This window comes from Sceloporus undulatus, chromosome 7 (assembly GCF_019175285.1).
Source record: "Sceloporus undulatus isolate JIND9_A2432 ecotype Alabama chromosome 7, SceUnd_v1.1, whole genome shotgun sequence".
Lineage (NCBI taxonomy): Eukaryota > Metazoa > Chordata > Lepidosauria > Squamata > Phrynosomatidae > Sceloporus > Sceloporus undulatus.
Genome location: NC_056528.1, coordinates 19838451 through 19964784, shown reverse-complemented (window position 1 = coordinate 19964784; position 126334 = coordinate 19838451). Strand labels below are relative to the sequence as shown.

The window sequence follows — 126334 nt, the reverse complement described above, 5'->3', positions numbered from 1 at the left end:
GATGATGATGATGATGATGATGATGATGATGATGATGATGATGATGATGATAATTTATATCCTGCCTCTCTGTGCAACACAACTGAGATGATGATGAGAGACAGTGTAGTGTAGTAGGTTGAGTGTTGGACTATGACACTGGAGACCATGGTTCGAATATCCATACAGTCATAGAAACACCTAGAGTCATCATGGACAAGTCACCTTCTCTTAGCCTCAAATACAAACCCAAAAAATCTTGCCAAGCAACCCTATGATAGGCTCGCCTTAGAGTTGGCATAAGTCATATATGACCTGAAGGTACACAACTACAACAATGGGTAGTTGGGCTGTAGCTAAAGACAGAGGGTCCATACAGACAGGCCAAAATAAGGCTACTTTGGGTCACTTTGGAGGTATGCTGTTTAAATTCTGCATGTGTCTGAAGAGACCAGAAGCCACACTAAAGCCATGCTCCAGTCCTTAGGATTAGAACGCAGCTTTGGCGCAGCTTCTGGCCTCTTAAGATGCATGTGTCATTTAACAGCATACCTCCAAAGTGACCTGAAACAGGTTTATTTTGGCCTGTCTGTATGGGCCCTTGTATAACAAAGTAACCTGTCTCGATTCCACTCCAATCCATCCAGAGTGAGCACCTTTTTGGCATAACGCAAGAAGTCACCTTTTCTCTTCCATCTTCCATTTACCAATTCTGCAGAGGACAGTGAAAAAGCCTCATTTCCTGGAGAAGATGGAACAGATAGCTGCGATGGTTTGCGTTCATTTTTTAAAAACTGCCAAAAAAGAAAGAAAAAAAGCTCTCACATTACCTCTCTCCGGCAAAGAAGAGATCGCAGAGTCAAGCTAATGAAAGTTCTCGTTATGAAGCCACCGCTCTGCCATTAATTAAAAACCCACTGCGCAAAAAGGACCGGTTGGCACCAAGGCTTTCTCTCCCCATAGTTGCACCAAGCTGCAATGGCAGATCCATTATGCTTCCCTTGAAAGCCCTGTCAACTTTTTTTCCCCCAAGGAAGAATGAAAATGTAAATAATGTTAAAATGATGCAATGTCTTTGCACAGCAAGGGAGGAGGAAAAAAAAGGTCACCCTCCCTGGATCTCATTTATCCTCATCGCCGATTTAAAGAGCTTCTTTCCTATTAGCGGTTCTGTGAAATTAATGTTCATCCAAATGTTACTAAAGTAATGCGAACAATTACGGACTGGAAGGGATTGATTGTTTACATGCGCACAGGATTGAGATCTTTACAATGAGGGGCATATATTATTACAAATCTTCTCTTATCCCCCCATTGCCCCAGGCTTTTGATGGATGGTATATCAAAAATTGCTGATGTGGTTTAATTTAAAAGAAGACAAAGAGGCTGAACCAAGAATGCGAGGAGGGTTTGATGGAGTATGCAGACTCCCAGGCAAAACTTTGAGAGTGGAAGGTTTAGCCCGGGAATAATAATAATAATAATAATAATAATAGAAGGTTTCGCTTAGGTGTTGAGAAAGAGGAGAATTTTTGAAGTCAACAAAGCAGCAGAAATCTGACCATATTTTGTTACCTAGTCAATATGTTTTCTTTTAATGGCTGAGATTCTTCAACATTGTGTGTGTTTCACAGCTTTATGGATTCAGAGCTACATTGCTTCGAAACCCTGTTAGTGAGTTGAAAGGGTGTCCATCCAAGCATGAGTAAGAGTGTTCCAATGCACATCGATTGTGCACCAGGGAGCACCAGGAACTTCTAAGGTGCATCAGGTACTTCTGATAAACATTGGATGTTTGTGATGTGCATCAGGCACTTCTGATGTGCGTTGGGCATTTCTTATGCTCTTTGGGCACTTCTGGTGAGCATCCGGAACTTCTGGTGTGCATTGGGCCCTCCTGTTATGCTCCAGCACTTTCAACTGATGTCTGCATATTCACCAATGCCCATTCCACATTTGGACTGTTGTGTTTCAGTCACTCCACTAGCTACTGGTACACAACGAATGCCAATAATTGGTAACACCAGAACAAGCCTTGGGTGAATACGGACATGGCAAAACTATTCAATTCTATTTTCTCATACACAAAGATGCGAGTCCCATGCAGAATTCCAGCCAATGTTTGCATTGAGCTTGATGTGTTCAAAAAATTAAAGAAGACTCTTCTGCTCTTCATTCATATATCCAATTCTAGCCTTGCCATTTGTTCAGTGTTGGCCAGTGGCCTTTGTGCTGTTGGATGTGGAATCTGCTTCATATTTTAGAACAGATATCAAAGAACCATCCAAGGGACTGAACCCTATTTCCAAAATATGTTCAGCACCGTGGATAACATCACAATGTTATCAATGGATCTTCTTATTCCAGGCTTTTAAAAAAGAGACCATATTCCCCAGCTTGCACAAATATGCAGGCTTTCTTTCTCCCGCACACACACAAGCGCACACTCCTCTCCCCCATTCCAATCCCCAATGCAATTCTCATGCGGTGATTTTTCATGGCCTCCAACGACAATCTTCCATCAGGAACAACAGAAGCGATTCCCAAATTAATTTAGATTGCATGTCGGCTTGCTAGGCCAGCTGGATAGAGCAGGCGGATTCTTATCTAGGAGCAGTTTGAACATCCCAAGGGGACACTTAGCAGTTTATAAATCTGTCAGGACCTTAAAGCGGATGACTATGGGCTTTCACTGTGAAGTGCTTTCTAGGTGGCAACGCCACACACAGCCTTGGAGCGGAGATACAAATCACCAGGTTTTTTAAAAATTGCCCGTATTCAAAGGGTTTTGCATTGCAGTTTTATATAGCAGCAACAAGGCAGAGGGAGGAAAATGTGATGGTCTTATTTTAAATCGAGCATTCCAGCAATATGAAACCTGTTTGCTTGTTTCCATACAGTGTTGAGATCCTATATCACAATCTACATTTTGTAACTTTGCAATTCCATAACTATACTGCCGACGTGCAATGACAGCCTGTTAGTAAATGGTGAAAATGTGCAGGGAAGAGGGCTCCAGTGTGCATCAGACACTTCTGATGTCTATTAGGCACATCTCCCGCTCCACACTTCATAGGCTGCACCCAGGTGTGTATCAGGAAGTGCTCCAATGCACAACAGTGCCCTGGCCATGGTGCATCGGTCACCCCAACAGTGTGCAATGGATGCTCATACCTAAACATTAGGAAGAACTTCCTGACAGTAAGAGCTGTTGGACAATGGAAGAGTCTACCTCAGAGAGTGGTAGAGTCTCCCTTGGAGATTTTTAAACAGAGGCTGGATGGCCATCTGTTGGGGTGCTTTGATAGTGTGTTCCTGCATGGCAGGGGTTTGGACTGGATGGCCCTTGAAGTCTCTTCCACCTCTTCCACCTGATTCTATGACCCCTTGCACATGGCAAGGTGCTTTGCTCAAGGGTCAGCCAGAGGGCTCCTGTCCCTTTCCAGGTTCCCTCGCCTGCCTGCTGTGTCACTTGCCTCCATCCAACAAGTCGCCATCCAACCAGTCTGCCAGGAGAAGGAGGGCAGACAAATAGGGGCATCCCCAGTGATCTATCCCAGGAACCCCCCTGGGCTCTTCCCTGGGCATCCTGCCGCTTCATTAGGCAGCAAATTGTTCCATTAATGCTAACCAGCTCTGTGGAGATGTAACTGTCAAGGGTGATTTACTCCCTCCCAGCTGATGGGGAGACATTTACAAGCTTCGCCTGGAGGCCTGCAGGCGAGGCAGAACCAGGGGCAGGTGGTCCTGCTTGTATTCATGTATGTACTGCTTTATGTCGGTGGCAAGTGGGCGGGTGGCCTTTTTAAAAATTATTTATTCCTCCCCTTGGAGATCAGGGGACTTGAGTCCACTTCAATAAGCATCCAGTCAAATCAGCCACCATAAACCATCAGCACTTAAATGTGGCTAAATATTTATACACACACACACATGTACACACAAACACACAGCATGGCATAGTGCTTTGAGTGTTAGACTATAACACTGGAGACCAGGGTTCGATTTCTGGCTTGGCCATGAAGCCCATTGGGTGATCTTGGGCAACCTACATCCTCTCAGCCTCAGGGGAAGACAGTGGCAAACCTCCTCTGGACAAACCTTGCCAAGAAAACCCTGCAATAGGGTCGCTGTAAATCAGAGGTGACTTGAAGGCACATGACAACAACAATATATATATTAAAATACCTTTTACCATTCCATCAACTTGATTCTATATTCCTATAATAACAATAATAAAAGACCAAGATCAAGGAAACAGAAGCCAAAAGCAAATGGAGGGGAAGAACCAGTTCACCTCTGGGGTTTCCTAATCTATGCAAAGAACCCATTGACCACACAACTAGTTCCCACAATGGGTTGGCAACCGCACTGCAATGAAGATGGACCTGACATAATGGAGCAAACATGGCTACAAGCTGCACCACACCATTATCTTTTTCCTGTTCTGCTGCACATACATGTGCATCAATGCACCAGGAGACAATCACCTCTCTTGCTACACCAAGCCACCAGCCCATTGGACACCATGCACAACTGTCTGCTCAACTGCATGATGGATTGACTGCCCATATGGCACATCAGTGTGCCCAGAAAGACACTGGCACCACACAATCATGGAAAGGCCTCCGTACATATCCGCTACCCTCCATGGCCCTCTGTTGTACTGGCCAGTTTGTTAATGTTTGTATTAAATTCATATTTTTGGCTGGTGATCTGATATGTTTGTCATTTTACTTTACAGGGTGTGCAATGGAGCGATGATGCCGATGACCACTTGTGTGTTTCTGCAATTGATCTGTGGGTGGGCAACAACAAAAAAATTACAGCCAGCAACGGAGGCAATGGCTGCCTGTTGTTTTGCATTGGATAAAAATGTCCAACCACTTCTGTAGGGAAACATACACATGCATAAAGCCACCAATGGGATTCCAGCCCTTACTTTACCCATGTTTGAAGAATTTAGAGATATACCTGTGTTGGTGTGGAATATGAGTATACAAAGGGATCTGGGATTTTGTGGCACCTTTGAGACTACCTGTGATGGGCCTGAGGAAGTAGACCAAGTCTATGAAATCTTATGCTAGAACATTTTTTCACACACATGCACCTGAGGAAGTAGACCAAGTCTGTGATGCTAGAACGTCTTTTGCACAGATGCCCCTGAAGGAATTAGACCAAGTCTGTGAAATCTTATGCTACAGCTTCTTTCACACATAAGTCTACAAAATCTTATATTACAACTTCATTTGCACAGATTCAAGATCTGAGCAAGTAGACCAAGTCTATGAAATTTGATGCTGCAACTTATTCCGCAGTTAGTCCCAAAGTTGCTACAAGATCCCTTCATTTACCCATGTTGGTTATATATGAATTTGTTGTCTCGGTTTTGCATTTGAATGTTGTTTTTCTTGTTACTGCATTTCTCCTGTTCATTTCCCTGCTCTTGCAAAGAGACATGGAGACCCGGAGGTCATTTAAAGGTCCGCATGTAAGGTGCACCCCGCCACACACATACACACCCAAAATGGACAAAGACTGGGAGCTACTTCCCACCCTGTTTCCCAATACACTGTTTACAACAAGTCAGGTTGTCAGGTTTCCACCTGCCTAGAAACAGCAAGAGGGGTGATCCTCCTGGATTAGTGGCCTTTTTTGGACACATCAGTCTCCATTTGGCCTCTCTTGTTTTCTCCTCCTGTTCACCTGTCTCAAGTTACCCGGCTGTGCCTTGCCAACGGTGGGTCAGACAGGCCCAGCTCTTTCAGACAGAATAAAAAGCTTACCAGACTGAGAAGGTGCACTGAAGAAACCAACCAGTAAAACCATCACAAAGAAGCTGAGGCACCAGTTCAGAGTGAGGTCCAGATGCACTGGAAGTTTATGTGTACATACATATATATATATATTAAAGGAAAAGAAAAGGTACTTTATACAAACATGGGAGTTCCTTCTACAGATCAGCTAGGGCCCATTCACACTACAGAATGAAAGCACTATGTTTCCCTGGCACTGCCATGATTGCATCCAATGGATTCCTGGGAGTTGCAGTTTAGAGGGGAGTATTTAGAATTCTCAGCCATAGTGCGTTGTTAGTGTTGTTAATATTGTTGCTGTGTCCTTTCAAGTCATTTCTGATTTTGGGTGACCCTAAGGTGATCCAATCATAGGGCTTTCTGGGGCTGAGAGAGTGTGACTCTCCCATGGTCACTCCATGGTATAGGATTGTGGGTATCCATGACTGAGTGGAGAATCGAATCCTGGTCTCCAGAGCTGTAGCCCAACTCTCAAACTGCTATACCACACTCAAGAAAAAGTCACTTGAATTAAGTTGAAATGTTTAAACCTTCAGGTTCCACTGAGATATGAACTCAGGTCACTAGATTCAGAGTCAAAGTCTTAACCATTACATCAAACTGCAGACCTCTGGGTCTCATAGGATGGAACCATAACAGCTAAAATGGAATAACAGTGCTATAATTGTATAGTGTGAATGGACCCCGGTAGAGCCGTCAAAACTGGGTTCCAATTTAGAGTTTGGGAAAGTTACTTTGGGGGTAGATTTTCAGGGAGTTTTGCCTCTCCCCAAAAGTAACTTCCCTGAACTCTGATCTGTTTTGCAAATGCCTCTTGAATTTCTTCATTTCAGCCAGGTGGCATCTACCATGTTGTTGCGCAAGGTGTGATGGAGCTGGGTAATTCTAAACCCTGGACTTAATGTTCACATGGAGAGGGTTATTATATGGCCTTGCATGTTACTTCAGCCGTGAAGGATGGGGCTAACATTGCTCTTCTCTCCAGCCTGACTTATTGCTCTTCCATGAATTACATGTGTGTGTCGTGTGTGTGTGTGTGTCAAGTTGCCTATTAACTTAGAGCGACCCCATACATTTTGGTGGGTTTTATTACAGAAGGAACATTCAGAGGTGGTTTTGCCGATTTCTTCCTCTGAAAAAGAGCCGACAGCACCTGCTGTTTGTTGGCAGTCTCCCATCCAAGTACTAACCAAAGCTGACTCTGCTTAGCTTCCATGATCACACAGGATCTGGTGCCTTGAAGGTATTTAAGCACATTTTAATTGATGTGTTAAAATAATCAAGAACAGATTTCCAACCCTGATAAACTGAGGTTGCATCTACACTATAGAATTCATTACCTTAGGATCACCATATGCTGGAAGTGACTTGAAGGCACACAACAACAATATGTATGTGTAGAGTATATGTATTTGTATATGTGTGTGTATGTATGTGTATATGCATGTGTATATGCAGGATCCGGGTGGTGTTGTGGTTTGAACATTGGACTACAACCCTGGAGACCAGGGTTCAAATCCCCCTTCAGCCATACTCTTGCCAATTCCATGATGCACATCTGCACAATTCACTGACAGGATTTCCTTGCACATCTGCAATATAGCTATGGATTCTTGACATTATGGAGCATACTGTGATGCAGGATCTCAGCCAAGATTTATTGGTAGTAACTCAAAATGTCCTGACTCAGCAGCTAGCCAGTCCATAGGGTCATAAAGCTGTCTTTCCAGAGCTTCCAGCCCAGCATTTAGAATCAAACCAGCCCAGTCAACAGAGGAATGGAGGCATCAAATCCAAAGGTGTATTGGTAGTAAGGTCAGTCCATGAAGAAGGGTTCAAAGAACTTGGAATCACCCAAGCTGAGAATTAAGAGCAAAGCTGTTTGCAACATCCAGAAAGATCGGTTGTCAGTAACCACCTTCCATAGTTCAAGCTGGTATATTTATGTTCCAATAAACTCCCACAGCTCTTGCCCGATTGCAAGGCAATGTTTAAAATAAATACTATTGGAAGATTTCGGCATTCTCTTTCCCATTCCCTCTTTCCTACTTAGAGCAAGTGGGAATTTCAGATAGCTAGAGGTTCCTGCATGTAAAATCCTGCTGCCTTTCTTCATTTAAACCCCTCATTCAGGAGGAGGAGAAGGAGGTGGAGGCACTTCTTATGTACTTTGGGCATGTCTGATGCTCACTGGGTTCTTCTGATATACATTGGGCACTCTTGTTGTGCTCCAGCACTTCTTAGCTGGTGTCTGGATGGGTATTGGGGAGTGTCCCTATGCATATTGGTGCCTTTGTGCATTGGGCCATGGCACATAATATTTATTTATTTATTTATTTATTTATTTATTTATACCCCGCTCTTCAGCCAAGGCTATCAAAGCATATCATAGCTCACTCCACCCCTTTGCAATAGAGGTCCATAGGTAGTAATGTCACAGAAGCCCTGAGGGGAACGCAAACATTGTTAAATTACAGTACTCTATTTCCTGCACACATAAGTCAATTTCTGAAAACCTAAATCCCATACTGAATTCCAGCCGTTATTTCCAGCACAGAAAATGCTGCTTTCTATGCAAATCAACCATGTGCCAATTTTGCACAGAGCAAGTCGCCAACGCCTGAATTTCTGTGCAGGAAGCAGCCTTTTCTGCACAGAAAATAATACTTCTGCTGTGGATGGGTTTTTTTAATGCTGTTTCCTGCACAGAATATGCTCCAGTTAGGGACTGATCCTGCGCAAAATTGGCAGTGGCAGATTTGTACAGAAAACCGCCTTTTCTGCTCCAGAAACAGCTTTTTCTGTGCAGAAAATAACCTGCAAAGAAATTATCATTTTCTGCTTGGAAAATACTGCTTACCGCACTGGAATATTGGTTTCCGTGCAGAAAATTGTGTTATAAGTCTCACGTTGCAAAGATTACTTGTCAGTGTTTCTTGACATACTGTACAAAAACATGTTTTTGTCCCTTTCCCCCCAAATATCCCCACACTAGACATAAACATCATCCCTGTGAGCATCATGACCAAATGTTAACAGCTGTCTAATGCCATTAAAAGTTTTAGTTTCTGTTAAACAGCCTCTGTTCGATAGTTCCTCTTTAAATTGGCTGCTTAAGGCTGGGAGCAGAGCTATGTCTAGGAATATATTGGGGGAGTAAACTTTCCTTTAGCAGCTTGATAATAAATGGCTCATATCTATTAGGATGAGAGGTGGGGTCATGCCTAGGCCTAGTTCGGTTTCCTTCATTTGCTTCTGCCTTATATATAGCCCCAGGGATCCATCTACCAATTGCTTCACTTGGGGAAGAGTATGTGTGCACCCATCCCAGGAAATCTGCTTTCCAACATTTGGTATATTTGGAATGACAGTCTGGTGAGGGTAGGATTTACTTAGGGGTCTGATTCTACCACTTTCTGCAATGCTAAACCCCATCCGTCTAAGGACTGTGATGCTTCCTCAGCTGTAGACCACCTACTGCTTGGTATTATGCCACTTTCCCAGACCCTTGGTCTAGTATATGACACAGACAAAAAGGGTGGCAGAGCTAGCTCTCAAGACCCAGGGGCAAAACAGAGGGGTCTGTACATGCAGAAGATAAATGGGGGGTACCTCCAGCAGCCCCAAGGCACATCAATGATGGCGAACCTTTTCAGAGCCGAGTGCCCCAACTAAAAGTTTTTCCGACACCAAATGTTACCCGGTGCCAGGGGTAAAGGACTTCTGCTCTCCAAAAGTGGGACTTCCACACTCTGGGGGCAGGACTTCCAAGATGGGACTTCTCCTCCTGAGACTTTCCCAGCCTCCAGCTGTCTCTGGAAAGGTAGCTGGGGACTGGGAAAGGTCTGGGAGGAGGAGGAACCTTCCCTCCACTGGGTGCCGGGCCAAATGGCATCACGTGCCATCTCTGGCACGTGTGCCATATGTTCGCCATCACTGAACTATATCATACCTATCACAAGTGAACACAGACAAGAAAGGGAGGGTTTGTGTCACTCACAGTGTATTTATAGGGCAATCCAAGTTTCCTAAGACATTGGAGCACTCTTGTCGGTTCCCTGACTTGCACCTTCACAAGGCACTCACAGAGTTTTATTGCATCTCTGACATGTAAGTAAGGATTTGTATAGACTGTGATGTAGAATTTCGACCCATATTATCTCCTGCACATAAAATGCTGTCCTCTGTGCACATCAACCATATATGAATGTTGCATCAAATATATCCCAGATTGCGACTAGGCATCAACAAACATTGTTTCCAAAGACCTTCTTGCTCAACTTACTTGCTGCTTCTTTCAAGAGGAATACTACTGAAGAAATATATTGCTAGCCTGGTGGCAGCATCTATGTTCACAAGAGACTCAACTCTTTTGCTGACAAATTTATTGAAAGTCTTAATGGTATTTGATTAAAGAGAGAAAGAGACAGAGAGAGAGAGATACCAGACATAACACATAACCTACAGTTAATATTCAGTTTTACAGGTTATGAGATATATATAGTTTTTCCTTTCTTCAAATCTGTTTTCGTGGCGGTTGGTTGTGAACAGTCTGATGATGCATAGAACAGGATGAGCATGGCTATTTAGAAAACGCATTGGTCAAGTGGCATACAAGTCAGGTGGGACTTCAAAGAGACCTGATCAAAGAGTCGGGCAAAGTGTCTACATACAAGGAAGTATTTGGCAACCAAGAAGCAAAATGGTGCGACCTTAAGAAACGTTTACTATAGTGTTGTGACCAAATAGATTTTTCTCCAACTGTGTCCCTGTGAGTCTCCCCCACAATATCTAGTGTAATGGATGGATAGGTACAAAATACCCCATCATCCACAGCAGCAAATAAATAAATATAGAGCGGACAGATCTCATCTGATGACAACCCTCATCCTTCCCAGAGCTCATAACTGTTATTTTGAGCTAGAATTCCTAGCATTTTGGAAATTGTATCCCCCTCAAAGTAATGTTTAACAGCTCAACCGTCAATTTCTCACTTAAAAGTTCAACCCATCAGTTAAGAATATTTTGCTAGCTCAAAAGAGACCCTCATCCACAGGGCAGCAGCTTTTCATTGAATCGTGGAATATGGGATTTTCCATCTTTCAATGTCTTTTGTAGTACAAATACATATCAAAAGGGCCAGTGCCAGTGAAGGGGGACCCAACATGGCTTTGCATGTGCTAACCCTCTCTACCCCATCCACCAAATGCTTGCATTTCTTTTATTTGCATATCTTGGTCCTGGGGGAAACTCTTCCAAAAGAATAGGCCGACACTGTGAAAGTTACATGGTATATTTTGGTCCCTACAACACCAAGAGGATGGGGAATGGGTTATGTAGCAAGCACTGGGGAATGGTTGTTTCGTTACAGGAGGCCATAGATGACCAACTGGTAACTAGAAGTAGATATGCTTGCAGTAGTGACTTGGCAAGCTATATTAAAATGCAGTTGCTTAGGGTTCCCATTCTGTTCAGATTCTGATCTGTGAAGGTGAGAGACAGAAATGCATTGCTTTCTTCAAATAAAGTTGGGTCCTTGATTCACCAATATGGCCTACCAATCTTTCCTGGCATGGTTAGAAGAAGTAACTCCACTTCACCAGCTTAGAAGAAGTACAGGGTGTGTGTATGTTTCGCCATAGATGTCTAGTGTGGATTTAACACATGGACCACTCCTAGAAGGAAATCAGTGCAGCTGGTACCTCTCCGCAAAGTTGGAGGAGTAGCCCTGTTTTCCTTTCACCCCCCTTCAATCGGAGACAAAAACTCACAGTCTTAATCAGCTAGAATTACTTTAAGCAGATGCCCATCTCTAGATATATGGTGCCTGCGAGTGTATCTACACTGTAGAAACGATGCAGTTTGACACCATTTTAAATGCTGTAGCTCCATCCCAGGGAATCCTGGGATTTGTATTTTTGCAAGGTCTTTAGCCTTCTCTGCCAAAAGCATGCTGGTGCTTCTCAAAACTAGAAATCCCAGGATTCGGAAGGATGGAGCCATGGCAGTAAAAATGGTGTTATTATTTCTACCATGGTATGTGTACCCAAAGTTGCAAGAAGATGTAAGAAGCATGAGGGAGCATCTCCATTCATCCACCACACTGTCAATCCCTATGGGGAGGCCCATACAGCCCTCCCACTCATCTGCCACCATGCCACAGTTGTTGTTGTTGTTGTTTTAATAAATGAGGTTGTATAGAAATGAGCTTCCACTTCCAGATACTTTGAGGTGGCAGAAGGGAAATAAAGTAAAGGAAGTAAAGGAAGAAAAATAAACCCATTCCCACATCAGGAAAATCACCTCTTGAACCAACCTTAAATGTACCTTTCTTCTCGTCTGACAATGGATGATCGTCTTGAACCCTATATATATATATATATATATATATATATATATATATATATATAATCTTGATAAGTTGGGACACAGTGGCTGGTCCTGGAGTGGATGTAAAATTGTGTGGACAACAGATTGAAACCCTCAAAATAACCCCTCACCCACCCGCCCCATACACACATACACACCATCAAACCTGGAAAACACAAGTCTATTCGGTGTTCAACAACTCTGTGGGACAAAGATGCAAAAAAATGGGGTGTCCGTCAAGTTGAAAAGATCTCGTTTTTGTTTTGTTCGTTGTTTTCATTAACCTGTTCTTTATGCTGTTCCTTGGGTTTGAGGGAGAGGGAATTTGTGTGTTGCTTTGGGTCAGTTGTCTTTGCTGGCGAATCTCCCACTTTCCTCCGATCCCCTTGTTGTTCCTCTGCCTTTTATTACCCGAGGCTGAATGATCACCCTTCAATGAACTCTTCAGTCCTGTATCAAAATTGAGTGCAGTCAACATCATTGCCTTTCCATGAGCTCTTGAGTCCTGTATCAAACTGGTTCAGGTCAACTTCATCGCCCACCTATGAGATCTTCAGTCCTGTATCAAAACTGGGCATGATCCACTTCGTCTAGCCAAGAGGCAGGGCTGGCAGGGAAGTCTGGGTAGCCTCCGCTGCTTCCTGTAGAAAGATCTGAACTGGGTCCGTTCCCACCTAGCAGCCTCATTGGCTGAGGCATGGTCTGTCCACCTTGGGCTACAATGCCCAAGCCGCTGTCTGGGTAGACCAAGCTGGACATTAAAGGCTGGTGACCGGGCAAAGCTTGCAAAGATGCTGGTGACTGGGGCATCCCATAAGGGCTGTTGGATCGGAGGTCGTGGTATTGATCCTGACTCGGAATGCCACTGTGTTCCAATGAGAAGCTGCCGTTGGTCCCGGCTTGCCTCCCCAAAGCAGGGGAGTTTTCGCCAAGGTTGCTGTAAATGCCGTTGGAGTGACTTATCTCTGATATTGATGGTTCATCTGAAAGAGGGAAAGTAAACAGTTTTGTTAAGAAACGTGGCCATGCTGTATCATGACATACCATAAATCTTTTGTCTCTCTCTCTGTCTGTGTGTGTTGTGTGCCTTCAAATTGTCTCCAACTTATGTTGATCCTAAGGGTTTTCTTGGCAAGATTTGTTCAGAGGACGTTTGCCATTGCCATCACCTGAGGCTGAGAGCGTGTGACTTGCCCATGGTCACTTAATGGGTTTCATGGGGATCAAGTGGGGAATCAAACCCTGGTCTCCAGAGTCGCAATCCGACACTCAAACCACAACGTCATGCTGGCTCCTTTACTGAGGTCCTAATCTACAATGGCTTTGAATATGCCTCTTTCCCACTGTGTAGCTATAATGCCTACCCTAAAGGTTTGACCAGGTGTAAGGATCAGTCCTGATACCTCTCTTTTTAAGCTGGACTCATGTTGTTTCATCCCAGCTAGAGTACAGCCAGGGGATCATTTTTTCAACAGTAAATCAGTGCGTAGGTAAATCTAATTTACCCAGTGGTTCAACTCTACTTGGGCCCACCATGGCATTACCTTTTTGTGGTGATGGGATAACATGTGTCAGTGAGGCCAAAAGCTATGCTGACAGTAGCAGTGCTGCCGGATGGATCTCTTACATCAGATGGCATTTTGCTGAGAAGCCAGACTAGATGCTGGGAATGCTCTAATTGGAGATCCTGCATTGAACAGGGGTTAGACACAGTGGTCCACGAGGCCCATTGCAACTCTGTGATTCTATGACTTGGTTCCCAAGTTTGCAAAACCTGAAGTAGGCTGTTGAAAACATTAATCTCTCATTCATAGGGCCACCATAACTGTAAGTCAACAACAGCAACCTCTATGTGGGAGTAACAGTAGGATTTCGGCCTTTATGCGAATAACAATGAGATTGCCTGATCCCATTGCTAGCAGAATTACTAGCTAGCTTTCATGGCTGAACTGGTCTTACACACAACCTGGGTTTCCTTTTGTACCTGTGAAAGAAACCTCAGCGTCACTGTCTGGGCCTTCTTCTTGGATGCTGTCCTTGTCCGATTTGGAGTTCCCTCTCGATCGCTTCATGTTTCTAAAATACTGTCCCCATCTTTGTCTTCCAGCATCTTTCTTGAGCCGTTTTTCTTTGGCCCTTCTGTTCTGGAACCAAACCTGGGAAGAGACACCTTAACAATGCATTTCAGTCTGAAAGGGTTAACAGTACAGAGAAATAGCAAAATACATTAACTGAGGCTAGAGTTCCAAGTTTATTTATCCCACTGAAAGTCTGTGAGACTATTACAAAAAGTGGGTGTGAACCTCTTAGTTTCCCATCATCAGGATGAAAGCATCTGTCTGCTTTTAGGTCAACTGTCTTGGACATCATCTTTAAAATTGTGGGTATAATGTGAATAATATGGGACATGGTTCGGAACAAACCTACATTAAGATATGATGACAGCCTACTTCATCTGATTCCACTCTGAGCCTAATGCCCAGCACTTGTTGCATTTATGATTCATGTTCAGCGAATGGTGTGCAACTTACAGGGGTTGATCTTCAACCCTGTGGGACACTTCTCATGACCCAATCACAATTTAAACCTCTCCTAGTTCTCCATCCATCAGCCAAGATTACGGTATGCATCATGAGAAATACATCTATCATGTCTTCATGCTACATCTCCTGATAGTAACCCCCCATGCTCCCAAACACACCTTGGCTTTGTCTTTACTTAGGAGAATACTCTGGAGTGCCCCCAGAATATTCTAGCCCCAAATTCCCCCCTTACCTGCTCTCTTTTGGTACAGGTTTTTGGCTCTCATAGACAATTGCTTTCCCAAGCGGTCCCCCTTTGCCCCAGGGTGCCATTGCTGAGGCCAGAATCTGGTGCCAAACCATGTTTTTGATGGCAGATGTCTCATTTTGACTAAATTTGTACCTGCAGCAGTGGTGCCAAGTGGCTCATAGTGACCGCAAGTAAAGACAGACATCATTGTCGCTGCGGAAAAAGCCAAAAACCAATAGTAAAAGGTAAATTATTTACATGCAGGTTATGGGGGGGGAATCCCAAATCTGGTGCTTTGTATCATGAAGACAGTCCACTCTCAATTCAGAGGTTTGGCCCTGCATTGTGCAAACAGGATGCACTAAGTCCAGGAGGGATTCAAGGTAATTGGTCCATGGAGACACCGAGTAGAGTTGCGCTGCCTTCATGCTCTTCTCATGGGCTTCCTATAACCTTGCATACCAGCATGTGGGAACCCAACCACTGTGCTTTCTCGCTATGACTCCATCGCTCACCTGAACCACTCTCATATCCAGGCCTGTCTCTGAAGACAGCTGCTCTCGTACGTGGCGAGCTGGTTTGGGGGAGTTGTTGTAAGCGTTCTTCAAAGTTTCCAGTTGTTTGGCTGTGATTGTCGTCCGGGGCCTCTTTGCCGTGGACTCGGCCTCTGCAAAAATTCCCAAGAGACAAGGTATAAATGTCCAGAGGCTCAAAGGCTATAGTTGAGGAATCCAGACCCTCTTAACCCACCCCAGCTAAATGCATTTTGAACCCATGCAATAAACAATGAAAAATTAGGAGCACAGAATGCATTTTACATTGCTCCATTCTAGTATTTGGTACCACTTTAGCAATCATGCCCCCATTGTATGGAATGCTGGGATTTGTAGTTTGGTGAGGGAATTAAAATTATCTGCTAGAGAACTCGTGTCCACTTCTTTGGACTACAGTTCCCAAGGAACCTCGATTTAATCCTTTGGTTTGATATAAGCAGGATCACTTCCCTGTCCTTATCATTAACCTGTCCGTGGCAGCGATAGCGCAAAAGGCTTTCAAATCGTAGTACCAGTCCCACCATTAACTTGTAACCTGAATTCACTGACTCACTGCTTTGGATGTCCTCAGCTTTGGGTGCATGATAGTTTCACAAACATAAATGAGAAAAGGTAAAATCTTCGGATTCGCAATACAAGGATATGTCAGAGAGCCAATACTGTGCTTCTGATCTTGGCCACCTTGGTCAAAAGATGTAACTAGTCCATTGATTCCAAATCCATCAGCGTTAATGGGAGAGAAGGCATTGATTCGAAAGCAATGCTTTCAGTGGCTTTTAATGATTGGATTACATCATATATTTTTCTTAGTTCCCATTACCATTTTTATTGCTTTTATTCAGTTTAACTACTGATAACCGTTTTGCATTGCTTTTATTCTGTGCCAAGTTAATTTCAAGTTAAACTTAAAAAATCAATTCATGATGTTTGGACCTTTTTTCCTCCTTTTTATGCCTTATGTGACAAAAAGAAAAGTTCGCATATTTTATCACCAAAGTACATTCAGAAATGAAACACATTCAGATTACAGCAATGGTGGTAATGTCTTTGGTATAAAGACCGAATAGGATTTTAAAACATAAAATGAGCCCATTTTATAGGCTTGGTGGTAAGAAACTAAAAATAAAACACAAGTCTTAAATTAAGCAGACGATTGTATTTCAGAATAAAATGGTGCCTAAATCCAGTTATTAGACCCAACTAGACTAGATTCTTGAATAACTGGAGCCTGTGCAACTGTTGATTTATGAAATTACCGTTGATTTTATGGGTCTAATCTACTTGGAATTAATAGCTGAATTTATGTCCATATGAAGAATTACCCTGGAAATGCCACAACTATTCTCACTCAACTCCCTGACAGGCCTCATTCCCACTTACAAATAAATCGCTTTGCAATCTGAATCGATTTATCGGTTCGGCAGCGGAGCGTGGTTCACACCACATTTGCCCCGATCGCATTTTCTTGCTGCAAAATAAAATAACCCACTTGTGGTTCACATTGATGAATGGATCAATTCAAAATGGACCCGCTCCAGCCGATTGAAGGGCAAATTTAAATCGATTCCGATCCGCATCTGGTTCACACTTGTGCGGAATTGATTTATCCAAAAAGACATGGAAAAAATCATTGTCAAAAAGATGTGGGTTAAATGAGTCTGGCATGTGGGCTCCCTCTCTGAATCGCTTCAGCAATTTAGTTCAAGTGCGAACCATGGTCATTTAAATCGGTTCGATTTGTGATCCAGTTTAAAAGGTAGTGGGAATGAGGCCGAAATATCTCACCAAACTAAAAACCCCAGAATTCTGCTTTGTTAAGAGTCAGTGTGTCGTAGTGGTTTGACTGTCGGACTATGACTCTGGACACCAGGGTTTGATGCCTAGCACCTCCATAAAGCCCACTGGGTGACCTTTGGCAAGTCACACTCTCTCAGCCTCAAGGGAAGGCAATTGCAAACCTTCTCTGAACCAGTCGTGCCAAGAAAAGACCTTTAGGGTTGTCATAAATCAGAAACGGCTCGGAGGCACACAACAACAGTAGGAGAGACATACAGACAGATAGACCAACTTATTCTATGATATAAATAGGAAGGAGGGAGAAATAGAGAGGGAGAGAGTTAGATTTAATATGAGAGAGAGTTAGATTGCAAAGCACATGGATCCAGATGACTTATATAGCAATGTCTCAGACCTGGGCACACTAAGGAATGTCACTGCTCAACTAACTATTTGCAACATATATTATTTCTCCCCTTGCTACCTATGGCCCATGGCTCCAGCCCATTTGCAACCCTACCTCTCTGCTTGGCCGTCTCATAGTCAGCTTTGCAGACCAGCCGGCTGTCTTCCATGAGGTAGAATTCATCCCCGGTGGCCAGCTGTCGCTTGCACACAATGCAGGAGAAGCAGTGGAGATGGTAGACAAAGTCTTGCGCTCTTCGCACCACTTGGGTTGGAGGAATACCTTGCTGGCAAGCGGCGCATTTGGTCCCGAACCTCCTGTTTTGGAAAGGCAGGAAAGAAGGCAAGCAAAGAGACAGTCTATGAAATGGAGGGCGACCTGGGCTGCAAGTCTGTTTAATTCAGGAACGCAGTACTTTTTAAAGGAACAATTATTATTGAAACTAGTGGGCACAACATCTGAACAGGATTTTGATATTCAGTTTTCGGATTTAGTCCTGCATTGGTGTAGTGCTGCACATTCATGCCAAAACAAAAAGGAAAATGTGTTTAAACCAAAAATGTGGAGGGGTGTATGTGCTGTAATTATATATATATATATATATATATATATATATATATCACAGGGTTTTCTCCCAACCCTGCCTCCAAATTGAGGGCATTTCCACCATGTTTAGAGCCCTACCAGATTAACGTCGCCATACTGTGAATTGTGAATTGCTTTAGCTTCCCAAATAAAGTTATTCTGCTTTCACAGTGCGGCTTCAATTTCTAAACTAAGGTCAGGCAGTACATGACCAATACTCACTTAAAGAAGTCCTCCTTGCAGTAGACGCTCTCCCCACGGCTGAAGCATTTCTCGGCCAACTGGACCTGGCAATCGTGGCATTTCAGGCACTTGCTGTGCCAATGGCGGTCCAACACTTTTAGGATGAAGCGATCCACGATGTGTTGGTTGCAACCTGCACAGAGTGGGATTTCTGGTGGGGAAGAGAGAGAAAAAGCAGATTAAATACTTCATTGCTACTCCATAGGCTTCACAGTCCCTCTTGAAACCCCTGCGGTACTCCATTTTACTCAAAGGACGGCAGATTCTCCATCTTTGGAGGCATTTAAGCAGAGGTAGGATGGACATCTTTTAAAAGTGCTGTGGCTGTGTATTCCTCCATGTGGGATTCTGTGCTAAGGTGCCCCAGATTTTCCAGATTCTTAGCAACCCTGGGGCTTATCTATTAAATGTGACACCAAGACTATCTGCAGCAAATTTGGATTAAGCAGCCACATTCCGCCTTTCAGAGGTTGCACTGATGTAAAATTTCAAGCTTCCCTGAATTATTTTTGGCCACACAACAGCAGTCGCTCCACATTATTCATTTACTTTAACTTGTCAGTCAAGGATGCGCGCATATGTATTTCCGCTTTTGTTGTCACACTCCCATGCAGATGAGTGCAGGTAAGATATATCAAGCAAGCAGATGCACTTATACGCTTATATGCTTATATATCTCACAAAACTACATATCCCAGCATTCTAAAGCATTGAGCAATGGTCATTAAAGTGGTGCCAAACTGCATTGATTATGCAGTGCAGATGCAGCCCTAGGAATGGATGCTACCACCCTGCATTTAACCAAAGTGTTTAAGTGTGAACATACGTATGAGAAAGACAGCTGCAGAATTTTGGCCAATGTGCCTTCTTATCTTTTAGCAGGGCTTTTGGAAAGTGACATTTTGGGGACACAATTCCAAAACCACCCAGTCAGCAATGCAAACCCCATATCACTATAAAATGAGGTCTCCTCACCCACATATAGGAGGTGTCCCCTGGCCAGTACATACCTAGGTGGTAGTATACTATTCCCTCAGCATAGTATAAATCTATGTATGCAAAGATGCATCATCAATATGCATCAATAAGCAACTCCCTTGCAGAATGGTAACATTGCACAATACATGTCAGCACAATAAAGCCAGCACCACAAAGCCTGGAGGCCATTGAATAATGCTCAAGTGCAACACACAGTGTGAAATGGCCAGTGCACCACTGCAATGTGCAATGTTGCTGTATGCTCAACTCCACTTCCACTACTGTCAGCAGAATACATCCGTTGCACTGGAGGGAACAATGGGCCCTGCATGCATGATGTGACTGTTGCCTGGCACATGTTTATCTCACTACTAAGCTGCCAGCCTTTCTTCAGCTACAGCAAACTAGTCCAAAATATATACATAAGAACATAAAGAGTGAAAAGAACAAGACTAGCAAAGACATACAAGTACAGTGGGCCCTTGGTATCCACTGGGGTTTGGTTCCAGGGCCCACCGTTGTTATCAAAATTATTAATGGATGCTTAAGTCTCATTAGATACAATGGCATAGTAAAATGGTGCCATCTCTTGTTCCCAGGACCCAGGTTCAGACTGTGACACAGTGAAGCAGAAGGGCAAGGTGTGATGCCTAGTCCCTGGGACCCAGATTCAAACTGTGACACAGGCAGAGAATCAGAAGGCTAGGAGGACAGGAGGACATGTCATTGACACTCCCCTGCAGCCACAGCACACAGACATAGCAGCTGAGCATAGCTGAGAAAGGGAAGGTCTGCAATGCTCAGAGTGTTTAACCAGGGAACGCTCATTAATCAGACAACAGATTCGAGAGGCTGCCAGACTATAAATAGTCCATTGGAAGGTCATTGCTGACAACCAACCATTCTGGAGGAAGCAACACTTTTGGTTGGCCTGATAAAAGCATCATTGTTTGGATGTTACTGGATTTACAAATCCTAGGATACCTTAGGATGCAGCTGGGGCAACTGTAACAGTATCCAGCTAATATATCTGTACAATGCAAATGCACTTTATCTCTAACCGTAGACTTCATGGGCTTAAAGTTTGGACTTTTCTGTTCTAGGCTCATTCTTTACACTCTTTTAAACCACCTTGGCTGAAGAAGGTTTCTGGAGAACTCAGAAGCTTATGCATTTTAATGGTATTTCCATTGGTCCTAATAAAGGTGTTACCCAAATGTGGACTTAAGTTACTTTGTTTGCTTGTTTTCTCATGGACCTATGTTCTTGATGGTAGTCGGAGTCATAGGAAACGCATCGTCTAAATGGGATTTAAATAAATGTAGACTTTTTACAACTATTAAAATCATCTCAGAAACAAATGATCAACAAAATCAATACTAATCATCACCATCATTATATCATATTCTAATAATAATAATAATAATAATAATAATAATAATAATAATAATACTGTAATTTTATACTGTTTTAGTCCAATGTGATTCTTCAGTTTTGTAAATGGGATCTTCTTTTATTGGTCTATGACCATAAATAAAAATAATCTGTCCTAATAATAATAATAATAAGAATAAGAATAATAAGAATAATAATAAATTACTTCATTACAGTACTGTACATTTATATTTTTTTAATCCAATGTGATTCTTAATTTTTGTAAATGGGATCTTCTTTTATTGGTCTTTCAACATAAATTAAAATATCCTATCCTAATAATAATAATAATAATAATAATAATAATAAATTATGTTATTGTACTGTCATTTTATACTGTTTTAATCTAATGTGATTCTTAAATTTGTAAATGGGATCTTCTTTTATTGGTCTATGACTGTAAATAAAAATACCCAATCCTAACAACAACAACAACAACAACAACAACAATTGTCTCCTTTTGCTGTCAGGCAAAAACTTTTCTTTGCAAGCAGGCTTTTAATATGCAATTGCAGCCAAAGAGGTTCCTTATTGGGGTCTTTTTTATATTTTTCAACTATTTTATATTTTTAACTTCTTCTAGTAATGCGAAGTTTCAAATTCTTTTTATAAAGCAGTGCTTTGTTGTTGTTGTTGTTGTTGCTGTTGTTATTCGAAGGGTAGTGTTGCGTAGTGGTTTGAGGGTTGGTCTACGATCCTGCAGAGTCCCTGGAGAGGGAAGGAGGGAAAGTAGGAGAGAAGAGGAGAAGAGGAAGGAAGAAGGGAGGGAAGGGAAGGAAGGAAGGAAGGAGGAGGAGGAGAGAAGAGAAGAGAAGAGGACAGAAGGAAGGAAAGGAAGGAAGGAAAGAGGAGGAGGAGAGAAGAGAAGGAAGGAAAGAAAGAAGAAGAAGGGGAGAGGAAGACAGAAGAGAAGGGAGGGAGGGAGGGAGGGAGGGAGGGAGGGAGGGAGGGAGGGAGGGAAACGATGGAGAAAAGGAAGAGGGATGGATGAAAGGACGAGGAGGGAATGACGGAGGAGGAGGGAAGGATTCTTCTATTCCTCCCTTTCTCTTTTTCCTTCTTTCTTCTTTCCAGGAAGTTTTTTTTAAAAAAAGCATCTTCCCCTCTGCCTTCTCTCTCTCTCTCTCTCTCTCTCTCTCTCTCTCTCTTATCTCCATCCCTTGGCTGCCTTCCTCCCTCGGAAGCCTTATTGATGCCGGAGCTCTTCGGGAGACCAATGCCGGATTCCGGGCGTTCTTTCGGCCAACCATTCCCCCGAAGAGGAGGCTCTTCTTGGCCCCTCTTTCCTCCATCGTCCCACAACCCTCACATATGGGAGGCATTCCCTCCTTTCCTTCCAGAAAGGCCTTCTTCTTTCTTTCTTCTTTCTTTTTCTTTCTCCTCTCTACTCCCCCTCCTTCTCTCCCAGATTATTATTATTATTATCATCATTATCATTATTATAATTCTGCAGATCATGGATGTTCAATTGCAATGTTCTTCTCATATTTTGGAGTAGTTCTGGGAAAAGAGCAGGTTACAAATAATAGTAATAGTAATAATAATAATAATAATTCAAAACTTGGGGTAGGGTGGGCTGGATCGGATCAGGGTTCCAGTCTACTTCCTCGGATGCATATTATTATTATTATTATTATTATTATTATTATTATTATTATTATTCGTTTGTTTATAAAGCACTGCAAATTTTACACAGCGCTGTACCTAGAAAACGACTAATAAGGAATAAAATCCTGCATTTTAACAGCGAACAGTGATAAAAATATTAATGCATCGAATGCATCCTGAGGAAGTTGACTTTAGTCTAGGAAAGCTCATGCTTCCTATTTCTCTCTTTCTGTTTAGTCTCAAAGGGGCTCCAAGATCTCTCTACATACTTCTGCATTTAATTTAATTTAGGGATCTAGAGACCCAAGGCAATATGCATCGGAGGAAGTAGACTTCGGTCTAGGAAAGCTCAGGCGGCCAATTTCTTCCTTTCAGTTTAGTCTTAAAGATCTCTCTACGTACCGAAAATGAATATACATATGGAAAAAATAATTCCACACAATGAGAACATAGAACCGAGGCCATAAAATACAGTAAGTATATAAAATACATAAAATTAAAATAAGAATAAGAATAAAAGAGAGAGATGGAGATGGATGGATGGAAATTTGGATGGATAGATAGGTAGGTAGGTAGGTAGGTAGGTAGATAGATAGATAGATACAGACGGACATATAGATAGGTGGGTAGGTAGGTAGGTAGATGATAGATAGATAGATAGATAGATAGATAGATAGATAGATAGATAGATAGACAGACAGACAGACAGAGACGGACAGATAGATAGAGATAGAGAGATATATAGACGGACAGACAGACAGACAGAGAAATAAATAAAGAGAGAGAGAGAGATGGAGGGATCGAGAGAGAGAGAGATAAAGGATGGATGGATGGATGGATGGATGGATAAATAGATGATGATGATGACGATGATAATGATGATAAGCCAACTAGTGAACCCACATGGATGGAGCTCCTGAACCCACATCTATCCATCTTTCCTCACACACACACACACACACACACACACACACACACACACAAAGACACACCTGGCTTCTCCATTTCCAGGCATCTCCAGATCTCTCCAAGGGATCTCCAGATCTCCAAGGATCTGCTCCCTCCCCCCCACCCACCCACAAAGCCTCCTCCTCTTTACCTCTCCGGGCCTCCTGGTGCCTTGCCAGCAGTGCAAACAGGGTCTGAGTGCAAGCGGGGGGCTCTTGGCCTCGCCTCGCTTCCTTCCTTGCATCCATCTTTGGCGTCGCTTCGCGCTCCCTCCAAACTCTGCAAGGCAGGCATTCATTTAAGGGAGGGGAGGGAAAGGCTCTGCGGAAACCTCCCCTTTAAGGGGCCAGACCCAGAGACCGAAGAGCCAGGAGAGCAAGACTCCTGATGGAAGGCAAGGAGCAAAGGCCGCCCTTTGCTTCCTCCAATTCTAGGCTGCATCAATAGAAGTCTAGTGTCCAGATCAAGGGAAGTCATAGGACCACTCTATTCTGCTTTGGTCAAGGCTCACTTAGAATACTGTGTCCAGTTCTGGGCACTGGAGTGTGTTCAGAGACTAAGACCTGGAGCGATGGATTCAAGCCAAAGGAAAAGAGATGCAGCCTCAACATCAGCAAGAACTCCTTGATGATAAGAGCTGTTGGGCAGCAGAAGAAGTGTGTTGGAGTCTCCTTCTTTGGGGTTTTTTAAAACAGAGGCTGGATAGCCATCTGTCAGGGGTGCTTGGGTTGTGAGTTCCTGCATGGTAGAGCGGGGTTGGACTGGATGGCCCTTGGGAGTCTCTTCCAGCTCTAGGATGCTTACTTGCTAATTAGCTTACTTGCTGTTCACCGCTATGATCTTTGGAATAGCGGTATATAAATAAAACAAATTATTATTATTATTATTATTATTATTATTATTATTATTATTATTATATCTGCTGACTGCCGACAGCAGCCATGGATGAGAATTAGCACCACGGACAGGGCCATGAATATCAGCCTGTCTGTCTTTCTGTCTTTCTATCTATGTATCCCTCTATCTATCTATCTATCTATCTATCTATCTATCTATCACCTATCCATCTTTCTATCTCTCTGACAGTCTGTCTGTCTGTCTGTCTGTCTATCCCTCCATGTATCTCTATCTATCTATCTATCTATCTATCTATCTATCTATCTATCTATCTATCTATCCATCCCTCAATCTCTCCGTCTGTCTGTCTATCCCCCCTCTCTCTCCATCCATCCCTCCATCTCTCTCTCCATCCATTCATCTCCACCACCACCACTCCCCAGTATATTGCCTCTACAATGCCAAGCCTTCCCTGTTTCAGCACCAGGGACAGCTCCCATAAGAACAGCCATCGCCCTGGCGTTCAGCACCGCGGACAGCTCCCCCTCTTTGCCTGTTCGGCGCTAAGGCTGGCCGAGGGCCAGGAGAGTCCTCCCCTGTCGCTGTGTGACTTCAAGTCCTTTCCGACTCATGGCCACCTTAATGCGAAGCTATCATGGGGGTTTCTTGGCAAGGTGTGTTCAGAGGAGGTTTGCCATGGCCTTCCCCTGAGGCTGAGAGAGTGTGGCTTGCCTCAGTGAGTTTCATGGCCGAGCTGGGAACTGAACCCTGCTCTCCAGAGTCCTAGTCCAACACTCAAACCATTATGTCCAGGCTGGTTTCTCCCTCGCAGGAAGGAAAAGGGGGGTCGGAAAAGGGAGTGAATGGGGGCTCTAGGGGCATTCATTGGGAGGTTGAGTAAAAGGAAGAAGGATCACCCCTCTGGCTCTAGTATGGGGGGAGGAGGTTTCACTCCATATACATTTAGTTGGTTTAATTATTGGGTTTATATCCTATTGTTCTCTCAAAATGGGATTCACGGAACAAATAAATATTAGAAGAAGGATAAAGAGATGGAGGAGGAAGAGGAGGAGAAATAAAGGGAAAAGGAGAAGGAGAATGGACAGAGAAGTCCCGCTTGATGGCTAGGAGTAGCTGAGCCAAGTTTCCCCGGAGGCAATTTTTCCTTCTTTGGTTGGTTGGTTTTGCTGGAGTTATTAGCATATTCCAGCAAGAAATCTCCTGCCCTCAGCCCACTCCATCCAAGAGGGTTAGAGAAACGTGTAAGTTGGGTAGAAAGAAAAGAGGAAGAGGAAGTAGGGAGGAAACTGAAAGGAAAGGAAAGAAGGGAAAGAAAAGGAAGGAGAAAAATGTAAGGAAAAGAGGAAGAAAGAAACGATGAAGGAAGCAAGCAAGCAAGCAAAAAAGAAGGGAAGAGGGAGGAGAGAAAAAGGAAAGAAGGGAGGGAGGGAAATAGAAGGAAAGGGAAAAGATAGAACGAACGAAAGAAAGAAAGAAAGAAAGAAAAGAGGGAGGGAAAGGTTGAAGGGAGGAACCAAAAAAGGAGGGGAGGGAAGGGAAGAGGAAAAAGGGAAAAAGGGAGGAAGGGAAATAGAAGGAAAGGGGAAAGTAGGGAAGAGAAAGAAAGAAAAGAGGGAAGAAAGAAGGGATTAGAACAAAGGAAAGAAGGGAGGGAAACAGAATGATGAGGAAAACGTAGGAAAGAAGGAAAGAAAAAAAGATGGAACAAAGGGGAAAGAAGGACAGAAAAAAGAAGGGAAGAAAAATATTTCATTTCATTTGTATGCCGCCTTTCTTCTACAGTGGAACCCAAGAAAAAATAAAAGGAAAGAAAAGAGGAAAGAAAAACATTTCGTTTGTATGCCGCCTTTCTTCCAAAGTGGGACCGAAGGAAAGAAAAAAACGAAAGAAAAAGGAAGGAAGGAAAGAAGGAAGGAAGGAAGGAAGGGGAAAGAAATGAATGAACCCATGAGCGAAGGAGAGGCGCACACACATCCACCTCAAAACGGTTTAGGCCCAATATTGTTTTAAATAAAGGATTGTAATCGTTTTTTTTTTAAATTGATGGTGCAATTTTATTTTTTTTAGATGTTTTCCTCTTGTAAGCCGCCTTGGGTCTCTTTCTGGGAGAAAGGCGGCATAAACAAATCAATAAAATCAATAAATCAATAGTCTCTTCCCTAACTCCTCCTCAATAACAAGAACTAAAATCGTGTTCCTAAGGGGTTGATGGTGTTGGGTTTAAAGTCATATAAAACAGTGGAGAAAGCACCTCAAGGGCTCTTCAATCGCCTCTTCTCCCCACATTTATTCCCCAGGAATGAGAAAAAGGGAAGAGAACCGTTTTGCACGTCTGAAGGGAAGACACGTGTAACCCAAAGCCAGGGAGAGAGAGCCGACAGCATCCAGTCCTTTCCAATAAAAGAAGGATGGAGGGTATTTCCAAGTCAATGGAAAGGTCTCTCCATCCAGAATCAATAAAATTGGGTGAGACTACGAAGAAATGAAATGTGAAGAAATGAAATCAAAGGCTGTTCCGATCGCCTCTTTCCCTTCGGGCTTTTCCTTCCAAAATGGCTTTTAATTCCGCTGTTTGGATACAATCGCTTTTTAAAAATCCCGTTTTAAGTTGATAGGGACCAGATTGTTGTGAGCCGCCTCGGAGGGGCCCTTTTCTTGGGGGGAAAGGCGGAGTACTGAAAAAATAAACATCGTTACTGTTTCAATCAAGTAAATGTTGGGAGATTATACACACACACAAGACACCCACACCCATTTACTTGATTGAAATTATAATATATATATATAGAGATAGATAAGAGATATAGAATATATATATATAAGAATATACATTTAAAAATCGTTACCATTTCAATCATGTAAATGTGGGGATATATATATAATATATATATATCCCAACATTACGTGTTGAAACGGTAACGGTTTATATATATATAGTATATATATCCCAACATTTACATGATTGAAATGGTAACGATTTTTAAATGTAATCTTTATATATATATATTCTTATATATCTAGATCTATCTATCATATATATATATATATTTATAATCAACAGTAAATGGTGTGTGGGTGTGTGGATATATATATATATATTTCCCAACATTACTTGATTGAAACGGTAACGGTTTATATATATATATATATTGAAATCATATTTATATTTTAAATATTTTATATCAATGCACCTTTTTGTATGCTTTTCATTGTCTTGTTGTTGTTGTCGATTTAATATTGTAAGCCGCCCTGAGTCCCAGTTTTGGGGAAAGGGCGGGATATAAATCAATATAATAATAGCAATGTAATATTTTATTATTATTATTATAATTATTATTATAAATAGAAGAGAAGCAGCAGCAACTATGAGTAATAATAATAATAATTTTATTATTATAAACATAGAAGAGAAAAAAAACAAATATGTAAATAATAATAAATAATAATAAATAATTCTATATTATTAAAAAGAGAAGAGGAAGAGGAGGAAGAAGAAGATGAAGAAGAAGAGAAGAAGAAACAGCTATGACTCAGGGTTCGAATCTCAGCTCGGCCGTTTTATTTTGTTTAATTAAATGATTTAACATTAAAAAAATCTACAAAGTTGTTTTTTTTAAATAGTTTTTATTCTTTTTGTGATCCGCCTTGGGCTCCTTTTTTGGGGCGAGGGGAAAGGCGGCACGGGGTAAAAAATGAAATAAATAAATTGAGGGTCGGCATCAGTCAAAAAGGGCTTGAAAACCCCAACTACAACAACAACAACAACAACAACAACAACAAAAGGTACTATACATATTTAACGGAGTAAAAACCTTTGTGGCTCAAGAGGGGTAAATACTCCAAACGTAGCTTTGGCGAAGAACTGAAGTTTAGGTTCCTAGAAAGGAAAGGTCCTTTCCGCCGACTACAACTCCCATCATCCCCAAGAAAGGAGCCTCAAACAGGGACACTACTCTCCAGAATTTATCCCCAAATCCATCCTTCTGCGGATTTTTCAAAGAAGAGATCCATCTTTTATCTGCTTTTAACTTTCGTTATTATTTTAAAATCGCTTTTATTTATGTATGGGAACAGGTATGAGTTTGTACAGGTCTTTCTGTTTAGAAACATTTGCGCATTAAATCACTAAATCATTTTAAAAATCACGTTCGTGGTGCTTTCATTTGGTGTGTTTTGTTTAAAACGGGTTTCCACCTCTTTTTTTGGCAAACCGTTTTAAATGCGTGATGGAGCCGCCTTGGAAGAAAGGCGGCATGTAAATAAAGTAAACCAATAAATGAAAGGAACGGTGTAAGGTTCAGCCAAGCAAGTCTAACGGAGAGGCAGTTAGGAGAGAGGAACGTCGTTACTCTCTCCGTTATTCTGGCCTCTTCTGGACCCTTCCCGCCTTGGGACGGCTGGGCAAAATGTTATTTTGCTTTATTTTCATTTCTGTGCCACCTTTCGCCCAGAAAGGGACCCAAGGCGGCTCACAAATCAATTGAAAGATCAATCAATCAATCAATATCTCCAGTTCGTTAAATTAAAAATGCTGAGGGCATTTGAGGGTCTGCTGTCTTAATACGGAGAATGAAAAAAGATCGGACTTTCTTCATTGCAAGGAGCTCAGATTTCCAGAAGAAAAAAGAAAGAAGGAACGAAGGGGAAAAAAGAAAAAGAAGAAAGAGAGGGGAGGAAAGGGAAAAGAAAGGAAGAAAGAAAGGGAAGGGAAGAGAAGGAGGAAGGGGGACCAAAGAAAGACAGAAGGAAGGCAAAAGAAGGAAGGAAGGAAATAAGAGAAGGAAAGGAGGAAGGGAGGAAGGAGAAGGAGAACCAAAGAAACAGAAGGAAGGGAGAAGGGAGGAAGGATGAAGGGAAGGGAAGGGAGGAAGAGAGAACAAAGAAAGACAAAGGAGGAAGGAAGGAAGGAAGGAAGGAAGGAAGGAGGAGAGGGAAGGGGGGAAGGAAGGAAGAAGGAAGGAAGGAAGGAAGGAAGGAAGGAATGAAGGGAGGGAGGAAGGAAAGGAATCGAGGAGGAGAGAAGGGAAGGGAAGGGAGGAAGGAGAACCAGACAAGGAGAAGGAAGGAAGGAAGGAAGGAAGGAAGGAATCCCAACTAAAGAAGGTCCATTCAGTGAATGGGTTTAGCTCTTTTTTGACTCACCATTCAACAATGAGCAATGAGACTTCTCGAGTTGGGCCTAAACCAATAGAATCAGATATTGTTGTGATATTAAAATGACGGTGATTATTACCATTCCAACAACTTAACAATTTCATAGTAACAAGGGTAGAATCAAGAACATGGAAGAGACCATAAAGGCATCCATGTTGTTTGTTGCTGCTGCTGCTGCTGATAACAATGACTCTTTGCATCATATCATTGTCAAACTGTGAAACGTGTTTTGGACCATCACAAGAGTTAGTAGTTGTGATGATGAGGATGGCGACGAAACACATTAAACATCTTTCTGCACCGTAGGTACTCTGCTCCGCTAAGTGGCGCATTAATCTCCAAGAAGGCGACTATAGCTTGGCGATATGCGATGTATCAATGTAATTACAATGCGTAGGGAGGAAAGTGATTAACGGAAATGCCATGGATAGGTTGGCAGCCTCTTGTGAATTATATTCACCTTACACACACACACAATACACACACAAACACCCAAAGGTCAATTTTGGGGTTCGCCCTCAGCAAAGTCCCGTGGGTTCCTATTCAGGGAATAGTGGCCAGTCCCTAGCCACGGATGGCTAGCACCAATAACTCATGTATAAGCTAGAAACATTGGTCAAAAACATGGGTTGACTTATCCAGGGGTCAATGTAAATCCTATACTTAACTCATAGTTTGACCCAAGATGTTTTATATGTCTCTCTAGGCATTTTCCAAGGACCTCCCACAGTTCTGATGGTACACTCCAGCGGAAGTTGACCAGAGAAGCACCTAGAGGGCCTTGAAATGCCAGAAAGCTGTTCTCCTCTAGGATCTCTCAGTCTTCCAGTGAGACTCTATGGTAACATTTGCTGGAAGCCGTTCGTTTCAATAAGATCCGCTATTCTTTGTGGTTTCGCGTTGCTGCAAATTGGGAAAGTCCTCCCGTACACAGAAGTTGGAAGTGCGATGGTACAAATAGTTGGTTTGTTGTTGTTGACTTTGGCAACCCATGGCGAAGTTATCACAGGTTCCTTGGCAAGATGGGCTTGAGGAGTTGCCATTGCCTTCCCTTGAAGCCCGAGAGAGTGTGACTTGGGTATTCGATGCTCTATCGAACCAGGTCTATACTGTACCACTTCCCCCTCTTCGCGGTGTCACATTTAATTTCCCATGCCCACCTTCCTGTGCCGTGTTCCCAACCCTTTGCTTTACTTGCCTTGGCTGTCTTTTATCGATATTAAAAATAAGGAGTTATTGAGAGAGTCCTCTTTTCTTTTCGATGCTCTCTCCCTCCAAGTTTAGTCCGATTGCCTTGTATCCCTGTTCATAAAACGTTACAACAACCGCTTCGAAGCGAAATGAATTGCGGCCGATCAGGTTTCTTGCCAACCAGGGTCTATCTACAACCTGTTGGGTCACCTGCAAGTTGAAAGGTCAGGAAAACTCCGGCCAGAGTGATACAGACACAGAGGCTTCGAAAAGAACTCATTCCAAACCTATTGCTATTTTTTGTTCTCCTTTCTCTGCAAAAATGGTACAAAAGGCTCCCAATTGTACATTTGTTTATTCTCTTGGATAAAATGGTTAATTCATCCATTTCCCCCGCTAGTTCTCAATATCAATCCGCTAAAATGAGATTCCCATATTCGTCCATCTCGGGCATAGAACGCTTTGCTGCTGCAATCCTAGACGGCAGTATCTTCTATTGCTGTTCCTTTCCTTGGAACTGCTTTACTTACTGCGCCATGGGGAATTTACTGTTTACTTTAACGGTTACTTTACTCTTTACTTTACTCCATCAGAAAACTACTTTCATTGGAAGAATATTCTGAATCATACAATGAATGGTTTCCATTATTGCTGGTTGTTATGGTTTTTCTATAAGTCCATCACACATGAAAGAAAGTCCTTGCCTTGAGTCTTATTCGTCCAACCTCATTTTTAAATCTCTTTAGATATCCTTTCTAGTCTCAAAGCGCCATCTAAACTCCATTCATAAGGTTTTCCTTTCCGATCATAACATAGGCGTCAGTCCCTTCTGCCACGTTTTCCCTCTTCGCCAATTCAATATGGACCTGAAATCTGGGCCCATTTTGACCATGAACTCTTTAACCTTCTCCATCTTCCGTCTCTCTTCTTAAGAGAATTTAGACATTTATAGGGGAGACAGCATGGCGGAGTGGTTTGAGCCTCGGACTATGGCGCGGGGGACCAGGGTTCGAATCCAGTAACCTAATGAGTGACGTTGGGCAAGTCACACTCTCTCAGCCCCTCAGAAGATGGCAAGGGCAAACCCATCCGGAGATACTGCCAGAAAAACCCCATGATGTGTTGCCATAAGTCAGAAACAACTTGAAGGCCACACAACACACCACACCACACACCACCACACACTGTGTGTGTGTGTGTGTGTGTGGTGTGTGTGTGTGTGTGTTGTGTGTGTAGGTTGTGTAACATCATGAGTGATGAAGAAGCCCATGGAGCTTTGAAAGCTTGCAACAAATTACTGTGCATTTCGGTTGGCCAATAAAGGTATCATTTAGAGGTTTGGTGTTCAGATAAATAGATAGCGTGTAGCAGTAAGTGAGTAGTAGTAGGTAAGTCAGTTGTTGTAGTCTTTTCTGAGATTATGTGCCATTTGTCAGATGTTTTTTGATAGTGCCTGTGCATCGTTGGACACATGTACATTTACTTTTGTTGGATACAGTACAAGTATATAAATATAACAGATACAGATCATAGGTAAGATTCTTACCGATGGGATAAATAAATATAATGAGAGAGATTTTAGACAGAGAACAGAATACAGAAGATTATTCCTGATGGACGGATAAATATATATATAGAGAGAGAGAGTGGCAAACAGAGAAATACAGATATATATATAGATATAGGTACAAAAGAAAGTTTCTTCCTGACCATATAGAGAGAGATACAGATATAGATATAGCAGGGCATGGGTGAAAGGAATGAAAAAAGATGAAATAAACATCATGTTCTCTCCTCTCCTCCTCTCTCTATCTATCTATCTATCTTATATATATATATATACCATACGTGATATACACCATACACCACACAACCACACACAAATATGTATACATATGCACTCACACACTATATGCATTGAAATATTTGATAATAAATATAGAACCAACATCTATAGCTAGATACAGAGCTACCTCTCAATCTGTGCCGATATATTACATTACAATTATTTGTATATTGATCTGCAACTATCCGCCTTTAAACTCTGCTGCCTTCTATCTAGTCTTTGGTCATAACCTTTCAACTAGATGTGCATTTGCTTTGTTTTAAAGTGCTTGGCATTGTTTTAAAACTGGAATTCATTCGTTCAAATTGCAATTTGTTTTAATGTTGTAATATAGAGGAACCTATTGAATCAGTGGGATCTATGGAAGGTTGGCTTTAGCAAGTCCATACTGAGTCAGTGAAACTACTAACCCGGGATGAAGAATTTATTCCCTTGATTATCTATATGTATATAAACGCACACATATATGTATAACATGAGCACTACACTAGATACAATACATATACATACATACATATAGACCACATATATATGCACACACACACACACATACAAACACACATAGACACACTATATGTATATAAACCACACACACACACACACACATATTTGGGTGGTCTCAGTCGGCAAAAAACTAGCCTCACTTGCTTTTGTGTCCAACTCGTCTTTCAATAAAGGTAGGCCACACATCCCACCCCTTTTCCCTTCTCCTTCCTTCTCCTGCTCCTTCGTTGTTCTTTCTTTTGTATTATGTCAATGTTCTTCTTCTTTTTTATTTCCTCCCCCCCCCTCCTCCTCCTTTTTCTGGTGGTGCCTTCCAGGCGTTTCCGAACTTATGGAGACCCTGAAGGATCAGGGCCAGATTTGTTCAGAGGAGGTTTGCCATTGCCAGCCTCTGAGGCGAGAGAGTTGTGACTTGCCCAATGTCCACCTACTGGGTTTCCATGGCCAAGCGGGGATTCGAACCCTGGTTTCCAGAGTCAAAGTCCAAACATTTTCCTTACTCCTCCTCCCCTCCTCCTCCCCTCCCCTCCTCCTCCTCCTCCTCATCAGCATCATCATCATCATCACCATCTTTTTATTTTTCTTCTTCTTCGCAGCATCATCTTTTTATTTTCATCATCAGCATCATCATCATCACATCACATCTTGTTATTTCCCCTCCTCCTTCTTTATTCTCTTTTTATTTCCTTCCCTTCTCCTTCTCCTTTATCTTTTTATTTCCATCATCATCACCTTTTTGTTTCCTTCTCCTCCCCTTCTTCTCATTATCTATTATCTCCTCCTCCTCCTCCTTCTTCTTCTTCTCCTTCTCGTGCCTTTTTATTTCTTCCTTCTTCTCTTTTGGGGGGGGAAGAGAAACGGAATCCCACATTGGTTTTGGTTTTAAGAAGGGACCAGAGCTAGGCCACCATAGAGGGAGGCATCTGGGTTTTGTACTACAGCTCCCAGCATCCCAAAGAGATCCCCAAATGATCCCTCTCCAGAACTCGATGATGATGATGATGATGAGGAGATGGATGAATGATGATTGATGATGATGATGATGATGATGATGAGATGAGGATGATGATGATGATAGTTTGCCTCTCCTGGCAGAATCGACCATTACAAGGATCCACAAACTTTTGTTGTTGCTCTTCCCAAGTCCCAGCATTTCAGACTCATGGAGACCCTAAATCATGGGGTTTTATTGCAGATTGGTTCAAAGGGGGTTTGCCATGGCTTCCTCGGAGGCTGAGAGGTGTGACTTCTTGAACAAAAGTCAATAGATTTAAAAACAACAACATTCCTTGGATCACAGGGTCCTAGTCCAACACCCAAATGACTAGATCCACATACTCTCCCACAACACACCACACACACACACACAAACACCAGATCAAAAAAGGATTTTAATCTTTCACAAAGTGCTTTTAAAAAATGTACCATTCAAAAATATAAATTTAATGCATGAAAAACAAGGGAGAGCGCTGAGAGAAAAAGCTGCCTCCTCTCCTTCTTCCAAAAGGTTTTTGTCAATATCATCATGCACTAATAATAATAATATAATAATATCCTGCCTTCCTCCAGGTATAGGGCCTGAAAGCAGCTAATCATTATTATCACTAATAATAATATTAATATTAATAATAATATCTGCCTTCCTCCAGGTACAGGAACTTAAGGTCATCATCATCATCATCATCATCACTAATAAATAATAATATAATAATAATAAATAAATAATAATACCATGCCTTCCCCCAGTATAGGGGCTCAGGCGGCTAAACATCATCATCATCATCATCACAATAATAATATAATAATAATAATAAATAATATCCTGCCTTCCTCCAGGTATAGGAACTTAAGGTGGCTAATCATCATCATCATCACTATTATTATATTATTATTATTATTATTATTATTATTATATCCCACCTTCCTGCCAGTATACGGGATCAAGGCAGCTAAACACATCATCACATAATCAAATAATAATATAACAACAACAATATCCTGCTTTCCAGCCAGTATAGGAACTTAAGGTGGCTAATCATCATCATCATCATCATCATCAATAATAATAATAATAATAATAATAATATCATCCACCTCCTTCTGGTATTGGGGGTTCAAGGCTAATCATCATCATCATCACAACAACACACAACAACAACAATAATAATATCCTGCCTTCCCCCAGGTATAATGGACTTAAGGCGGCTAAGCCATCATCACCACCATCATCATCTCAATATATAATATAATAATATAATATAAATCCTGCCTTCTCCAGATATGGGGGCTCAAGGTGGCTATTAACATCATCATCATAATCATAATCATCACTAATAATAATAATATAATAATATAAATAATACCTGCCTTTTCCAGATGTGGGGCTCAGGTGGCATATCAACCATCATAATCATCATAATCACTAATAAAATAATAATAATAATATAATAAATATCCTGCCTTCCTCCCATATAGGGCTCAAGGCAACTAAACATCATCATCATCATAAGAATAAGATACGAATAATATCCTGTCTTCCTCCCGTATGGGACCAAGGCGGCTAAACATCATCATCATCATCATCATCATCATCATAATATAATAATATCCTGCCTCCCCCGGTATAGGGACTTAAGGCGGCTAGCAGCCATCAGTCAATTATTTGGGAAGAATGGTTCGCAACTTTAGGGCAAACATTTGGGAACTTGCCAAGCGATTGAAGGCGTTTGCTTCAAGTCCACGGGGCCCGAGGACTGTGTGGCTCTCCCCACTAGGCTTCCCTACCCCTGCTGGGTTCACAGCGGAAACCCTCCTTTCTGACCCTGGGACCTGTTCGTGGCTTTAAGGTCTCACAACCACTGGTTCTCCTTTGGCTGTTCTGCTTTTGCTGTGGCTTTTTGGGTGCAAAGGACTAAGGCAACAGAGGGACGTTACCTTCCCTGGACTTGGAAATGATGCTTCTTTTCATGCTGGCTAAAAGGACATTGGCCCTTTTTGCTGCACCATCACACTCCTGGCTCAGAGGCGCACAACCTGGACATTTGGCCAAGATTAACCCTCAATGATTTTCTCCCCAACTACTACTAACTACTACTACAACACACAGACCTTTTCTCTACAACCGTAATATTACCCAAGGAATATTTCCTCCCCACAATGGAAAAATTTAAGACTTTTGCCCAAGGATTTTGCTCTCGGGCTAAGTCCCTCCCTAAGGAAAAAATTGCCCAGGAGTTTTGGTTTTAAAGCTTGATTTTGATTTTATTTGGGTGGTTGTAGGCCGAAGGTGGCTCACATCATCATCACACTCATCATCATCATCATGGCAATTTACCAACTAAAGGAATAATAATAAATAAAAATATGCATTAATAATTGCAAACAAATAATCATGCAATTTATGCTTTGCAAAAAAAATAAGATTTAAAAATGGCAATTTATTGTTTGCAAGAAGATATTGCCAATTTCTTGTTTCCAAAAACGGTTGTGATTTATTGTTTCACCCCCCCAAAAAAATTGCGATAATAATAATATTGTTTGACCCCCCCCAAAAAATTGGCAGTTTATTGTTTGCAAGAAGATTTGCAGTTTCACAAAAAAAAATATTTTTTCACCCCCAAAACTGATGTTCTGCTAGCCAAATAATAATAATAATAATAATAATAATAATAAAATGGTACTTCATTTTGTTTGCCGAAACGAAAAATAAAAATGGCCATTGATTTTGCTTTTTAAAATAAAAATAAAAATGGCAATTTAATTGTTTTGCAAAAAACCAAACCCAAAGCATATTTTTGCAAAAGCATCTACAAATTTATTTATTTATCCCCCCCCCCAAAAAAAAGAATTGCAATTTCTTGTTTACAAAAAAAAAGAGGTTGCAATATATAGATATAGAATATTTGGGAGCAAAACTAGGGCAACCCACATGGTTGCAAAATCATAGGAATAATAGTGATCATGATGATGGTGAGGATGATGATGGTGGATGCAGTTTGCAAGAAGCCAAGGGATGCTCCCCAAATAGCCTCCCCTGTCCTCCTCTCTTTCCTCCCATTGGACTGTTCCTCTCCCCAGACACAAATACACAACTACACAACACACACAACACACAACACACACAGGCCCCCGAATGGCAGCAGATGGCCATGGCTACAGCGTCTCAGCCCAACGGACAAGCTCGCGACCTGGAGTCCGGCTGAAGGCGCAGGCTTCGGGGGCTCCTCCTTTCTCCCCCGGGATCTCTCCAGAAGCATCCTGGGGGCTCCGATGGGGCCCTGGAAGACGGACCCCCCTCTGCCCCCGATCCGATTCCCAGTCCCCCCCAAGTCCCTGGGCCAGAGACTCCTCCTGCTCTGGCCAAGGCTGGAGGCCAAATGCCAGCAGCAGGCTGCCTCGTCCTCCTTCCTCCTCTTCTTCCTCCCGAAGGAGGGATCTCGCTTGGGAGGGTTTGCAAAAGAACTGCAAAAGGCAGCCCGGACGAGAGGAGGGAGGGCCCTCGCGTCCAACTCCCCAGCATCACTTGAGACTCTTGCCGCTTCCTCCTCCCTCCTCCCCTCCTCCTCCTCCTCGCCTCTTCCTTTCTTCCACTCCTTCTTCTCCACCTGGTCAACTTCTCGCCTCTCACCTTCCATCCTCGTCATCTGCCATCTCCTCTCCCTCTCCCTACTCCGCCTTCCTTACTCTGTCCTATTTCCTCTTCCTCATACGCTCCTCTCCCTCCTCCTCCTCTCATTTCTCCGTTCTCGTTCTTTCCTGCCTTCTCCTTCCTCTCTCTTTCCACTCATCCTTTTTCCTCCTCCTTCCTTCCTTCTTCTTCTTCATATTCTTCCACACTTCCCTTCCTCTTTCTCCTTTTCCACCTTCTCCTTTTCCTAATTTCTTTCTTTCTTTCTTCTTCCTTCCTTCCTTCCTTCCTCCTCCTCTTTTCTTTTCTTCTCTCCCTCCATCCTCTCTTTCATTCCTTCTTTCTTCCTTCCTTCCTTCCTTTCCCCTTCTTCACTTCCATCCTTCCTTCTTCCTTTCTCCCTCCTCCTCCTCTCCTCTCCTTCCCTTGCTTCCTTCCTCCTTTGTTTCCCATCCCCTGCTTTCCCCTTGACACAACAAAAGCGGACACACAGAGAGAATTTCCAAACGCTGTCTTGGTGCTGAAGGGATGCTATGACCGGGAGCCAAGGGAAAGCAATCCCGCTCTGCAGGCAGAAATAATGCGGCTTGACACCGCTTAAATCCTGGGACTGCAGTTGTTGTGACACCACGACCTTTCTCTTCCCTTAAACTCCAAAGGCCGTTCTCCCAGGTGCCATAGCATGGGGACAGGGGCAGAACTTGAGTGCATGATGTCTCCAGTGCAGATGCAACTTTCCTTGCAAGGAGGACTCCTGGGATTTGCAGTTTGTTGTGGCCCCAGAGAAAGTGAAATAGCTCACCAGTTGTAAAACCCAAGGGTTGAATTGCATGGGGCCTGGCAGTGCAAGCAGTGTTTTCAGTGTGTGTGTGTGTGTGTGTGTGTGTTGTGTGTGGAATGTGTGTTGTGCATTTGTGTGTGGCCTGCCTTGGGTTGGCACGATCTCAGCCAAGCAGATGAAAGGCCTAATAATCATCAGGTGGCGTTGCTGGAAGGCATTTGCGTTCATCCGTTGGAGTGTGCTTTTGTTTGGGGCAACGCTCACAATCTGCTGCTTTGCATTGCATTAGCCTCTGACCTCCCTGATTACTTTGCTCACACCACTTTGTGTGTCAGTGTGTGGTGTGTGTGTGTGTGGTGTGTGTGTGTTGTACAAGGGATAACAACAACACGACATGCTGCAACTGATGGGACTCAGCCTAAAGAATAGCTTTGCTAGCTTCAAGGGGTTGCATCAATATAAGATGAGATGATGATGATGAGTGATGATGATGGATGATGATGATGAGGGTATTAAAGTTTGTTGTTGTATAGTTTGCCAAGATGGGGTGGTGACTGACAATGACTTTTATTTTAAAAGGGCATTATAAAGAAACATCATCATCATCATCATCATCATCATCATCATCATCATCATCATCATCAATATGTTATATTAAATGATCTTAGTAGAATGTATGTAATAATAATAATAATGGCTACCTATCTTAGCAGCCATTATTACTATTACTGTTATTACTGTTGTTATTATTGAACTTTATTTATAGATGGCCTGGGATTTGTAGTTCCTGCGAGGCACCAGTCCTCTTGGAGCAGAGGAGGTTAAAGACTTCGTGAGACTACAAATCCCAGGAGTCCACACTCAAACTCTGGATGTGGAGGTGAAGATATATTTTTTCAAACTGAAAGAGGGGACTTGAAATTGACTTTAAAGGGATAAAAGAAGGAGAAAGAAAGAGGGAAAAGAAGGGAAAGGGAAAAGAAAAAATATGGAAGAAGGAAAGAAGAAAGGGAAGAAGAAAGGGAAAGAAGAAAGAAGAGAAAGAGGGAGAAGAAAGAGGATAAAAGAAGAAAGGATTTGAATCAAAATGATTTTGAATTGAATTGGAAAGTTTGACACACACACACACACACACGCGCGCGCATGTGTGTGTGTGTGTGTGTATGAGAGAGAGAGATTTTAGCTGCATCCACAGTGCAGAAATAATCTTGGTTGACACCGCTTTAACTGCCATGGTCCATGCTATGGAATCCTGGGATTTGTAGTTTGTTGGGGCACCGGAGCTCTCTGAGAGTGAAGGCTAAATATCTCACCAAACTATAAATCTCAGGATTCCAAAGCACAGAGCCAGGGCAGTTAAAGCGGTTTCAAACCTGATTATTTCTGCAGTGTGGATGCCAGCCTTGCTTTCTCCAAAGCAGCTCCAAAATGAGCCGCAAGAGAAGCAAGAATCTCCTCTGAATTTTCTCCAACTTCTTTTACAACGACTTCTCCTTCTTATTAACTTTTATATGATATTCTTATCATTATATTATATTTTTATATTATATGTTTAAATTATATTATATTATATTAATTATTTTATTTTATTATATATCATATTCTTATGAACCTTTTAAATTTATATTTCACTTTCTTCAGAGTGGGTTTGCCTTTGCCATCCTCTGAGGCTGAGAGAGTGTGACTTACCTAAGGTCAGTGAGTTTCCATGGCTGAGCATGGATTTGAACCCTGGACTCGAGGCTCAAAACATTACACCAAGCTGCTTCTACTAATACGAATACTACTAATTTTATTTCCTATCCAAAAACCTTCCTTGAAGCAAAGATGGGCAGCTTCCTAAAGTCTGTCGGTCTCCTCAAGACTTGAAGACTATAGACTCCTCACTCAATTATATAATTATAAATTATATCAATTATATAAATTCAATTGAACTGTATCCCTTGCGCCCTCTAGAGGAGGTGTGGGGCAATGTCCTCCTCTTCTGCCATCACTATCATCCATCCATCCATCCATTCATCCATTTTGGTTGTTTTAGCTCCAGGAAAGGCCTTTTTTTCCAAACCAAAACTTGATCTGTAACTTTGTGAGGGTGCATCTACACTACAAAAATAATACAGTTTGATATCACTTTATAACTGCCATGACTCCATCCAAAAGGATTTGTAGTTTTGTGAGCAACCCACACTCTTTGGCAGAGAAGCTTAAAGGTCTTGGATGTATCCACATTGCAGAACCAAAGTAGTTCGATATACCTTTAAATTCCATGACTCCATCCTACAGTGTCCTGGGATTTCTAGTTTTGCGAAGCACCCACACTCTTTGGCAGAGAAGCTTAAAGACCTTGGATGTATCCACATTGCAGAATCAAAGTAGTTCAATACACCTTTAAATTCCATGACTCCATCCTACAGTTTCCTGGGATTTCTAGTTTTGCGAAGCACCCACACTCTTTGGCAGAGGTGGTTAAAAACCTCGGATGTATCCACACTGAAGAACTGAAGCAGCTTGACCCCATTTCAGCTGCCCCATCCTACAGGATCCTTTGATTTGTAGTTTGGTGGGGCAGCAGCACTCTTTGGCGGAAGAGGTTAAATACCTTGGATGGATCCACATTGCAGAGTTAAAGCAGTTTGACACTGCTTCAACTGCCATGGCTCCATCATACAGAATCCCAGGATTTGTAGTTTTGTCAGGCACCCAGCACACTTTGGCAGGGAAGACCAAAGACCCTGTGGAAGTACAAATCCCAGTATTCCATAGGATGGAGCGACAGCCCTTAAAATGGTGTCAATCTGCACTATTTCTGCAGTGTAGATGGCCTTCAGTTTGTATTGAGAGACTTGAAGATAAGCCTACTGAGGTTTTCTAGGCAAGGTTCATGCTTCAGATGCGCTTGCCCTTGCCTTCCTCTGAGGCTGAGAGAGTTTGACTTGCCCAAGGTGACCCAGGTTTCCATGGATCAGCAGGGATTCGAACCCTGATCTTCCAAAGTCCAACATTCAAAACCATTAAATGATGCTGCCTTTTTAGGATTTATTCCAAAGAAGTTCAAAGGAGGGTTTTGTTTCTTTAAGTGACTTTTCTGAGAGCTGCCTTAGGTCCCACTCTGTATATAAATAGATAAAGGCAGTATATAAATGCAATAAATAAATAATGGCCTTCCTCCGAGGTTGGGAGCATGTGAGAGGCCTGGTGCCACAGCAAACTACAAATCCCAGAATTTCATAGCATGGAAGTATCGTAGTTAAAGCAGTATCAGGCTGCATTACTTAAGCAGTGCAGATGCAGCCATATGCAAAGGCGAAGCATACTGGACAAAGCAACTCTTCTTTAAAAAGCACCAGATGGCACCAGAGAGCAAAGAACCAAGAAATTTGGGTGCAGGGAGGGGGAGATGTTGGCAGAAAGGACCATTTGGGAATACCTAGTGCTATGGTCCCTTAGTATCTGCTAGGGTTTGGTTCCAGGGGCCTCCATAGATACCAAAATCCATGGATGCTCAAGTCCCATTACATAAAAGTGCATAGTAAAATGGTGCTCCTTATATAAAATGGCAAAGTCAAGGTTTGCATTTGGAATTTAAAGTATACCTATTGTGAATATTTTCAAGCCGTGGAAAAAGAATCCATGGATATGGAGGGCTGACTGCAGCTGGTAAGAGCAAACGTAATTCACCAGATTCCTAACCAGAGCACAAAAAGTGTTGGGTGCAAGGGGTCCAGGGATGTATCCACACCGCAGAACTAAAGCACCACTTTAACTGCGATGCCTCCACTCTACTCTCTCTTCCATCCAGCTTTTAGGATGGGCAGTTATGCCTGCCAGAATTTTCTCAATTCTTTGGCATCATTTTCCTTTGCATCATCCTTTGTTATATGCCCCTAAGTTTTACCCTCGACTTATCCATGGGTCATATCAAAATCCCTAATTTTGGCCCCAAAACCTGCCCTCAACTTATACATGAGGTCAACTTATAGTTGAGTATATATGGTATGTGAAATATAGTGCTGGGGAAGAGTTCTACGGATGCCATGGGCTGTCCAAAAGACAAATAAATTGGTCCGATAATGAATCAAGCCTTGTCTCAAAGCTCCTGATCCTGTCCATTTTACTTAATTTCAAATTCTGAATGGGAAGAAAAATCACTTAGGAATTGCCCAGACCACCAAAACACATACAGTGGTATTTTATAGATGTCAAACATCAAGAAAATGTGTTTTGGGAAATATGATCAATTTATATCAATGTATATATGTCTTTTCCTTATTCATTTATTGGTAAGTGCATCTTTCTTTTCTTTGCTCTTCTTTAGTGTGAAGCAGGTACCTATCCCTATTTCTTTCCATGTGATTTCTGCCTTGGGTACCAGCTTTTATGACAAACATGTAATGCTGAGGAACATGTTTACTTTGTTCATTGAGTTCACCTATATTTCATTTCCCCCAAGGTCTTGCTTAAATGAGTCCATAAAGTTCATCCCCTTACAGATCCAAGCATCGCAGGACAAGATAACCAGAAACGTTTTAATGTTTCTCAACTAAATGTGGGTGTGCATGCATGTGCTTACACACTCACGCTCACACACAGAGACACACATGTGTGTTTTGGCTGTTAGGCACATGTCCTCAACTCGAGACGTTCAGCAATGGCAAAGGAGAACATCAGTACATGAACCAATGAGACAAAGAAAAGGAGGTTTGGGGGGATCAGCACCTTTCCAAAACAAGGAACACTGTCTCGTAAAAAAATCCCTGATCATAAATATTAAAACTGCCTCTGAGCACAATCAATCCATTTACAGACAGAAACTTGGCTTCACATTCTATACATAGGGGCGGTTATATCTCACTTTCCAGCGTTTCGACCTCATTCGGAAAAAAAAGTACATGATCATGAGAAAGAGGGACGAGGCTATGTAAAGGACGATGCAGAGGCTCATGTCGATGCTAGAGAAGCCAATCCCCAAGAAGAACACAGCTTGCTCAATTCCCTTTTTCCCCGTGTCTTTGACTGGGCCATCCTTGGCTATCCTTCTGTCCAAGACTTTAGGCTGTGAATCTAACACCTTCTCTGGATGGGGGATTCCGTCCTTATTCCTTTGACTCTCCTTCTTGCTTGCTTGGTCTTTGTTTCCATCTTTGTCTTCGTGGGATTCTTTTGCATCCAGATCAGCTTGGTTCTCTATGTACGTGTACAACATGTTGTTGCTCCCGTAGTGCCGCTTCAAGAACTGTAACACTTGGGCCTTGTTCCAGGTGGGCAGACCTTTTGTTTCTTCATGGCAGGTGGGACAAATGTCTGCAGTCGGCCACTGGACTTTTGGGGCTTTTGGATCTTCACTCAAATCCCCTGTTAGGAGAGAGAAGGATAAATGGGAATCCTCACAGAATAACAGAGTTGGAAAAGACTACAAGGGCCAAACAGTCCAAAGCCATTCTGCCATGTAGGAATGCACAAAAGCACTCCTGACAGATGACCATCCAGCCTCTGTTTAAAAACATCCAAAGAAGAAGAACTCTACCACCCTCCAAGGCAGCATCTTCCACTGTTGAACAGCTCTTAGCATCAGGTTCTTGCTAATGTCTAGGTGGAATCTCATTCCCTGTAGTTTGAATCCATTGCTCCATGTCCTAGTCTCTGGAGCAGCAAACAAGCTTGGTGCATCCTCAATATGACATCCCTTCAAACATTTAAATATGACTGCCATATCCCCCCTTAACCTCTTCACCAGACAGAGTATAAATATATAAAAAATAAAATAAATCTGGAAAATGAATTCTACTTTCCTAATACAGGCAGATAAATCCATACAATTCAAACCATGGAACTGGTAGGAAGCATTTTGGCAAGGCAGCTTAAAAGTGACCCAAAGCGCTTCTCTTCTCCTTCACTTTTATATGTTGGCCGGTCACATTTGCGACTCCTGAAAATGACACGCACCACTGCTTGCTTAGCAGGGGGAGCATTTCAATTTTCTGCATACATCCTGTGGCTATAACCCTTATTAAGGAAATAAGAAGAAAGCGGTCACATCCTTAAATCGCCACAAATGCCACCTATATACTCCCCACTCAAACCAATTTCCTTTAGTGCTTCGGCCATATGATCTCTTGGATGACAAGATGGATTAAATGCAACCTAGCAGTCATGGATAGAGAAATGAAACTAACCATCTTAGAAGAGGATTTAATGAAAGCGATTACTTCACTTAGCCATTGGCTTGAGCCACCTGAGAGCGGACTCCCTCCTCAGTATCAGGGCTCAGTGACCGTTTTTGTTGTTGCAATTGCAACCTTTCCCTGAAGTCAGGCAGCTACAAATACAGCTGTTTATTCCACTTATTATTTATAATAAACAATTGTTTATTCCACTTATTATTTTTAAAAACACTACAATCAAATATTTAGACGATTCCAAGTTCTAATCCGTTTTTTGTCAATGCTCCCCAGACTTCTTTGCCAAACCTTAAAGTACGTATTTTCCTTTGTTTTAAATTTAGTCACATGTGATCTTAGACAATCTCTGAGTACTTCAGAGCTTTTGCAATCGTAGAGATTCCACTTAAATATCAAGAAGAACTTCCTGACTGTAAGAGTCTCCAAATCATAGGGAGACCTAATATTTTACCTGAATTGTACCAAACCAAGCTTCTAAGTCAGTATGAGGTAAAATCTAGCCCTGGGGTTGCATACAGCCTCTAAAGCGTTTTTGTGACACAAGGATGAACAGCCTCTCCCAGAAGTCCCAGATTTGCAGAAGTACCAAATCTGGCTCTTGAGTCAGAGAAGGTCCATGATGCAACATTTAGTTGCACAGAATGTTAAGTAAAACCTTTGGCTCCAAGACAAGATCAATCCTGTTAGTATTTGTCTATACCTGCCAGCCTGGCATTCACCACGTTGTGCTTCTCCCACAGCCACAGTACAGCCTCATCCAACGTCTTCACCGAGTCCAGAGACTCTCTGGCCATCTCTTCAAAGTGCTGTGCGCAGGCCCTGCATCCAAAAAAATCCCGGACGTATTTCTGCATGATCTCCAGGACTGCGCGAGGGTTGTCTTCAAAACCTGATGAGAGGGAGCAAGCAACGTTAACACCAACACCAAAAAAGAAAAAAGAAAACAAAACCAACAACACATAGACTTTTACCCCAAGGGAAGAGGTAACAGGGCAACTAAATGGCAGGGCAAACAATTCACATGGAGAACATTCCAGATTGAATCCCTGGCCACACCATTTAAAACAAAGTAGGTCTCAAAATAAAGAATCACAAACCCTCCAGTTTGTATTTAAAGATATAGCCTGTAAGTCTGTAGAATCAGTATGCAGAGAGATCTTGTAGCACCTTTGAGACTAACTGGAAAAAAGAAGTTGGCAGCATGAGTGTTTGCAGACTTATGTCTGAGGAAGTAGACTTAAATCTGTGAAAGCTCATGCTGCTAATGTCCTTAGAGGTCACCTGCCATAAATATGAAAGATGGTTAAATGTGGTTAGAGATATTATGAACTCTGGGAGTGTAATGGGGAATACATGTATGAAGAAGGATGGCTGTTGGGGTTATGTCTTTCATGAATGCTCATATGTTAAACTGCTGTTATATTTGTTGTGATGTTTGCCCGTTAGAATGCCTAATGTATAATTCAGTTGATATGTAATATGCTTGAGGAATTAACTGTTTTGAAGATGCTGTTTGTTCTGATGGATTAATTGGCTTTGGCTTTTAAATGCTGGATGCATGACAGATGACTAGATGTATGACAGAGATATATATAATGATAATGGTTATAAATGGATCAATGTTACAATATGTTTGACTAAGAGAATGATCTGTGTTAAGTTAATATGTTAGTTAACCGGGGGGTGGCTGAAGCCCTGGGAAACTGGAAATATTTGTGAGACATGGAGGCTATCGCCATGAGAAGAGGGAACTGTTTATGGTTCTAGACATTTGGAGTCTAGTCTTTCTTGAAGAGGTGAGAATAGGGAAAGCAGCCTATTTGAAAGAATGCAATGTTTGGGATTTATAGTATAAACAAAGTGTTTATGAAACTGTGATGAGAAAGTTGGTTGCGTGGGAAATTCCTGGAGTGAATTAACCGATGGTTGTGGTGATGTGGATGTGGGATGGAAACCCTCAAACAACTGCATAAAAATGTATGTCACTCAATGTGCGTCAGAGCTGACAGTATTATAATGTAATTTAGTTGCCTGTTATTCTATGGCTTCTTTTCTTCAATACATCGTTCTGAGAAAAACTCCAGGGTTTGGTTATTGTTGAGAGAAGATCTTATTTAAAATGCCTTCTTTCTTTCACTTAGTCTCAAAGGTCCTCCAGATTGTGTGCATGCATGCAATTCCCCAACAATTAAGAGCTCAGAACTGTAAAGCATTCACTTGAACTGAGGCAGCACAGTTTACCTTATGGGTAGGAATCACATGCAGCCCCCAGCTTCCCATCTGAAACAAGGGGAAAATATTACACCACCAGAAACCTCTGGAGGCATGATCCTCCTCCAAAACTAAATGTACCTCTCAACTCCACCTGCACCAGGCTGTTGGGCTATGTCTCTCTGCGCACCTATGCCATACATCAAACCACTCATAGTACATCCTCCAACCTGCAAACTTGTGAGAAAAAACTGCAGCAAATGCTACATTTTCACTTCAAAAAATAACAAAGCTCCTTCACAATAATCTAAACCTACTTCAACACACACACATGCTTTCATCAGTTTAAACCAATGCAGAATAATGAAGTGTTTGCCTGCAATTGCTGAAACCCAAATTCAAATCCTTGCTCAGTCATGTTTAACCGGTGAAGTCTACGGCATGACGCTACTTAAGCTTATTAAGCAATTAAACAACCCAGGAAGGTAGGTCCAGTATCATTCATACATTTAAGGATGGGAGACTAAGGCAAAGGAGTTTGCCTAACATCACCTAGTAAATGTGTGGCCGAGAAGAGATTTGTGCCAATGACTTCACAGCTCACATTGTTAGCCTGTAATCCTCCTATGCACTCTGAGAGCACCATGCTAAGCACTAAGGCATATCTAAGTCCATTTATTCCAATGGGTTTAGTGTTAGGCTAACTTTAAAGAGGATCAAGCTGTTACTTGGAGGTAAAACCGAATGAACCTGAAAGGACTTACTTCTGAGAAGACATACAGAAGCCTGTGCTCTTAAATCACTACACATGCTCTGTGTGATCTCTCAACATGTGCAGTGAGTGAAAGAAAAAATCTTCCCTGTACATTATGGGAAGGTGGTGGTGAGCACACCTTGCCCACATGAGTGCAGTCCTTCACAAGCTATTTGACTCCGGCAGAAGTGGGCAAGGTGTGCTCACCACCACCTTCCATGGGAAGACAAAATCACCAGGGCCAAAGAAATCAATATCTGAGATCAAGTGGAGAGCCTCCGCACAAAAGACGGCTCTTCTTTTTAGGAAGTCACTTTCCACATGAGGTGGAGGCAAAGCTAGCATGTCTCCTCCCCATTTGCTGCTTTACCCAGCTCTGAAACAATTGAAGAGAGCTAATGTCTTGAAGAGATCTGTCCGGTCTGAATGTACCTTTCATTGGCTGGCACACTTTTGCAAACCCTTGGTGATACCAAGGGCTGCCTATTCTGACAGTTGATATGTGCTTATAAAAAGTACATTGGGAAACAATCCAGATTTTAACTCCCTTTCACAGATACAAAATACTAGTGGCAATGAAAGAACCTTTGGAATCCAGTGCATATCATTAATTCACAGATGTAGGGCCATTTCACACTGCACTATCCTTCTGGGTTGAAACTGGTTTAATTGCCATGGCAGTGTCCTGACTGGCTGGAAGGCACCAGATCCTATCTGATCTTGGAAGCTAAACAGGGTCAGCCCTGGTTAGTACTTGGACAGGAGGCTGCCAACAGATGGTGTTTCAGAGGAAGCAAGTGGTAAAACCACCTCAGAATGTTCCTTGCCTAAGAAAACCCTGAAATTAATAGAGTTGCCATAAGCTGACATGATTTGAAGGCACAAGCACACACACACCCTGGCAGAGAATCCTAAATATCGCATGAAACTACAAATCTCAGGATCCTATTGGAAAGAGCCATGGCAGTTAAGGTGGTGTCAAAGGGCTATAAGTGGATAATGTGAAAGAGACCCTAGGTAGCTTTGAAAACAAGTGTTTAATCTTTATCAGTGTAATGACTACATGCCAAGATTATAAAAGCACATAGGGTAAGAGAGACCAAGGCTTTCTGCAAGGTCTTCTTGGCAGCCCAACCTCGTGACATGAACACAGTTGGCATTCGCTGCATAACGCACCTGGATGGGTTGCTATGGAAAATGTAACAAAAAACCCCACCTGCAGAAGCTGGGCTCTCTTCCCTATTAAATATGTCTGTGCATATGTTTCTGTATAATATACACGCAGCTCTGCAAATCTACACTTAACACCGACTTCTCAGCGTAAAATTGCTTTATTCAAAATTGCACCATGGGGCTGGCTAAAAACAACCATCATCTTTAACTCCCCAAAATATTCTTCAACCTCTCTTACAGAAACATCAAACATACAAACAGCACTTTCCTGATGGCGAAAAGTGAGAAAACTTTAACACCCATCAGGTCCATTTGGAAGTGTATACATGTTTGTATTGGTATGCCCTCAGGTTATTTCTGACTTATGGTTACCCTAAGGCAAACCTATCACAGAGTTTTCTTGGCATCATTTGTATGGAAGCCTAAATACCCTGAAGCCACAAGATCCCATCTGATCTTAGAAGCTAGGCTATGTTCTAAATGAATAAAAACAAAACCTCTATAAAATAGGCAATTTTTGAAACGGCTTTGAGGTCTGTTGGCTTGTTAACTTAAATTGTTTTTTTTTAAACAGTGGATGAAAGGCTGCAGTCTTGTCTGAAAGCCTTGCTTTATCTGTGTGAACTAAACTCTACTGGTGAGAGAAGCATAATCCAAAACACATCTATGTTGGAACCTGCCCAGTCAATAGGAATATTATCAGTGGCTACAGAATAGCAAGTGAGTCTAAATACCCTAAAGGTACTGGATCTGCCTGATCTTGGTAGCTGTGAAGGGTCTACCCTGGTTAATACTTGGATGGGAGACAGCCAAAGAATACCAGGTGTTATAGGCTATATTATAAAAAAAACTGGCATAAACACCTGTGAGAATTCCTTGCCTAAGAAAACCCTATGAAATTCACAGGATCGCCACAAGTCAACAGGTGACTTGAAAACATGTACACAAATACTTGCTCCTGATTTAGGAAGAAACAAACCACTTCTGTTAAACTCCCCAAATCACTGGGGTAAAAAAAAACATTCCCATAGCTCTTTAAAAAAGAGAGAAGGAAGGAAGGAAGGAAGGAAGGAAGGAAGGAAGGAAGGAAGGAAACCACCCAAACATAAGTTGTTTTTCTTTTATTAGTCCAGGCTGCATCTTCCATAAACAGCTGCCACTTCTCTTGATGTAATCCTCTCCTTTCTCTTTCCTCTCAAAACTGCTGCAATTCAGGGTAACCCTAATCTTTAAAGTGGGGAAGAACCATAAAACCCCACCTGTGGCTGGAAGGATTAGGGGGCTTTTTAGTAGATGGGATTTAAAACAAGCAATAAGGAGAGGAAAACCTCCCAAGACATAATCCATCAGCCTCGGGCTGGCTGACCCAATTCTTTTGCCCTAAGAAATGATCCATCAAAAATATGGCCTCGTTCAAATGGATAACAAAGTGTGAGGAAGACACACATGTATGTGCACACACGACACGCTGATGAAGCAGAATTTAAACTTTCAACCTTGTTTTAAAATAGAACTGATAGCAATCAGTAGGAACTGACAAGCAGGGGATTCAAACTGCGGGGGCTTTGTGGTGCAGCTCAGCCGCACATCATTTTTGCAGTAAGCAAAGTCCTGGAAAACTACAGCAGCAAAAAGTGAATTTCGGAGTCATCCAGGTCTCATTATCAGGAGGGGAGGAGGAAAAGCAAAAATATCCCCCTGCCTGGTTGTTGAAGCCACAGAATTGATAGTTAAAATTAAAATCCCAAAAATGGTATTGGAAGAATTTGGAAAAATCAGCTTGAACTATGTTAGCATCAGAGAGGAGGAGGCAGGCCTGTTGTATGCTGACCTGGAGGGTAGGACAACACAAAAAGATACTTCCTTAATGGAACCTTTGCTTGATGAAGAATCCACTGGAGCTTCAAAACTTGCAACATGTATTTTGTGCATTTTGGCTCACCCAATAAAGTTATCAATGTTTTGCAACAGCAAATAATTTATCTTTCCAACTCTCTACCAAAGGAAAGGAACAAACTCCTTTTAGAAACTAACTCCAAGTTCTGGTCTGAACACTGACCCAGATGTTTGTTCAATGGATGACAGGACAGCTGGGCTACTATCAGAAGTCTCCTATCCTTGAAATGTCAGGCTCCTACCTGTGCTGAGTAAGGCCTTTGGCCGTAGTGCCGCTTCAACTGTCAGCACATGGAACAGCTTCCAGAAAGAGCATGTGTATCCTCTCAGCTCAGGCCTGCTGCCCTGACAACCAACCCACTGGATGCGACTGGTGAGAAATAGTCCAGAGATCTAAAAAATGCAAAATGACCCATGAAACTTCACACTGAAAATACAATTGTGAAATGACCAGTTACGCTAAAACCAAATGCCAATTAAATGTGTTTCTTGCAGGGGGGGGGTATATGAACTTCAGTGTATGTGATATCACTTTGTTAAGTTTCTCCCTCTAGTCACAGAAACACTTTTAAATATTATTTTTAATACATAAAAACAAACAAATCAGGAAATGAAAATGTCGGCAATGACAAAAACGACATTCAGTCAGAATAGTTCTACACTGTTTATCAATTCTTAAAAAATAGAATCAATAATCATTACTATGTGCACAATATGGTACAAGTAAAACGTTTTAGAGTTTGTACATACTTATTTCTTCCTTATGTGTTTTTGAGTGTAAGATCAACTAAAATACCCTTCTAGAATTTTAGATGATGGTTTGGCAAATGACATAAAGAACGTTCTTTATAAATGAAATGAAGGGGAACCAGATCTCATCAAATTGTCTATTTCCCTCCCTTCTGATTTGCTTGTCAATTTCTCTAATAGGACAATTGTCCAAACTCTATTTAACCAATGAGAGCAGAAACATAAAAGCTGAGGCTCATGCAATAGGGCAGGTTTTGTAAAGTTATTCTTCCTTATACATTTCACCATTCACAATGTCTTTCCTTTCTTGGAACCTTCTTGCAAGCATTAGGCTTATTTTTAAAATGCTGGGGAGGGGTAGGAATGTGTACCCCCAGACTCTAAAAGACCCCATAGAAAAAATGCATGAAAAGGGGTAAATGGCTGTTCTTATAAGCCTCCAGAAACAACAAGTCTGTTTTTACACAAGTGTGTGACTTGCCCAAGGTCACCCAGTAGGTTTCTATGGCCCAGCTGGGATTTGATCCCTGGTCTTCTAGTGTCCTAGTCCAATGCTCAAAACCATTATACCACACTGGCCCATTTTATACTACAACTTAAAAATCAGATGGAAAGGGAGAGCAGTTAGGCCACTGGAGAACTCCATTCCCCCATTACAGAAGAAACAGCCCAGAGCACAGCGGAGAAAGCTGCTGGGGAAAAATAGCCCCCTGGGGATTGCGCGCAAAGCTGTTTGTCATACATGCCACTCTGAGTGCAAATTAAGTGTCAGGTCTTGGATTACAGCACACCCTCTCTTTGGCTAAAGCTGCATTTTTGCACTAGAAACTTAGCAGTGGCTTACCCGCATTTTGTTGTTGAGAAGATCAAGGACTGCATTGTAAGGGATTTTGTCTAATGGGAGGCTCACCAGCCACACTTGCAAAGTCTCCAGCAACTTCATCATGGGCTGAGGGCCAGGAAAGAGCTGTGCAAAAGAGAAGGTTAGCCATATCCAAAAGCTTTATTCTCACTACTATATGATCCCCATAATATTTTTTGTGGTGGGTTTTTGTTTGTTTGTTTTAACAGTCTATGCAGCCTACCCCCAGTAGATCCTGGGGCAGAAAACTAGGTCCCAAATCCAGCAAAGTTGCTCAGCCCCAGCGTAGAGGGAGAAGACATTCCCATATTAAACCCTGCTGGGGCATTTATGGGCCAGAATCAATATAATGATCCAGTCTCCTTTCCCCATGTGGAATAAGGAATAGAAGATTTCAGACAGAAATCCCACAGGATTCTGCATGAAAAACTCCAAATAGCACTTACAAGGGGAGCAGAAAGAAGCTTGGGTCTTAGGAAGTGTTAAGAAGGCCACCATTGCTGCAAGCTGTATTAACAGCCAAGGAACTAATCCTATAACAATAAAAACCCTGGGCCTGGAAACTGAGCAACGGAGTCGGGGCGATTTAGCAACACATGCCCTAAGTGCTCTTCTTTAGAAAATAAGTACGGTGTAAGACATCCTGTAATCTGGCATCAGCCAAGCTGTTTTCACACTAAAATATTTACGATCAACAGGGATGGGGACAAAGCCCAGAGCACACAAACAGCACACATGCGGAGGCTGTGACGCCACTTCTCTGTACTTTTGCTGGAAGATAACATGTGTTCGGAATTTCAGAAAAGGCACACTGGGCTTTGTCAACAACAAAAGCATGCTAATACCTCCCACCCACCCCAAAACTGGCACATTCAGAGAGTTTTATGCAGGGCAGATAGAGGTGAGAATCCAGATGAGAGCCACCTTTACTTATTCACCAATAGCTACCCAAGCCAAATGCATTAGCCAGCCAAAATCCACGAAAAGATGGAAAGCCAGCTCTCTTAGGGATAATATGATGGACATATTAACACCACCTTCTTAAGTTGCCAGACAGCCATTTCTGACCATCTACTATCCCAGGGCTTTCATTTAATGGCAGATATCTGGGTGCATTACACATTACCCTCCCACTGCCCTGGCAATGAAACTGTCAGTGGTGTGCTGTGCTGGGGAAAAAAACAACCCATAAAACCTAACATTTAAACAGTGAAAAGAATATGCACATTTATTAGCTGGAGAAATTGTCGTTTCAGCAATTTCGTGCCACTTATTTGTTTTACCCTAGCCTTGTTTGAAGTGATTACAGTTTTCCACTTCACTGCAGAAATGGTTAGAAGATTTTGTTTTGTACTTCTCTCATTCATTATTTTACATTTGGGTTATATGCCAGGAGGCCACACAATCCCATAGAAAGATGCTAGCCACACAGACCCCAGGGGCCTTGATCTATTTGGCATGGAGCACTCTATACCACTTCCAGTCAGCTTCTGTATTAGAGGTATTTTAACTGCTAGGAACAAGCTGACGATTGCCTCAGTTTCTGTTTTATTTTAGAATAAAATAAATAAATAGTTTCTGTAAAAGGACGGTTAGCTGAGCACACAAGGGATTTTTCAAGTTTTGTGCCCTAAAATCTCTTCCATTTCATATTAAAAAGTTTCTACAACTTGGTTTGGCACTCACTAGTTTTCCAGGGACTGCAAGGGAGCAACCAACAGCCTTGGTTTTCATTTGATCTTTCCATGGGGCTGGCCAGCTGGCTACTATTAATCTTTCTCCTTCCTCCACCCAAACATATTAAAGGTTGCTTTATTAGACATTTCCGTCTCTCAGGAGAGAAGAGTCCTTTGCCGCATTAGATTGATGGTATCCTTGGAATTGCAATTGAAAGATCAAAAATATTTACCTTGGCAAAGAGTGTAACAAGATTCTTGAAGGTTTTCAGCTCAGTTCCCTCAAGAGTTTTGTGAGTGGCAAGTTCCACCCGGAGCAAGTAATGCAGCCCTGACGCAAGGTCAGCCATATACAGCTTAGATCTGGAGGAGGATGAAAAATAGAATCAGAGCATTACAGAGTCATAGAGTTGGAAGAGATAACTTTTAAAATGGCAGGTTGTGTTTTATTTCCACAGGTCAGGAAGGGGAAATGATGAGACAGTTCTTTCTTGGAATGTTCCAGAATAGTGATTTATCCTTAGCATCTTCTATTATGAGGCCACTGCACCTTCTATGAAAGAGATATTTATTCAAATGGCCTACATCACCTTTCCTCCACAGAGTGTGCTCCAAGTTGCACAGTTTGCCATACAAAACTGGCCAGATGCCTGGGAGAACATCTGCTGGTTTGGTCCCATCACAAACAACTCCCACTATAAATCTGATAGATACATGCATATTCTGGGCAGCTCATGGTAATTTTTTTAAAAATCCAATACAATATAATACTCATTTTAAAAAAAGACAACCAAAATGCAGAAACTGCGCTATACTCACTTATCATAGTCTTTCCATTCCTTGACATCCATATTTTCCTCTCTGTTTTGCCTGATAGGTGTTGGAAGCTGCGAAGACAATTTTCTTCTGATGCCAGGGAGTGACTTTAAATAGGAAGAAAAGAAAGACCGAAGAGGCTTCAAACTGTGTATGGAAGGATAGCGTAAAGGTTAAAAAAGCCTCAAGCTAAACAAGAGCAGAGGAATAACAGTGCATCTAGAGATGTCACAAGTATTTGTTTGCTAGACAGAACTTTTGTCTTTGATATCCCTGGCAGACTTTTAAGAAACATCCAGAATAATTAAGTTCAGAGGAAATCCAACCTGAGAGACAGCTGATGATTTCTGAGAAACTGCCCCAATGGGCTAGGTCCAGATTTAGTCAGCAGAGCCACAGAAACCAACAAGGACTTATGGGGATGATTAATAATATAAAACTCTTTGATTTTAGTCTATTTACTTTAAGAAAAGACTACCTCTGAAACCAAATCAATAATACATGCAAACTTAATACAATTAAGCTATCCCTGTTATCTGCATGCTCCCCCTCGCTCCCCTAGTCACAGAAATCAGTCATGAAACATTTACTTGGAGTGAATATAAAGTTCCCAGAACATTTATGATGCAGAGGTGTGCAATGTCACAGACCCACTTCCCAATGCACCCTTCAACAACAGAATTTGGCGGTGAATGCACCTCACACCTACAAACACTGCTTTTATGCAAGGTGTGAAGGAAGATTTCCAGGATCAAAAATCTCCTTTAAAACAAGCTATACACTGCCTTGTGCTTTTAAACAAAAAATTCAGTTTGAACCTTCATCAGTGGCCAACATGAGTGGAAGCCTACATGTGATTTTTTTGCATCATCATCATCATCAGCAGCAGCAGCCATTCTAAACATTTTTTTAAATGACACTCAGAATAGAGCTAGTGAATTCATTTTGGGACAAGTGTCAAGACATAAGAATCAAGAAACTCACTAATTTGTACAGGGCTCCCATGTGCCATTTCCTAGAGGACTGTACCTAGTGCCATGTGCTTGCTCTGTGCATGATGTACTGTATAGGAGAACACGCTGGCTGTAAACTGAGTTACCCAACAGGAAGCCAAGACAACCACTCCAAAGCTTAACCTGAGCCCATGAAACACAGTGCCTAAAATCTAACATCCATTAACACTTACATGTTAATTAATCCATGGGTTCCATTTGGATAGATAAGGTAAGCTGAAGGGACCGAGGTAACACTAAGCTTCTCAAGAAAAACAGTATCAGAATCCAGCACACGTTTCACCACAATGTTTTCATATTGACTGAGGTCCAAGATCACCTGGATAGAAACATATACGCATGTGATCGCAGATGAAGGGGATTTACTTAATTCAGAAGAGACAAACTTTACAAATACAGTACAAACACACTGTAATCAGCTTAATATTGAAAAGGGAGAAAGCTAGTATCACACATGTTCTCTCAGAAATAGATATGAGTAAATTCAATAGGATTCAACTGCAAGCAACTGTGTGAGGGACTGAAGTTACAACAAAACCTTGGGCAAGGGAAGAAATCTGTGCATGGACTAGGTGACTGGTCTTTGCAGGGAGCAGGAATCCAAGTGTATGGACACAAACCCTACAATATGTTTATTTCCAGCCTCCTGATACTCAGAATATTTTACTAACACATTCCCGAAGGCATCCATGCAATAATGAGATAAAGGACCTGAAGAGACAGACCAAAATAAAGCTGCTTCGGGTCACTTTGGAGGTATGCTGTTTAAATGATGCATGTGTCCTAAGAGGCCTGACGCTGTGCCAAAGCCGGGTTCCAGTCCTAAGTGGACTGTCTGCGCTCCAGTCCTAAGCTCCAGCATACCTCCAAAGTGACCTGAAGCAGCTTTATTTTGGCTTGTCTGTATGGGCTCCAAGAAACAAAGGGTAAATCTCAAGTTCCTAGGAAGACTGATAAAGGTTTTTAAACAGAGTCTGGAGCACATGACTCTGCAATGTCCACATGGCTCCACCACCATATATCATTATAGATACAAAACAAGCAGTCATGACACAAGAACATGAACAGTCACCTTTTGCAGTAGGATAGGTTGATCTATACAAGTTGCACATATCACTACTTTGCAAACAAAGTGTAGATTGGACCAGTGACTCATGTTACGTAGTTTATCCACCTCTTTTCTTACAAGGGTTAATTCAGCAAAAAGAGTTGTACACTTGGGCTCTCTAGCACCAACAGGAATGTTAGCAACAACAGTATAAGCATACAATGGAAAAATCTGCATGGCACAAGAAGTCAGGAATTGGTTTATCATGCTGTGTGAACAGGAGCCAGTGCTTCATTCACAAAAAATTAAATTATTCAATTTAGAAACTGCTATTGCTTTAGTTGCAAAAGAATAGAACCATGAATCCAAATTACTCTCTGTTCTATGATGTAAGGTTTACACAGCCAGGAATTTGTTTAGCAAACTTGAACAAAGGACAAAAAAGTAGACTTTGCATGTGGAGCACCGAGTGAAACCAAGGCCCATTACAAATGGCTGTAAAGTACATCCTCACGATGTACTAGGGTTAGGAAAGGGCGTGCCCCAACCCTAGTACATCCTGAGGATGTACAAAATGGCGGCGCCTGTTTTACACGGGCGCCGCCATCTTGACGTTGTGGACGCTTACTAGCAGCGCCACTTCCGGGACGCAAAAAGAAGTGCCATTTTGGTGCTTCTTTTTTGTGGTGCCGGGGAGCCTCGCGGTTTGGCCACTGGGGCTCCTCGGCAGCACTAATGGCAGCGGCGGCAGACCGCTGCTTTCAGGCAGTCTGTAACGCACCCAAGTTCCATTTAAGGGACCTTCTTCCCATACTCAAGCCAGTGCTTAGTGAGACTGCCATTTGTTCACATTTTCAGTCCCACTACATGGAAAGATTTCATTGTATAACTGACACTTTCAAGAAAATGGGATTACACAATAATATACAACATCAAATTACTTCAGAACAGGATCAAGTTTTGAAAAACCACCTTACCTCTCGTCCAACATAGGAGTTCTCACTTTCAAAAATAATGGCAGTATAATGCTGAATCCTTTTATCAAAAAGAGTAAACATTTCTTCTGGCCTATATACACATTATAAAAAAAAGACAACAGTCAATTTCATTAATTTCACCAATGCTGGATCTTCCCTAGCTGTTGTTGTTGTTGTGTGCCTTCAAATCATTTCCAATTTATGGCAACCCTAAGGTGAATCTATTACAGGATATTCATGGCAAGATTGTTCAGAATGAGGCCGAGAGTGTGTGACTTGCCCAAGATCACTCAGTGTACTCGACTCTAAACCGCATTTCAGGAAAATGCACAGATAAATCCCAGGACCTTGCTACTGTGATGTGCATGTACCAATGCTTTTGCTATGCACCAAACTAGACTCTGGACCTTTGTCACATACTGGATGGCCCAAATGGCATAAGCACATTCCTATTGTTTGGACAGGAAAGAAGACAAGTCTTCTAGTTAAAAGCTTTCTCTTTAGAAATCGTCTGCATAGTTCTTAGGAACACAGGAAATTGCCTCATACTGAGATAGATCACTGGTCTATCTAACCAGTTCAGCTGCTGGTAGGATTCTTTCCCAGCCATATCAGGAGATATCTCCCAGCCAAGTATGAACCATGCTTGACTCCAAGGAAGACAAACTGCCAACATAAGTGAACCTACCATGGAGACCAGGGGTACTCATCAGGGAAGGTTGGTACAGTAACAGGTAAGGAACTCACACAATTGGTTCCAAAGGGGGACAGGCAGGTGGTTTGGCTTCTTGGGAATGATTCTGCAGAAAATCTATCATGCTCTGACGAACCGTTTGAAGTTCCCGATCAGAACCTGTTAAGGAAAGAGCAAAGCAACATGCTTATGTGTGGGCATCGGAGTCATGGTGTTCGGTGTCATTTTGGGTGGAATCGGAGTCAGAACTGTACTGACTCCAACTCCAGCTTCAAAATAAAAAGTTATAATATTATAACAATATATGTATTTTGTTCCATTCGTCTTAACTTTACGTACTCTTTCGTTTTAAGATATAGCCTGTGTTTGTTTAAAACTTTGTAAAAAAAATAATTATTGAATCCCTAATTTGTTGCATATTAACTTTCAAAGGAATTTGGGAAACTTTTCTTGTTCAGAATTTTAATCAAATAAATATATTTTATCAATCTAAGTAGCCTGGTGATTCATGGGGTGGTCATGAAATGCCGTGTGCTACCATTTTACTACACTAAATTTGTTATTACTAATTAATATTACTGCTGTGTGCCTTCAAGTCATTTCTGACTGACAGCAAACTTAAGGCAAACCTATCACAAGACTTTCTTGGCATGACTTGTTCACAGGGGGTTTGCCTTCCTCTGAGGCTGAGAGAGACTTGCCCATGGTCACCCATGGGTTTTCATGGCTACCAGGGATTCAAACTCTGGTCTCCATACTTGTACTCCAATGCTCAAACCACTACACCACACTGGCTCTCGCTAATTATGATACATTTGCCAGACGGAGACAAAGCTTTGGCATACTGACTCCACAGCCGTTTCTAATCCAAAGACGTTGGTACTGCCTACCAACAAAGATACCCACAAACCTCCTTTGTAGCTTGTGGTACACAGCAAATGGAACTGCTCTTTTGCAGTGTAAAGCAAAAGGAGAATACAGTACTGCAAAGGCAATGAAACCACTGGCTCAAGAGGACCTAATGGGATTGCAGAAAACCTTGCTTCAATCATCTTTCAATTATTAGGTTGACTTTGCTGTCTTGAGACACTGTTATAGTGTTTCAAGCAGGGATGAGGACCTTTGGTGACTCCACGGGCAATTTTTTCACATACGCCCCAGACCCACTACAGATTGCACAAAAATCACTCAATGTGTAAAAAAAATACCCTCAAAAAAGTACAGAGGTTTTTGGGAGGAGGCTTGAGATGCCCTGTACTCCGTTTTATCAGAAAAACACCACTTCTGGGGGTCTCCTAGTGTAGGAAATGCAACTTTTGTGATAGAGAAAAAATTAGGGGAATGTTTCATGACCCTAAAAACAGCAATGGGGCCATGCACAGCTGGGGGTCACATTTTGCTCCTCTCTTGCTTAGATCCTAAATGTCTTAATTCCATCTTTTGCAAACCATCAAAACTTTTCTTTAGTGCTCTAATAAAGGATCCTCAATTACTGACATACAAAGCAATGGCATTCTGGGGAAAGAGCACACATTTCCTGAGAAATCATCTTACCGAGCTGGCTTTCTCCCGTCGTGAACTGCTTCGTAAATGCTCTAAAATACTGGTGGAGGAAAAGAAAGCAGAAAAATTATGCACTTAGTAATACCCACTATTGCTCATAATAAAGCTGAACTCCTTGATAAAAATATTTTATTGGCTATGGAAATCATCAACTATGCAGTGATCAATACTATAAAAGCTAACCATTTGTTTCAAATATAGGGAGGCCAAAATGAGAGGCAAAATGGCCACATTCTTACTCTCCTTCCATCAGCATGAATTTCAATGTTTGTAATGTTTAACACGTTGAACTTTATCAATTGTTTAATTGTTTTTAAAATACTTGTTTATCTGTGTTTTGATTGAAGCTTTTGCATAGTTTTAAACTGTATTATTTTTAACAAGTTGTTAGTCACCTCAAATCTCATTACTAAGAGAAATGTGGGATATAAATTAATAATAATAATAATAATAATAATAATAGTAATATATTGAAGAGCAGACATTTACCATATATACTGGAGTGTAGGTCAATCTTATGTATAAATTGGGGGCAGGTTTTGGGGCCAAAATTATGCATTTTGATATGACCCATGGTTAAGTTAAGGGTAAATCTTATGGCATATACAAAGAATGTGAAGGACAAAGCAAAAGAAAAGAACTTTTTAACCCCAAAAAGCTGATGAACATACATCAAAAAAGGGAACCATCCCCTTCTCTGAACAGAGCAGTGATAGATGCTTAGTTTGTTTTGGGAGCAGCTAAATGCTAAAAGAAGTACCAAGCCCCTCTACTCTTTCTGCTGCCACAACATTTCTAACCTTCTTGAGTGCCTGGCAGGGAAAACAGTAGCACAGATAGCTCTTTGCCTCCCCCCCTTCAAAGGAGCGGCAATAGAAAATAGGCTTTGAAGGATTTGAATAAGAGTGTATGTTTGTCAGCTTTTCCTGGGTCAAAAGGAGCCAAAGTTATCACATTAAAGTTAAAGGCTATAAACATTGCTAATGTAGTTGCCATTTGCTTTGCTTTGGCTTTTCATCCTTTCTGACATGTGTGCATTTTCTTAGTCCCACCTGTGCCTGTTTGCCACCCCTAATAGATCACACAGATATGATTTAGTGTAGTTCGCTCCTCATCTATCCAGGCTTTAGTATATACAGTACTAGTATAAACTAAGAATTCAGCCCAGTTTGTGTGATAAACCACACACATTTCAGCCTGGATTTAACCCAGAGGAATGAGAAGAATCTCTCTGCTGGTGTATCTGGAGTCGCTTACCCTGAAAGTGGGATAGTACTGAATTCCATACTCTTTACACGTTTCATAGTTCCCCATATCCCCGCAATCCAAGACTCCAACTCTTATGGCAGGTTCCCATTCTGAAAGGAAAACAGATGGCTTGTTCTGACATTACAGCATACCATTTGCCCATCACCACTACACATTCCCAATGGAGAAGAGAGATACAAGCACAAGACAAAACTACTTTTTCAAGCATCCCTCCTCTCCATTCCCTGAAGAGGCCTTGTATCCTTGAAAGTCTAAGTACAGAAGAGTGAAAGACTCAAAAGGCAGTAGCATAAGCCCTTGTTAGGCCATTTCAAGTTCTTACTTTTTTGTCCGCTAAGAGGTATTATAGCAGCACATGATGACATAGCCTTATCATGTTTTTCCCAACCAACAGCAAGACCTTCAAATATCCTTAAGCACTCCCTCCAAAGACCCCAAAAGTTGCTCTGGCTGTCTGGAAAACCAGGGCTGTACAAAGAATGGGAAATGCAGGCCAGAAATCAGAAGTAGACTAGGGCAGCTATGGAAGAACAAGGTATGGGCAGCTAAAAAGACAAACAAATGGGTCCTAGAACAGATCAAACCAGAAATCTCTCTGGAAGTCAAGATGACTAAACTAAGGCTGTCGTACTTTGGACACATCATGAGAAGGGAGGACCCACTGGAAAAAACGTTAATGCTAAGAAAGGTTTAAGGGAAGTAGAAAGAGAGGAAGAATGCACACTAGATGGATGGACTCTATAAAAGATGTCACGGATATGAATTTGAAGGAACTGAGCAGAGCAGTGGGGGACGGGGAGTCTTGGAGATGTCTCATCCGCAGGGTTGCCATGGGTCAAGATCAATTCGAGCGTGGTTAACAACAACAACAACAACAACAACAACAACATCATAGTGGAGAAGCCAAAAATTTGATCCTACCACAGGCATCACATTGGAATGAGGCCTGCAGATAAAAACCATACACCAAAAAGCCAAAGCCTTCTTGCTTTATCAAGGAAATTAAAGGAAAACTCTGTAAAGACCCATCCGGCAAAAAACTGCCCTAGACTTGCTGCACTGCTGCAGAAATGCATTCCTCCTTTGTTCCCTTTGGAAAGAACTGCAGTTTTTTCCAGCCGGTTGAAAACATCTATTGTACAGAGCCTGTCCGACAGCTGAACAGGCCAGGGCCTAACCCGAAGAATCTCTGAGCAGATGGGCCCCCGCATTGATGCTGGTGCACAATAGGCAACAAGCGACTTTGTCACTGAAAAGGCAAGCTCAGAAAGTTTGGCTTCGGGAGATCTGCCTCATTCATGATTCAGCACCAGGGCTCTCTTCTCTTTCCCACCTGCCTCAAAGGACAATGAACAGGAATATTATTAAAGCTGATGCAAATGGTTCATCACCAAACAAAGCAAGCCCATCTCCAGACAAATACTTGGTTCAGTGCACCAGCTGGGAGGCGAGTTGCTTCGCACGCAGAAAAGAAACTTTCCCATAAAAGTGGGGGGAGACAGGCAGCCATGCTTTACTTCATCACCGTCTTCATTGATTCGACCACAGGCTCTCTCTTCTGGCTTTGTTGTAGGTGAATCACTTCAGATGCATCAATTTATACACTTTACAAGGATTGCCTAATAGTACAAATGCAGACCTAGGTTAAATCCAGAAAATGGCTAAGGAGCAGTGAAGGAAAATGATGTGGTCCAGAGAGTTTGGGATGGCAAAACTGGATGAGATGGTCTCCACATGTGCCCATATGTCATAGTGTTTTGAGTGTTGGACTATGACTCTGGAGACTAGGGTTTGATTCTCCCGCTCTGCCATGAAACTCAGTGGGTGACTTTAGGTAAATCACAGGCTCTCACCCGCAGGGGAAAGGAATGGCAAACCTCCCCTGAACAAATCTTACTGAGAAAGCCCCTTGATGGGGTTGCCATAAGTCGGAAACTACCTGAAAGCAACTGACAACAACAGAGATTCTTTGACAAAGTGAACCCTGTATATCCTTTTACCACAATAAGTATGGAGAAAATGTGTTATCCTGACCATTTCATCTTCCAAGTTATAGGAAGAGTAAAGGATGGGTCCAGATGAAGTCTAATCACACTTTGGTTGCACTGAAATAAAGAACATATGTAAGAGGATCTTGTAGCACTGAAAGAAAGAAATTGGTAGCATGAGCTTTCATAGACTTGAGCCTACTTTCTTGAGCCTAGTTTCCTGATGTTATACTTTGCTGTCGTTGGTCTGTGATTGAGAGACCTCCAAAAGCCTTGGTCATCAAATGACAAGCTCAGGTACGTACTGCAAACTTAGGGCAGCCGTGGCTTCCTTGTGAAGTGCAGTCTCCTTCTTTTCCTACTGTCTTCTATTTTACCAAGCATTAACAGCTTTTCAGTGACTCACATCATCTGATGATACATCCAAAGTACAAACTCAGTTTAGACATCTCAGCCTCTAATGAGATATCAGCGTCTATTGAGAGTTACTCTGATTTGCTTGGTATCTGTACACTTTTTCTACAGCCCAGCATTTCAAATGAGTTGATTTTCTTTCTGTCAGTTTTCTTCACTGTCCTGCTTTCCTAAACTGGAAATATGGTGGTCTGGATAATCCTGACTTGGATATTTAATAATGTGTCTCATTTCTAGACTAACCTTAGTCCATGCATTTTAAATCTGACTAATGTATCACTGATTAATCTGGATCCAACACCAAATTTCAAACTTGTTCTGCTATCTAAAAAAGAAGATTCTGTCTATCAGTGTAAAAGTGTACCCAGAATTGGACCTGAGTAGGACTCCAGGGTTCAGTGTTGGGACTCCAGGACCCTTCCCTTTGGCAAGGAAATGATTATCCAAAATGTAGAAGGCTTCAGAAATGCCTTTAACCTGAATTATTTAGAGTGGGAGTACCTTTGACACAAGAATTTATTAAGGAAGGTGAGACAAGCATAAGTGAAGAAAGGGACTTATTTTTTCATCAGACGACAATTGCACAAGCTGTCAGAGAACAAAGTCTCTCCCATTACCGCCCCCACTGCCAGATAACTACTTGCTATACAAAGCTGTATCACCACCCAATATGAGCCGGGCTTTTAGTTCTTCTTAAAATGCTATCAAAGCATTGTAACAACTATGCATGCAGAACTAGTTTGCAATGAACCTTCCATTTTAACGAGGAAAGAAACAAACTTGTTCCTACTGTCTTCACATTCCAGCTCTTTGCAAAAATGCTGCAATCCGTCTTGATTTCCTCACTTCACTGTATGCTGAAAAGCCCTTTGACTCTCTTTCAATTTCTCCTTTTCTCTATAATAAAACCACAGTGAAATCAGGAATCCCTGTGCAGGGGGATAAACTTAAGTGGTCTCTGTATGGTGTTGCACCTATTTGTCTCAGCAGACATTTAAAAAGGACGCACGTTGAGTCTAAAAAATCTCGTTTTAGCACTGAAAATGTCCCTATGCAACAAATAAGCAAACAACTCGAACAAACACAGATCTTGCCCAAAGTGGTTAACTCACTAGGGAAGGAGTAGGCAACCTCAAAAGGGCTAGTTTTCACTCCCAAGCCTGGCTTCACCAGACCATCATTGGCTGCAAAAACAACCTTGGGTCACATGTGGCTGGCAGGTAATTCTTACCCACTCATGCCCTAGTGTTACATTTGTAGAATGTCACCCATAGCGTTCTGTAACATGGAATACGGTGTGTAATTCTGGGCACCACAATTCAAAAAGGATGTTGAGCAGCTTTAGCATGTCCAGAGGAGGGTGATCAAAATGGTGCAACGTCTGGAAAGCACCAAGCCCCATGAGAAGCAGCTTAGGGAGCTGGGTATGTTCAGCCTGGAGAAGAGAAGGTTGAGAGGTGATATGATAGCCCTGTTTAAACATTTGAAGGGGTGACATATTGAGGATGATGCAAGCTTGCTCCAGAGAACAGGACATGGAGCAATGGATGCAAACTACAGGAAAAGGGATTCCACCTCAACATTGGGAGGAACTCCCTGATGATAAGAGTGTTTGACAGTGGACCATACTCCTTCTTTGGAGGTGTTTAAACAGAGGTTGGATGGCCATCTGTCAAGAGTGCTTTCACTGTGTCTTCCTCCATGGCAGAAGGGACTGAATGGCCCTTGAGGTCACTTCAAACTCTACAATGCTATATGCAGAATGAAACAGTGCAGACTTGTGCAGAAGGACACAGAAGCAAGCCTAAAAAGACACGGTTTACATGGTGCTTGCATGTAAGGCTTGGAAAGGCCACTGTTTGAATCCTTGGAGGGCTGTCAGTGCCACCAGTCAGTGCAGAGACAACACTGAACTACAGACTCAGTATGCATCTTGAATAGATATTGCATCTGACTCAACTAAGCAGTGTCCTAAATCCCATCTTTTCTTTCCCCATATTGCAGTGTAAGCAAGGAGACCCAGAAAACCTGACTGACTGGCTACTACTTCATGCCAACCAGCCTTAAGCACCTGTTTGCCAGGCTGTTTTTGCATGTAGTATAGTAGTTAGAAAGGGAGTCTCTGGCATTGTAAGACTGCAGAGAGAAACAAGTCTGTTGAGCTGGTTTGGGCAGGGATGTTTGTTTTAAACACCCGATAACCAGATTGGGTTCTTTCTTTTGCAATTCTGTATCTGTTCCTCATGAGAAAAACACACCACCCAAAGGGGCTCCTATTTTGTGATCCCAACTTGAGGAAGAGAAGAAGAGCAATTTGGGTCTCGCATGTACAGGGAGGAGCCATCGCAATGCTGGCGGCAAACATCCCCATCATTGCGTTAGGAAAATATCAGCGCCAGGGAAGACAAGTTTTGATAGATCTCTTGGTCAAAGGGGCCTTTTCCCTGAGGCTCTCTTCTGCCCAATGCATTACACCACAAAAACAAAACAGCCGCCCAATGCGTTCTGTTATTCTTTGCTGCATGCCTCCAAGTCGTTTCTGACTTATGGAGACTCTAAGATGAATCTATCATTGGGGCTTTCTTGGCAAGGTTTGTTCAGAGGGTTTGACCAACGGAAAGCCGCCATGCGCTCCCAAAATGGACCCTTGGTTCCATTTAGCTGAGTGATTCCCAAACTTTGGTCCTCCATGGAGAATGATAGAGTTGGAAGAGACATCCAGCGCAACCCCATTCTGCCATGCAGGAGCTCTCAATCAAAGCACCCCGGAGGGGATAGATGTTTTTTAGGCTTCGACGCCCGAAGCCAACAGCCAAGATGGCAGATGAAGTCCAAAACATCTGGAAGAGCCAAGTTTGGGGGCTGCGCTGGTCTATGGCGACTGCTAAGGAAGGCTGAGGAAGGAAGCGCAAATGCTGCTGCCGAATGTACAGGAGACAGAAATGGCGTCAATGGAGAACCCAGGCAAATCCAACCCAAGCAATGAAGACACAGAAGCACAATGGGTCCTTCTTATCCGCTGGGCTTTGGTTCCAGATTCCTTCATCCACGGATAAGTCTCATTAAAGGCAATGGACACAGAAAATGGCGTCCCTGATATAATATGGAAAAGCAAGGTCTGCTATTGGGGTTTTGCACTTCTTTGGGGATATATTTCCAGGCTGTGGATAAATCATGGGCGGGTAAGGAGGGCTTCTGCAGGCAAGGCATGCTGCTGTGTGCCCCGAAGCTGCTTCTGACGGAGGGCGACCCTCTCAAGCCCAGCCAATGGGCTTCATGATCCCGAACGACTGAGGGATCTGGGGAAGAGAAGGTCAAGGGGCGATATCATAATAAAGAGCGCCCCGTTTAAAGGCTTGAAGGGATGTGCTATTGACTCACCCTGGACGTCTGCGGCCAAGGCCTTCCAGGTCGGGGCGAAGGCCACGCAGTGCCCGCAGGACGACGAGTAGAACTGCACCAGCCACGCCGAGGCCGACTCCCGCAGCGCCGCCTTCACCGTCGGGGCCTCCAGCACCCACACCGGGTCCACGCCGCTCTCGTAGAGCCCGGCCCCCGACACCACCAGCCCCGGCGCCCACAGCGACAGCACCAGCGCCAGCCACCGACGACGGCGCAGGACGCCCCACGCCATCGCAGGCTTCGCAGGCCTTCCCTAGCAACGGGCCGCCGGCCTTGGCAACGGGACCTGGTCAGGAGGACCCGGCCGGGAAGAGGCGGGGCTGCGAGACCTGTCACTCATAGGCCCCGCCCCGTTTCCTTCGCCCAATCCGACGTGGCGCTTTGCGACTAGCCCCGCCTACTTCTCCGGCCAGCTCTTTGCGCCATAGGCCTCGCAGAGGGGCGTGGCTCTACTCCTTGTGGCCTTCTCTTATCATATACCTCGCCCATTTCCCTTCGACCAATCGAGGGCGAGTGAGAGATGGAAGGGGCGTGGCGCTTTGTGGCTGGCCCTGCCTACTTCTCCATCATAGGCCTCTCAGAGGGGCGTGGCTCTACTCCTACGCCTTGTGGCCTTCTCTCTGTCGCATATACCCCGCCCATTTCTCTTCTACCAATCCGCTGGCGAGAGAGAAAGGGGCGTGGCGCTATGCTCCTCCTACTCCTTCCTCTCTATCGAGTACAGTAGATAGAATAGAACCCGCCTCGTTCTACTTGACCAATCCATCGGCGAGGGAGATATGGCCACGCCTACTTCTGCTCGCAGCACTCTCTATAGATACCCCCGCCCCATTCTAATCGCCCAATACACCGGTTAGGTCGATAGAAGGGGCGTGGCTCTATGAGGATGGCCCCGCCCATTATCAACAGGTCTGTCATATGCCCCGCCCCCATTCTATTCTCCCAATCCGCCGGTTAGGGAAATAGAAGGGGCGTGGTTCTAAGAACCTGTCCCCGCCCACTTTCTGTAGCGATCCCTGTCATATGCCCCGCCCCGTTTCTGCTCGTCCAATCAGCCAGCGAGAGCGAAAGGGGGGGCGTATACTGGGGCGTGTCTTTAGGCCCTGTACCAAGAGGAAGGCGGGAATGAATATATGGATGAATGGGAGGCATTCTGGCAGAACGATGTCCGTAACACTGTCTTCATCCCAAATAAAAGAGAGGGGTGGAGTCCCCTTATTTAGGGGCCTTTAAGCAGAGGCTGGCTGGCCATCTGTCAATGGGGATGCTTTGACTGGGAGTTCCTGCATGGCAGAATGGGTTTGGACTCAAAGGGCCCTTGGGTCTCTTCCAACTCTAGGATCCTATGAAGGCTATTCCACGATGATAAAAATGGTGAGAAAGAAGGTGGCAGGCTCAAGCTGGCGCTTGGCAACAGCAGCAAGGATCCTATTGGAGATATTCCATTACTCCGACAGAAGAGGAATCATAGAATTGTAAGGAGAGCCCCTTAGGGCCCTGATCCAGCCCAACCCCTTTATTCTGCCATGCAGGAACTCTCAGTCAAAGCATCCCCATTGACAGATGGCCATCCAGCCTCTGTTTAAAGACCTCCAAGGAAGGAGACTCCACTACACTCCGAGGAAGGAGTGTGTTCCACTGTTGAACAGCCCATACTCTCAGGAAGTTCCTCCAAATGTTCAGGTGGAATCACTTTTCCTGGAGCTTGCATCCATTGCTCCATTGTGTCTTGTTCTCTGGAGCAGCAGAAAACAAGCTTGTTTCCTCTTCAACATGACATCCCTTCAAATGTTTAAATAGGGCTATTATATCACCTCTTAACCTTCTTTTCTCCAGGCTAAACATCCCCAGCTCCCAAAGTCGCTCCTCGTAGGGCTTCATGGTTTCCAGACCTGTCACCATTTTAGTTGCCCTCCTTTGGACATGCTCCAGTTTCTCAACATCCTTTTTGAATTGTGGTGTCCAGAACTGGACACAATATTCTAGGAGTCCTAGTAGACCACAAGTTGAGCATGAGCCAACAGTGCAATGCGGCAGCTAAAAAGGCCAATGCGATTCTAGCCTGCATCAATATAGTGTCTATATCAAGGGAAGTAATAGTGCCACTCTATTCTGCTTTGGTCAGGCCTTACCTGGAATATTGTGCTTATCCTGGAGAAGAGAAAGTTAAGAGGTGATATGATAGCCCTGTTTAAATACTTGAAGGGATGTCATTTTGAGGAGGCAGCGAGCTTGTTTTCTGCTGCTCCAGAGAATAGGATCCAATGGAGCAATGGATGCAAGCTGCAGGGAAAGAGATTCCAGCTCAACATTAGGAAGAACTTCCTGAGAGTAAGGGCTGTTTTATAGTGGAAGAGGCTGCCTTGGATAGTAATGGAGTCTCCTTCTACAGAGGTCTTTAAACAGAGGCTGGATGGCCATCTGTCAATGGGGATGCTTTGATTGAGAGTTCCTGCATGGCAGAATGGGGTTGGTCTGGATGGCCCTTTTTGGGGTCTCTTCCAACTCTAGGATTCTATGATAGAAGTTGTAAACACCTTCAAGAAAGCACAAAACTACAGTGCAAGCTTCAAATGATTCATATTCTTTGCAGAGGAAACTGAGCTGCCAGTTACACAAATAAATACATGATGCATTAACTAAAATCAAAGCAATTTTCTTTTGAAACACTTTTGTTTGGATTCATCAGCAAATGTATGCAGATTTAAATCTGACTAATTGATTAAAACTCATATTATTATTATTATTATTATTATTAAATCAATTGTAATTCCTCTAATCAAGCAACAGAGTTCCTATTCAATGAGAATGAAGTTTTCCCCATATATATATATATATATACACATACACATGTATTTGTTCTTGTTTTGTTCCAACTCCATTTTTTGGGCAGCATTTTCTCTTCTACACAAAAGAGTGAGTTTATTTTTGTTCTCTCAAACAGAATTTAAACGAACCAAAGCATAACGGAGGGAAAATAGGACTATGTTTCTATATGACCAAAGCTGTTGTTTTTAGTAGCTGCCTCAAAGAATTGCCGCACGTCCGCCTCTGAAAAAGATGGATTACGGGAAAATTAAATGCAGAGTTTAACTGAGAAATAATCATTTTCTATGAAAGCTAATGACTTCTCCAGAGGCTAGTACCAAGATTTATTGACCCGAGAGGTTAATATTGATCAAAGCCACGGCAAAAAAAATATTAGACCTTGAAAGTCAGAATAATCTTGATATTGAAAGTCTAGCCGTTGACAGACCGGGGCAATATATCTGGCTGTCGACGCCGGGAGCTGTGTGCGAACGTAACGGCAGAAGGGGTTTAATATGTCGGCCGTGTTCCTTGTGCGCCATTTTTATGTCTCATCAACACTTTTGTTTTATAGGCAAGTCCTTCTCCTGTTTAGCAAATCTTCCCGACAAATGTCTTCCAAAGGGTTTCTCTCTCATTGCTCCATTTGGAATACATTGGGGTTCCTTGCCATCCAAACTCCACAAGGCTGGGATACCTTTATTGGGGCAATCAAAATGCACATTATACATGTTGCAAGCTTTCGAGGCTCCATTGGCATCTTCATCAGGCAATAGTATTAAAAATGATGCAGGAGAACAAGGGAGGGAGGGAGGGAGCAAGGAAGCAAGCAAGGAAGGAAGGAAGGAAAGAAAGAAGGAAGGAGAAAAAGAAAGAAGGAAGGAGAAAAAGAAAGAAGGAAGGAAGGTAGCAAGTAAAGAAAGAAGGAAGGAAGGAAGGAAGGAAGGAAGGAAGGAGAAAGAAAGAAAGAAAGAAAGAAGCAAGGAAGGAAAGAAAGAAAGAAGGAAGGAAGGAAAGAAGGAAGGAAGGAAGGAAGAAAGGAAGGAAAGTTTTTTGTGGGTTTTTCAGGGTATGTGGCCATGTTCTAGAAGAGTTTATTCCTGAGGTTTCAACGCCAGCATCTGTGGCTGGCATCTTTAGAGAATGCTGGCATAGAAGAGAGCGGGATACATATATACTGTAAGGAGTATATGCCAACATTCTCTGAAGATGCCAAAGCCACAGATGCTGGTGAAACGTCAGGAATAAACTCTTCCAGAACATGGCCACATTGCCCGAAAAACCCACAAAAAACTATGGACGCCGGCCACAAAAGCCTTCGACTTCACAGGAAAGAAAAGAACTGACAATGTTAGTCCTAGCCCTGCATTTTTGGGTCAAGATGTTGTAGTTACCGTCCTTAGTTCAGATGGTATGGAAGCGGTGTTCATGCAAGTGGGCTCCTTCTCTTTCTGGCCATGTGGATGCTGGGAGATCCAGCCCAGAAAGCCAACTTTAAATCCCGTTTGCAAGATAAAAAGCTAATGCCTTTGAGAGTGAGCTTGTCTTAAATCCTTTGTGAGTCCGCAAACCCCTTTGTTAGGAAGAGACCAAATGCTTTGCATTAAGAGCTTGCGACACGTATAATGTGCATTTTGACTGGCCCAATAAAAGTATCATGGTCTTGTGGATTTTGGATGGCACTGTACTGTGCTATGTGGCCGACATGGCTACTGGAGTTGGCCCTATAAAAGTATCACTGCCTTGTGGGTTTTGGATGGCACTGTACTTTGCTATGTGGCCGACACAGCTGCCTCTGGATATTAGGATTCCATGGTAAACAACATAACACAGCTAAAAAGCTCAGAGATGTGCATGATTTTCCTTGCATTTAGCAGAGTTAATGAGTGGTTACTATCTTCCATGTATGCATGGTAACTTATGGTGGGATCTACTGGGAGAATAGGTCACATCAAGGGGATCTAAACATCAATGATCATATCATATGACAAAAGAATGCTATCACCGGAAGGGATTCTCGAACATTTCGATCAACCCACACCAATATGGGAAATCCCCAACTAAAGCATCCCTAATGTTGACCTTTTCCAAGCTTTGTTTTAAAAAAGCCTCCAACAAAGGTAGTTAAAATTAGTTTGGGAAAAAGAGAAAACAGTCTCCGGAGCAGCAAAAACGAAGAATATTCCCTTTTCCACAAGATATCCATTCCAATGTTTCAAGCTGACAGTCATTCATGAAACTGTGCAATTTTTTCTGGTACAATCAACCTTTATTGAATGTCCTGCTTTGACCAAGATCTACATAAGATGCTCTAGCCAGAGCATAACCTTCATTTGGAAATACAAAAATGCCAATGCCTAGTCTATGCATTTGTTCAGCGTTTCATTTCGGTTTACCAAACTGACATGGCATCTTGAATTAAAACCTGTTGCATGTAGTCAGGATTCAGTAATCTCATTTCTGTTATTGTGTTATTTTTTAAAATGCTGAATAAAAAAGAAATGGAACTGACATTGAACAATATGTTACATCAGTACGGTCCTAAAAATGTGCTCTTATATCATGTAAGCCTGGTTTGTTTTATTTAATCGCAGAACCGTTGCTGTTATTTCAACACGTATTCAAATTAAAAGCAATGTGTTGATTGAGAATCAGATGAACTAACTTTTTCATTCACAAATTTCACAGGAGAAAGCCCTTCATCATACAAAACAACACCTTATATCCCCCTTATTTTGCAACCTACTCTATGCAAAGTCTCTTCTTCCAGTTCATTAAATGTGAAGGAAAGGGGATCTATGGATTATATATTGAAAAGTCATTAGAGGTTTCTCTAGGCTACTTCATTGCTATCACAGTGATCCAAATATATATATTTAATCTGTGATTACCTTCATAAAAGCTAAGAAATTAGTGCAATTTGTTTATATTTTTAAAAATCCCTTCCATGATTTAAACATGTGGTTCTTTGGTATCTACTGAGATTTGGTTTTTCTTGGTGCATTGTTCATTTTTTCCTGGGTTTGGGGCACAAACATGCCACAACACTAATAATATTTGAGCATTGAGTTCTTCTCCATAGGTCTGCCATGATTACCATCTTCTAACAGGACAAGTTGTTTTTGTCGGCGTGTGTCTTCATGCTGTTTCCGACATGGCAGCCCTAAGGTGAAACTATCATGGGGTTTTCCTGGCAAGGTTTCTTCAGAGGAGGTATGCCATTGCATTGCCCTGAGGTTGAGAGAGTGGGTTTCATGGAAACCAGGTCTCCAGAGTTGTAGTTCAACGCTCAAACCGCACACAACCATGCTATATACCACCATTAGAAGTGGTGCATCCCTCAATGTTAAGATTCTAGGTGGTCTCTGCTTCAACATCAAATGATAAGAAAGGCTTAGCAGAAGCCATTGTCAATCTGTTTTTTGGACAATGGCACCTTTGTTGCTTCTCAAGGCAACCGATGCTTTGCTTGATACAACCTGGTGCAAATACAAACTGGACACATCAAATTGCCAGAATGAAGCATACTTTGTATGAAGACCTTCTTTCCTCCTATATGGTTTTCCTTGCCCCAAAGGCAAGGAAGACACATTTGGTAATGCTAGAGGTAGCAATGGGAAATCTACTCCGACCTGAGATCATCCGATAAGGAAGGCAAGTCGTTTGTTTTTATGGATGCGTCTTCCTCCGTGGCATACTGAAGCTCTCCAGTCTCAGGGAAGACAAATTGTTCAGGTGGGGATGGAAAGTCTTGCAGGCTGAAATTAGAACCTTTTTCACTCAAGTCTTCAGGTGGGGCAGGAAGATCTTCACTTTGGAAGGAGACGTCTTTGTTGGTGGAGGACAGTAGATCAGAGCTTTCATAAGACAACACTTCATCCACAGGAGACAATATCTCATCCTCTACTCCAGGTAAATGTCCATTGCTGGAGAGTGCTGTATCATCTTGGTTCTTAGGTGAGAAGAACTCCCCAGCTTTGGGTGAGCTTGAATGGTGTGTTGCCATTCCAGATTCCTTTGTGCTTTGACTATCCATTGTAGAACCATTTTGATTTCCATTTACTGTTTCTTCTATACTTTGGGGGCGTAATGAGCCAACGCCGATCTCATCATCACTCATGGACACTTTGAGAAGTTGGGCGGTAGGAACTTCATCCAAGGATTGGCCTTCTCCAACTGAATGCTCCACACAACCACTTCCGCTGTCTAAAACTAAGAGAGGTTTGGAGGAATTTTGTGACGGAAACAATTGCATCTCACCTGTTAGAAGTTCTGAACCATCATTGAGAGAATCTGCATCCTCCAAGCAGGATTTGGGTTCAAGTGTCATGGATTCATCCTTAGCTTTGGAACAAGATGGGTTCTCATCATTACCATCTCCTTCAGTGGTGCTACTGGCCTCTGTCAGCCCTTGCTTTTTCTGATCCTTAGGACTGTCGAAACATATCCCGCTGCATGATAAAACAGCTACTGGCTCAGCATCTCCTTGAAAAGCCATCTTGTCCATAGTCTCTGCCCTTGGCTCTGAATCTTTCAAAGAGGTTGCATCCCTTCCAATGGTCGTTGTGTTTTTCTGACCAGAGTGGGATCCTCCTTTCGAAAGGGACTTGGGACTTGGGCTTCCATCAGTTGATAATATCATTGAATCAGATCTATCTTTTCTTTCACTGGCTGACGTACCTTCCAGGGTCTTTCCCTGGCTGTATGTAGCTGGCAGGTCATCCCGATCTGAATGATCTTCAGACATTTGAGTGTGGCCTCTCTTGCCAGATGATAATGATGTGTCTATTGCTATTTGTGGTACAGTTAGAGTATCATGAAACACCCCACCATAGCGATCATCCTGAAGCTCATCCTGGAAGATAAATTCTTCAGGCAGGCTAACGTCGGTGTCTTGGGCATCCTCAGCTTCTTCTAAGGATGAAAGAGAACTTCCAGAAATATTGATTAAGATGGCACGAGCCTTATGAAATTCAGCATCCGACTGGGAGTTCTCCATGAAGGGAGAGAAACTATATAATGTAGCGGGAGAGATCGTTGAAACCAAACACTGTGGTCCCTCGTTCATGGAACTACCAAAAGGGACTTCTTTGGAATACTTTATTGAACCAGTATCTTGCTCTTCCTTCTTTTGGCTCACGAAATTATCTAGAAAGCAAGAGAATTTTGGATGTTATTTATTTATTTATGTCATGCATATGCCACCTTTCTCCCAAAGTGGGAGAATTTAGGTGTAGTTTCATCTTCATCTGAGGAAGTAGGCTCAAGTCTACAAAAGCTTATGCCACCAAGTTCTGTCTTTCATTTAGTCTCAAAGGTGCTGCTGCAAGATCCCTTTGTGTTCAGTTTTACTGTTTGGTTATCTTTAGATTTAAAGATATCTGTTTCATTTCTGTTTATTTTGCATGTGCCAAAAGGAAAGGAGCTTCAGAAAGAGAAACTATGGCCCCATACAGACAGGCCAAAATAAAGCTGCTTTGGGTCATTGTTGGTATGCTGTTTAAATGTTGCATGCGTCCTAAGAGTCCGGAAGCCATGCCAAAGCCACAATCCAGTCCTAAGGACTGGAGCACAGATTTGGTGTAACTTCCGGACTCTTAGGACGCATGCATCATTTAAAAGGCATTTATAGAAATTTGCACAGCTTCTTTTTAAAGACTGTTGAAGATAAAGATAAAGATTATGTACATACTGTATGGCCTGGGGCTTTTGGGACATGTTATTCATTAGTACTATTGTTTCTATTAGCCAGCAGTGTTATCGACCGAGATACAGTCTGGGTCAGGGTTGGTTTTTTATGGCATAAATGATATTTCATTAGGTTAAAATGGTATGAATGAGAGCAGTTACTCAGAATTATAACCGCTGACATAAACATTTATAATTTGCACAGATGAGGTGCCCACAAGACTATATAAATTATACAGATGTCTCATATATAAGGCCTGGATGTGCTTCTTATAAGCTGAGTGAGAAGGAGGAAGAAATATGAACTTAGGATGAAACCAAGAAACTAAAATCATTCCCTGTCTGGGGCCATCTCCAGCTGATAGATGTGACTTTTTTTTTCTTCCTTAAAGAATGTGATCTCTTAAATTATGTCAGAAAGACCCCAGAAGAAAGCACATTTTTAATAGCACAATCAGGATAAGTTATGATTTTGTTCTGGAAAGCCCACGTAATTGTATTCCATGGTAAACCTTGGAAGGCTCCCCGATGCCATGGCTCTCCCGTGATTTATGCCACCAGGATGTTAGTCAAGACACCTTCGTAATAATAATTGAAGAGAATGTTTGCTCTTTCGGCCTGTATTAAAGTGCGAGTGGAACCGCAGAAGCAAATTGGATGTAACGGCCGCTGATCTAATTTATTCCCTCCTCGAGGACCATTTCAGAAAGGCAGACGTTCAAAAGAGAAAGGTACCCAAGAAGAGGTCTGGAAATTTGCAGGGCTCAGAAACAAAAATTAGATGGCCCTGGGGGGTTATTTTTATGTTATTGTGTTATGTTATTATATATTATGTGTTTTTAGCAATGTAAGCCATCTCGATACCTGCGGAGAGGCGGGATAAAAATAAATTATTATTATTATTATTATTATTATTATTATTATTATTATTATCCCATCCTTTTCCCAAAACTGGGACTCAGAGCAGCTTACAAAATTTAAAAAGTACAGTTTAAAAACAAAACTAGCTCCATTTCAAGACAGCCAGCGTGCTATAGTGGTTTGCGTGTTGATCTAGACTAGGTCTGGAAAACCAGGGTCTGCATCTGCACTGCAGAAATGAAGCAGTTTGACACCGCTTTAATGTCCACTCAATGCTATGGAATTCTGGGATTTGTAGTTTTGTGAGATATTTCTCCTTCTCTGTTAGAGAGCTCAGGTGCCACAACAAACGACACATTCCAGGATTCTATACTATGGAGCCATGGCAGTTAAAGCAGTGTCAAACTGCATTATTTTTGCAGTGCAGATGCAGCCATCTTTGACCGATGGGGAATTGGAAGTGGGGAAGCAGGGTCGAATTGGTACCCAAAGAGTGCCGGATTTGGCTCTAGGACTTGAGTTTCTCCCCATCTGCTTTTGGGAAATGTTCTCTTCCACCTTCTCCCATATTCCCATAATCATGGTTACCTTGTCCCTATCATAGTTACCTCCACTCCCCTTGCATCCTCTGCTGGTTATGGCTGAGCCTATGGGTTGTTCTCTGGAGAAATGGGAATCCTTGGCTGTAATAATATCCTTGGTCTCAGCTTCTTGATCCCTGGGCTGTTGCTTCTCTTTGGGGAATTCTTCTAACTCTTTAACCGCTTGGGACAACACTTCCCCACTTTCTGTATGGAGGCTGCAAAGAAACATAATTCAGAGAATCATTTGCAAAGGTTGTGTGTGTGTGTGTGTGTGTGTGTTACAGCTAATTTCTTAATTGTTCTGCTGTCACCACGTTCCATTGTGTGCGATGGGAATAAATGAAATTGCAATTAGGAGGAAAGAGAGAAGATGAAATACTGGGTTAGTATAACATAAGTAACAGGAGTCAAATGAAAGAAAAAGACAGAATGGTCAGCTGTATCAAAGGCAGTGAATAAACTGGGGGGAGCACACAACATTAGTTTTGCTGAATGTATTCCGGTGGGAAAGTCTTGCATTTAGGAAAGTCTCTTTAGACTGAAACTTGTTGAAATAACCCCTCAGCTGTGGATCTTCCTTTCAAGGAGAGGCAGCCTTGAACTAGCTGCTAAAACTGGTTTTTAGAAGTTGCTTTCTATCCTAGTTTTCAATAACATTTTGCCCTTTGTTGTTGTTGGACATTACTTCCAGACTTCGAAGGAGTCATCCGGTGAGCTGTTCCACATCCCTATATTAGGTTTAGCAACAGGGAGAGCTCCAGTGATAAATACATTACAGTAGGCCCTCCGCATTTAGGGCCTCGACTGACCGGTGATAAACATTGGCCTGGGGGCAGAATGGGGGCGTGGTGCCCACACGACACATGTCCTGACACTGCCCTGACATTGTCATCACACTGTACACCTGACCACATGGCGGGCAGTGTCATGGCGCTCATCTGGCACTGCGTCCAGATGATGCAGTGCCAAAGGAGCACTGAACAGCCGCGCCATTTTGTGGCTCCCTTTTGTGCCACGGAAGGCCAGATCGGGGCTGTGGCATGTAGTTGCCATGGCCCTGATCCGGCAAAGGGCTGCTGCAGGCCGTCGCTTATGGGTGGTCTGTTCAGCCCCTTGGTGAGGTTAGAGGCACTTAACATTCACCTGATGAAAGTGGAAAAACTGCAAATAAAAAAACCCACTATTTTTTTATCCAGGAGAACACCTCTCTAGTAATCTCTAGGTCTTCCAGTGCAACTCTGTTCTCAATATCCACTGAGAGCTGGCTGGAGGACCTACAAAAGCCTAGAGAAGTGTATTCTGTAGGACTTTCTAGGTCCTCCAGTGCAACTTTATGGTCCACTTCTGGCAGCACCACAACTGGAGGCCTAGAGAGTTCTAAAGAGAACATATTACTCAAACCCATGAATGATCAAATCTGTACAAGTCAAAGCCATAAATGTGGCCGGCTGAGTGTACTTTCCAAACTGGATCCTTCAACAAAGACGGAGCAGGCAATATAATGAATGGCCATTCTAGATCTTCACCAGAAAAGCCCATCCACATGAAGCCACTTGGTTAAGCATCTGTAAGACAAAGCCTGCAACGGGCACGAGAAGATTAAGAACATCTACCGTTCTGCATCTGCCAACAAGCCTCTCTGTCAAAAGGAACGAAAGTGAAGCCAGCAATCCTTTTTAAAGGCGCCGGTGACCTATAATCAATAGCAACATGAATTATAGATCAGTTTCATGCAAAGATTTATTTGAGAGTGCTTCCATTAGCCAAACACACTTGGCCTCAAACTCACCCAGCACGCTTCTCAATGGGAACTGACAATGTTAGAAGTTGCTGGTGGGGAGGGGGAGGTTAGAGAATTCGTGGCACATTTCCAGAACGGTCAGGATGGATCATGCCTGCAGCTTCTGAGAGTGACAAAACCTTAACGTTGTGATACGGGGTTGTGTATTTTAACGTGTAAGCCGTCCTGATTGTGTTGCACAGAGAGGCGGGATATAAATTATTATTATTATTATTATTATTATTATTATTATTATTATTATTACTGATCTAATGCTCCAGAGGCAGATGGGAGGAAGACAGATGAGCAGAGCAATGGTAGTGAAAAGCAACCCTTAAAACCAGCAAGAGGGTGAAGTGTGGCCCAGGACTGTATTGGGGGCCCTTGATTTCCCATTGACTTTCTTATGGTCAGAAAAAAGGGTGCATTGCTCTTCTGGAAACCTGTAGGGACATCATTTCATTTTTAAAAACAGCTTGCAATGCTCATCTGCACTGTTAGTTTACTTGTGAAATGTGATGTCACTTTGCCCTTTCTATCAAAACGATAGAGTACAGGTAATGTATAATACTGTATAATACTGTATCTGGGGACATTGTATAATACTGTATGTGGGGATATTAGATTTTTTACATGAAATGGTACAATAGTTCACAGCATTCTTCCATTCCGACTTCCATTGCCCTGGCCTCAGAGGGAAAGAATAAAAGGCAGGGACAGCTTTCCCTATGACTAGCCCAGAGCCAATTTCCATCACCATTGTCTTGGAGGGAAAGAATGCCTAGCCCAGAGCCAGAAGAAAGGCCCTCCTTCCATTACTCTGACCTCAGAGGGAGAGAAAAGGAGACACAATTCCACCATGCCTGGTCCAGAAGCAGATGAAAGGTCCTCCCTCCATTCCAGGTGCTACCACCCTGGCCTTAGATGGAGAAAAGAACTTGTGCTTTGATTATGTGTTCTTGTCTAGCAGGGAGTTGGATGGCCCTTGGGGTCTCTTCCAACTCTGTGATTCTAAAGGAGTTATCCAGTTGCTGAACTCTACCTCCAAACTAGTTTCAGCACCATAGGTAGCTCCGTTAAGGCTCTCCAAAACCAGGAGCAGATTTCCACTCTGCTGATATGAGAGTAGCCATCACTCACTGAAAGTCTAAGAGTTGTGAGAGAGGGAGACATTCAGCGGATAGTTGCCAAAGTCTCCCCCCCTCCCCACTGTCCACTTGCAGAGCGATGGATTTTTCAAGAGTCTCTACTCACAACAGCTCAGTGAATTGTCCCATTGACATTATGGTGATTGTGCTCAAAGTAATTACCGCTCGGAGGAAGAAAAGAGCCTAAACAGCCACTCTGAGCCACGATTTATCCCTTTGCGGATTGGCATGGAAAGGGATAATCAATTGGCCCTCAAGAAAGGTAGCCGCAGCTGCCACAGAAGCCCCTGACAAATTCTGTTGTCGAAAGCTCGGTCTTCATTTTAAATATACTGTATAGAGAAAGGGGGAGGGATTTGTTTTTTAATGCATCACACAGCACTTCGGACAAGTCTGTTCCAGATCCCAGGAGGCTGCAGTTAATCACTCAGAACTCAAACTTATTAGAAGGATGAACTAAACAGCAATGATGCAAATATTGTGGCATGAGGTTTTGCCTTCCGCCATCTTCAGAGCATCTCCAAGAGCCTACAATGGGGTTGTGTAGCATAAGTTTTGACATGTGGAGCAGCTAAACCAAGATGCAAGATATGGAACTGCATACACAACGCATGAGCATGGACATTCTTGTGCATGGATCAGTGTGCATCCATGCATAATGGCACTGCATGCACAACACAATGTCTGGAACTTTGAAATGAATGTAGACATTGCACGATGGATAAAAATGTCCAAATGCTTCCGTAGAGGAACCATAGATTCTTAGAAGGTATATCTACACTGTAGAAATAATGCAATTTGAGACCACTTTAAGTGTTGTAGTTCCATCCTATGGAATCCTGGGGTTCATCATCTTACAAGGTCTTTAGCCTTCTCTGCCAAAGAGTGCTGGGGGCCCACCAAACTATGAATCCCAGGATTCTACAAGATGGAGCCATGGCAGTTAAAGTGGTGTCAAACTGCATTATTTCTACAGTGTAGATGCACCCAGAGGTGGAAGGAACATCTAGACTAACCCCCTGTCATGCAGGAATACATTCCTGAAATATGCCCACCCAACCTCCAAAGATGAAGAGTCCACAACTCTCCACGGCAGTTTGTTCCAGTGTTGACCAGCTCTTAGAGTAAATAAGTTCTTCCTAATATTTAGATAGAATCTCTTTTCTTGTCATTTGAATTTGGAGTATCAGAAAACAATCCAGCTCCATTTTTCACACAACAGCCATTCAGATAGTTAAAGATGTTTATCATGTCACTCTTCTCTTCTCTGGCTATGAGCATCTTGGTGAGGCTGGGGTGTTAAGCAGTGTTATAATATGTGTAGTGTGCCAGGATGCCATTTTTAACATGCCAGCCTCATGAGAATGCTCTTAGCCAGTTTATCATACCTCTTTTATGGTTCCCTGCCAAAACTTGCTCCACCATTCATTTGGTCACCCACCCACCCTGGCCAGAGGCACATCTTTCCTCCTGACATCGTCACTCAAGGCCCACAAGTTTTGCATTTCTATTGCTGTTCATACAGCCTGATTACAAAGGTCAAGCTTGGGCGGAAGTAGACCTAATCTACAAAAGCTTTTGCTACAATTTCTTTCACTCAGTGAGTCTCAAAGGTGCAAAAAGATCCCTTTGCATACTTAGGTTAAAGCTGAACCTGTCACCTCACCACCATACCCACAGGTTTTGCATTTTCATGGCTATTCATGCTGTCTGGTTATAAAGGTCCTTCCTGAGCATCAGTTCACTCCATGCATTTGAGGAAGTAGATGAAGTCTACAAAAGCTTATGCTACAATTTCTTTTGTTCAGTTAGTCTCAAAAGTGCAAAAAGATCCCTTTGCTTATGGTATTCCAGACTAACATAGCAATGGCTCTGAATTCTACCCCTGAAAAAGAGGCTTTCTACAGTTTGCATGTAACTCTCGTATAAGGCTGTACAGCGGATTGTTGCTTCATATAACCTTTTCATGACAACCACCATGTTGGAACCACACAGGGACTAGCTAGTAGAAAAGGAGAGCTTTGCTAACACATTCCTTACTTGTTTGTATCCACACCCTGTTGTGGGTTAGAGCGGCTTCTGTCCCTTGAGCTTTCAAAACCTGTTGCAATAGAGGAGATATGGAGGGGAGACTTTGTGCTTTCTTTCTGGGTGCCATGCACCTGCTGGAGTGACTTTTCCAATTGCTCATGCAGCTGTTTCCACAGCTGTGAGGTTGTCTGCTGCACAAGCAAAAGGTCTTTCTGTTGCTTCAAGAGGAGTTTTCTCTCCTGGTGAGCAGCCCTGCAGATGTTTTGCAGGTGATGGATCTCTGCCTGCAAAGAAGCATAGGAAAGGAAGCCATGAGAAGATCTGGATCAGAGTTTGGATGGAACACATTACAATTGATGCACTTCCCTGTAACAAGTTAGGAAAGGAGGGTGAACAGTTTAGGGAGCTGGGTATGTTTCGCTTGGAGGACAGAAGATTGAGAGGGGATATGACATTCATCTTGAAACATCAGATGGTGTGTCACATAGAAGATGGAATAAGCTTGTGGTTTTTCACTGTTGTTGTTTTCTTTTGTTTTCTTCCACCATGGAAGAAAATGACATCGCTCCCAACTACTGTTCCGCTTCTCATCTTTCCATTACCTGTTCCTGTTTGAGTCTGGTGAGCAGAGCAGACTGCTTCTCAGCTGTGGCTGATGCTGCACTTGAATCCTGCAAACTGTCTTGACAACTGAAAATAAGGGACAGAAATCAGACCAATGGATAGTGGTCAGTCTTGAAGTGCAGGGAGTCATCATGACTGTAACCAGGCCTCTAAGAAGAGCCCAAACAATGCAGGCAAGCTGTATCTATCTAAATGACAACTTGTCCTCAAGCAGCCCATCGCCTAATGTATGCTGCCCTTTTGCCCCCAAGGAACAAACATGCTCTGAATGCTGGGTGCGAGTCTTGTCCGCTGCTGCTCCCAAGAAAAAAGAACTTTAGAAGGACCCAACCTATCCTCCTATTTGCAGCAAGGACAGGTGGCAAAGTAGATACATTTCATGAAGGAGGACATCTGATCCATCCTACTGTAGACCAACCAAAGGTCCAAACCCTTCCTCACCTCTTCTCATGTTCCAACCAGGCTAGTTCTGCCCTGGCTTTCTCATGGAGGGCCTTTTCCCTCAACCTGAGGAGGGCACTCTGGTGTCGGGCTCTCAGCTCTTCTTCCCGCAGGTGCTGCTCCACCATTGTCAAGCCAAAGCGGCGAAAGGTGCTGGAGCAACCATAGAACTGGCTCAACTCACTCCACTGAAAGTAGAATCATATAGGGATGGGTGAAAAGTTTCTTTCAGGTGGCTTTTTCTAAATGAAAAATCATCAACAGGTAGATAGATTATTGCATGGTGTAACGGTCTGAGCATTGGATTTCGACTCTGGACATTAGGACTTGATTCCCAGCCATACTCTCTCAGCCTCAAGTCATACTCTCTTCTCAACAACCTTGCCAAGAAAACCTGTGAAAACCTTTTTAAAATAAGAGTTAAAGTACAGTACTAACATTGAGCCATAGATAAGTCAACTCTGGTTTTTGGGGTCAAATTTTGACCAAAATTTCTAGATTTATACATGAATATATACAGTAGTCTTCAAAAACTGCTCAGTTTTTGAAGAGTTATATACACTGGGGAGAAAAAAATGGTTCAGTTATTCATTCTTGTCCATCATAACAAACAATACCTGCTGCAATTCTTTCTTCTATACCACCATTGGAAGGCGCAGGAGCTTTGTTCCTTATTTCACTTGGCAACATCAATCTTGTCATATATATAGGGTTGCCAGAGTGAAAACTGGAGAGACCTCCCATACCTTTAGTAGCTGTGTAGAAGAGGGAATTTCAACTGGTTTTGCTTGTTACCTTGTTGAGTGGCAAGCGACGTCTTTGGAAATTCCTTCTCCTACACAACAGTTCAAGGGTCAGGAACTGCCTCCAGTTTTCTATTTGCCAACCCCATACAAAAAATTACATTACATTAATAAAAGGTAAAGGCCAGATCTGAAACATGGGAAGAGAGGAGGAATCGCCTGTACCTGGCTGGTGGAATCCACTGGCTCACTTTTGTCACCGGTCTCTTCCTCTGCAGCGGATGTTTGATTGTGAGTCTGATCCTGATGTAAGATGTTGGCACAATGTCCCAGTTGAAGCCCTAGAGGAAAAAAGCATTTCATTGAGATGGCATCTTTTCTCGCTTACCTCCTGCCAAGGGCATTTCCATAGGAAAACCTCCTGTACAAGTGAGTCCCAAAATGAACCTTGTTTAAGATTTCTTGCTGCCTGATGCTGCACCTATTTCACACCAATTAGCCACAGAAGCTGTCCAGACAGCAACTGCATCCCACTTCAGTGCAATGTTTGGAACGTCACTTTTTCAAAAGCATATTTTATACAAAGTCCCCACACAAGCTTGCAAGACTTGAGTAAGGCTGTGGACAGACAGGGAGTCTGGTAGCCACCCTGCAGAAATAAATCAGTTTGATACCACTTTAACTGCCATGACTCTATCCTACAGAATGCTCCGATTTGTAGTTTGGTAAGAGCCAGTGTGGCATAGTCGTTTGAGACATGAGACGGTTAAAGCAATGGACTATGGCTCTAGATACTAGGATGTGAATCTGGTTCGGCCATGTAAACTCACTGGGTCACCTTAGGCAAGTCACACTCTCTCAGCCTCAGAGGATGGCAATGACAAACCCCGTCTGAAGAAACGTGCCAAGAAACACCTGTGATAGGTTCTCCTTAGGGTTGCCATAAGTTAGAAACGACTTGAAGGCAAACAACAACAATGGATCTCTCTCTCAAATCTTCAGATTTTCCAAACCAATTTTTGGCTCACTCCAAATGAACTCTCCAGCACACGGTGGATTTGCTGGGTCTCTCTAGATACTTACAGATGGATATATGTTTACACCTCAAGGGTAAATATATATTATTGAATGTGTTGTTATTGTGTGCCTCCAAGTCATTTTTGACTTGTGATGACTATGAAGGAGAACCTCCCATAGGATTTCCTTGGCAAGTTTCTTCAGTGGGGTTTTGCTATTGCCATCCTTTGAGGCTGAGAGAATGCAACTTGCCCAGGGTCACCCAAAGGGGTTTTATGCTCAAGTGGGGAATCAAACCCTGATCTCCAGAGTCGTAGTCCAACGCTCAAACCACTATACCACCATATGTCAATATTATCCATGCTATTGTATTTCCAATTTCCATGCATGGCTGTGAAAGCTAGACAACCTAATTCTGTGGTACTGTATTTTCATAAGATCTGACTCGCGCATCACACACACAGCATTGCGTCTCCCCGCCCTGAAGTGGATTGCATTGTTCAAATCGCTTGTCTTCCAATTGCTCCCAAGTGCTGATCCATATAAAATGCTGCACCTGCATGGTTTATGTGAAACTCAACAAAATCCATCATTAAAGCAAGAGAAAGAGAGCCGTATCGCTCTTTCTCTTTTTATTCCTCAAGCTGTCTCAGGCAGGTCCGTGCTTTCTTTGGAGAGAAAGCGTCATTCATTTCTTTTTCGCCGGTGTCAGCAATTGTTCCAAAGACAGAGGCTGCATCTTGAAATGAATAAGTGACAACAGATTTTTGCCCTGGGAAAAGGACATAAATAGGGGGGAAACCCAGCAATCCTATACACATACTCCCATAGTAGAGAGAGACAGGCTATGATCCTATATCGGGGCATCTATAAATAGCAAACCTCCTCTGAACAAATCTTGCCAAGAAAACTCCATGATAGGTTTGCTTTAGGCTCGCCATAAGTCAGAAATAACTTGAAGGCACACAACACACATATCAGTTCATGAAGGGCATCAACAAGCTGGTATGTGTCCAGAGAAGAGCGACCAAGACGTTCAAAGATCTGGAAAGCAATCCTTATGAAAGACAACTGAAATGGCTAGGGATGTTTAGGTTGGACAAGAGAAGACTGAGAGGTGACATAGCAATAAGAGAAGATTGGGAAGTGACATGATAGCTATTGGAAAGGTTGGCATGGAGAAAAGAATCATTTGAAAATTATGATGCTAGAAAAGGTGGAAGCCAGTAGAAAGAGAGAAGACCTACAAAAGAGGCTCTGACTTCACAAAGGAAAGAAATATCTGTGTTGTTCAATATCTCGGATCTCAGAAAAAGTACCTTTTTGCATTGCTAATGGAATTCAAATTTTATCTCCTGGATCAACCAAAATGCACAAAATACATTATGCCAGCTTCCATTCTGGAAAATTATGGTTGTTTGTGTGTTTAATACTGACCTGCCTTTAGCAGTTAAACAGAACCCATTTGAAAGATGAATTGGCCACTTTTGGAAGCTTTCAAGGGAAGACATTCTCCCTGCGTTTCTGTTCCACTTTTATTCCGCCTTATGTTTTTGGCACTGGTTGTTTGAGTGGAACACGCTTGATGCCAAACACACAGCACTCCTTTGTACGAGGGTCATTTTGATACCCTACGAAATGTAATGCGATAGCCATCTTCAAATATCTGAGAGGACCATCAGGTGGAAGATGGCTCAAGCTTGTTTTCTGCAGCTCCAGATGGCAGGCCTTGAACCAATGTGTTCAAAAGACAAGAAAAGAGAGTCTAGCTACACATTCAGAAGAAATTCTTAACTGTAATGGAACAGACTCTCCTGGAAGGTGGTTGACTTTCCTTCTCTGAAGATGGTTAAGTAGATGTTGGATGCCCACCTCTCAGTGGTCAGTGGTCAGTGGTCAGAAAATACCCTTTAACTTAGAAAATTATTGTAAGATTTACTTTAGGTGGTATTTAACGCCTGACAAATTGTGAAAGATCTATGGTAGCTGTAGCATAAATGTTGGAAAGGCTCTAAGGAAAAAGGATCGCTCTTTTACATGTGGACATGTGAAAAAGCAAGGACATTTTGGGCACAAATACATTACGAAACAAGGAAGTTATAAAAGGAAATTTGGAATTTAAACCAGAAGTATTTTTGTTAAATATGTTAGATGTGAACTTTGGGGAAAAAATTGGTAAAATTTTATTTTGTATGTTATCAGCGGCAAGGACTGTTTATGCCCAGAAATGGAAACAAGATGTTCCAACAACTGACAAATGGTCATTGATGTTAATGGACTTACTGGAAATGGATAAACTGACAAGAAGCTTAAGAAATGAACAGTAAAATAAATTCTTGAATATTTCTCCCAGAAATGATGAAATATAGCAACTATGGGAATAGATGTGGAATAAATTAGGTCTCTCTCTCTTGAGGACATATTCATTTGTATGTTAAAGGCCATAGGAATAAGGGAAAGGCGAGAGATGTTTGTGTGTGCGTACAGGTATCCTTTACATATTCTTTCTCACTTTGCACTAACAGATGGACTAATAGTACCCTCTGGTGGCCAAAAATAACCATCTAAATAAAATAAAGGATTATAGAGATTGAGGGTTTTATCACACCAGCCTGCTCTCCCACCAGAATTGTGCCAGTTTTAGAATGGAAGCATACTGGTTTGGCATCATTTCGTATCACACTTTCTCCTACAATAGCACTTTGGTTATTCATGGTCCTGTGATCTGCACTGCCTTGGAGGAAAGGTGGGCAGGAGTGACCATGGCCATGGCCGACTGCCTCCTAAAGCCAGCCGTTGTGTGAATATGTACATAGCAATCAGATTCAGGATTGTGGCAAAAGGAAGGAGGAGGAGAGGAACAGAATCATGCCCACTCACACCACTTGGCTGCTTAAGAAGTGGAACTGCAGCGGAAGGCACCTATCGCACAAAGGCTGTAATGGAACAGCAGCGAGACTGAAAGTCTATTGATGGGTTTTGCCCATCAATGAAAAGGTGCTCTTTAGCAACAAATGCAATGCAAGGTAGCATCAGGACACATGCAATGTCATGTGATAAGTCCCAGGCAACTTTTATTCTGCTCAAATTCTGCTTTTTGGCCTCGTGGCATAAAGTCCTGAAAGGCAAAGAGCATTGAGCCATGGTGGTTAAAGCGATGTCAACCTTCATTGTTTCTGCAGTGCAGATGCAGCCCTGCTTCCTCTTCTCTCATTAGATATAGCCCCTGGAAACATGTTTGGGAAGGCTTTGGAAAAAGGCCAAACTAGCCCTGCTTTGTTGGTTTGTTCTGAGGATGCACACAGAGTGTGTTGCAATTGCTGTCTTTCAGATAAGATTACCTGATTTGTTTTTCCCGGTTTCCTTTGAACCAAGTTCCATCTGCTGTCTGCTCAAGAGACACAAAGGCAATTGCTTTTCTCCGGCTTTTGTCTCTTGCTTAACCATTTCTTTCCTGTCTGCATTGGGGGCTGCAACTAGCTTTCCTAGCTTGGATCCATGCCTAGTGGGATGGAGGAGCCCTTCTGGGTTTTAATCCAAACTTTAAAGGTAGTGTTGAACCCATTTAGGGATCTGAAGCAGAAGTCTTCAGCCGCCCCTGATTTTAAGGTTTATTTATTGCAACTGAGATTTTGTGTCACAGGGTGCATCTATGCTGTAGAAATAATGCAATTTGACCCTTCTTTAACTGCCATGGCTCCATCCTATAGAATCTTGTGATTTGTAGTTTTGTGAGGCACCAAAACCCTTTGTCTGGGAAGGCTCCAGATCTTGTAAAACTACAAATTCCATAAGCTGGATCTTCAGCACTTAAAGTGGTATCAAAAAGCACTATTTCTACAGTGTAGATGTACCCGTAGTCTATGTTTTGGAACTTTAGGAATCGGTAGTTGCACTGCAGAAATGCAACAGACCCCTTTTAGTGAATACTGAAGATGCACATCCAGGCAAGTGATGTGCACCAGGCTCTTCTGATGGACACTGGATGCTCCTGTCATGCTCAAACACTTCCTAGCTGGTGTCCTGATGCATTTCATGGGGACACCTTGATGTGCATCAATGCTCATTGCACATAGGGCTGGTGTGCATCAAACACTTCACTGGCTACCATTGTACAGCAGACACCAGTATGTTATAATGGCACGGCAGCCACTACTGGAATAGGGATATTGCAAAACTGCTCCATTGAATTTTGCACACACATAATACCATTTACGAAGATGGCAGTCCTAAGCCTGCCAATATTTATACTCTGCTTTTCCCCTAATGACTTTAAGCACACAACTGTGCTCCTTCCTACTTTATCTGTACAATATCCATAGGATGTAAGTCAGGCCTATTCCCAAGGTCCAGCTTACCAGGATGCTTCTTGGTGATGTCTTTTTCTACCTCCATGTTGTGATGCGGAGCCACTTGGATATCGTCCAGAGAACTGGCCGATAACCCAAGAGGGATCCTGAAATGAAGAAGAAGACATGTGAACTCATTATGCGATTCCCTCTGCAATGTAACTTTTCATCAGACCCATCCCTTTTTTCTCACAAACTTCATTATCAACGACACAGCTATTTGTTTCGGAGGAGGTTTATACCTGTGCTTGATCTTTGAAAAAAAAAGGATGACTTAAAGGTGCACAGCAACAACAAATTGCAAACCTCAGTATTCCATAGGACAGCATTGTGACGGTGGAATAATAGTGCTACAATTCTGTACAGTGTGAAAGGGCCCCATAGGGTCGCTGTAAGTCAGAGCCGACTCAAAAGCAACACAAAAATCCTGGCAACCTGACCTCACTGGTGGACTTGTTTCTGGACCACGTGGAGGTCAGATTTGAACTAAAAGCAGCTCATTTGGTACCAAGGAATCATCCTTTTCCTCTTTTTTTGCAAAATGCCTAGAGCCAAGATTAGCTGAACAGATTAGCGAGGAAAGCGTGAAAACAGACACACAAAACTGGACCTTGATGAATCTAGCAGAAGCTGAAAGCAAAGAGATGAAACCGCAGCAGATGTTTCTCCGATCAAAAAAATAAAACATAAAAAATAAAGATGGAAAATGTTTTTATTGCATCAGCAATCTGCTTAGAGGAAATCTCATTACATCCCCTCCGCCACGTTAATAAGCTTTGCCTTGTTTTTTTTCTTCCACGGAGTGACCCAGAAACAGCAAGACGCAGTAGGTGAGTGTCATCTATCGAGAGGGATTTCAGATGTTGTGGCCCCTTTGGAGGTCTGGGAAGAGAGAAGGGATTGCCATCCTGCCCTTATAGACAAAACCGGTGATAAGGAGGGCAAAAATCAGAACTCCAGTATGATTTCTCTGTTTGCCTTGGTTCAGCCAGTGTTTATGGAATCATCTTGTGGGACTACATCTCCCAGAATCCCCTAGCTCCCAGAATCCCCCAAGCTCTCCCCATAACTTTTCACTCCCTTCATTTCATGCTTTCAGCTCCCTGTAACTGAACTCTTTAACTTCTTATTCTTGCATCTCTATTCCTAAGGGTAATTTATACATTTATATGGGGAGCCGGCATGGTGGAGTGGTTTGAGCATCGGACTATGGCTCTGGAGACCAGGGTTCGAATCCCAGCTCGGTTATGTACATCCACTGGGTGACCTTGGGCAAGTCACACTCTCTCAACCTCAGAAGATGGCAACGGCAAACCCACTCTGAAGAAACTTCCCAAGAAAACCCCGATGATAGATTCTTCTTAGCTTACACTTTGTAAACCACTTAGAGAGTGCACTGATAAGTGGTATGGAAATATACTTGCTACTTGCTATTCTTAGGGATGCAGTATGTTGGAAATGACTTGAAGGTACACAGGAACAACGGTGTAAGTTTGCACATATTTAGCTATATATAGCAGAGGTGCTAACTTTGTTAGCAACATGCAAAGATGCAACAGGACACCAGCAAGAGTGTCCGAATGCACATGGGTTCCAGTTGTGTATCCCATTTTTCAACATCATACACCAGTCCCATTGTGCATTTGGTCCCATTGTACATTGGTTTTCTGTATTGGTAGAGTAAGGAGAACGCCATTCTAGCCTCCCTAGGCAGAAAATTCAACAGTCTAAGGGTAACCACCAAAAAGGTGTTTCCACCAAACTGTACCTTTGAAGGTGGTGCAACTGAGACACTCTCCTGTGGGTCTCAGGGTCTGGGCAGCTTCATAGGGGGAGATACAGACTGTCAGATAGACTTAGGTGCCACCATCCAGCCCACCCAAGGTGGAATGAAAGGATATTGGACCCAAGAAAAACTCCAGCTTGGTTGATGGAAACAAAGAAGATCCTGCTTTCTGAGTAATTACATCGATCGGGTCAAAGCCCAAAAGCCACTCACCCCAATCTATCCATCTTATTTCAGCCTTTGTCCCCAAGTCTTGTCAATTACATCTGAAGATCTATCCCACCCCATCTGGACAGGCAGGGATTTTTGTGTCTGAAATGTCCAAAGGGTTGTTTGTGTTGAAATCCCCAAGCAGAAAGGAGAAGAAAAGGAGACCGAGAAATGTGTGTTTCAATGAAGGCGAATGTGGATGGGAAGGTCAGAAGGAAAGGAAACAATGCTCCCAAAAATATGGAAACAAATTTCCAGCTTTCAAATTTCTTTCAAGCCTGGTTTGCTGGTTTCCATATTCCCAGAACTTGGGTTGTTTTCCTTTTCTAAAATAAAAAGCGGCTTCTTCCCCTTGATCATTATATGCAATGGGATCTTGCGGCACCTTTGAGACTATCTGAAAGGTAAAAGTTGGCAGCGTGATCTTTCATAGACTTGTGCCTACTTCCTCAAATGCGTTTGGATCATTATATTTTCTCCTGACTCATTCTTACATTTCCAAAGAAGACTGTTGCTTTCTCTGTTGCATTACTCTCCCATGGCATTTTGGTGCTTAAAAAATAAATACCTTAGGACTGAGAACAGAATAGCACAAAACCTGAAATGTTCCTGTCAAGATGCCCCTATAAAGTAAGTTGGGAAATATCTTCCCATTAGTAATATTATGTTACTTTTTTTGTGGGTTTTTCAGGCTATGTGGCCATGTTCTAGAAGAATTATTCCTGACGTTTCACCTGCATCTACGGCTGGCATCTTCAGAGAATGGTGGCATGGAGGTGCCAACCACAGATGATGGCAAAATATTCTTCTAGAGCACAGCCACACAGTCTGAAAAACCCACCAAAAACTATGGATGCCAGCCTCAAAAGCCTTCGACTTCACAGTATTACGTTACTTTGAAACTATGGCTAGAAGGTTATGCCCTGCTTCCAGAAAAAGTTGCAAAAACCTTTTTTTAGAGCATTTCAATGTGGCAAAATTCAATGTGTGCACATTGAATTTGGAGTCCGGAGGTTAAGCAAAATGAAAACTGTACATTGTTAAGACTTCTACTATGTCTTGAACAGATAATAGTCCAGGTTAGCTCAAGAAAAGTACATCCCAGGCCACAATTCAGATCTTCACTCCCAAATTACAACTTTCAGCAATGCTATTCTTGGAGTTCCAGGTTCAAATCCCACCCAAGCCACTAGTCAGCTTTAAATCAGCATCTCTCTCTGTCTCAGTCACCAATCTGTAATCTGTAATGTACAGCTCTATAGTAATTTTTGCAGCTCTATAGTGTAATGTACAGCTCTATAGTGAAATAAAGTGAGATGTTTCAGCCACTTGGGACATCTGAAATGCATTGTATAAAAACAGTAATTGATGGCACCACCATTGTGCTTATTCATTTGTTTAATTAAAATAGGAGCACACACCAGTTATTGTTGCATGATTTCCAGTTTTCCTCTTTGCAAAGGAGTGAAGGGACGTGAGTGAAAACAACCGACGTAAATAAATCTACGGGATCCAATTGATTAAATCTCTTGTTAAACCATAGCAGAAACAGGATCAGCAGGGGTTTAAGTAGGTGCTCCGAAAGATAATCAATTCATTCCAGTTCTGTCATGGCCATATGCTTAACCAGCATCTCAGCAGGGGAGATAATGCAAAATGGGAGTTGCTGTGTAGCTCACAAACGTATTTTCGGAGTGGGCCACTTTCATAGAATCATAAGGTTAGAAGGGACAAATGAGGATCATCTAATTCAACCTGCTGCCATGCATGAATACACAACTAAAGCATGCCTCAAAGATGGCCACCCAACCTCTGTTTAAAGACCTCCAAAGACAGAGAATCCACTAACTTCTGAGGCAATCTATTCCACCACTGGACAGCTTTTCCAGTAAAGAAGTTCTTCCTAATGTTTACGTGGGATCTCTTGCAATTTCAATCCTTTAGTTCATGTTCTAGACTATAACCCTAAAGATTTTCCACAGTTCCAGGCTCTGAAGAAAACCCACAAATCCTCATGCACAAAATATCTACCTATATATACACTGACGCTAAAATGTCATATACTGTATCTATGCGGTTATAAGTTGACCTCATGTATATGTCGAGGGCAAATTTTGATATGATGCATGGATAAGTTGAGGATAAAACTTAGGGGCATGCAACAAAGGATGTAAAGGATGAGGTTTACTCTCTTCATACAGAAGTATCTTATTCAGATCCTTCTAAGCCCATTTCCTCTTGGCACTCTTTTGAGGGGAAGCCACCACTGCCATTTTCCCACCCAAGCATTCATAAAGACCAGAATCAGCATCATGATGGAAAGGGTAAAAGGATCTGGTGCTTTTGGGTGCTCCTAGGATGAACCTATCTGTTGCCACTCTACTCAGAGAAGAAGAGTTAAAATAGCTCTATGGTGATTTTTGCAAGGTTTACTACTTACATTGACCTGTGGATAAGTCGACACAGGTTTTGGGGGCCAATTTTTCAACAAAAATTTCTAGACTTATACATGAGTATATACAGTAATATATATCCAGATGTTATACATGTGTTTGGGGGGGGATCTTGCAGGAGATTTCTCTGCAGGGTTGAGTAGTCAGGAGAAAACCAGTAACAGACAAGAAGTGCTATCTCCGTGGATTAATACTACCATCTTGTGGGCAATTCCTGAACGGCACTTTTTATATGAGAACCAGCATAGAGTAGTGTACAGCTCTGGAGACCAAGGTTCGAATCCCTGCTCAGCAATGGAAACCCACTGGGTCATCGTGGGCAAGTTGCATTTTTCCAGCCTCAGACAAAGACAAAGGCAAACCACCTCCACCTCAAGAAATCTTATCAAGAAAACTTTGTGATAAGTTTGCCTTAGGGTCACCATGGCCTGTTACAGACTGCCAAAATAAAGCTGCTTCGGGTCTCTTTGGAGGTATGCTATTTAAATGATGCATGGATCCTAAGAGTCCGGAGGTCGCGCCAAAGCCACACTCCATTCCTAAGCACTGGAGTGCAGCTTTGGTGCAGCTTCTGGATTATTAGGATGCACGCATCATTTAAATAGCATACCTCCAAAGAGACCCAAAGCAGCTTTATTTTGGCAGTCTGTAACAGGCCCATAAGTCAGAAATTACTTCAAGGCACACAACAACACCAACCTGTTATATGGAATGGTATTGTTACACACAAAGGCAGCAGTCAAACATCCACTCAGTGTAGCACAACTATCCTCAAGCAAAGATGTGCTATGTTGACACTCCACAATCCCCATGCAGGGTAGCAACATTGTGCAACATACGTCAAGACTAGATGCTGTTGTACTTTGCACAATGCATAACCACAGTACGCAACATATAACTGCAGTGCATAAAAGCTTCACTTAAACTGCTATCAAGAGAATATATCCATTCATATGATGAATAATTCACACACACACCCATGTGTAGCACTTGCATGCATGTATGTCAGTAACAGGAGGCCAGCCAAGGCAACTTCAAGGCATCATGGTTCATATGTCAGAATGCCAGGCAAGGTGAATTCAAAGCAGCATGGTCGCTATGTTGCTAACAGGATCCCAGCCAAAGTGAGTTCAAGGCAGCAGGGTGCCTATGTTGCTCAAAGGATGCTAGCCAAGGGGGATTCAATGCAGCATGGTGTCTATGTCACTCATAGGATGCCAGTCAAGAGGATTCAAAGCAATATGGCACCCATGTTGCTCACAGAATGCCAGCCAAGGGGGATTCAAGGCCGCATGGTGTTTATGTCACCACCAAGGTGTGTTCAAGTCAGCCTAGTGTGTATGTATATCACTAACAGGATGCTGGCCAAAAAAAGCAGAACAGCTCATGTCACAGTTGTAGTAGATTAAATGAGTGCTCACTGGAAGTGGCTGGGTCTCCCCATTTGCAGAACCTAAAAACCCAGGTTGCAGAGAAACAAAAGACTGTATCCAGGCGAACTGGAACTCAAGATGGTTTTACACCCAGCACCCAATTCTTCAATTCCTCCCCAGGCTTACCTTCCTGAATATAATGGAAAGCTTGGCATGGAAAGCTTGGCTCTTGGTTCTTCTGGTGAGGTGTTTCTTTCCTTCTGGGATCCCTCCTTTACAGCACAACCTTGGAAAGAAAGAGAAGTATGAAGTAGCACACTGGTTCCCAAAGTATGGTCCTCAAAATGTTTTGTACTTTAGCTCCCAGAATTTCTGATCAAGCTGGCTGGGATTTATGGGAACTGTAACCAAAATACCTGGAAGACCAAGGTTTGAGATCACTGAAATAACATAACTCGGCCATGAAACCCCTGGTGACTTTGGGCAAGTCAAATGCTCTCAGCCTCAGGGGAAGGCAATGGCAAACCTCCTCTGAACAAATCTTGCCAAGAAAACCCCATGATAGGGTTGCCTTACGATTAGGAATGACATGAAGGCACAAAAACAACAACAATAAGCCCTCTACTCCACCCCAAAAATCACAAGAAAAACAGGGAAAGACAATAACAGAAGATGGCTTGGCTGTGGATCCTTCATACCTTCTGTATCAACTGTGCTTTGGTGTTCCTCAAGCGAAGATGGCCATCTAAATATGTCATGGTCAGTGTTTGGGGTCGACAAGAAAGGCCGAAGCCTTTCCTTGGCAATCTGGAGTTCTGAGCCACCTTCAAGGAAGATTCTCTCTCTGCATTTCTGAATTTGTGCTGGCAGATCTAGTGAACGTCTTGGATCCCATTGTGCACTTGGGTTTACTGTAAGACCAAAAGCTTTCTGAGGTATCTCAGAAAGAGCTGGAGTTTCAGATGACCATCTTTGGTCCTTCAAGTCCACTGGCCTAATTTTGATCTGAAGCTTTTCCATTTCTCTCTCCAGACGTTGGCTGAGGTCCCTCGCTAGCAAGTGAATGGCCCTTACTCTGTCTCCCTTGTTTCGATATGGTGAAAGGCCTGAGGCTTCCAACATTGCAGGAGCTTCAAGGCCCAAACCTAGCCTTTTTGACCGAAATGGGTTCCCTGAGTACCGAGGAGTAAGAAAGGAATGATTGTCCAAATCTTTCAGTTTCAGAGGGCTAGTGAAGGCACTTCCATTTTCAAGAGAATCCACCTTCATATCCTCCATCTTTTCCACCTTGGCATGCAAGTCCCTAATGAAAATGCAAAGAAAGGCAACCGATGAGAGCAGCAATTTACTAGTTACAGACACATGGCTTTTCACGTGTCCTTCTTTCAAACCAGGCGTCACTCATCCTATACCTGAGCATTTCATTTTTCCTGCCTAGATGTAGTACTGTATCTTCCATTTTCAATATTTACTTCCTTCTGTCAAATGACGCACCTTCACAATAGGGAATTACCAGCCGATTGTGTACCTGTGCAATTTCCCCTCGTCCCTTAGCAGAGCGCATGAGACTCGGTGGACTCGCTCCATGACTTCGGATTCTGAGCGCTTGTCGCTTGCATCTTTCTGAAATTTAAAGCCATGCCTGAAAAAGATAGAATTTCTACAAAGGGAAGGGGTGAGTCTTTGTCCCAATCTCTTGGACAGTTTGAACAATCATAAATACAGGATGAATCTCCCTTCTCCAAAATGCTTGGGAGCAGAGGTCTTCTGGATTTTAGTATTTTTGCATATACATAGTAAGATATCTTGGATTATGAGATCCAAATTTAAACACAAAATTCATTTATGTTTCCTATACACCTTAAACTCATTACCTGAGAGGCCTCAAACTATACAATGTAATAAATACACAATTTATATTTTAAATATACTGTACAGTATATGCAAAGATCTCACTTTGCAACTCCTTGCCCTTGCCCTGTGGACTCGAAACTCAGAGTCACACCCTGACATCTGGAAACCCTCGTTCTTACGTTAGGAGAGAAAATTAAATCATTTTCCTGATCCATCGCAAGCATTCAGCTAAAATTCAGCCACTTTTCTCATTGGATTCTGCATGTGGAATTGGAGTGGAAAAGGTACTCGCTTTCCACTCCGGAAGCAAAATGTGTTAGAATAACAGCCTTGGTAGAAACTCAGGAGAGCCAATGTGGCATACTGGTTTGAGCACTGGACTATGACTCCAGAGACCAGGGCTTGGCCATGGAAACCCACTGGGTGACCTTGAGCAAGTCGCACTCTCTCAGCCTCAGGGAAAGGCAATGGCAAACTTCCTCTGCACAAATCTTGCCAAGAAAAAACCACAGTATGTTTACCTTAGGGTCACCATAAGTCAGAAACAACTTGAGGACACAACAACAACAACAACCAACTCAGGCTGTGAAAAACAAGAGTAACCAGAAATTCCCCACAACTAATCCAGAGGATACTAATCCTCTGATATTATCATTTGCTAATAGCTCATATAAATGCTGCTGCTGTTGTTATTGTTGTTGCTGTTCTTGTTGTGTGCCTTCAAGTCATTTCCGACTTGTGGCAACCCAAAGGCTTACTGCACTGGGTGATGCCAACCCTAGTGATGCCACTGCTTACCAATCCATGAAGATCCTTGGCATACAATGCAGAAGCTGCTCCAATCCTCTGGGCCTCCACCCCATTCTTTCCTCTTCGGAACGCTTCTTTCTGCTTCCTATACACTTCTTGAAGCCTTTCTTTTCGTGCCTCCCGAGCTTGTTCCAAAAATCTTTTCTCTTCCCGGGACTTTCTGTTCCTTTCGGCTATCTTTCTATGCATAAATTCACGGACCTCTTCGGGACTACAGGAGCTACTTCTCCATCCTTCTGGTCTTTTGCAGCTCTCAGTGGCTATCTTTTCCTTCCTAGAGGAGTCGCTTCTCTGAGAAGAGCGACTCGTTCTTCCCTTGCGATCTGTTGAGGATCCTCTCTTATCCTCCAGTCTGTCAAAGGAAGAATCTTTGGTAGAACACCACTTGGGACTGGCATTTTCTTTACTTTCACTCCAGCTTGGTTGCTTTCTTTTCTCCTTCTCTAGATCTGGATCTTTCTGGAGTCTCATGCTCTGGTTTCTTCTCCCACAAGGGCTCTCCTGTTTTTGGAGCACCTGGTTTAATCCTACAGCTTCCCTTTCCTCTTCATATTTGCCTATCTTGCTCTGGATGGCTTGAAAGCTTTCTCCAGGACTTTGCTCCACTTGGGATGTTGCTAACAAATCTCTGGGGAAAGAAGAAATTTCTGGGGAAAGAAGTTGAGAAAACAAACTACAGTTTTGCAGACTCACAATGTCCCTCAACAGCAGGGATGGGCAACTCACTGAGATCTGTGTATCATACGCATGTCACTGGACCACAGAAGGCCACACGGCACTACACACACTCCACAAAAATTGAGACATGTTTTAAAAATTGACTCAAAATGAGCCCCTGTACTTTCCAGGCTATGTGCGTGTTTTGGCCGGGGAGAATATGGTCATATTTTGGGTAGGCTGGGCTGGTTTTCACTTCCAGTTCCAAAACAACACAGGGATGTAGGAAGGTGTCAATGCTGGCCCCTTCTCTGTTATCCTTTTGATGGCAGGTTAAGACCCTCCATTTCCAGCAAGTCTTTGGGAATTGATTTTTAACAAGAGAAAAGGGTTTTGTTTGGTGCTGCACAGGAATCCTCCACTTTTGGACAACTTGCTTTCAAAAAATCCGCTCTTTTGACCATTTTAAATTATACCCACAACCTGTATATTTGATCCATGCCCCACTCTTTTGAATTAATGGTTCCAATTATCAGTGATATTTTCAAGGCTTTTAATCAAAGTTTCAAGCTGAGTCTCAAGTTCTTGTAAGATACTTTTAAACCAAGTCTCAAGTTGAGACTCAGGAAGGTTTGGCCCTTTCCTTTGGCATCCCCCATTTATTCAACAGGTTGGGGACAAGCGATGATAATAATGATATATAATAGTTCTGCATTTTGACAATTTCTGCTTTTTTGACAGTTCTGTGGTCCCTAATCTGTCAAATAAGCAGGAGAACGCTTGTATTATTTTAAATCTTTGTCTCATAGTGGGATTTTAAATGGTTGCAATTTTCATTGCTGGTCGATACTGTTTTAATCTCAGTTTGCAAGTTTTTAACTATATTTGCTTTTATTTGCAATTTTCTGCCTTTTCTGCAAACCTACTTGAGTCCCAGTCTGAGAAAAAGGCAGGATATAAACAAAGGCATTGATAGATGGAAACCACCAGCCATGCCATGGTAAAGCTTGCATTTCCCTTTGCAAACCTTGGTGGTAGACCAAGCATGTTTTAGTGGCATGTGAATGTTTCAGATTTTTGAATGAGATACAATGATTGTCCATTTAGTGTGCCAAATGGTATTTAAAACTTTGTGGCAAAGAAACTGGTGTAAGCAGAGATAAGTGAGGTCCCGTAAAAGTATAGTACCTGTCGCAGGCTTAGCTGCATCCCATTCTGATCCACTCCTCAGTTTTGGATGTTTAAGAGGTGGGCCAAGAATTTTCCTGGCCAGTTTCTGACCTTCCCTCCAGGCAGAAACACCAGACAGTTGAACTGCTGGAATCAAACCACAACGGGAAAGGGATTATTAACAACAGACAGTATTCAGGATGGCTTCAGTTGTGAGGTCTTTCTTCCTTAATTTTTGAGGTATTTTCAGTTTGGGCCACATCATCCAGAATCCATGAGTAGCCATTATAGTTTGAGGATCCTGGGAGCTTTCCTCCCAAAAACCTAACTCTGATATTCCTACTCATTGCAAAATTTCCTACAGGTTGCTCTACTATCCTTTCTTTTATCAGTGGTCCACCCTCATTGCAGAAACCTGGAAAAGGCAGAAGATACTTCTCCGTATTCCTGGTTACTGCAACTCCACAGCATGCAAAGTAACTGGGTTGCAAAACAAACATCTCACCCTCTTGCCAACCAGTGTATTGTAGGGGATCGAAGGCATTCCCGCAATCATGCAAAGAAGGAGTTTCAAGCTGGAAAAGCTGCAACTTCGGTGCCTGGAGCTCACGGCCTTGCCTTTTCCTCTTCCCATGAATAGATGAATATTTTATAACCCGCCTGACTTGATTTTTTGTTAACTACTGCAAATCTCTAATTCATCAAACCCTCAAAGTCCTTTGGTTCTGACCTCTGACCTCTCATTCATCTCCTCTTGGCCTCATTTTGGCTCCAGCGTTGACAGGACCTTTTGGGGGCCAGTGGCAGACATTTCCTGTGACACTGGCAGTTACAATGATGAATGTTTCATAGGGCAATGGAAAGGAGGAGGGAGAACGTTGCCATTATGCCTTGGTCTCCAAAGAAGAAGTTGGAGCCATTTGTCAAATGGTTCATTAAAACAAAGCAGACTGGGATGGGGTGGACGGCTGGGTAGAAGGGAATTATTTTATATTTCATGCATTTTAATTAGGCTTGGAATAACTCAAGTCTTAATTGCAAGTTATAGGGAACGTATAATTCCTTTAGTCAGGCAATGCTGCATTTGCTCGCCCTATTTGTTCAACTTGTATGCATAAAATATTGTATGAAGAGCAGGCTTAGACTCAGAGAAAGGAGTAAAGATAGGAGGAAGGCATATCGGCAATATATGGCGTTTATCACATAGATTATGATCATCACTTTATCCTGTGAATATCCCAGAAAAATCACGTACTTATGCAAAACCTTTTCACTCAGTGTTGCACAAAACCCGCCATTAAAGAGTCACAAAGAAGCATTAACACACCTCTTTTTACTTTCGGGATTTCGGCAACAATGCATTTCCGATATCATTTTATTTGCGCAATTGCATGTGATAATCATTCATGCAATTGCTCGCCATTGTCGCTTTATTTGCAGGATGGTTTAAATGCACTGTAATCTCCCTTTAATGCCGAAATTAGCCCCAGTGTGATAAACTCCTAAAACACGCAGATGACACTGTACTATTTGTAGAAAACATCACAGGCTTGGAACCATTATTAAGGAAGGGCAAGGATGAACATGCAAAAACAGGCTTAGATTATGGTTTTTAGCTTTTATTTTGTAATGGCCTACATTTTCTTCATATTTTAATGCCTTCATTTGTGGTGCCTTCTCCTCCTTTGCAGTTATGACATCTGGGCAGCCTGTTTTTCATTCAACCTTTGCTTCCAAGAGATGGCTCCAAAATAAGTCTGTGGATGAATGGATGATGGATCATGTTTCCCCATTATCACCCCATGACCTTACCTTTGCCTTTCTGCACCTTCTCAAGAGGAGGAGATGTGTTGGAGCACGACCGCTTCTTCTTGCTAGCCCTTCTTCCAGTGTCTTCACCATTAAGGGGAAAAAAAACACACACAAAAGACATTCATGTCATGTTTTGGCAATATACCAGGCCTCATGAAGGTTTTGGAGGCCATGTTCATTACAGGTATAATGACTACAGTTATCGTCTCACCTCTGGGGGGCAAAAAAGATGCTTTGACAGATTAAAGCAGCCACCAGAAAAATGGGTAACAACTGCAGGAATCTGCACACTTCAGGAATCCCCTTTCCCCCCCAAAAAATAGTTTTTTTTGTAATTTTAGAAAGTGCTTTTACATGAAGGGGTGGAGGAACACAGAACATTTGTTCTCTGTGAATAAGGCAACAAAAATGCTAAGTTATCTAAGAATCTTAGAATTTGTAGTTTGGTGAGGTACCAGAGCTCTTTGACAGACAAGGCTAAATACCTCCCCAAAATGCAAATCCTAAGATCTCACAGGATGGAACCATGATGGTTAAAGTAGTGTCAAATCACTTTATTTCTGCAATGTGCAAGACCAATAAGTCCTGGCCACCTACCAGACTGACCTTTCTCAATCGGAGCTGGAGAGACAAATGCAACCTTGCGAACCTTCCTCTTGAGGGGTTGCTTGCGTAGACTTTCCTCCCTGGAGCAAACAACCAACCTCTTCTCTCTCAGAGGCCCAGAGAGGCACCGTTGCTTCTGCTGACGGATCCTCTCTTTCAGCTTCTGCAACTTCTTATCATAAGGAGAGTTTTCCTTGAGATTCTCTAACTTCAAAGCCAGTTGGCAACTCCAGGACAGAGGAGAAGGTGATGACCCAAGATAGGGAGATAAAGTCAGGTCAGGAGACTTCTTATCATGGGTATCCCGGGCTTCACAGCCCTTCATGGAGAAGACAACAGGTTCTGTGACACCTTTCTGGCGGAGATGTATGGGACTTGGAAAAGCCGGCTCAGAAAATGGAGGAGGTGAGTGCTGGTGGAGACCTGATGGAGAGGCAGGTCTCCTGTTCATCCGAGAATACATCTTCTTCTCAATAGGAAGGGTCCTTCTTTTGAGCCATGCTTCTCTGCCATCCCAGGTCTCAAATAAATCTTCCATCAGCCTATGCGGGATTGGAGGAAATATTTAAGATTTAGAAAGTTACTTTTTAAAGCATCTTCCTCCATTGTTATTTCTTGCAACAATTCCAGGGCGCTGATCTACCCTGTTTCCCAGCCAACAAAGGTTTGAGGGGCTCTAAAAAAGAAATGGAGTGACAGGTGCACCAAAATTAAACGAAGATATTAAGAAGAATGCAGTAGTTAATCCAAGACAAAAGCAAAGTTAATTCATATCCCATTTAATCCTCTGACATCCCGCTTTTTCAGCTGCTTTAAAATGTCCCAGTTTCCCTCTTCTGACTTTATCCTCTGCTTACATCCACTGCTGCAAATTGGTATTCACACTTACATTTTTGTCCCTAGGAGATCTGCATCTCCACAATGATGCAATCCCAGATCAGTGTTCCCACTACATTTTACATTACTGAATCTCTCTGTGGCATTTAAACCCTGTCGCCATTCACACTGATCACCGTTTCAATTTAAAATGGAGGCGCCTCGTTTTTGGAAACAATGCAGTGCGATCCAAATTGATTAGGTAGCATACTCACACTACTGAAGACGTGGATTGTTGCAGCTCTTTTAAAAAGACATGAGGGAAAAACCCAGTATCGAATATACCGGGCTAAGTGAGTTTTTCAGTAGCCCTGCTGCAAACTGCACCCAAGTGCAGTTGGGTCAAGTGTGAACGCCATGAAAATAACCAGGTTTCACACTGGGTTATATTCATTGTGTGAGTTCAAAATGCAAAAGTAGTTTGTGCTCTATTAACGCAGAGGGGTGTGTGGGATCTGGCGTATTCCAGTTGGGTCAGGGAAAAGCAAACTGCTGCACTCTCACCTAACTTGTCTTCCCCCCCCCCCTTCCTCATTAATAACTTTTGCCATCTTGCCCATGCTCTGATGTTGCTTGCCCACATGTGTCCTGGTTTATATCTGTGAACTACAGAAGGATATGTACCACCACTCACCAAAACTTTCTTCTCATGTCCGCCTATTCCTCACTCCTTGTGCCCTTGTTTGGGCACCGTTCCTTGTGACGATTGGATCAATTCCCATCCCTTTGCAACTTTTCAAGGAGGGACATATGGTGCATTTCAGAGTCTTTTGACTGCCTCTGATTAATGTTTTTGCTCACAGCCCTTGTGTGTGCAAACACTTGGCATGCCTGGGCATGCCAGAAGCTGGTATTTTCTACAGTTGGAAAAGAAGAGGAGGAAACTTGGCAAGCACAGCTGAGCCTGCCTAAAGTGTATTTTTCTCTCTCTCTTCTGTCCATGGATTAACCAGGGAGTGGATGCAGATTGGATGGGTTTTATAACAGGGGTAGGCAACCTCAGGCCTTAGGGCCAAACCTGGCCCTTATGGTCTTCTAATCTGGGCCTCTAGGGTTCCCTAGATGGCTACCCCTCTTTCCCCATTATGGGTGATCTTCCCAATGAATTATCATCATGTTTTCCCACACTCGCTTACACACATTTCTTGGAAGACACATCTCTTGGAAATTGTACAGACCTCTGGGGCGGGGAACATCTAGCCATGGGGAGCAATATGCCCAAGGAGGCTTCCCAGGGGACCATGCCCCTTTCTCCATGGCATCGTATGTCTGAGAGCCTTGTTCTGACCTCAAAGTGACTGGCAGCACCACTAGGCATGCCAGACGGGAGACCAAGATGCATTTCAAACAGCCACCCAGCATTGGAACTGCAATTCCCAATCAATCTTCAAGGGAAAGCCCAAGTGCAACCCAGTGAAGCAGTCCATCATGGAAGTTACTAGATCATGGGTGGGGATTATAGGTGTGTTATTCTACCACATCTGGAGGACGGCAGGTTGGTTTATGCTGCCCTTAATAGATGACCGCAATGGTGAAGAGCCACTTTCAGCAAAGGGCTGGATCCAGTTTCACAGAAAGTCATAGAGGCTCCATTCAAGTGATAAGTGTGACCAAAGGCTAATGAAAATGTGACCAAAATCCACCACTGTAATTTAACATAAAGCTCATACTCCAGGTTAGTAAGCCTTGGCAAAGTGTAGCCCATGAGCCACTTACAGCCCTAAAGACCATCTCAGAAAGGTTGGAGAGGACCATGTTGGACAGTCAGAGTTTTGAGTATAGGACTGTAGTTCTTTGGGTATCAGACTAAGGAGACCTAAGTTCAAATGATGGTTCAGCCATGGAAACTCCCTAGCTGTCCTTAGGCAAGTCACTCCCTCTTAACTTGCCCAGAGAAAGAGACCCTAACTCAGGGAATGGGTTCCATTCCTGAACCTCTCTCACAGTCAAGAGGTGATTTCTAATGTTCAGTATAAATCCATCTTCTATACCTTCAAACCAATAGATCTGGTCCTACCCTCTTGGGCAGCAGAAAACAAACCTGTCTGCTGCCTTCTATCACAGCCCTGGAAGTATTTAAAGAGCACAATTATATACTTCTCTCCATCTTTATTTCAAAAATCATTTGCACATTTCTGTGCAGAAAAGGCTGGTCCCTGCCAAGAAAATGCTGTATTCTGTTCAAATGCCAGTTTTGCACAGAATAAGTCCCAAATGACAATCTTGGAAAACTGCAGAACTTTTTTACTAATGGATAAGGTTACTTTGTAAGGCCATATTTATATTTTTCCAAGACTTTTTCACAGCAGGAAGAACATTGGTAAAGTTACTTGTTGAGTAATGAAGTTACCAAGAAGTACATCCCTAGCTGATAGCAGTGCCTGGGGAAAGAAGTAGAGGGAGAATTGCAAAGAAAGCCTAGTAAGCCATTTGCCCCTTGTCCCACTGTGATCATTTCCATTACCTGTTTCCCTGCAGCAAACTGGATCTCACCAGGGGATTTCTTCGGCAACTGTCTGCCAACCTTGATTAGCAAGCTATTCTAGCCAAGGCAGAGAGAGAGGCGGAAAGTGAGGCGGGAAGGAAACACACCCTTGTTTAGGACAAGCACCCAGCAGAGAGGCGGCTAGAAACTCACAAGCAAAACACACTCTCTCAGCTGCCCTGCCCAACTTCGCTGCCATTGATTTGGGTGCAGGAGTTCTGCTTGGTTACAGAGAAGCAAGAGCATTATTTTAAACTAGAATCTACTATAAGATAAGGAAGATATTAAGGGAAATATGGTCAATGGATTTTCAAGTGTGGGTGAGTTCACCGCATAGGTGAGCAATCGCAATAGATCCAGGGTCCAGTTTTCTACCCATGACACTCCTGGGGTCACTAGGGATCCTATCGCATTCGGTTGAAATCCTGGCTTACCTTTCCTGAATCCAGTGCTAATTCAGGAGGGAGCTGGATCCTACCACACAGAAATTGCCATTGAATTGCCACCTGGGTTCGTCCCAGATGTAGCCCGGGTCCTGTAAGCTGCTTCTGTGGCCATTTTTAGAAGTTGGAACATATAAGGAAAACAAACCAAAACCACAAAAGTGACAAATGCAAAAAATTCATTAATACAGGATGGGTGACACACGGCTTGAGAATAGTACATGTGAAAAGGATCTTGTGATGGTTGTTGTTGTGTGCCTTCAGGTTGATTTCAACATAGGGCAAGCATAAGGTGAACTATCGTGGGATTTTCTTGGCACGATTTGTTCAGAAGGGGTTGACTTTACCTTTCAGGCTGAGAGAGTGTGACTTGCTTAAGGTCACCCAGGGGGTTTCCATGGCTGAGTGGGAATTTGAACCCTTGACTCTTAGGCTGCAGAGAGCCAGCGTGGCATAGTGGTTTGAGTGTTGGACTAGGACACTGAGATCAGGGTTCGAATCCCAACTCGGGCATAGAAACCCACTGGGTGATCTTGGACAAGTCACACACTCTCAGCCTCAAAGGATGACAATGGCAAACCCCCTCTGAAGAAACTTGCCAAGAAAACCCAACGATAAGAGAATGCCTTATGCGGGTCTCCGTAAATCAGAAATGACTTGAGGGCACACAAACAACAACTCTTAGACTGCACCTGCATTGCACAAATAATGCAGTTTGGCACTGTTTTAACTGCCATGGCTCAGTGCTATGGATTTCAGGGATTTGTAGTTTGGTGGGGCACCAGATCTCTGACAGGGAAGCTAAAAATCTCACAAAACTGAGAATCCTAGACTTCCATAGCATGGAACCATAGCAATTAAAACACTGTCTGTCTGCATCATTTCTGCAGTGTCTGGTTCAGAATTATAGAACTTCTTGCTGTGTTATTTGGATGATCGCATGCCTAGAACAAGGGGGGAACCATAGGAGGAAAAGAGACAGGAGCAACTGGCCAGCAGATGGCACGCTCCCATGCATGAACGAAAGGTTACTGGCATGGATTGCCTCTGAAGAGAAGCTGGACTCAGAAGCAACTGCTTTTCCCAAAGGGAGAAATTAATTCCTCTATGTTAACAAAACATCTGTTTGCAACACATGTTGCCCAGTGGGGCAAATGCCTTTGGGCTCTGCATATACAGCCAGGCAGCTAACAAACATCAGATTGATTTTGTGTGTGTGTGTTAGAATACACACTTCCAACATTTTGCAGAGAAAACCTGGGACACATGTGGCCAAGCAACATCAGAGTCAGTGGCGTCACTAGGGTTGGCGTCACCCAGTGCGGTAACTCATGGTGTCACTGCTCCATTGACCTCTTCCCATGCCACAGACACAGACACACAAACACACACATATATACACACACAGTGGACCCTTTGTATATGCAAGGGATTGGTTCTGGATCTGTTCCATTCCCCCCACCCCGCGTATGAGAAAAAATGTGGGACATCAAGTCCCTTTGTTTGCTATGGCACTTTAACTGCCATGGCTCCTTCCTACAGGATACTAGGATTTGTAGTTTAGCGAGCCACCAGCACTCTTTGGCAGAGAAAGCAAAAGACTTTGCAAAACTACAAATCCTAAAATTCATCCACAAGATAAAGCTACATCATTTAAAGCGGTGTCAAACTGTATCATTTCTACTGTGTAGATGCACCCTGCAATAGTGGCAATAAGATGTTGAAACCAACCTCTGAAAGTATGCTTGTCCCCAACCGTTTTCATTTTTGGGCCCTTCCAATGCTGGAATGCACCCTTGAAAACTTCATCAGAATAAGATTTACACCTGGGGAGGGAGCAAAAAAATTCCCTGTGCTAGTTCAGCTTTTAAAGATATGTATGAACAGTATGGTTTTATCCCATCCATCCTAAATCTCTTAGTACAGGAAGCCAGCTTCCCTTTGCTTGCCTGGGGACAATGGGCATTAGAGTCCAAGAGGCCATTCTGGCTGAGGGAAGCTGATGTGCCTGGACAGAATTTTAAAGCTCTGGAAGCCAGTTGCTGCGGTAGCGCATGGCACAGACAAACCGAGAGATGTTGTTTCTATGGTAACAGACTATAGTAAAATTGAGTTTTGAGAGAAGGACAGGATGCACAGGTTGGAGAGAGAGAGAGAGAGAGAGAGAGAGAGAGAGAGAGAGAAGCATTTCCTTATTTTGACCCCTTTGTCAGACTGAAGATGCTGCTCAAGGAAATAAAAGGGAGGAGGAAACCATATGCCAGAATGATGAAGGCAGCCGTCTGAGATGAAGGATGCAGATGGAATACATGCAAATAACCCAACTGGCAAATGCATGCAACTCAAGACCCACCAAGACCCCAGGCTGCAAACCAAACAGCCGTCCATTACTCCACAAAATAATACAAGAAGATGTACTGCTTGCAAAACATCCCACATAGGCATAGCAAAGTCCCTTATGAGACACATGGTCACTTCCGCAGCACATAGAATCAGAAAGCTTCCCTACGGCCCCATTTAGGATATAAAATCTGCAATTCCTGAATTCAGTTCTGGAATATTGTGCCCTGGCCAAAGGAAGGAAGAGCTTGCCCTGTTCCGCTTTGAAGAACCAGTGCGGTGTAATGGTTTGAGTGGTTTGAGATCCAGCTTATCAACATCCTTTCATATTATTATTATTATTATTATTATTATCATCATCATTATTGAACTGTGGCACCCAGAACTGGACACAGTAATCCAGGTGAGGCCTAACCAAAGCAATAGCAAAAGCAAGTCCATTACTGTACCGCTTTTCAGCACTCCCTAAGCAGTTTACGGCAAGCTGGGGACTCATTTTACCAACCTATGAAAGGATGGAAAGCTGAGTGGACCATGGAGCCCTGCCTGGGATCGAACTCACAACCCTGTAGCTGCAGGACTGGCATTTAACCATTGCGTCACTATTCTCCCCAAAGTAGAACAGAGTGGTACTATGATTTCCCTTGATCTGGAAACTAAAATGTTATTTTCCAGCAATGGCATTGGTTTTTTAAGCTGCTGCATCACACCGTTGACTCCGCATCACCCGGCAGCCAAGAAAGCCAGTGTGATTCTTGGTTGCATCAAGAGAAGTGTAGTGTCTAGATCAAGGGAAGTGGTAGTACCATTGCATTCTGCTTTGGTTAGGCCTCACCTGGAATACTGTGCCCAGTTCTGGGCACTGCAATTCAAGAAGGATGTTGAGAAGCTGGAATGTGTCCAGGAAAAGAGATTCCACCTAAACATTAGGAAGAACTTCCTAATGGTACGAGATGTTTCCCAGTGGGATATGCTGCCTTGGAGTATGGTGTAGTCTCCTTCTTTGGAGGTTTTTAAACAGAGGCTGGATGGCCATCTGGGGTTGCTTTGGATGACCCTTGGGGTCCCTTCCGACTCTGTGTTAACCCCTGCACCTGAGGAAGCAGCCAGTGGGGCTTCCTAAGCTTGCAAGGCATATAATTGGTCTTTTGCTTGGCCCAGGAAAGGTATCTCTGGTGCTAGAGAGATTTTGTAGTACTTTTGAGTCTCACTGAAAGACAGAAGTTGGCAGTATGAGCTTTCCAAGACTAAAGTCTACTTCCTTAGATGTATTTGCCTTGGGTCCCTTTTTTGGAAGAGAGGTAGCATAGAAGTTAAATAAACCAATCAATAAAGCTTATCTGTGTTTATCACCTTTAATTATTTTCGTAGAATGTATGCAAGCAGCAGGTTTATTTGATCAGTTTTAATTGATTGTATGTACAGCGCTGTGTGTAAATTTACAGCACTTTATATATAAAGCTTAATAATAATAAGTGGCGTCACCCTGTTTAAGATGCCACCTGGTGCAGTCCGCACCCCGCTAGTGATGCCCCTCAAATATCCATGCAAAGATTTCTGGCTGATCCTATATAGCAGTGGTAGCCAACCTTTGGCCCTCCAGGTGTTTTGGACTCCAACTCCCAGAATTCCTGGCTCATGGCCCAAATACCCAGGGCTTCTGGGAGTTGAAGTCCAACAAAACACCTGAAAGAGCAAAGTTTGGAAACCACTGCTATAGAGCCTCTTCTGCTATATAAAGGGGGGGGGGGGAGGAAAAAGAGGAGAGGGGGCGGGACTGGTGTAGTGATGTCACGGAGGCTCCTCCCCCAGAGTTTTCTTTGCTCTGCCCATCCAGATGCCCCCAGATCGCTAGAAGAGGAGCTGCTCCTGGTTGGAGACAGCCATGGCTTCCTTGGCAGAGCATCCTTCGGACTCTTCAGCTTGCAAAAGGTTGCATTCCAGGTATGGGAAGAGGAAAATCCTTTGGCAAGAGGGGGATAATTCTCATCCTATGAGGAGCACTGGATTTAAAAGGGGGAGATCTAGTTTCCATAAAAACTGGGGGACACCCCCCCCAATTTAATTTAATTTAATTTTTTATTTTTATTGCAACTCTCAGCCCTTTTTGCAGACATTCCTTGCAAATGGGCTCCAGGTTTTGGGCAGTTGGCTAGTAACTTGGCAAGGGGGGGTCTGATCCTATGGGGGGCACTGGAGAAAAAAAGAGGGAGCTCTAGTTCCTATAAAAAATGGGGGAAACCCCCCCTCTTATTTTATTATTTTATTTGTATTGCAACTCTCATCCCTCCCTTGCAAATGGGCTTGAGGTTTGGGCAATCGTCTAGTAACTTGGCAAAGGGGGGGATCTGTTCCTATGGGGGGCACTGGATTTAAAAGAGAGAATTCTAGTTCCCATAAAAATTGGGGGGACACCCCCCCCCCTTTGTTTTATTTTATTACTCTGTTTTATTTTTATTGCAACTCTCAGCCTTCCTTGCAGACATTCCTGCAGGTGTCCTGGCTTGCAAATGGGCTCCAGGTTTGGTCAGTTGGTCAGTAAACTGGGTTTGTCCCTATACCTTTGGACCTCTTTCTTCCCCAGAATATTATATACATTGTATATTTTAAATTTGATGACATGTATCAGTTGCTTTTATAGCAATGTCTTTGCCCTGCCTCATTTGTTACAGTTGTTGCATCCTTTTATATTTGGTTATTCCTTAGATTGTACGCAGGATTTACATGTTTGGAATGGATGGTGTCTGTAAAGCGCCACACAAACTTAGAGCGCTATACCAATAAATAAATGGTAATAATAATAATAATAATAATAATAATAATAATAATAATAATTCCACCAGTGCTGACCCCAGCTATTGTGCCGCCTGAGGCACAGACTAAAGCAGTGACCTTTTCCACTTCTGCCCCATAGAAACCCATCACCTGAGTCAAAGGTTTTATCTATATTGGAAGAAAGGCTGGTATAAGAAAATATAATAATAATAATAATAATAATAATAATAATGGGAACATCCTCAAAGTTTGCTGAAAGCTTCACTCCTCCAAACTGATTTTTAATATACTGTATATATATAATATAAAATGATATATATTATTATTATTATTAACCTTTATTTATAAAGTGCTGCAAATTTACACAGCACTGTACATACAATCATTTTATCATTTTATATACATATTATATATGTATATTATATATTTTAAAAAAGCATTAAATAACTTGATATAATAATTTTGATATAAAATATAATAATGTTATAATATATATAAAAAACAGTCCCCACCCTGCCTCTCTCTCTCCGTTCCTCGTGTTTTGTTGTTTAGCATTTATATGTTTTTAACCTCAATTTTATTACTGTTTTAACTAGGTTGTTTTAATTGATGGTTTTCTTCTGAGAAGGTTTGCCATGGCCATCCTTTGAGGCTGAGAGAGTGTGACTTGCCCAAGGTTCCCTCAGTCGGTTTCTAGGCCAGGATTCTAGTATGTGTTCTACCTAAATATCAAATGAAAGTATTGGTTTCAGTTTAGCCTCTCTATGGGCTTCTCTGTAATGTCTGCATGTGGTCCATAAATTATATGGTGCACTGGAACGAGTGCAGGATTCGAACCCTGGTTCCCTAGAGTCACAATCCAACACTCAAATTGTGACACCACACTAAAACTTAAATGTGCAAAACGCCATCGGCCTTAGGGTCACCACAAGTCAGAAATGACTTGAATGCATGCAACTATAACAGCACTGTCTCCTTCTCTGGAGGTATTTAAACAGAGGCTGGATAGCCATCTGCTTCAATTGTGTCTTCCTGCATGGCAGAAGGAGGTTGGACTGGATTGCCTTTTGGGTCTCTTCCAGTTCTATGATTCTATGAACTCAAATCTGCTGCCTCGGTCAGTTCATTCAATGGAGACGGACCCAACCTTTTGTGTGTATTTTAAAAGGACCTCTCCTCCTGGCAGTACGACTAGTAGGCAGAGGATATAGAGATGTGAAGGCTTCTGTCCTCCCCACCTTCAGCCTCAGCTCCTGAATGCCAAGCAGGTAAAAAACGATGGCCTTTCCATCCACTGCGTCCTTCCTTCCCAGACTGAAGTTTGGGCACTCTTGTCACGCTTGGCTAGAGCATTTTCCTGGCAGAGCGATGCCTGGTTCAAAGCTGGCATCTTTCTCTGCTCAGACCTTGTCTGCCACAGACCTGGCTTTGCTATGGGGTACATGGAAGCATCTGCCACCTCCGATTTGGTGCATTTGTGTGTGTCCTAGAAAGATGTTGAGGTTTTTTTTTTCCCTAATGTTTTTTAACTGAAATTTCTGATTGGGTTGGATGCAGGCTGACTTTGGAGCCCCCGACCCAAAGCCGATCATGGGGTTTTCTTGGCATGTTTCTTCATGGGGTTTGCCACTGCCTTCCCCTGAGGCTGAGAAAGTGTGACTTGCCCAAGTTCACCCAAAGGGTTTCCATGGCCAAGCTGGGATTCTAGTAGCAAGTTTGTGTTCTACCCAAATACCAAATGAATGTATCAGTTGCAGTTGGGCTTCTCTGTAAAGTTTGCATATTGCCCATGTTTGTAAATCATATGGCGCACACATTCCTGTCTTTAGGAAGGGCCCACACCCCCAAAATGCAGGATTTCTGGGCCTTTCCCATTTAGTCTATATAAAAAGAAATGTTTGCCAGCTTCCAGCAGAGAAAATTCCTACTAATGAGAGACACCTGCCAGCCTTATAAAAGGCAAGCTTTCTGGCCCTGAAATAAAGGGCATTTCTTTTAATAAGAGGCACCTGTCAGTCCGATACGAACCAAGCTTTCCAGACCTCACACAAAGGACTAGTCCATCAAGTAAGGGACATTTTTGATAGTAATATATACTATATAGTTATAGACATATCATTATATATTTAGTATATTTTGTGTACTGGCTGTTTTGTTTTATTCTGCATTGTCTTGGGGGGGTTCATTGTATTTTAATATCATATTTTAGCATTTGATATAGTTGGAATACTTGGCAATGTTTCATTCTCCACTTGTAAAATGCCGTGTACATGAATGATGCTATTGAAAATGATGGTGATGATGATGATGATACTTGGCAGCCTAATCTTTTATAATGACTTATGGTGACCCATGGATTTCATAGGGTTTTCTTAGACCAGGACTACTCAGAGGTGGTTTGCCATTGCTGTCCTCTGAAATACAAAGCCTGCCACACCTGGCATTCATTGGCAGTCTCCCATCTATGTCCTAACCAGGGCTGACCCTGCTTAGCTTCCAAGACCAACCAGAATCTGGCACCTTTAGGTTATTTAGGCCATGGATACTAGGGTCCCAATGAGGGGTGAACCATGCAGCCTTGCTGGAGTGGTTGGACTGCAACTCCCATGATCCCTCGCCACTTCTAGACGAATGGGATGTGTAGTCCATTAACACCTGGAGAGTTTAGATGGCAAAGTGACACCTCCGGCAGTGGTTCCCTTGTGTGCCTTCAAGTCATTTCGGACATATTGTGATTTGTGGGTTTTTCTTGACAAGATTTCAGAGGGGGTTTGCCATGGCCATCCTCTGAGGCTGAGAGAGTGTGACTTGTCTAAGGTCACCCAGTGAGCAAATCTTCATTCTCATCTTTTCTCAAGTAGAAGCCCGATGCAGCGGATCCCATCTTGGTTTGTTACCGTCTTTTTGTCCTCCTAGTATCTCCGCTGCCTTTTTCCTGTGGCCCAGAAACCACACTCCAGCTGTCAAAACACACAGAAGGACAGCGTGTCAAATCTCTGGAATGTTGGATCCTCTGGAGAAGAAAAGAATATAGAATGGAAAATGAAGATTAATGACCGCTTGGGGGCATTGCGGACTACTGATGCCAGTGGGTGGGGAGAGCTCAGACTTGGTTAACACTGGGCAAGGGGAAAGGGTGGCAGCATTTTTGAATGGAAACCCTCTACTTATTGAATGTAAAAAGAAAAATTATAGGGTTTTGCTGAAGCAAGCTCCAGCTGGAAAGTCCTTGCACGGATGTGGTTTCTAGGATTTTGCTTGCTGTCCAATGTTCATGCAAGACTGGCTGCGGTGGAGTTGGCTAGCAATGTACTGTTAGTAGCCCTCTGCCATATATATTGGTCCTGAGTTGCTTTGACTTCCTAGACTTGCTTTCTCCAATTTAAACAGAGAGGACAAAAATATAGTGCCTTAGGAGACTACAACTATATTTTTAACTTGCCAGCGGTTCTGAAGTTAGTTTTCCAGCAACTGTGATTATGCTGAAACTTGGAAAGTTACTTCTAGAATGCCATTTCTTCCTTTCCTTGTTGCAGAGATCCAAAGCTAACTGCCCTGTAAATTTCCCCATTACTTTCTATTACTTCTTTGATGAGTGGAGGAACCATTGCCATCCTCTGGGGCTGAGAGGATGTGACATGCCCAAGGTCTCCCAGGGCTGAACTGGGATTTGAACCCGGATCTCCAGAGTCGTAGTCCAATGCTCAAACCACTACGTTACGCTGGCTCTGTAGTCAAAAACATTGCCACATTAGGGGCGAGGGGTGCATTAAAGCCTATGTATTTTATATGATTGTGCCATTACAGATACAAACATATCATCCCAAGGCATTTTCAGTAGCTGTATATAAGTTTGAATCTTCTCATATCATGTTAAATATAGGATTATTGTGTTTTTTTGCAAAGAAGATTCATAATGCTTTTTAAAAGTTTTATGATCTATTCAACTCCTATATCAAGGCATATCCATGAACATGGAGATTTACTTTTTTGATCCTCCCCCTTCACCATTTCTTTCTCCCCTCCTTGCATATTTAAGGGTTTCTAAAAGGAGCTCCTATGCAAATCCTACATGGTGCGAAAGAGGATTTGAAGAAATCACAAAAGCCACCCACATAAGCCAAGAACAGAGCGAGCATTGTGTCGGAGGAAATGTATGTGTCGTGTGAGCATGGGAGCATTGCTGACAGTGTGATGCGTAGTGACAGCGGGCAAACAAAAGACTGTATTCACACACCACAGTGAACATGGATCTTGGAAGAAGTCTTTATTGCGGTCAGTTGTGTGCTGATGTAAGCACCCTGTTTGCACTGCAACTAACAAGACCAGATTAAACCAGGAGTCCAAAGTTTACTGTGTCATCTGAACTCTGGTTCCTGGTTTGATGCTCCCAAACAAGCCCAGATTGGTAAACCAAGATCGGTAAACCCTGGTTTACAAGCCAGGCTTCTAAGGAGAGCAAATGAGTCAAGAAACCAAGATTAGGTGAGATGTGAGGCTTCCAGTTCCAGGTTAGTTTAGGCAAAGTGTAGCAGATCTGGATGCAAACCTGCTCCATCCTGCAGAATCTGGGATTTGTAGTTTGGTGACACACAGCACATTTTGGCAGAGAAGGCTAAAGGCCTCACAAAACTACAAATCCCAGGATTCCATAGGATGGAACTCCAGCACTTAAAATGGTGCCAAATTGCATTATTTCTACTGTGTCAATGCACCTCTAGTGCATTTCCATGGCTCAGCAGGGATTACCTTGGTCTCCCAGATTTTTAGGCCAATGCTCAAAGCTCTACACCATGCTGGCACCCTAAAGATAATATACAGGATAAAATATAACTTCTGAAGTTTGGTTTTCACATTAAAGATCTGATCCTGCAAGAAGCAATTGGGGTTTGAGGTATAGGGTGCCAGAATGAAAACTTTGTAAGGCTTTGTAAAAAGGAACTTGGTTGTCAGAGGTTTTGCTAATTGAGATGCAGTTGACCAGCACCCATTTTTCTTTTCTGTCTAGCTGGAAACTTGCTTTAAAAAAAGGATTAGCATTGGAAAATGGTGAAGGAAGGCTATGGAAACTATGGCCTGTTACAGACTGCCAAAATAAAGCTGCTTCGGGTCTCTTTGGAGGTATGCTATTTAAATGATGCGTGCATCCTAAGAATCCGGAAGCTGCACCAAAGCTGCACTCCAGTGCTTAGGAATGGAGTGTGGCTTTGGCGCGACCTCCGGACTCTTAGGACCCATGCATCATTTAAATAGCATGCCTCCAAAGAGACCCGAAGCAGCTTTATTTTGGCAGTCTGTAACAGGCTCTTCAATTTAAACCGTTGTTTCATTAAGAAGGCTGGAAAACAGTAATGATACCTAGACTTTATGTATGTGTGCATGTGTATAAAAAATATCTTTTGGTTAAAACAGCCAACCCTGCTAGGCAATATAGCCATGGAGAGGAGGATGGGAACCGTAGTCCAGCAACATTGGAAAGTCAACACTTCTTCGTCCCTATACTATAATATATGAAGCACCAATAATGCATTTACTACAAAACACTGTGTGTGTGTATTGAGGATGATTATTAGTACATGTTCTTCCCAACAAAACAGCCTTTGTCAAGTAGTTAGGAGATTAGCGTAAAACCCTGGAGGGAGAGTTCTTTAATCCACTTGGAAATGGTTCAGGCTGGAACAAGATCTTGAAGAGCATTTAGAAAACTTTTCTAAAAACCACATGCGCACACAGTATTTAAAATGCTATTACCAACACACTCCAAATAATCTGCCAATGATCATCAGCAATCAGATTATCCATCAGATGGTAAATTTATGTTAGATGCCACCTCCAACTTCTGCAAGCCAGGGTCAGAATGTAGCATACCAGAAAGTTGAATGATTTCAAACCAGCCGCAGTGAACAGAATGAGCACATTTTGGAAAGGCACACCGAGAGCCAACTTTTCATGAAGTCTGACCACTACAACTGTGTTTAAGGCAGTTTAGGCTCAGTTTCTTGCTGAGTTTTATGTACTTTTGGTGGTTTGGGATGCCTGGCCCCCAGATGACTCAAAATCCTATCCTATGATGAAGAGATTGTTAGGGATAATGATCTTGCACTCTTTATTGGAATAGTTTTTAACTCTCTAATCTCTAATGCTGGCATAACACTATTTGTTGTTGTTGTTGTGTGCCATCAAGACGTTTCTGACTTGGGGCGACCCTAAGGCAAATCCATCATGGGGATTTCTGGGGCTGAGAGTGTGTGACTTGCCTAAGATCACCCAATGGGTTTCTATGGCCAAGCAAGGAACCAAACCCCTGATCTCCAGAATCATAGTCCAACCAACACTCAAACCACTACTCCATGCTGGCTCTCTATACTATAGTAACACTATATCATGGAAAGAAGTGGAAATGAGAACAAGCCTGAGCTTTACGGTATCTGATTCCATTGCTTCCCCACCACATCCCTTGCTCCAGAGCCTTAGAGGAAGGCAAGCCTTTGCCTTCCTCTAAGGATGGGAGAGTATGACTTGCCCAAGGCCATCCAGTGGGCATCCATGGCTGATTCGAACCCTGGTCTCCAGAGTTTATAGTCGAACGCTCAAACAACTCATTCCAAAAAAATTTAAATGCTTCCCTGAGCCAGAAAGACACCATGCCCAGAAGACACCACGTTTTTGGAAGCAAAAGTCGGCAGAACTTCATTAGACTTGAGGACCTCCTGTACTTTCTGACTATAAAGACCGCAGCCGGAGCTATTTAAGGGATGGGCTGAAGTTAGGTTGAAAGGCTTTTGCCCCCCTCTGATCCTGATCCTCATGAAAGATGTTTCACATCTGATGGCCATTAAAGGTCCAGATCTGAGCCGCCCACTTCAGGGAGGAGAAAAGGAAGACGCTGCCTCTGTAATTATGCTGTGAAAAGTCCAACCACATGCTATGTAGATGGATGTTCCAGGCCTGAACGCTGAGTTCCCGGCTAGATGAAAAGAGTGGTTTCCTGGCAGCCGATGCTTGGCGAGGCCTATAATCAAGTATGAGCTGAAGATAGCCAGCCGGCCATTCAAAACACACTCTCTGATTCCCAGTTTTTTCCTGGCTTGGCTGCTGTGTGTTGAGTAAATACCATTCCTAATTCTTCTCTCCATGAGCGACTCCTTGCTTCTTGTTTGAGGCTGCCGCCAGAATTTTATTTTCCTCTCCCCAGATAAAATATATGGTTTCAGTGTCTCTGAAAGAACATTAACATCGTCTCCCTTAATCTGATCAAGTGACCCTGTTGAATTTAGCTTCTGTTCTGGGCTGGAATTGGCTGCAAATCCAGGCCTGCCCAAGACTTCATTTGGTACTAAAAGCTGGCACACATCACTGCTGTAAAGTAAGCTGTGTGGGTGGTAGATCGATGTAGCAGATGGTCTAAGGCTGTGATTCCCAAACTTTGGTCCTCCAGGAAATGTATCAACTGTGTTGGCCATATAGCAAAGTACAGCATCATCCAAAATCAACAAAACAGTTATTCTTTTATTGGGTCAACCAAAATGCATATTATACAAAATGTGCATTCAAAAGCTTGCAGTGTGTGTAATGTGCATTTTGGTTGGCCCAATAAAGGTATAACTGTTCTGTGGATGATGCAGTACTTTGGTCTTCCAGGGAGATTTTGGACTTCAATTCCCAGAAGCCCCAAACAGTCAGGAAGGCTGGGATCTGAGGTCCAAAATGTGGAAGACCAAAGTTTGGGAACCACTGGTAGGGCAATGGCAAAACTACCTCTTGAATCTTCCTTGCCAAAGAAAACCCTCTGAAAATTAATGGGGTCACTATATGTTGACAGGCAACTTGAAAGCGCACACAATATGGTAGGGGTTGAACTAATGCCAGGAGTTGCTTGCATGTGCTTTTGCCCTCCCATAAATGTAGTAATGGGATATGCAGTAGTGCTAATATGTTTTAGAACTCTGCTTTCAAACTGTGAGCTCAGACCAGGTGCTGGTCTGTCCAAGATCATTTGAGAGAGTGTGTTTGTCTACTACAACAAAGAAAGAGGGGGTGTGAAGCAAGAGAAAGAAATGCGTTGATCAATTTTAATAAGATCTGAGCCTACTTAAAGCTTGGATTATGTACAGTCTGTTTATGTGGTTGCAACTTTTGCTGGGAGATCTAGTGTGGTGGTGTGGTTTGAGTGTTGGACTACCACTCCAGAGACCAAGGTTCGATTCTCCACTCAACTGTAGAAATCCACTTGCTAACTTTGGGCAAGTTGCACATTCTCAGCTCCAGAAAACCCATGATAGTTTCACCTTTGGTTTGCCATAAATCAGAAACGGCACACAACAATGACAAGATTTGCTGGTGAATTCCGACAATGAATGTCACCAAACTTAGACCTATTAGTTTCTTAATAAAGGTTTCTGAGTTTTTATTACTGAAGGTGAGCTTCTCAACTTTGGCATCCTGCTGGGTTTGACAACAAATGAATACAGATTACAAGAAAAGAGATTCTGATGAAACATTGAATTTCCTGATTTATTGGACAGACTACCCCAGAAAGTCTCAAACTCAGCTCGATTCAGATTGAATTTTCATCTGTCTGTTTTAGCTGTTAGTTTCCTAAACCAATAAGGGATGTGAGCAAGATGACCCTTGGGGTTCCTCCCAGATCTACAGTTCTGTGTTTCCATGATGTCTAAATTTCATGCAGTGGCTCAGTTAAACCACCCCCCTTTCCAGAGTTTAGAGATCAGGCGTTTTCCTTGTAGTCGGGGGACCACTTAGCGAAAGCTTTCATGAATGATGAAAAAGCCACTTTGTCTTTCGGATAGTCACTGATTTTTGTTGTCTTGTAAAGTTCCAGAGAGAAGTTATTCATCTCTCTTGGAACCGGAGGAAGTTTGAGAGAGGCTTAAGTCAAGCAGATGACACATTTGCCCTGTGGCTTCCACTTTGCTGTAAGCGTTTATGTCAAGGGCCCTATTGTGGTTTGTGCACTTCTCTCTTGCGAAGAAGACAGGCTGTCTGGCTGTGGGCCATTAAGAGACCTGCAGAAAATCGGTCTGGTTTGTTCAAGTCGGCATGTGACGCTCGGCTCCTAAGTTGTTGTGGAAGAGAATTTTCCATTCGTATTTGGGGTTTACTTTCAGTATAACAACAAAGAAGTGTAGTGAGGAGGAGAATATTTGAGGAAATGTCATGCCATCCTGGGAGTTTCCAGTGATTAGGGTTTGATTGTCGATCATGAGTTAAACATTTGGGTTAGACACTTCTTTTTTAAAGATGACGAAGGATGACGTACTTATATTATCCACTCTGTTGTTTCAACCCGACTGCAAAGGATTGATTTTTCTCTCAATTGTTTCTCACCAGCAGAATTGGAAGCATCAATAGTTCGGAACAGGAAAAGTCATAACCTTAAAATGCGTCAGTGTCCTTATATGATCAGCACATCTTTGGAATCAAGTGTCAGAGAACAAGGGGGAAACTAAGCAGACACGAAGTTGGGGAATGTTTGAATGGAGACCACCCCAGTGTTGTAGAATTAGGGTTTGGGTTGACGATCTTTCATCAGTTGTTGATGTTGTGTGCCTTCAAGTCATTTCCGGCTTTTGGAGATGCAGGTTTTCTTGGCAAGATTTATTCAGAGGTGGGTTGCCATCGCCTTCCGCTGAGGCTAAGTAAGGATTCAAATCCTGGTCTCCAGAGTCTTTCAACAATATCTCATCCTATGATCTCTTGTATGATTTTTAACACTGATAAAGAAGCCAGTGAAGCGGCGAAAGGATGCATGATATATTTTGTGCATTTTTGTTGGTCTGATAAATGCATCACTGTTTTTTTGGATTTTATTGTGTTTTGCTGCATGGCCACCTCTGAATATATCATGCTGAGTCATTTTCTGGCTTTCCAAAGTGGCACATTAATTAACCGCACGTTAACGTTTTCTAAAGCAATATAAAAGCGCACTGAAGGTACTTGTTGACTCCTAAAGAGCTATTATTTAATTCCCCAGAAATTAACAGAGAGGCAGGAATAAAAAGTAGAGCTTACCCCTGCCTTGATTTGAATTACGCTTTCAGAAAATTCAGTCTGCAGCAGGAGTTGACTTTCCCTGGAGTGGGAAGCCTTTGACTTCATCCTGTGATTGTTTGCCAACAGTCTGACCATGCAGCACTGCTGTCAACAGTCTCTTTCCAACCAGGCTGAGAGCCCATGAAGTGCTGGAAGAGAAACTAGCTGGCGTTAGATGAACAAGTTGTAAGGTCTGGCTCCTAGGATGATTGCCAAGGGTAGGAGACACAGCATGCCCACCTTATCCACAGATTCAAACATTCACGGCTTGCAAATATTTTAAACATGCATAAATTTCAAAAAGCAAATCGTGATTTTGCTATTGTATATAATATAAGGGACACCATTTTACTATGCCTCTGTATTTTATGGAGCTTAACCATCCACAGATTTTGGTCTTGGAACCAAACCCCAGTGGATACCAAGGACCTTCTGTAATACGAGAGCCAGTGGGGTTTAGTGGTTTGAGCACCATGACTTGTGCTACTGTTTTTTCCAGATAGAAAAGAGACTAAGGGTTTGCACATGAGTGTGTCCCACTATATTAGGTATGGCCATGAAACCCACTGGATGACCTTGAGTATATGCTCATGCTCTCAGCTTCAGGAAGGCAATGGCAAACCTCCTCTGATCAAATCTTGCCAAGGAAAGCCCATGATAGGTTTGGCTTAGGGTCGCCATAGGTTGGAAACGACTTGGTGTCATACAACAACAACAAACAGCCTGTAGTGAAGGGTGAGCAACTGTTGAGAGCTAGAATATGTTGGACTCCCAGGAATGTTGGACCCCCACCCCTGCAAAATATTTGGCGGAGGGATCTCCCAGATGCCCCCTCCAAAAGGGGGCAATTTTGCCATATGGGCTATTGTTTTTTGCTATAGGCATGAATGTAATACTAGGCTAGGATGGAATGAGCCCAGCCTCAATGATCTGGCAAAAACTGAGTCACCAAGACTTCTGTGCAGTAGAGCTTCCTCATGAATTATCAATCAGAATGATGAAACACTAAGAAGTATTAAGAATACTATTGTTGTTGAGCCCAGGAATAATAAGTTTCCTGTGATTGAGTCTAGATACCTGTACTTGGAGAAAACTTTATTGAAAAAATGGAGGCAGGAATATCACTAGTGGGTGCGGATCACACCGAGTGACACCCATGATATATTCACCTTAGGATTGCGATAAATCAGAAACAATTTGAAGTCATACAAAAGCAACAACTCTTTTGCACTTTGGTAGAATTCAAAGTTATAGCTGTGTTAGTCTGTAGAATCACTATAGAGAGATCTTGTAGCAACTTTGAGACTAACTAAAGAAAGAAGCTGGCAGCATGAGCTTTTGTAGACTTCCTCACATGGTCTACCAAATGCATCTGAGGAAGTAGACTTAAGTCTACAAAAGCTCAAGCTGCCAACTTCTTTCTTTCAGTTAGTCTCAAAGGTGCCACAAGATCTCTCTACATACACTTGCACTTTATTTGTTTCACTTCTGTGTTCCCGAAAAGGGAACCAAGGCAGCTCACAAGATAAAAACAGTTTTAAAAGTCAAAATAAAAAATTTAAAACAATTAAAATCAACCAGCTAAAATAGTATAATAAATAGTATGGGCACTTTGAATTCAGTTTGCACCATTTGGCGTGAGCTGGGGACAAAAGGAGAAGAGCAAATGGGACATTTTAAAAGCCGCTGAAAAAGTGCGATGAGAGAGGATGTATTGAGACTGTTCCTGTGCCAAATGAGGACAGTATGCAATGGTCCGAATCCTACTACAGAAGCACTTTTGAGATAGGCAAGCAAGACAGATGGCATCAGATGCACTTTCCTGCCTTAACTCTTGGTTGCAAAACTGATTGATCGGAAGATGCCCACAGCTGCTTCCTAAACAACCTGCATAGGTTTGCCCACTGGGTTTGGCACACATGGCAGATGGCATTCAAGGAAGCGGCTTCCCTTCCCGCTGACCTTGATGAAGCGCTTTCCCTAAATGCCCCCTCCCTTCCCTGTAGCGCTTGCATAATTGATTAATTACTTGTCATGCGCTTCCTTTGTTACTCAATGGCAATTGTCTGTTTGCTCAACACAGCCCTAAGCCGGTTGAGGTTAATTGATTTGGGCCCGTAATGGAAGAGCCAGTGAACTGCATCCACTTTTGCTCAGTTAGAGTTGTGTGTGTGTGTGTGAGTGATGTGTTTTACTTATCAAACTTAATATCCTGCTCTTCAGCAAAATATATACATATATGACCTTTTGTGGCAATAAAACATGATAACACCATATGAACATCTTCCTGTTGCAGCTAAGGTCCTGGTTGTTGGAAGGATAGTATTCTTCCATATGAACATGACTCTGTCTTCAGATTTTGTCAGGCCTTTCTCTTCACCATAACTTTTACTTATTGCTCAAATCTATAAACCGTACCAATTCCATATGGGTTTTTAATTGTTTTAGCCCAGAGGACCAGATTAGAATTCAAAATGACTTTAACAGATTAGAAAGCTGGGCTAAAACAAATAGAATGAATTTCAACAGGGAGAAATATATGATACTACACTTGGACAGTAGAAATGCGATGCAGAGATATAGGATGGGTTACACCTGGCTTGGCAACTGTACATGTGAATGGGATCTAGGAATCGTAGTGGACCACAAGCTGAACGTGAGTCAGTAAAGTGATGCTCTAGCTAAGAAAACCTATATGATCCTAGTGTGCATCAGAGAATAATAGAGTTGAGAGACCCCAAGAGCCATCCAGTTCAACCCTCTGCCATGCAGGAGATCACAATCAAAGCATCCCAGACAGATGGCCATCCAGCCTCTGTTAAAAACCTCAATAGGAGTATAGTGTCTACATTGAGGGAAGTAATAGTGCCACCCTATCCTGCTTTGGTCAGGTCTCACTTGGAATACTGTGTCCAGTTCTGGGCACCACAATTCAAGAAGGATGTGGACAAGCTGGAGAGTGTCCAGAGGAGGGCAACCAAAATGTTGAAAGGTCTGTACACCATGCTCTATGAGGAATGGCTTAGGGAGCTGGGTCTGTTTAGCCTGGAGAAGAGAAGGCTAAGAGGTGACATGATAGCCATGTTTAAAATATTTGAAGGGATGCCATCTTAAGGATGGAGCAAGCTTGTTTTCCCCTGCTCTAGAGACTAGGAAACATTGGAAGGGCTGCTTTCTAATGGAGCAATGCTTCCATGGAGAAATACATTCAAACTATAGGAAAAGACATTCCACCTAAACATTAGAACTTCATGATGGTAAGAGCTGTTCAACAATGGAGCATGCTGCCTCCCAGTGTGGTGGTGGTCTCCTCTGGAGGTTTTTTAAACAGGCTGGATGACCATTGTATCTCAGGGAGTGCTTGGATTGTGTGTTCCTGCATGAAAGAATGGGGTTGGATTGGATGGCCCTTGAGGTCTCTTCCAACTCTAGCATTCTATGTTTCAATGTGGCTTTGATCACCACATAGTCATAGCAGCAAATATGGAAGGCCAAATGTCTCTTCTAGGGCAGATACAGTTAGTCTACCTCATTGGCACTTTGGTTTTGACTTTTGCGCATTTAATTATCCACAGATTTGATCAACTGATTAATCTTTAGGCAGGATGATCAGATGTTCTCCTTTTCCAGCACATGTCCTACATTCAACTTTATGCCCAGGAAGAATTTCAGAATGTTTTCTATCTTGAGCATGACTAAGAAGCATGCATTTATATTTATATTGGTGTTTTTAGTTTTTATTTTCTAATGGCCTACATTTTTTCTGGAATTGCATTTTATGGTGCCTCCTTTGAGGTTATGACATCTGCTCACTCCATCTCTAGGAATCACTGTGTTGTGCTGGAGGACCTGGAAATTCCTAGAGAGAGTATTTCTCCATGCATTTGTAATCCTTCTGGTGCAATTCTGTGGTCAACCTCCAGTGGAAGTCATTCATAACTTATGGTGACCCTATCACAAGGTTTTCCTGGCACGATATGTTCAGAGGAGGTTTGCCATTGCCTTCCCTTGAGGCTAAGAGCATGTGACTTGCCCAAGGTCACCCAGTGGGTTGCATGGCTCAGCCAGGATTCGAACCCTGGTCTCGGCAGTCATAGTCCCAACACTCAAACCACTATGCCATGCTGGCTCTGGGTGGAAGATACCTCCCAATCTTTAAATCTTAAGATCTTAACGTATGTTTTTGTGAGGTCTTTTTAAGGACAGCATATTGGTCCACTTCAGGAAGCAAATCATGAACCCATTTAATTTGATGAGTCAGATCTTCATGGAAACAGTTTAAAAAGGATGCATGAGTTGAGCGCTGTCTTGCCTCTGCGCTCAGTGGTTACTGTGGCAACATGGGCGATGCACTCACAATGGCAGTGTGCAAACCTGTGTGTGCATGGATGTAAAGTTCAATTGTTAGATGTGCAAGCCAGGTAGAGGGTGCAATTGGCAAAGACTAGGCTTTGTGCATTAGCTTTTCTTAACTAGATACACAGGTGCTTGTATCATATATATGTTTATACAGTGTATATATTTTATCTGTTTGTGTTTTTGTATTGTTATTACCATTGACCTTCCGTATCCACAGGTTGCATATCCATGGATTTAATCAACAATGGATCAAAAATATTCGGGGAGAGGAGGGAAAGAATTCCCAAAAGCAAACTTTGATTTTTCCATTTCGTATAAGGAGCACCATTTTACTGTGCCATTGTATATAATGGGAGTTGAGCATCCATGGATTTCAGTATCCACCGGGGGTCCTGGAACCAAACCTCAGTGAATACCAAGGATCCACTGCATGTGCACTTTGCAATGGAAGCCAGTACTATCTAGTGGTTTGAATGTTGGACTACAACTCCAGGAGTCCAGAGTTCGAATCCCTACTTGGCAATGGAAACCCACTGGGAGACCTTGGGCAAGTCACATCCTTAACTTCAGAGGAAGGCAGGAAAGGAAAAATAAAAACCAGCAGAGCACTATTCAGAGCAGCAGCAGTTGATTCCTCAAAGCCTTTCATAACAGAAAAGTCTTCATTTGTCAATAGAAGGGCAACAAGGATGGAACATTACTCTAGCCTCCCTATGGAGGGAGTTCCAAAGCCTGAGAGCAGCTACCATGAAGATCTTCTCCAGTGTTACCCCAAAATGAAGGGGCTGTACTGCTTGCAATCTTTGTTTGAAAGTACTATTTTACATGGTTTTAATGCTGTTGTTAGTTTAATACTGTTCAACTACTGTTTTAATCTTAACTATAGTTTAACTATATATGTTTTATTGTAATTTCATACCCATGGAACTGCAAATAAAAGCCCAGTTAGAAATGCATTAATAAATATTGCATGGCAGGGGGTTGGTTTGGATGGACCTTGGGGGGTCTCTTCCAACTGTCAGCGTGGCATTTTGGAAGCTGTCCTGAATTCCAGTCTTAGGAAAAGGCAGTGTATAAATAAAGC

The 126334-nt window shown here is 42.7% G+C and overlaps 4 protein-coding genes across 4 annotated transcripts in view; 1 reads left to right on the top strand and 3 right to left on the bottom strand.

Moving 5' to 3' along the window:
• Positions 1-12328: 12328 nt before the first annotated feature.
• LHX3 (LIM homeobox 3) lies at positions 12329-37655 on the bottom strand. Its single transcript, XM_042478725.1, has 7 exons — positions 37649-37655; positions 37209-37460; positions 18480-18651; positions 17787-17989; positions 15452-15603; positions 14149-14320; positions 12329-13147 (listed from the first exon to the last, which is right to left on the bottom strand). Exons 1-7 carry the CDS (start codon positions 37653-37655, stop codon positions 12729-12731), a joined length of 1377 nt encoding a protein of 458 aa, XP_042334659.1. The 3' UTR covers positions 12329-12728.
• Positions 37656-42941: 5286 nt separating this feature from the next.
• On the bottom strand, positions 42942-67415 carry QSOX2 (quiescin sulfhydryl oxidase 2). The gene is made up of 12 exons (XM_042479875.1): positions 67094-67415; positions 61299-61399; positions 60033-60081; positions 58532-58637; positions 57785-57875; positions 55933-56078; positions 54750-54893; positions 54164-54293; positions 52237-52359; positions 50885-51035; positions 45309-45497; positions 42942-43781 (listed from the first exon to the last, which is right to left on the bottom strand). The coding sequence occupies exons 1-12, from the start codon at positions 67344-67346 to the stop codon at positions 43255-43257; spliced, it is 2010 nt and encodes a 669-aa protein (XP_042335809.1). The 5' UTR covers positions 67347-67415; the 3' UTR covers positions 42942-43254.
• Positions 67416-72184: 4769 nt separating this feature from the next.
• Positions 72185-96306, bottom strand: CCDC187 (coiled-coil domain containing 187). Its single transcript, XM_042478724.1, has 9 exons — positions 95709-96306; positions 95197-95296; positions 89198-89295; positions 84048-84163; positions 83080-83267; positions 82617-82704; positions 82024-82298; positions 77080-77270; positions 72185-75070 (listed from the first exon to the last, which is right to left on the bottom strand). Exons 1-9 carry the CDS (start codon positions 96286-96288, stop codon positions 73545-73547), a joined length of 3162 nt encoding a protein of 1053 aa, XP_042334658.1. The 5' UTR covers positions 96289-96306; the 3' UTR covers positions 72185-73544.
• A 13604-nt stretch (positions 96307-109910) lies between these two features.
• Positions 109911-126334, top strand: part of GPSM1 (G protein signaling modulator 1) — a 77014-nt gene continuing 60590 nt past the window's right edge. The window contains exon 1 of the mRNA XM_042478318.1: positions 109911-110007. Within this exon, the coding sequence (XP_042334252.1) occupies positions 109949-110007 (59 nt within the window). The 5' untranslated portion in view covers positions 109911-109948. The remainder of the gene's footprint in view (positions 110008-126334) is intronic.

Bases quoted from the DNA above. Each gene is read 5' to 3' on its own strand.
- LHX3 (XM_042478725.1), bottom strand. The intron at 18,652-37,208 runs GTCGCGAGCTTG...CTTCCCCACCAG, and splicing joins CGCCTTCAGCCGGACTCCAG to AAATCCCACTCTGTGCAGGT. The intron at 13,148-14,148 runs GTACAAAAGGAA...TCCCTCTTTCAG, and splicing joins CGCTGAGGTTTCTTTCACAG to ATGAACCATCAATATCAGAG.
- QSOX2 (XM_042479875.1), bottom strand. From the start codon at position 67,346: ATGGCGTGGGGCGTCCTGCGCCGTCGTCGGTGGCTGGCGCTGGTGCTG. The intron at 51,036-52,236 runs GTAAGCCACTGC...TGCATTTTTTAG, and splicing joins TTCTCAACAACAAAATGCGG to ATCTCTGGACTATTTCTCAC. The intron at 43,782-45,308 runs GTATAGACAAAT...CTCTCCTAACAG, and splicing joins GGTGAATGCCAGGCTGGCAG to GGGATTTGAGTGAAGATCCA.
- CCDC187 (XM_042478724.1), bottom strand. From the start codon at position 96,288: ATGGAGGATATGAAGGTGGATTCTCTTGAAAATGGAAGTGCCTTCACT. The intron at 89,296-95,196 runs GTAAGCCTGGGG...TCTTCATTTCAG, and splicing joins TTTCCATTATATTCAGGAAG to GATCCCTCTTGGGTTATCGG. The intron at 83,268-84,047 runs GTACAGGCGATT...TTCTACTTTCAG, and splicing joins CAGTGGATTCCACCAGCCAG to TGGAGTGAGTTGAGCCAGTT.